Source organism: Nomascus leucogenys, chromosome 9 (assembly GCF_006542625.1).
Source record: "Nomascus leucogenys isolate Asia chromosome 9, Asia_NLE_v1, whole genome shotgun sequence".
NCBI lineage: Eukaryota > Metazoa > Chordata > Mammalia > Primates > Hylobatidae > Nomascus > Nomascus leucogenys.
The window spans coordinates 19,133,109-19,277,287 of record NC_044389.1 but is presented as its reverse complement, the minus strand read 5'-3'; the positions used below and the strand labels follow the sequence as shown (position 1 = coordinate 19,277,287).

Here is a 144,179-nt window from a genome sequence, read left to right as displayed (position 1 = left end):
CATATAAAAACAAATAAAAACTCATTTTAAGCCACTGAGATTCTGGGTGTATTTATTACTTCCACTTTAGTTAGTGGGATGCTTGGAGCTATCTAAAATGTTGCATGGCTCACTGCTGACTTCTGGAACCTGGCAGAACCAAATGAAAATTTCCCCTTTCTTATGGAAAATAATAGGCCCTCATACGTTCATATGTTCCCATATATGAAGAAAATGTGAATTGACAATCACAGATCATTAAACACACACAGAACCCTGTCTTCAAGAGTGGGAGCCAGAAAAAATAAGACCTAAAAATTTACAATGACACACACATCAGATATTAAAATTATCAGGCACAGAATATAAAATAAATATATAAATCTGAAGACATAGCCCCAAATACAAAACAGACAAAAATCACGGGAAAGAGAAACAGAGGCTATAAGTGAGGGTATCATATACCTCTAATATGAATCCCAGAAAAAGAATATATAAAAGAAAAGAGAAAACATTTGAGGAGATCATGTCTGAGGATTTTTCAGAACAAATAAAAAATAGATACGAAACAATGAGTATAGAAGGGTTGTAAACAAGTAAACAGAAATGCATACCTAGGCATACATTAATAAAAATGAGGAACATTAAAGACAAGAAGAAGATCCTAAAGGAAGCAGAGAAAAAAGAAAGCTCCCCAACAAAACAAAGACTGCTACACTGTTAGAAGCCTTTTAAGCCAAGATGGAAGCTATGAGATAGTGAAATAGTCTCTTCACATTGCCAAGAGAAAATAAAAATCAGCTTCCAATGGAGTACTCAGGAAAACTCTCTTTGAAGAAAAATTTTTGTATAAAAAAGCTAACAATTATGAAATACAGACTTTGTTAAAGAAGGTTTTGGCAGGGTGTGGTGGCTCATGCCTTTAATCTCAGCACTTTGGGAGGATGAAGAAGGAAGATCGCTTGAGGCCAGGAATTCAAGATCAGCCTGAGTAACATGATGAGAGGCCACATCTACAAAAAATAAGAAAAAATTAGCCAAGTGTGATGATGGATGCCTGAAGTTCCAGCTACTAGGGAGGCTGAGGCAAGCGGATCCCCTTGTATATCTGCAAAGAGCACCCTTTCTGCAGAAAGTAAAAATTGCCTTGCTAAGAGAATTAAATTTATGTTCAAATGCTATTACTTTGCAGCACTGGAAACAAGCATTTCCAACACCCTGAACCCAAGAGTTTGAGATTACAGTCAGCCATTATCATGCCACGCATGCCAGCCTGGGTGACAGAGCAAGAAACCCATATAAAAAAAAAAAGGAAAGAAAGAAAAAAAGAAAGAAAGAAGCTTCTAGAAGTTGTGCTTTCATAAATGACAACAGATAGTCTAAGAGACAATTAATTTTGAGGTAAATTTAAGTAAATATTATTTCTTTAAAAATTAATAATCATAATTTTTAATTAGTAGTGTTAAAAGAAAGGGCAGGATTAAGATACTAAGAAATAAGATCATGTAAATTGGGAAAGTCAAGTAGTATAATTTCTTACTGTTTGAAGGGTGATTAAAATATGGATTTATTTTATACAATTAAATGCATATGACAAAATTTTAAGATAATGATTTAAACAATTAAAATAAAAATGAAAAATGGAATAAGAAAGATAAAAACAAAAAAGTCATTAAAGGAGAAAAGTAAAAAGTGTAAAAGAGGAAATAATTGTAAGATGACAGGAAAATGATTAAAACAATTGATAATCACAATTGCACTAATTGGGCTAAACTCTGCAGTGAAAAGATAAAATTGTCAAATTAAACTGAAAAAATCCATTAGATTACAAAATGTTATTAAATTAAAGAGGATCAGTGCATAATGGTAAAATTTTCCCTTCTCAACCTGTAACAGTTTTACAATCTTATCTATCTAAGAACATAGGAGACAGGAGAGGGGAGGAAGCGGAAAGGAGGGGAGAGAGAGACAAAAAAAAGAGGAGGGAGAAAAGAGAGTGAAATAATTCACACATCTACAAAGAGATATTGACCAATCTATCAACATTCTGTGTTATTTTATCATACCTCTCTTAGTGGTTGGTAGAATAAACAAATTTTTAAAAAACAGAAACAATTTAGAGAATTTTATCAATACCATTACTAAACCTAAAGTAATAATATATATCAAATAGTGTACCACAACAATTCAAGAATATGCATTTTTATGCAACATATAGAATATTTATGAAAAGTGATAGTGTACCAAGTCATCAAGTTAGTTTTTAAAATTTTCAAATAGTTGCTAACACAGTAACTTCACGAGATGATGATACAATTAAGGAATAATAACAAAATATGACTAGAATAAAACTATACTTGTAAATACGAGAAAAAGCATACAACTCATGAATCACAGGAAAAAGCCCTAAAGAAATTAGGCAAAATTTAGAAAATTAGAATAACTTAAATACTATGTATCATAATAGAGTGTTAAATTAAAAGAACATATAGAGATAAATGGATAGCCTAAAATTCTTACATTAGAAAAAAATAGTGTTAAAATCAATGAGCTAAACAGCTATCTCATGGAATTAAAAATATAACAATGATATAAATCCAACAAGAGTGGAAAGAGGGAAATAATAAAGAAAAAAATAACAAAATTGAAAAACTGAGTTAACTAACGAATCCAAGAATTGATTTTTTTGAAATTACTAATAAAATAGGTAAACCTCAGATAAGATTAAGGTTAAGCAGGACTAAAAAGAGAACAGGCAGAATTAAATAATATTAAGATTAAAACAATGAGACAATTATGAACAAATTCATGCCAATATATTTGAAAATGCATATGAGATAGGCAAATTTCTAGAAAAATTAGAAGTTGAGAAAACTGATTAAAAGAGAAATAGAAAATCTGAAGAGTCATACAACTATTGAAGACATTCAGTCTTCAGGTAAAACTTAAAACCTGATTCCAAGCAATCCCCTGAACACTCATTTCACAGTATAGATAGCAAAACGTTGAAGGTCTATGTGGACCATGACCGATATTCCACCAGGGAGAAGCCTGCCTGTACAGAATGGATGTAGAAATGAGAATCACAAAAAAGAGAATGTGTCCTGTCTTCTTGTTACAAATATGTAAGTTAGCTTAGGATGAATATAGAAATGCATAATTTAATTAATAAAAAATGTTTCAGGGAATCTCAGGAGCAATACCAGGGACTAGGCATACTTAAACAGCCAAGGTCTGTAAAGCAAGCGCACTTGGAAAGACTTTGAATGACAAGAATGATGATGTCAGCCAAAGACCTTGTTTCTCCCCAGATTGGCTCAAGCTGGGCCAGATCCTTGCTATACTATCACACATACACACACACCAAAAACAAAACAAAAACAAAAAAAAAAAAAAAAAAAGAGAAGGAAATGAGCCTCCAAACCACTCATATTTTTCTCTCATCCCCTGGGGGCACTCATTAAATGTAAGTAATTTAGCTCTGATTGACACAAACTCATAGTGGGTTTCACAGTATGTCTGGGAGTAGAGAGGGTTGCATAGTATTTTCTGAGAGTGGAGCATCAGTGAGAAACCACAAGCTGGATCAAGTGGAATGTAACATATCCAAATTTGTAAGGGATTTATATTACAGGACATTGCCCAGAAGATTTGTAAAAGAGTATTTCAGGTTATTTTTGCATATGCGTAATAGCAAAAGACAAAATTATTTATGAGTTCTCATCCTCCCATCCATCTCTGAGTTGGGTACTTTACACCCAACTAATTAAAGTTTGCATTCCCTCTTGGGAATGAGACAGACTGAATGTCCTTTCTCCAGGATGGTGAGTTTCACAGGGAAACAAAAGTCACTATATTATTCTCATAAGCAGTCCATGGGGGCAGAAGCGGGGGTGTGTAAAATCACTTGAGGCAAATTCAATGTCCAAGTTCATGTCTGCTGAATTATCCTTACGTTGAACAATATGATCTTTCCTTTCACATATTGAGGTTAAAAGAAACACCTAAAAAAATTCTGTCTTCAGAGGTCATGGTAGGCACAAAAAAAAGAAGAGAAAAGAGAGATGGCACATATATTTAACAATACTGTTATTAAAAGAAGGGAGAGATACTGTTCCTTCTCAAAATTTTATCATTCCCCACTCCAAGACTCATGCATTCCTAGTGGGCCGGATCTTTCCTATGCTATCATACAACCACAGTCCTGAGTAGGTATATTTTCAGGCTATTAGTGTTGGCCCAGAAGTCTGTGTAAAGGTAAATTTCAGTTAATATTGGGATGTCTAGGAACACCATTCGATGTGCAACTCATTTTGAAGAGCAATCAATGACATAAATTATTGGCAATCTATTATTATATTGGGAGGCTGCTTCATTGCACTGATTTTGTTTTCTCTGTATGCAGACTATTTTATAGACAGCCATGATATCTTTGTGTAAAGGTGGAGTTGGTAGCATGGCTAAGGTCTCAAGGACCAGTTCTAGCTTCTATTTGGGGGCTCCACTAAGGAGTAATGACATTTTTTGAGGTGAGATAATCTAATTCTGTAAAAGAAATGGTAGGAGCATTTCTCTGTAGCAGGAGAAAGTCCTTGAGTATGAATCTTAGAGGCTGAGGAGTACTCATGGTCTTTTGCCATAGGTTTCAATCAGCCCTGTGGCTAGAAACAGATTATTTGTAATGTCATGGAGTCTGAAGGAGATATGAGTTTCAGTGCTTGAGTTACTAATGTTTGGATTGATTTCAAAGCCATGAGCTGTAGATATTAAGCTGGTAGTCTGTTTGATTAGTCTAGAGGCTGTAGTAAAATTTTTAATTGTGGTATGTGCTATCTGCAATATCCAAAACAATCAGTCAAGTGTTAAGGCTCCTTTTTTGTAGTTAGTGGCTGATGAATCAACAGCTCATCTTTACAATTTCTTTAATTATAGTCCAAATAGTTCCCAACAAGGTACCTTGGATGATGCTTTGGATTTTGGCTTTATTCAAAGTCAGCCTGTTTTTGTCAGTTGTGCTAGGATGGTATGCAATGTGATACATAAGCAGTTTCTCAGTGGAAGCCATTATCAAAAGTCATCATTGTAACAGTATCTGAACATGCATCAAGAGTTTATATTGCTCTAGAATATATTGATGGTTTGCCAATAAATTTGACAATATTGTTCTAGAATTAATTGATGATTTGTCAGTAAACTCACTGATGATTTGTCATTAGCATATTAGCATGACTTGGTTTTCCTTTAGAGGGTTATTTTTAAAAAGTACTTGGAATGTTTAAGACAACATACCGAGGCCACATTTCGTCATTTGTATGTCAGTTTGAGAACATGGCACTTTCTTATCTAAGCCTCTGTAGTCTTCAGTGGCTTATACTGTCTTGTCAGGGCTGTTAAACTTGGAAGTAACCTGAGATAGTGCCCCTGCTTACCTTAACTCTTCTGTGAGAAGACCAAACACTATTTCTTCTCCTGGTCTGAAACATTGCTTCAATTGTGCAAGCTAGGCAAGCATATTAAGTTTTGACCATTCTGTCATGCCTTCCTCTAGCTTTTTTAGATGCCAAAGACAAAGATCATGATGACTATACCCAGTCGAGATACCCACACATTTGAACAACTGAGACATTCATGTCAGTAATATAAAGGACTTTCAGCTCTCATATGTCAAAATCTAAGAAGTAGGCACTCCTATTCTTACAACAAGGAAAAGATGGATAAATTGGAAATCAGTGACTTTTCTTGAGCCCAACAAAGAATTGATTTTGCAGGCAAACCACCATCCTGAAATCTGGAGTAGTAAATTCAGAGAGTCACAGCCCAGGTCTGCTTATCTCAAGCAAAAGTAGCTGAAGCCATAAACTAATAAGAATTAAATGACAATTTTGACAAATTTCTAGAGAGTAAGTGTGGACTAGAAGGAGAATGAGAAACTCCAAGGACCACAGACTTAGCAGGACCCCACACCCCCTAGTATACACACACTTTTGTGTGCTTTACCTCCAGAAATAGCACCAGGTTCTCAAAATAAAGAACCAAGAAAGACCTTCTTCTGGCATGAGGAACTGGAAGAGTAATCCTTGTGAAATATGCCCAGAACCTTTTCCATAACAAATCCCAACTCTCCAGGGAGAAAACTTAGCAGAGCATTGCCCCAGAGCCATGGAGAAGGGTACTCTTATCACTCCAGCCTCTTCTACTCTTTCTGTCTCACCTTCGGAAGAATAATTAAAAACAAAACAAAACAAAAAACTATATGAGAAAAAACACTTGTGAAGATCACAGGCCAAATATACAGCTCCCCACCCTACAATTAGATTTAATTGAATGATCACAAAACACCCCCTCCCCCAACACCTTACCATCAAATCAACAGAGCTCTTGTTGATTACAGATGAAAGAACTGCAAGACACAGATTCTTGAGAAAAAAATTCTTAGGAATGCCCAAAGTCAAGGAGGGAAAGTCAAGGACACTAGAGGAATTTGAATTCTTTGACATCCATAGCTGCAGCAAGCATTAAATAAAATTCAGTTTCTAATTAGATCATAAATCTTCACAGCAGAACTCTATTTACCTCAGTTCCTATGACCTGATATAACATGTTTGGTGTTTGACAAAAAATTACAAGGTACACCAAAAGGAAACAAAAAACACAGTTTGAAGAGAGAAAACAAATATCAGAACCACACCACACTTATATGACACAAGTCTTGGACTTATCAGACAGAATATTTAAAATAACTATAATTAATATGTTAAGGGTTCTAGTGGAAAAAATAGACAACATGCAAGAACAGATGGATAATGTAAGCAGAAATAGAAATTTTGAGAAAGAATATAAAAGAAGTGCCAGAAATCAAAAACACTGTAACAGAAATGGAGATTGCTTTAGGTAAGCTCATCAGTAGACCGGAATAGGCTAAGGAAAGCATCACTGAGCTTGTAGAGAGGTCAATAGAAACTTTCCAAACTTAAATTTAAGGAGAAAAATATAAAGTAAAGAAGAGAAAAAAAAGCTCAGTCAGGAACCTTTAAGAACTCTGGAAAAAATTCAGCTGGAATGACTATGTATAATTTGAATATTAGAAGGAGAAAAAAACAGAGAAGGGAGCAGAAGAAAATTTGAATTAATAATGGCCAAGAACATTAAAAAATTAATGAAAGACCCAAACCACAGTTCCAGGAAGATTAGACACCAACCAGAATAAATACTGAAAAAGTACCCCTAATATTTTATTCAAATTTAAGAAAACCAAAGACAAAAGAAGAAGAAAATCTTAAAGAATCCAGAAGAAAAAAACACCTTACCCATTAGAGAACCAAGGATAAGAAGTACAGCAGACAACTCCTCAGAAACTACAAAAGCAAGAACAGAGTGGAGTAAAATACCACAAGTGTTGAAAGAATAATCTATCAACATAGAATTCTATATCCAGAAAAATTATCCCACAAAAATGAAGGAGAAATTTAAAAAATGAAGGAATTCATCGCCAGTAGACCTGCAAGAAATGTTAAAAGATTTACTTCAGGCAGAAGGAAGATGATATAGGTCAGAAACTAGGACCTACATAGAGAAAATAATGTTGGAGAAGAAAAAAATGAAGGTAAAGGAAAATATTCTATTTCTCTTATTTGTAATTGATCAACTCTCTAGGCTGGCAGTACCATATGTTACTATAGTGGTGAATATGGGACACTACACTTTCAGCAAAAATTTATAAAACTTCATAGCACAAAGAGTAAATATTGATGTATCCAAATTTAAAAATAATCAAGTAGGAAGATGATGGATCTCTGGGTGGAATTCAGATTATAAAAACTCTATTAAATGTATGATATCACCTCACTTAAAGAAGAGGGGAAAATGTGCTTATCTAAGTAACTTTGATGATTATTGGAAACTGTAAGTCTGAAGGCAAAAGGAACGGTACATAAGTACTATTCTAGCTGGCAAAGTTATGTCTCATGTGGGTGTGGATGAATAATTCTCAAAACTCTATACATGTGTACTGTGATTAAACAAAAGTAAATAGATGTTACGTGGTAGGAGCCAGCTTCTCACTGTTGGAAGGGGAGGTTACATAAAACAGGAGGAAATCTAGAATAAACCCTTTGGCATTGGGTTAGAGTCAGAGACATTAGTCTGAACTCATGTTAGCTTAATATATGGATAGGTACAAATGGAAATTATAATAAATATGTGCGTACGTAGATTAGTATACATATGTACATTTCCTAGCTCTATTTGCTGAGAAGACCTAAGAGAAATAAAACCTCAGTAGCGACAAAGCAATAAACAACATTCAGCACCCAGATCTTGGTTTCTAGAACTATCCTCCAATAGACAGAAACAAGCAGAAAGGGCTTGTTACTTGCAGAAAGGGCTTATTCTAGGACTGAGGCAGGGAATATACAAGACGAACCTAGATTATCTTGTAGTGTCAGAAATAAGGAAGCACTGAAAAGAATAAAATGATGGAGTCATGTCAAAAGCATACAGGAGTCAATCTGAAAGATCTCCCAATGGCCTAATCTGGAACAATTTGAAAGACAAAATAAATAATATAGTTTTGGATCATAATCCAAAATGTAAACTAAACATCCATGAGTCCATATTTATATACGTAAAGGATTGAATGCATAAATTAATGGGAGGGAAGAAACAAGTTTCCAGTACTAAAGAATTACAAAGAATATATGTAGTATTCCCCTTTCAAAGGAGTGAAGCTTAATGTCCTACCCCTTGAACATAAGGTGTGCTTAGTAATGCTCTTCCAAATAAACACGGTATGAAATGGGAAAATGAGTTAAATAAACAGTGTATAAACCTGACAAACACTACTCCAGCCAAGTGATTCAGGTTAACATAATCAGTGATGTATGTTGGTATCATGTACCCTTGATGGGATGTAATGAAAATGACACTTCATGTGAGTGATCTTCCTCCAAAAATCCATAACCCTTATTTAATCATGAGGAAAACTTCAGACCAACTCCAACTGAGAGATGTTATTTCAAATTTCTAACCAGTATTCCTCAAATTTTTCAAGGAAACAAGGTAAGTGTAAGAAACTGTCAGTCTAGATGAGCTTCAGGAGACATGATGACTAAATAGGTGATATCCCGAATGGGATCCTGGCACAGAACAAAGATATTTGGTAAAAATAAGGAAATAATTGTAAACCATGAACTTTAATGAATTATAATGTGGCAATATTGCTTCATTTGTTGTGACAAATGTACCATAGTAATATAAGATATTCATGATAGGGGAAATTCTATATGAGGTATTCAGGATTCTCTGTATTCTATTTTCAACAGTTCTATAAATTGAAAACTATACTAAAATAAAAAGTTTATTAAAAGGTTAACACAAATAGAAATTAAAATATGAATATTTTATATCTATTAAAGAAATATACTTCATGATTAAAACCTTCCCACCAAGAGAAAAAATAGCAGAGCAGAAATTCACAAAGCTGGCCTGTTGAACACTTACTCATTTTATCAAAATCCAGTTTGAGTGTCTTCTCTAGCTTGATGGCTTTCTCCTTCCATTACCTGTGTTTCTTTTCTACTCAGTTCTGCACTTAGCGGCATATTTATATGTGACTCTGTGTTCTACCTTAAGTTCCCTAAGTCGACGATTATACTTAACTTTTCTCCACACAATCAGTGCCCACCAAACATAAATATATGTGGTTGCCAATATGTGCTGACTACCCTAACCCCCAGTAATTATGAATGTGACTTATTTGGAAATAGAGTCTTTGCAGATATAATCAAGTTAATATTAGGTCATACTGGATTTGGTGATTTTATGAGAAAGAAGAGGGAGATTTAGACACAGAAACAGAGACACACGCAATGAAAAAATCTATGTGATGAGGAATGTAGATATTGGAGTGATGCAACTGAAAGCCGAGGAATTACAAGAATTGACAGCAATCACCCTATGCTAGAAGGATTCTTCTCTGGCATCTCTGGAGGTAGCGTGGCCCTGCTGACACCTTGACTTAGTATTTCTAACCTCCGCAAAGTGAGAAAATGTATTTTTAACCACCCAGTTAGTGGTAATTTGTGATAGCAGCCCTGGGAAACTAATACGTTCAAAAGGACTATGGCCGGGCACAGTGGCTCAAGCTTGTAATCCCAGCACTTTGGGAGGCTGAGGTGGGTGGATCACCTGAGGTTGGGAGTTCGAGACCAGCCTGACCAACATGGAGAAACCCTGTCTCTATCAAAAATACAAAATTAGCTGGGCGTGGTGGTGCATGCCTGCAATCCTAGCTACTCGGGAGGCTGAGGCAAGAGAATCACTTGAACCCGGGAGGCGGAGGTTATAATGAGCCAAGATCATGCCACCTCACTCCAACCTGGGCAACAAGAGCGAAACTCTGTCTCAAAAAAAAAAAAAAAAAAAAGAAAAGAAAGAAAATAGAAAAGAAAAGGACTAAATGATTAAGGAGCTGAGTAGGGGATGTGTCAAGATAATAGTTTTAGAAAAACAGTGAGAGATAAATCAAATAGCAAATAGCTAGGAAGTATGTGAGTAATTAACAAATTAATGCCGTAGTCATAAACCATTCTTCCAAAAATGTCTGAAGTGATCAAAACAAGAATGTATTATGCTTTTTCACTTATATTAACAATAATGTAAAAGTTTTGTATTAAGCAATTTTGCAAGGCTGTGGAAAAATACCTGCCTTTATGTGCAATTGGGAGTTTGGGAATTAGGATAACAGTCTTGGACAACAATTTGTAATGTCTTGAAACATAAAAATTCATAGCATCTGTGGCTTCGCAAATGTATTCTTATTTTAGAAATTTCCTTCCTAAGCGTATTTTAGCCAATATTACATACATCCATTTTCACAGTTACATTCAAATGAAAGTAAGAGGTACTTTTTGTCTTTCTTTTATTTACCTGCCATGTAATCTAACTCAGCTTTTCTTTGCAGCCAGTTCTATGTGCAAAGAATCAGGATACCATTTCATTTCACGTTATGAAGGTCAATATGTAGTTCAATCTTAAAATAACACAAAGGCTAGACAAATGCTTCTATCTGGATCCAACTAGCCCTGAAGCCCGTATAGTGTTGGCTATTAGTTAGATACTGGTAGTATAGGGTTTACAACAACTAGTCGCTACCATTATTCCCTTAAGAATAGGTTTCAACTGACTTTGAACATTGTTTTTCAAATCATTTTATTGATGTATGATTAACACATAAAACTGTACATATTTAATGTATACAACTCGTTTTTAAGAACAAAGAAGGCATCTATTACAAATCTCACTTTAGAAGTGGAAATTAGTGGAAACTTTTCACACTATTAATGACCTTTTAAATTTAAATAGTTTAACCATTTTAAGATGCCACTATAAAAATAGTCACCCGCGGCTGGGTGCTGTAGCTTATGCCTGTAATCCCAGCACTTTGGGAGGCCGAGGTGGGTGTTGAGGTCAGAAGTTCGAGACCAACCTGGTCAACATGGCGAAACCCCGTTTCTACTGAAAATACAAAAGTTAGCAGGGCTGTGGTGGCGCATGCCTGTAATCCCAGCTACTTGGGAGGCTGAGGGGGAAGAATTGTTTGAGCCCAGGAGGCAGAGGTTCCAGGGAGCTGAGATCACACCACTACACTCCAGCCTGGGTGACAGAGGGAGGCTCCATCTTAAACAACAACAACAAAAAGTCATCCTTACCATTGTGTTCTACAAAATTGATCATTACAATTAGCCTGACCTTGGACAACTGCTGAAACAAAACTAAAGATTACAAATAAGACACCTAGAATTGCATATTTTATTTAGCAGTTTAACCATTTTTTATATAATACCCTGGCACTGAAACCATGGAGAAGTGAAAATTTTTTTCTGTGAATAATTTTTTAAGAAGTTTTTCATATGTAATCAAAAGGAATCTTCATCACCTTGGCATTCAAATTTATTGCTAATAATTTACCTGACAGAGAAAAATGAACACTTGCATACTATTAAGACCTCTCCAAAGGAATTAATAGTTTACTTCATCTTTTTTGGTTTATTGATTACTTTAAAAAAATGCATGCTTTTATGTGCTATTGAGAATTTGGGATTACCTTAAAGATTACTTTAAAATCACTTTTGAGGAATACTTCGTGAGTGGAACTTTATTCCCTGGGAATATCTAATAGAAAAAAGTTTCTCTTTTACACTCAAATGCTGTTTTGTTAATTTAGTGATGACATTAAATAGGAATATTATTAGTAATGTAATGTTTAATTATTAATAAATAGGATTTCTTATTAGAATTAAAACTTTAACAATGGAACTAGCAGTAATTATGTTGTTTCCTGATATATGAATAAAATATTTTATCAAATCTACTAAAACTTGGTCATGTACCCAGATTAATTTTTACATTTTTTTTTTTTTGCTGTTGATTTAAAAATTAATTAAGGTTAAGGAATAGACTTTTTCTGGGGGGGAAATAGAGATAGCATAATAAATATCAAAATGTAAACATATACGAATTCTCAGGCATCATTTTGAATTTGAATTTCATTTAAATGATATGTATAAGCTAATCTAATTAGTTATATTAACTGGGTTATAAATTATTTACTTACAATGAATAAATGACAATTAACCATCTACTTTCAGTCATTTATTAATTATACATCATAGGTAAGACTGGTTTTATTTTTCCCAAGAAATGATTACTTCTATCTGATATGTAGCAGTACATAATTTGTTAGATATCTTGGAAGATTAACTTACAGAAAGCAAATACACTCTACTTAAGTATGATCATTACACAACGTATTAAATTATGTCTCTATGAATCTTCATTAGAGACTGGAAAATATCAGCTCTAAGAGTTTCCTCTGTCCAAAACCAAAATTGATAACAAAGTTTTGGAATAAAATACACTTGGAGTCAAAAAGGCAGTGAGCCTAATGGGTACATGCTCAATTGTGGAACCAGCCAGCCACGGATCAAATCTCAAGTTCACTACTAACTTAAGCAAGTCATTTTAACCTCTCTGGAATTCAGCTTCCCTAGGCATAAAAAGGCAATGATAAAAGTATATTATAAGGTTTTTGAGTGAATTAAATTAGATAATGCATTTAATATAGCACCTGACCATATAAATTAATCATTACATAGCAATTAAAATTGAGTCAGTAGAGCTTGGAAAGTTGATGCAATGCCAGTGCTGGGCCAAAAAAGTGACTTTGCTCACAGATTTCTAATATGCCATTTAAAAGACAGAAATTTGCAGTTGTGTTGTGTGTTGTACTCTGGGATAACTGCCTGGGAACCTGGGAAAGAGAGCATTAAAAGAGGCAGCTAGTATAGTGAAGGGAGGAAAATCAATTTTCTCTGAAGATTTTAAAAGATTTTGCATGCGATTTTAGATGACTGAGGAAGTTGCCAAGGATATGGTATTTTTTTTTCCTTTACCTTCAGACGGTTAAATTATTTGAAGAGCTTGCAATCTAGCTTTAAAAATGCACCTAATAAAATAATTGCAATAAATATAAATGTAGGATCATGTGTGTTTTCACTTCCTTACAACTAAAATTAAATAAAATCTAAAGTCGTCATTCTTCACTTTTGTCCAAATTATTGAATTGTGATAGCAGTGTCCTTCTAGAAAGAAGTAAAGCTACTAAGTAGGAAAGGAAACTTTAGAATGTTAGGGCTTCTTCATGCAATGAAAAAATGTTCTAAAATAAATCATAAAGGTGACCTTTATCTTAGGCAATGCATATAAGCATAAAAGGGTATTGGGGCATTATTTTTTTCCTGCAATTAAAAGGGAAATATAACAAGGACACTTTTCAGGATTTTAAAACTCTTTTTTATTGGGAGAGAAAGGAGACCAGTATATGTCTGAGTCAGTAAGGGGAGGAAAATTTGATTTCAAATCAGGAAAAGTGAAAGAAAGTGACAAGCTGATCATGATTTGAATTAATTAGAGAAAGGACAATGGACTCTGCACAATTCTCTTCTTTTTTGTAACTTTAATTTGTGTTGTGCTTTAATTTGTAGTAGCTATGCTTTCAAAGTGCTGGTAGTTGTGTGAGGGTACAGACAGAAAAGCCCAAACCATGACAACTGAAAAAATAAAAACACAGAGTGAGTAATTGATGACCGAATCTTCACATGTGAATTATAACACTTATATTTGTGATTATTAAAAATAAATTGGCCGGGTGCAGTGGCTCACGCCTGTAATCCCAGCAATTTGGGAGGCTGAGGCAGGTGGATTGCTTGAGCTCAGGAGTTTGAGACCAGGCTGGGCAACACAGTGAAACCCCATCTCTACCAAAAAATACAAAAAAAATCAGTTGGGAGGGGTGGTGTGCACCTGTAATCCCAGCTATTGGGGAGGCTGAGGCAGGAGAATCACTGGAACCTGGGAGGCAGAGGTTGCAGTGAGCCAAGATAGCACCACTGCACTCCAGCCTGGGCGAGAGAGGGAGACTCTGTCTTAAAAAAGAAAAATTAAATTGGTTTACCAATCAGATGTAACTAGTAGTTTTATTATTAATAATTTATGATGTTTAATATCCTGCTCTTTTGAATATATATCAAGATCACCATATGGAAAATACTCATTTCCTTTCCATCCTTTTTCTGAGCATAATGGGCACCTGATTTGGACTACCATATCACTTAGCACTATCTTATAAAAATTTCTGTGATGATGAAAATGCTCTGTAATAGCCATTACCCACATGTGGCTATTGAGTATTTGAAATGTGACTAGTGAGACTGATGAAGTGATTTAAAATGTTTAATTGATTTAAATGTTTAAGATGTTTTATGTATTCTTCATGGTAACTAACCACAAGGCAGAAACCTATAGTTGATGCAAAAGAACAAAAAAGAAAGGATTAAAAGAATACCACTAGAGAAAATTATCAAACCACAAAGAAAGACAGCAAGAGAGGAAGGCAGAAACAAATCATCTATAAGAAAGCCAGAAAACAAATTACAAAGTGGCGGTAGCAAATCCCTACCTATCAATAATTACCTTAAATGTACACGAATTAACTTCTGTAATTCAAAGATCAAGAGTGGCAGAATGAATATTTTTTTAAAAAATAACAAGATCCAAGTATATTCTGTTAACAAGAAACTCAATTCACCTTCAGAGACACACAGAAACCGCTAGGATAGAAAAGGATATTCCATGCAAAATGAAAACCAAAAGAGGGCAGAGGTAGCTCCACTTGTATCAGACAAAATAGACTTTAAGTAGTAAAATGTAAAAAGAAACAAAGAAGGTCACTGTGTAATGATAAAGTGGTGAATTCATCAAGATAATATAACAATTGTAAATATATATGCACTCAACATCAGAGCACCTAAATATATAAAGCAGTTATTAACTCTTTTCCCATTTAGAAAAAAAAAGTACATCTTGCTGCCAACATTCACTTAATTTTACATAAACAAACTCTTTGAGGTCGAAGCAAATATGACTGATTTTCAATGTGAAAATAAAATATGAAAGTTTCTTGGAGTTATTTCTAAATAGAATGGACATCAGAATCATCTATTTGAGAACAATCAGATTCATCAAATGAATCTTCAGCCAACATCTGTTCAAGAACTATGTTAACATCACATGTAGGACTGCTACGTTTTCTAGGATTTAACATTTTCAGTGATCAAGAATTGCCACATTTTGTAAACGAAAATACCACTACTAAAAACAGAATGCTATAAATAGAATGATGTCTTTTGTTTCCAAAGTTGATATACTAAAGCAATGTAAAAATAATAGAAAAACCAAGATATTTCAATGCAAAGTCATCTTGGGGTAAATGCTGCCGTCACAGATGCCACCAGCTAGTATTCTTGGGTCAAACAGGAGAATGGGTAAGCAATCTGAAGGGAAAGATAGAATGAAACACAAATATAGCAAAGGACTTCAAAACCCCATTTTCAACAATGAACAGATCATCTAGACAGAAAATCAATAAATATCAAATGGACTTGAATTACACTTTAGACCAAATAGACCCAACAGACAGATACCAAAGATTCCAACCAACAGCAACAGAATGCACATTCTTTTCAAACACATAAGGAACATGCTCCAGGATAGATCGTACATTAGGCCATGAAATAACTTGGGGATTTTAAGGGAGTTGAAATCATAACGATCTTTTCCAATCATAGTAACATGAAACTAGAAATCAATAACAAGAGAAATCATGAAAAATTTACAAATATGTGGGAATTAATCACCATGCTCTTCAACAATGTGTCAAAGAAGAAATCAAAAGGAAAATAAAAAATACAAGATAAAAATGAAAAAACTACATTGCAAAACTCATGGGATGCAGTGAAAAAATTTATAAGTGGAAGGTTCTTCATAGAAAATATATAACAACAAATGTCCATATCAAAAAAAAGATCTCAAATGAACTATGTAAAATTCAAGGAACTGAGAGAAGAACAAAGTTCAAACCTAGCAAAAGGAAGGAAATAACAAAGAACAGAGCAGAAAAAATAAAATAGTAGGAAAAAATCAATGAAAAAGAGTTGATCTTTTGAAAAGATAATAATATTTAGCTACATTAAAAAAGGAGAATGAAATAAAATCAGAAATGAAAGAGGAGACATAACAATTGATACCACAGAAATAAAAAGTTGTGAGACAACTATGAAGAATCATACAGCAATAATTTGGTTAACCTAGAAGAAATGTATAAATTTCTACATGCATATACATACAACGTATCAAGACACATCCACATGCAACCTATACATATACAACCTACAGAGGCTGAATCATTAAATATTAGAAATCTGAATAGATCAATAACAAATAAAATGACTGAATCAAAAAAATTTCCTGTCAAAGAAAAGCCAAAAGCTGTATGGTTGTACAGCTAAATTCTACCAAACCTTTAAGAGAACTAATATCAATCTTTCTCAAACTTTTTAAAAGAATTGAAGTGGAAGAAGTACTTCTAACGTCATTCTATGAAGTCAATATTATTTTGATACCAAAACCAGCTAAAGACACTACAAGAAATGAAACTTACAGGCCAGTATCTCTGATCACATAGGCACAAAAAGCCTCAACAATATATTAGCAAACTGAATTCAACAACACATTGAAAGAATCATCCACCATGATCAAGTGGGATTTATCTCTGGGATGCAAGGATGTTGCAACATATGCAAATCAGTACATATGATATACCAATATAACAGAATGAAGGACAAAAACCAGATGATCATCTCAATAAATACAGAAAAAGCATCCGACAAAATTCAATATCCTTTCATGATAAAAATTCCAACTGATTAAGTATAGAAGAAAGGTACCTCAACACAATAAGCACCATATATGACAAGCCCATAGTAATTCATATGGAAACACAAAAGTTCCCAAATAATCAAAACAACTTTGAATAGAAAAAATAAAGGGGAAGGCATCATACTCCTTGATTTCAAAATTTATTACAAAACTATTGTAATCAAAACAGCACGGTGCTGGCATAAAAACAAACATACTTATCAACAAAACAAGATAGAAAGCCCAGAAATAAACCCATGCATTTACGGCCAATTGATTTTCAATAAAGGTGCCAAGAACACAAATGAAGAAAGGACAGACTCTTCAACAAATTGTATTGGGAAAATTGGGTATCTATATGCAGAAGGATTAAACTGGATCTTTATCTTACACCAGATACAAAAGTCAACTCAAAATGGATTAAAGACAAATAAAAAACTGTAAAACTACTAGAAGAAATGAGTTAAAAGCTCCACAATATTGCAATGCTTTTTTATTTTTATTTTTTTAGTGACTCTGAAAGCAGAGGCAACAAAGGTGAAAATAGACAAATGGGATTTCATCAAACTAAAGAGCTTCTGTACAGCTATGGAAACAAATAACAGAATGAAGAGAAAGCCTATGGAATGGGAGAAAACATTTGTAAACCATACACTTGATAAGGGGTTAACGTCCAAAATATATAAGGAACTCTAAACGACTCAATAGCAAGGAAACAAATAACATAATTTAAAAATGGGCAAAGGAACTGATCAGACATTTCTCAAAAGAAAACATACAAATAACTAGCAGGTTCATGAAAAAAATACTCAACATCAATAACTATTAGGGAAATGCAAATTAAAACCGCAATGAAATATCATAGAAACACAAAATATAATAGGTATATTCATTGTGTGATAAAGTCTTTGTTACCTTGAATTTCTACATTTTTGTTGAATACTTTTTTGACTTTTCCTTCATATGACACAATTTTACAATATTTTCAGTGTACACAAAATAGAAAAAATAATTCAGTCTTTCTTTCAGTATGTTTGATTTAAATTTGTTTCTTGTTATGTGGAAATATTTGAAGTCATTTCAAGTTCACCACTTATGTCTAAACATTTTTAAGATTGTCATCAAATTTTGGAAAAAATCCTGTCAGATTTCCCCAACATAATAAGCTCCAAGGTTTCAGGACATTAAAAGAGTTCGAATGATATGATTAATATTAAATGTTCTTTGAATTGAAACATTGAAAACTAGTTTGACCTCAATGTCTTCATTTCAAAGGTGCATTATAAGTTTTATGGTATTGTTATTGATGTCAATATATTGTGAATGACTTGAGCAAGTTTACATTTTTACTAGGAGAAGAATCAATGAGAATGGAATCATCCACTTAAAATTTTACACAGCTGATCATAGTCTCTATACTTTTTAATCTTGTTTCTCCTTCACTACACATAGACTTCTGGTGTCAGGCATATTCATATGTGCTGTCTTCAGACACTGAAGTTTTGTGTTATGATGCCAACTGATTTGGCACAGGGGTGGTAGGAGTATTCCTGGAAACCATTCTTACACTTGGAGGACCATCAGTTATCAAATTATATTTAATTGTGACTGTAAAATATACCACATAAGTCTCAAACTAATAGCATCCTATGTGTAACTTTTTGTTGCATCCTTCAAATGCCTGAAACTGTAATGTCAACTGACTCAGTGGAAATGCAATGAAGGGGAAATCAGCATAGAATAAGAGAGAGAGCCGTTCATTCTCTTGCAATTAAGAGATTAATTCTCTTCAATTTTTTACAAAAATAGATGACCATGCAGAAACGTTATTAAGGGCCAGCTCAGGTCCTTGATGGTGTCTCTTCAAATTAGGAGACCTGAAGCTTAAACTTCATTAGCTTCATAGAAAAATCAAGCTCTGTTATAAATATTAGTTTTTACACTTTTTCTTTACATTGAGATGCTGTGTAATTGTTGTATTATGAATTCATTCAGTAATTTATTTAATTTGTATCCATTTCTCTGAGTCCTTTTTCCTCCATCTATTTTAATACAACTGCCAAAGCACCATTACTTAAATAATGCATTACCTATGTTTCTTCCTCAATTAGATCTATCAAAGATTCTTTATTGCCTGTAAAATAATTCACAAGTTTTTGATCTGGAATTCAAACCATTCCTCATTTAAAACTCCTTTTACTTCTTCCACAGTTTCCTTGTGCAAAACCACTGCTCCAATGTGAGTCTTCTCATTAATTCTAAGTTAGTCCCCACACTTTCCTATTCTTCACAGTCTCAGTGGTACTCTTCCGTTAAACTACAGTGTAATATCCAAGTGTTCTTAAAATCATCCCTGATCAAGACCATTGTTCAGTAATTTCTCTTTCCTGTAAACTTCCTTTGAAAATTTTTATCATAACAGTCATTTGTTACTTAGCATAGATATTAACTATTTCTAATTTTTTAAATATGGATTTTTCTCTAATACAAATTTATATCCTTACCTTTCTAAATTTTTAATGTCCTACAAATACATAGTACATATTTGCTGAGAATGTGCCAACATGAATATTGAAAATAAATTGAATCCATTTCAGGTTTAATCTTAGTATTAATAGCTAACTATTTGCTATTTGTTCTTTCTAATGGTAATCTAATACTATATAATAATTTTATGAGTTTAAGGAATAATATGTTGCTAATTTTCTTATGTTCTTCTAAATTTCTTTGTAATAGACTTTTGTAGTTTTGAAAAGTATTGATGAAAAAAGGGAAACAAAAACACTCAATTGATGTCTTAGCCATCAGTCTTTGAAAAAAGGTAGAATAAAGAAAAAATAGTTAAAATAACATACCTGAAAGATATTTGTTGAAATTAATTCAAGAGGATTATTTCTACTTGGATAGTAGAGTGGCATTTTACATTCAACAATTGCAAATTAGGTGAAGATTTGTATAGCAAAATCATTCCTGCATGTACTTTAAATTATCCACAAACATATATATATGTGTGTGTGTACCTTCAATACTTTTACAGTATATGCATAATTGTAAAATAAATAAATGTGAAGCATACACTAGAGTACATATGTAAATATTTTACCATATTTTTAAACACATATTTTAAACACAGACCACTGGATTTGATACCTGGCTCTAGCAATGTCTTGTGACCTTAAGGGAGTTGCTAAAATGTTCTGTGTCTCAGTTCAGTTATCTATACCTTTGAAAGAGTAATAGTCTCCCATTTCGTTGTGTTGCATTAAGTATTGAATAAATGTGCTTAGATGTGTGCCTGGTATATAACTAACACTCAATAATATTAATCTTAGTAAGTTTCTGGAATACTCTCCAAGTGATAATTGCTATTAGAATAGAAACCACTATTGGAAATTTAAGCCCAAGTAAAATATTTGAATTCATACTCAAACAGATAAAACTAAGGAAGGAATAAAGAAGTTTAAATGATCTGTTATGTCAACATGTGTTATCAGTTAAATCAAATTAAGCTTCAGAATGATAGTTCAGAATTCGTATTTGCTTGATTATTCATATATCCACGCTATTTTATTTCTTATTTTTCTCAGAACAAATGACTAAGTCTAACTCTTTAATCCTTATATTTTTATCACACGAATAAAAATAAAAATAAAATAAAATGTAAAATTCACACTGGAAGCAAAATTAGAGTTAGGGTGGGCCATTTAATATGAGAAAATGACCAATGCAAAAGGAGGATATCACAATTCTAAATACGTATGCAAGAATCATCATAGCCCTAAAATATATAAAGATTCACAGCATTAAACAGGGAAATACACAAATCCACATTTATAATGGGAGATGTAATACACCCTTTCAATATCTCATAGAATAATCAGACAAAAACATAGTAAAAATACAAAAGATTTTAACAAATTACAAACTTGACCTACTGACATAGGTAGAATTTTGACTACAATGGGCCATAAAGAAAGACCCATCAAATTTTAAAGCAGTATAATTATTTAGAATATGAAATTAAATGAGAAATCAATTTAAAAGATAACTAGAAAGCCAAAGTTCCCAGAAATTTACACTTTAGAAAAGTTTTAAAAATAAACTATTACAGTAAGAAGAGCTTGGTGATATAGACCCACACATATCCAGCACCTGACTTATGACAAAGGTGAAAGCATGTCAGTACAAAGAATGATACTTTCATTAAATAATGCTATAACAATTGGATATCTCTATTTTAAAAATGCATCTGGAGCTTTTTATTATGCTATACACAAAAGACAATTACAGTTGTTCTAAAGGTCTTAAATGTGAAAGATAAAATAATTCTTTTAGAAGAAAAGCATTGTGTTCTAGGACTAGGCAAGGTTTCATTAAATAGGACACATAATGCACTAGTCATAGATAAAAACTGAAACTTTGCTCTATTTTAAAATTAAGGAATTCTTTTTATTATTATAAAAGACATGTAATACTGAATGGAAAGAAAACCCCACAGACTGGAAGAAGATATTTGTAATACATATTATAAGATTATTTTCATATCTAGAATATATAAGTAATTATATAGAAACAATTCCTACAATCCAATAAGACAAACAACTCAATAAGAAAAAAATATGCAAAGGATTTGAATAGAACCTTTACCAAAGAGGATATCTAAATTACCAATTACCACAGGAAAGTTTCTCAGCTTCATGTTAAGGACAGGAGACAGGGAAATACTGGGTAGAAGAGGGTGGTCCCCAAGCAAAGGCCGCACCCTCAAGCCTGAAGACCTGTAGCCCTAAATGAAGACAGGCATTTCAGGTTTCACACCCAAAAAGTTGCCTTTTGACCCGCCATGCCCCGCTGTCCTACCCCCATATAAATCCCAAACTCCAAGCTCCAGTGAGGAGACAGAGAGGCAAGCCGACAAACAGGCCTATGATGGCAGAATGATGCAGCAGAGAAAGAGAGGAGGGATGTCTGGACTCTGAGAGGAGTCTGGCCAGGGACGGGTGGAGAAGAGTCTGGCCAATGGGAAGCCTGACACTGGGCGAAGGTCACCTTCCCACTCCATCTCGCTGACAGCCACCTCCACCACCCAATAAAATGTTGCCCTCATCCCTCGAGCCCCAGTGTGATCAGATTCTTTCGGGACACTGGGCAAGAGCTGGGGATACAGAGGGCTATTTCACTGTCCCATTGCCCATGAGATAAGGAAGAGGGTTTGTTGAGCTGATTAACACACAAACCATTTGCAGATGGCAAAGCTAAAGGAGCACACTGTTGAAGGGCAACAGGCTAGTCAGAGATGACACCGGTGGCAGCCAAGAGATCTTTATTGGAGAGGTAGAGGTCAGGTTGCACAGGGGGAAGAGAGAGAAGAGAGAGAGAGAGCTGCTGGTGTGCTGGGTTTTATATCCCTTGGGCCTACGTGGGGCGGGCCCAAGGGAAGGCGGGAGATGCTTCTTCTTGATTGGCTCTCCTTTGGCGGGTTCAGACAGTGCCCGGTCAAGGAGGGGAGAAGAACCCGGAACCAGCGCCATTAAGGTACCCCTGTTACCTAACATTCCTCCCTTTTTTGTTTCTTAAGAAGTGGGAAATGAGCGTTGTAGTTCGTCTGACTACTTCCTGCTGAGCGGGGGGCATTGTGAGGGGGAAAATGGAAGGGAGTTTGGCTTGGGAGGGTTGGGGTATAGTAGGAGTATGATTCCACCTTGTAGGTAGAGGTCGTTGAGTGCGGTGAGCCACCCTAGAGGTAAGGTTGGATCATTGATGAGCCAGCTGTCGGTGTGGAGATTGGTTAGGAACTGATGGAACCGGTTAGTGCTCATCTTTAATAGAAAATAAAATGACAGTTTAATTTAGGGTGTGGGTTGTAGGAGGCTTTAAGCAGACATACCCTTGTAGAGGCAACTTGTGAAGGCGAGCTGTTGATGGATGGGGTGTCAGCACTCTGTGAGGTTTTCTCTAGAGCCAGTTGTGTCTTCACACGTTGCTAGAAGTTGGTAGTTCCTAAGGAGAAGCTGGTTTCTCGGGCTGCTGTGCCGTTTTGTGTGTTATAGTCCCAGTTGGGCTCCTGTTCTGGCACCGCCTGCGCCCCCAGTGGCAGGGCTGGGGCTGTTTGGTGGACCTCATCTGCATGAGCGCGAGCATGTTCCCAAACTCGCCTACGCTCTTCAGGAAGAAGGGTGTTAGAAAGGTCATGGAAGGTGAGGCTATAAGCTTGGCAAAGGTACTGAAATTCTTTGATGTATGAAGAAGAGTTAGAAGTGTAAGAACCTAAACGTTTTTCGATTTGAGATAGGTCAGCTATGGAGAAAGGGACGTGGATGCGAACGACGCCCTCTGCCCCGGCCACTTCTCTGAGGGGGGCGAGAAGAGGGTGGGAAGATTTTGAGCGAGTAATGGGAGGGCTAAACGATGAGGAGAGAGCGGGCAGTGAGGAGGGTGAGGAGGCGGAAGTGGGGGCAGGGGAAGCTGTTGGGTGTTGGGGTTGGGCGGCGGCCGGAAGGCGGGGTGGGGGGTGGTGGTATGGTGGAGGTTCGTCGGCAGGATCAAAGTCAGGGGCAGAGGGAGGGGTTGGCAGTTTAAGGGTGGCGAGAAGTTGTTGGGGCTTGCAAGGGAGGCAAAGGTCGGGTCTGTCCTGTAAGAGGAAGAAGCCGTGAATATATGGGATCTCTACCCATTTTCCTGTTCACACGCAATAGTTGTAGAGATCCTGAAGAAGATTAGGATCGAGAGAGCCATAAGGAGGCCATTTGTTTTGGTTGTCTAGGGGATAGGTGGGCCAGTTTTGAGTGCAAAATTTAATTAGGTTTTTTGGTTTGATGTCTGAGGCGAGTCCAAGGGCCGACAAATTATTTAAAAGACATTGTAGGGGGGAGTCGGCCGGCAGGGATGCAGAGCCTCCCATAATGAGAGGAAGGAATAGACGGTGAGGAGCTAGGCAGGGCGCCCCCTGCTGGCTGCTTGCCGCGGAGCGAGTCAGAGCCTCCGGATCGATCGTCACCGAAACGGAAGGACTGAGGAGCCTCTGAAAGGCGGGAGGCCGTGGGTCACCTGGTACCAGGATTTTAACGAGCGAAGGAGAGGGGCCCAGGCCGGAGACGCGAGGAGGAGAGGGAGAAAACTCCGTTCCCTGCAGGCCGAGGCGGAAGTGAATGATAGGGGCCTACCACTGCCCTAAGCGCATCGGGCAGAGTCACGGGAGTGGCTAGGGTCTGGCGATTTGCCCAAGAGGTAGGCCCAGGAGGGGAAAACTTACCGAGATGAGGCTGGTGGTGGGCGAAGAGCTCGGCGAACAGGAAAATGGGTGAAGGCTGGCTGGAGGTCTAGACTGAGCCTGGGAAGGGGATCGGGGTCCCACCTAAAGGTGGGGAATCCCGATCCGAGTCACGGCACCAAAATGAAGGGCGACAGGCTAGTCAGAGATGACACTGGTGGCAGCCAAGAGATCTTTATTGGAGAGGTAGAGGTCAGGTCGCGCGGGGGAGAGAGGGAAGAGAAGAGAAGAGAGAGAGCTGCTGGTGTGCTGGGTTTTATATCCCTTGGGCCTACGTGGGGCCGGCCCAAGGGAAGGCGGGAGATGCTTCTTCCTGATTGGCCCTCCTTTGGCGGGTTCAGACAGTGCCCAGTCAAGGAGGGGAGAAGAACCCGGAACCAGCGCCATTAAGGTACCCCTGTTACCTAACAACTGTAACATACGCCCACTTGGGCTTCGGAAATCGCAGACACCCACCCCTAAATGCTGCTGTGAGGCCAGAGCCCGAAAGCGCTCACCCGAGTTCCTGCACCTGTGCATCTGTGTGCTCCCCTTCCCGTAAGGGGTTTGAGCTGCAGGGCGACCTAACTGGCAAGCCGCACCCCTGTTGCACGTCCTTCAAGGGGAATCAGGGATCTCTCACACTTCAATTAGTCATCAGGAAAATTCATATTATAACCACAGAGAATTATTGCTTTGTGTTACCAGAAAAGCTAAAATTACAAAGATTAAAATACCAAGTATCTTTGAGGGTTTGGAGCAACTTGGACACTGCTGATAGAAATGTCAAGTGATGTCAAGTGTTACAATCCATTTGGAAAATTGCCTAATTTTATCCATTACACCTAAACATAAGTTATGTCCCAATGTTTCACTACCAAGTATGCACTTACCAGAAAAGTGGATTGTGTTTACCAAAAAACCACGTAATATAAGGCTCATAGCAGCACTACTCTTATCAGCTCCGAACTAAAATCTCCTCAAATGCTCACTAACAGGCACACAGATAAATAAAATGTGAACTATTCAAAAAATGGAATATTAGATCACAATAAGAATGAACTATCTATACGTCTAACAATGTGTTTGAATGGTCCAAACATAATTTTTGGTGAAAAACTCTAAACATAAGAGTAAACTGCTTCTTTTTCATTACACAAAGTTCAAAAGCCAGACAAATATATTCCATGTTCTTGAAGATCAGAATCGTGGTCTCTCTGTGTGGGGGGTGTGGGAGAGGGTTGAGAGGCGTATTGACTGAAAAGGAGTACTGGGGTTTTCTGGGAGGTAATAATGTTCAGTGTTTTGACCTTGGTGGTGGTTTCATAGGTATCTTTACCTTCTCAATATTCAGCATATGATTTGTTTATGTTTTCCTTATACATATTACACTACAATACAAAGTTTTAAAAATCAGCATTTCAATTTGTTGATTTTTGGATTATTAAACCTATTTATGTCAAATGAGAGTGACCCAGTTGCTTCATACACATATACAAAAAGTATTTAGAAAACTAATTTCATGAATTGCTAGAAAAGCAGACCCCCAAATTCATCAAGCACTGCATTCTTGGCAAAGTTTGTACACATCGTCTGGATGCTGATTGTGAAAACATTGCCTAAACCAAAGTTTTGTATGTGATTTCTTTTAAAGTTTCTCTTATTTCCTGTTCTGAGGTTTATACACAATAGACCTGAATAGAGTTTGAATAATTGAAGGGTTTATGAAATCCAGAGGATATCACCAGCTGCTGTTTTGCACATACCAAGAACATGAACATTTTCCAACGGAGAATTTCCCTAGCTTTATAAGAAAAAGTCCAAGAGCAGGTCACAGCATTAACATTCTGTGGGAGTGCAGTGAGAATTGGGTTTAACCTCTGACGTTTCTGGGCTTGTGGCTTGTGGTTGATTTTTTATTTACTTTGCAAAAGTTTCTGATAGGCGGAGCATCTAGTTTCAACTTCCTTTTGCAGCAAGTTCTTTCCTGCACTAATCACAATTCTTGGAAGAGGAGAACTGGACGTTGTGAACAGAGTTAGCTGGTAAATGTCCTCATAAAAGATCCAAAAAATGAGACTCCTAGCAAAGATTATTTGCCTTATGTTATGGGCTATTTGTGTAGCAGAAGGTAAGATTAAAAGACACTCTTTTCTGAAAACTGTATTATGAAACATTTGCTAATGATGCTTTTCACAGGAGTAATAAAAATTGATTTAGAAAATGTGCTTAAGTATTCTGTAGCTTGACAATTGAGTGGCTTTTAACATTGTTGACTTTAAAAAATATAAGTACCTTATTTGAATGGTATATCTAAATATTCATCATAATTGTATTTAATATAAAATAGAATAAAATGTTTTAATAATCATTTCTGAAAAACTATGATCTGGAATAATCATTTCCCTTGTAATTATCATAAAATGTAATTTACTTTTTTGCTTAGAAGTATAACCAAAATGTATCATGTGAAAGCATTAAGAAGGATGTGAATATACATAGTCAATAAAAGCCATCAAATCATAATGATTAGATTTATTTCAAATATGATTTTAACTCTTCCTAAATAAAAATCATTTATCATTTACAACTGATATTGTCATGAGCTTAGAATTCTTGTAGATGAGTATTACTTGTATTATCACAATAAAAATATTATATAAATTTGAAACCCAATTGAATATACAATATTTGTAACAGTTAAGTTGTTCAATAGAGATTTTTTTCCTGTAGTTGTATATACCATATATTCTTGAAAAGCAGTCTTTTGGAGTAGTGAATATGAGTGTAGGAGTTTTTTTCTGACCTCAGTAAGACAATTTCTGGATTCATAATAAAATTTAATTATATCACTGCTTCTTGATAGATTAAAAAGCTTATTCTTGGAGGAGGTTTGCTTTCCTAGTTTTTGATAGGTAACCAGTTATGTGATAGATATCTGGTCAACATTTTTAAACTGAATGAATTACATATTATTCATAATGTCTAAAATCTTTTCACTTAGTAAAGAAATTTTGATTGAGTGACCATTACATAGCCTCTAGGAACTGAAGAATATTAGCAAATAATACAAAATCTCTGTTTGAGTCTTCCAATCTAGAAAATAAAGGCAGATATGTTTTTATAGTTATATACTTCAGTAATTTAAAAAATATTCAAATATGTTTAATACCTTTTGAAAGGTTGAACTTTATTCAGTTATATTTTCTAATGCTTTTGCTTGTTCTTTGGCTTGTAAACTTTATATGTAGCCACTTTTTAAATGAAGAAGACAATTATTTCCTTGTACATATAAATATTATAATTAGTATTTTAAAATGAAACCTTTTTGTATTTACAAACAGTTCCAGAACAGTGTCAATATTACCTATCATAACAGACATCTTTTTCTGTTTCTTTGTGTAAATATTTCTGTCTTTTCTTACTAAATTTACGGAAATGTTTCTAATGTTTCATACTTACATACTGTTTGTTCAGGTTTTACAAAGTTACCATCTGTCATAAAAGGGAGATTTGTTTTATTTCTAATCTTTAAAATCAAGAATCAATGGCAAGTTTAATAAACAGTTTAAGTTATTAAAAAGTTGAATTTGAAATATTATTAAAAGAGTACGTCAAAGTATATGTCATAATTAAACAATAGTGATTCAAACATCTTATTTACATAATTGATTATTGCTGACTTGTTTCACTTTTATTTTATTTTTCATCAATGTGTGTTTAAATGTGATATCAGTTTCTACTGGTGAATTGAACATCGGCACTATATATGTTATGGTGAAAATGATATAAATCTGATTTTTCCTAAAAGATAAAGCACAACTTTGTATTTAAAGCAATGCTTAGGCCAGCCTCATAATTTTCATAAAAGCACATGTAATGCAAAAGCCAATGGAGAAAAACTACATGAATTTTCAGTGGATATCAGACTCCTAATTTATTCCTTGTTTCCCAAATACTCTCTGAAACTAAACTAGTTCGAGATGTCCATCAGTTCTATTAATCTACCATATCTAACAAATTTTTACTTAACAGAGTACCCTTGATCATGAAAAATACTCATATATATTTCAATATTTGCTTCTGTTTATATTTTCCACATTGAATACTGAATACCAAATTGAGAAAAGATAGTTTGAATACTATCACAATGTGCTTTACTCAACTGCATAACATTTTAGCATTACTTCTGCTCTGTTAAGAGTGAACTTTCTTCAAAAAAACACTATTCATTACTAAGAAAGAATTACAGCCAGCAGGAATAATTTGTAATTTCAGCTTTCTATTTGTTTTCTTTCTTTAATATATTGGGTACTACGTGGAATCTGTCTAATGCAGTATATTGTCTACAGTAACATTTCCAATTGCGTAGGAACGTTAATTGCCTCCTTGTTGTAACAGTCTGTGGCTCGGAGAGTCACTGCAGGCTACTAAGAATTGGGTCAGATTTAAAGGACAAAGTTTAAAACAACAGTTTCTCGGTCGTACCACCTAATTTCACCTTTTTGAAATATAGTATGACCAAGCTTTTGAAAATATTATGACCAAGCAGATTTTTTAGATTTAGGGTCTAACAATTGTGTACTATATGAAATTAGGCCACAGCCCAGAAATTCCAAGATGATTAAAGTGAATAAATTAAAACTCTACTGAAACATGTCCACGTAAATACTGGCTGTGTTGTTTGGGAGACATGTTTTTTAATCCTGGAGATTTAGAGTGCAGAAATGTTATTTCAGGTCCCAGAAGACATTATAGATCAAAGATTGATGGATTCCATTACAATCAGAGAAAGGAGAATAGTGGTCTAAAATCCTAAATTGTATGTTTGAATTTCAGTGTGATAAATAAGAATTCCCCTTTGCTCCCCCAAACCCCCACATTTTCAGAGATAGTAGTATGTGTAGTTACATATATGGTGTGATTTAAATTGTGCCATGGACCAATTGGCCTCAATATCTCATCTCCTCCTAAAGTACTTTACGTGTTGATATTAATATTACTATAAACTCAACCAATCTGTCATTTACACGGAATGACAAATACACTGAATACATATTTTAGGATAGTTAAATGTAGTATTATTCATAATTTACTTTGAATTATTATCATCTGACAACTTCTCTGAAACAATTTCAGTGGGCGGGGGAGGGTAGAAATGGATGTTGATGAGGATAGGAATAGAACAAAGTGATTCTGGAAGATGGGGTTTTCCCAGGTAGGACAGATCTGCTGGTTGAAGTGCTATAGTGAGTGCTATGAGAGAAGGGGTAGAGAAAAATGCCCACAGAAATGGCACGAGCCTGAGACGTCTGCCAAGGCAAGCTTTGCTTATTTTAAATTTAGGCATATCCTGGGAATGCATATGCTACTCTTTTGCCTACATATAATTTAAACTAAAAATGAAATATCTAAGTATTGCTAACTAAAATTATTCTTAGGTAGAAGTAAGTTCACAAATATAAGTTCAAAAGCAGATTGGTAAATGTTCTTCCTGTGTGGCCTTTGGTTTCTAAGATCTGAGCCAGTCTACATTGACCCACTTTTATTTGCTTAATCCTTGATTGTTTATTCTGCAGTCTTTTGCCACTTTTCATTCTTCCCAGTTATGCCTTCTCCTCCTCCCCATACACACCATCCCCCACCTGTCTAGGCCTTTGAGATTCTGCCACCCAATCTATCCCATGCTCAGTTAACTAATGTGTACTTTACCCATTTCTTCACAAAACCATAGTACATGGAAAGGGGATGATGTAATTGACAAAAAGTATTGCATTTTAGCTTAAAATTATAAGGAGTCATAAAAAGATAGCTCAGAGGAAATAAAGTAACTGAACATCAAAAAATGAAACAATAAAAAGGAAAGAAAAAACATTTGACAGAACACTTTTATTTCTTCTGACATTTTAACTTAGCCAAGTTTTTCATAAACCTTGTTAACTGGAAATGTAATAGATAGAAAAGTGATTATAGAAATATTCTTCCAGGCCTGGCATGGTGGCTCACACCTGTAATCCCAACAGTTTGGGAGGCCGAGGTGGGTGGATCACCATGTCAGGAATTTGAGACCAGCCTGACCAAAATGGTGAAACCCCATCTCTACTAAAAATACAAAAATTAGCCAGGCATGGTGGCACGTGCCTGTAATCTCAGCTATTCAGGAGGCTGAAGCAGGAGAATTGCTTGAACCCGGGAGGCGGAGGTTGCAGTGAGCTGAGATCATGCCATTGCATTCCAGCTTGGGCGACAGAGGGAGATTCCATCTCAAAAAAACAAAAAAAGAAAGAAGGAAAAGAAAAAAGAAATATTCTTTCAGAAACTCCTGAACTGTAACATAAATTTAAGCTTAGGACACATAGGTCAGATGTACAATGGAATTACAAATGTTCGAGTTTCCTGGGTTCTTGCAACAGAGCTTTAAGTGCACTAAACAGTTATCACCTTGTCTTCTCTTATATTTTCTAGTCACTACTGTCTACTACGCTTTTTCCACAGGCTGTCCATAATCTACAGATATAATGGAAAGGCTTCTAGATAGTTTCATTGTTACTCATCTGTTCTTTTGCTCACTCATTTTTCCATCACTTTAACTTCCACAAGTACTACTTAGTAATACTTGGTAAAATGTGTGTTGTGTTTTTTTCTTTTTTTCCTCTATTTTCAGGGTCTTAATTGTACTGTCTCTTTGTGGCTGAGTTCCTTTTTTGTGACTGGAACAATAACTGGCATTAGAAATTAGCTATTCAAATACCACACATTTCAAGAAAGTTGTGCAATTTCAACCCATGTTCTGATAGTATCTTGTTTTATCTCTAATTGTGACATACTTGTTATTCTATCCAACTTCATATGCCTATCATCTATTCTCCCATCTGCTTTTTATGATTCTGGAATTTTCTTCTTGCTCTTTTCACTGTTAAGTTGTTTGTTTGTTTGTTTTGAGACAGGATCTCACTTTGTTGCCTGAGGCTGGAGTGCCCACGCTGGAGTGCAGTGGTGCGATCATAGTTCACTGCAGCTGCCAACACCTGGGCTCACACAAGCCTCCTGCCTCAGCCTCCCACACCTAGCTAAATTTTTTTTTTCTTTTTTCTTTTTCTTTCTCAAATGCCTATTAAGTGTGACATAATCTCTATTCTGCTTTGTCTCTAGAATTTGTTTCTTTAAACAATTCTTTACTGTCTTTACAAAGGTATATATGTTACTTCTGAAATGATCTTTAGTTATTCTCATGTTATTTATAAAATTATTTGAATATTTCTTATTTTGAAAAGCTAATTAGATCATATCATATATATGCATATAGAATTGACCCTGGACCAATATGTGGTTGAACTTCAGGTGTCTGCTTATTACGTGAATTTGTTTCAACTAAACCCAGGTCAAAAATATAGTATTGGTGGGTTGCAAAACTTATGCATAGGAAAAACTGACTTTTCGTACATGTGGTTTCCACAGAGCCAAATGTAGAATTTAAGTATGTGCAGATTTTGGCATATGTGGGAGTCCTGGAATATATATCCCCTGTGTATACCAAAGGATGATTGAATAAATAGTATTAATATAGATCAGTGAGAAGATAAGAAAGAAATTTAATGCAAAATTCCTATTTTTGCTATTTCTGTTTTGTTCATTTGCTTTATTTTTTTCCAAATTGATTTTGTAACTTTGCTTTATAATATATTCTGATACCTACTAAGTTTAGAAGTAGGCTATTTAAAAAATTATATTCCCTGTTTTTTTATCCACAAAATAATTTTAGAAAAATAGAATAATTGAGCCGGATGCGGTGGCTCACGCCTGTAATCCTAGCACTTTGGGAGGCCGAGGTGGGCCGATCACAAGGTCAGGAGATCGAGACCATCCTGTCTAACACGGTGAAACCCCGTCTCTACTAAAAATACAAAAAATTAGCCGGGCGTGGTGGTGGGCGCCTGTAGTCCCAGCTACTCGGGAGGCTGAGGCAGGAGAATGGCATGAACCTGGGAGGCGGAGCTTGCAGTGAGCTGAGATCGGGCCACTGCACTCCAGCCTGGGTGACAGAGCGAGACTCCATCTCAAAAAATAAAAAATAAAAAATAATAAAAATAGAATAATTGAACAAATAGACCAACTTTAGTCTTTATCTGGCACAAATTTGATTAAGGATTTCCCAAATATATAATTTTATCATGATTTATTTCACTGGAATAAAAACACTTTTCAACTAACAGTTAAAAGATATATTGACATTGAAAATAAGTAACTAGTTCTATGTTTGTATGTCAATAATAAGTAATTAGCTTGGTGTTTCTATGTCAATAATGCCTCCTTAAAATTTGAAAGTGAAAAAATTAGGTAAATTAAGATTATTAAAATATTAAGTAACATTGATTTTTAGCTTTGACCAAAATTATATAACTATTTTCCTCAAATTATGGTAAAAAGATTCCTACTCTTTACCAGTAGTTAAGCATATTCACACTCTTAATTCATGGGCTGAAAAAAAATTTGATTTTGTTTAGTATTATTCTTATTTTTTTGAGACAGGGAATCACTTTGTCACCCAGGCTGCAGCATAGTGGTGCAACCATGGCTCACTGCAGCCTTGACCTCCTGGGCTCAAGCAGTCCTCTCATCTAAGCATCCCAAGTAGCAGGGATTACAGCCACCTTCCTCAGGTATTTTTTTTTTTTTTTTTTTGAGACAGAGTCTTGCTCTGTCGCCCAGGCTGGAGTGCAGCGGCACGATCTCGGCTCACTGCAAGCTCCGCCTCCCAGGTTCACGCCATTCTCCTGCCTCAGCCTCCCAAGTAGCTGGGACTACAGGCACCCACCACCACGCCGACTATTTTTTTGTATTTGTAGTAGAGATGGCGTTTCACCGTGTTAGCCAGGATGGTCTGGATCTCCTGACCTCATAATCTGCCGGCCTCAGTCTCCCAAAGTGCTGGGATTACAAGCATGAGCCACCGCGCCCGGCCTGCTCAGGTAATTTTTAAAATTTTTTGTAGAGACAGGGTTTCACCACGTTGCCCAGGCTGGTCTTGAACTCCTGGGGTCTATTGATCCTCTTGACTTGGCATGCCAAAGCGCTGGGATTATAAGCATGACCCACTGCATCCAGACTAAAACTAATTTTAAATTGCAAAATAAAGCCAAATGAATTAAAGCTTCACCAATGTAGTGTTTTGTAAACAAAATTAACTGGCAATTAAATGACTGTAAATGTAAGATGAAGTATTCATTGTTTAAACTCAAATACTTAGACATGATGGCTTAGTCTACTCATTCATCTAGAATGAGAAAAATGAGATGGCTATTTTTTTTTAAAGTTTTAAGATAAATCACATCTCAAAAAATGTTTCTGTGCCTTTGAATTTGTATGCATCCTATTTAATAAGCCCATGCCCTATTTCCTTCAAGAGTTGCCAATTTAAGTCAAGCAAATGTGGCCATTGTACATACATGCTGAGAGTTTGACTACTTGGGCCAAAATAACTGTTTGTTGTCTGATTGGAAGTCTTTGAGAAGGTGGTTCAACTGAGCTTGAACATTTGATTGTTAGTCAATTCAGGCAAATAAAAGTTATGTCGCAAGATATACCTAATTATTATTAGAACTCAGTGCAGTGAATAATTACCTTAAACACTTTTGCTATGGCATGAGTTGATAATGATGTAGGACAGCAAGCCCCCAAATTGGGTCTTAGCCTGGGAAGCTTCTTGGTTTTGTCCAGTAAAGAATTCAGGGGTGAGCCTGTGGTGTTAAACAGCAATTTTTGTTGAAGTGGCAGTGTATAGCAGCCGCAGAGGTACCGCTCCTTGCTAAGCAGGGCTACCCATAGGCAGTGTGCCCACAGTAGCAGCTCAGAGGCAGTTCTGCACTCATATTTATACACTTTTAATTATATGGAAATTAAGAGGTAGTTAATGCTGAAATTGCCAGGAGGAGGATGGTATCTTCCGGTTGTTGGGTCATTGCTGTGGAAAGGGCCTGTAACTTCTGGGTGTTGCCATGGTGATGGTAAACTGGCATAGCATACTGGTCTGTGTGTCTTACAGGGAGGGGCTTCCACTCAGACCTGTTTTGGATAATCCTCAATTTGGTCCAGTGTCCAAGTCCCGTCTCCTATCTCAATAATACTCAATATAATAATGGTTAGAACAAAAGCAGACAGGAAAGTGTATTTGAAGTGAGAAGACCTAGACATTAATGAAAATTCTTCCACTAACTATGAAAAACATTGTTCTTCAATTGTGGGGAGCTTACGTTTTGATGTGGGGAGATAGATAGAAAACCTAATGAACAAAAATAGTTATAGCATTGTGAACAATGTTGTGAAGGAGGTAAAGTAGGGCGTAAGAGAAAATAGAGATGGGGATGGTAGTATGTAGAGACATTAGGTGGGCTGGTCTTGGGGACTAAAATGAGTGGATCACTTTAGGGACAGCACATTTGAGTAGAGGCCTGAAAGATGAGACAAAGCCAGTCATCAGAAATCTGTCTTAAAATTATTCTAAGAGGAGGAAATAACCTGTGTAAGGATCTAAGAGAAAAAATAAGTTTGAAATGCTCAACAAAATATAAACAGATAAATCAGCGTGACTTTGCACAGTAAATACTTGGGAGATTTAACATGATGAGATCCGAGAAAGTGGCAAGAGCCAGATAAGGGGTTCCCAAACCAAGGGAAGGAGTTAGCAATCCTGGATAAGTAAAAAGTGAAGTCATAGAAGAATTTTAATCACAAGAATGAGATGATGAGATTTGCAAGAATCACTTGTCACTCTGTGAATAGACTGAAATAACATGAGAGTAGAGGACTGGAGGCTGGTTAGCAGGCAAGTTTCATGACCAAGGTGACAGATGATGATCTGAACTAAGATTTTGAAGATGGTAGTAGGAGCAAGGGAAAATAGAATAGGGGCGGTCATATCTTTTTCTCAAAGCAGAATCAAAAGATGCCATCTAACATTGATGGAAAAAGCACCAGAATTTTAAGTACTATTTGAAGAAAAAAGGTAATCAATATGAGAATTCTTTATATATAGTAAACATATTCACAGAGTAAATATTGTGAGAAGCTGGTAGGAAGATTTTGTGGAAGAGGTGTATCCTTGTTTTCTACATCTGGTTGTTAAAAGCAATGAACTATATTTGGAAATCAAGAATTAGGGGCACAAACGTATCATCTGGAAATATAATAATAACCAGAGGGGAAAGCATTTACTTCTCACTAGGAAGTGAGCAGGCTAAACTTTTTTTCTGTAGATGGATTACTTTACTTATTTATTTTTTCCAATAACCTGAATAACATCAAGTGGATCTAAATTTTGAAAGTGAAAAACACACATACCAGCTTGTAATTAATCAGTTTTCCTTTTGTGCGGAAAGGGCCAGGGATTGTGTTGTTATGATAGAGTATTAGCACCATCTAGTGGAGTAGAATATGTTTACTTAAATTATAAATACCGAAACAGTGCAATGTGGAATCACATATTACATGAGTTCACTAATACAAATTTGCAAAAAGTTCAAGAGAAAATTAGTGCCCATAAAAACTTTCACAAGCTTTTTTTTTATTTTGTAAAATATAATTTTATATGGTGTTTTCTTTCTTATGAAAGATTGCAAAATGTTTTCACATGGATTTGTTCCACCATGTTAATGGGCACTTCTAAAACTTTTCTGTTTGGGCTGCTACAACAAAATATTATTAACTGCACAGCTTATAAACAACAGAAATGTATTTCTTACACTTCTGAATGCTGGAAAGTCTAAGAGCAAGATAGTACCAGCAGATTCAGTGTTTGGTGAGGGTCTGCTTTCTGGTTCATAGATAATGTCTTTTGGCTGTGCCCTCCAATGATGAAAGGGACAAGGCAGCTCTGTGGTGACTCTTCTATAAAGGCACACATCCCAAATCACGACAGCTCCACCTTCACGACCTAATCACTTCCCAATGTCCCCACCTCCTAATACTATCACATTGGTAATGAGGTTTAAACATATAAATTGGGGGTTGTGGGGAGGTTGCATATATTCAGAGCATAACATATGCCTTCTTAACTTACTAAAGTCTAATAATAATTTATCACTCAGGATTCAATGCAGGAAGCTTAAGTAGAAGTAGAAGATTACCTATCTATCAGTCAATTAATTGATTGACATACCAATCTCCTATCTAGCTACTTAAAAAGAGTTTTTTTTTTTTTTAATAAATTTGCCTCATGGAATTGTGAGCATGAGATAAGCAAGTCTGAAATCCACAGGGCAGGTAGTCAGGAAAGGAAGATTACAGACAGGATGGAACTCACAGGAAAGGAAGCTGCTTTCCACAGAATTCCCTCTCTTTTTCAGAGGAACCTCAGCCCTGTGTTTCAGACCTTTCAAATGGTTTGATCTGGCCTGTCTAGATTACCTATAATGATCAGCTTGTTTAAAGTCAACTGATTGGGAGTATATCTGGCAACATATTTTCCCACCAACATTTAGATTAGTTTGACTCAATAACTGGAAATGCTGACTTAAGCAAGATGACTTATTAAGAAAACTATCACAGCTCATTAATACCTTTCTGTTTTTCTGGACACTGTGAAGAACTTAAAAGACATTAATTTTATTAATCCTTCTCACAGTTTACATGCTGTTGTCATGTGTTTTATGTATATGGGTGTATACACATACATGTTTGTATTTAAAACCATATAAGGCAATATTTTTTTATTTTATAGTCAGTATTCATTTATATTTACTTGAACATTTACTATTTTCTTTGTTTTTCATTTCTTCTTTCATCCTAAGGCCTTATATTTAGGATCAGTTTCAGTTTTCTGAAATATATCTTTTTTCTCTCCTTAATGTGTATTTATAGTGGCAAATTCTCTCAAACTTTATTAATCAGCCCGGGCACGGTGGCTCACTCCTGTAATCCCAGCATTTTGGGAGGCCAAGGTGGGTGGATTGCTTGAGCCCAGGAGTTTGAGACCAGCCTGGGCAAAATGGCAAAACCTCGTCTCTACAAAACATACAAAAATTATCTGGGAGAGGTTGTTAGTGACTGCAGTCACAGCTACTTGGGGGACTGAGGCAGTGGACCACTTGAGCCCAGGAGGTCAGGGTCGCAGTGAGCTAAGATCACACCACTGCACTCCAGCCTGGGCAATAGAGATCTTGTCAAAAAATAAAATAAAATAAATTTTATGAATCAAAACTTTATTCTTGAAAAATTATTTCTGTATATAGAATTCTATAGAGATAGTTATTTCTTCCTGCAAATGGAAGTGATTAATACCTGCTGGTGTCTGCTATTGCTATTGAGAAGTCCTTGTAAATCTAATCATCACTGCTTTTAAATTAATATTTTTCTCTAACAAGGTTAAGATATTTTCTCTTTGGTTTTCTGCGTATTCCTTATGATGCATATAGGTGTATTTTTTTACTGCATGGAATTTTTTAATTCTTGGATTTATTAATTGGTATGTTCCATTCATTTTTTTAAATTCTCTTCCAGCATTGCTCTGGCTTTTCTATCCTCATTGACTCTTAGCTCATCTTGTGTATTTTCCACACATGTGTGTCTCCATGTTGCATCCTGTATTATTTCTTTTGACCTGCCCTCCTGTCCATGAATTCTTTTTACAACTGTGTTATCTGCTATTAAGATGTCCATTGATTATTAAAATGGGTTTTTTCATTTTTAGAAATTATATTTGGTTCTTTTTAAAATTTGCTACTACTTTGTTATAATTTCGTTCCTCAGATATCATTAGTCAAACTTTTCTCTTACGTTTAAACAATAGAATTAGTATTGTTGATTATAGTCCGTAGATATTTATTCCAGTATCAAATATCTATTTTGTTCCTTATGAAGTTTATAGTAACTAGGTGCTTTTTCCCCCTATAATGTCTTTGACATTTGTAATAATAATTTGGTGCTTAAGAAAAAAATCTTCCTCACATTAAAGTTACAACGTATCTTTTCTGGGTGGCTAGGAGAACTTTCAGTGTGAAACTACCTTAAGCCAAATTTGTGCTTTAAAATTCCTTGGTCCTCTAAGCAATTCAAAGCTGGGTTCCTGTAGGAAGAGTGTGGTTTACTTCCAGTTCTCCCTTATCCTGTGGGTGAATTCATTTAGGTTTCCAACTTTGAATTTTGTTGCTTTAGCCTAATAAGGCTATCAAAAAGCAAGCTCGTGTCTTCCTCAAACGGTGAATGCCCTCAGTGCAGAAAAACATCGGCTGCCTGTTTTCCTCTCTGGGTTCTGATTATAGCAAGATTTGTTATGGTAATTCTTTACTGTCTTGTCAGCTTTCTAAATGCTTCTATGAAAGTATTTATTTCAAAACATGTGTTTTCCTGTTTTTTTCCCCTTTTGTGACAGGGTCTCACCCTGTCTCTCAGGCTGGAGTACGGTGACATGATCATAGCTCACTGCATCCTTAAACTCTTGGGCTCAAGAGACCCTCCTGTCCCAGCCTCTCACATAGCTGGGACAACAAGTGTGTGCCACTATGCATAACTAATTTGTTTCTTTAATTTTTTGTAGAGATGGGATCTTGCTATATTACCCAGGGTGGTCTCAAACTCCTGGGCTCAAGGGGATTCTCCCACCTCGGCCTCCCAAAATGTTGGTATTACAGGTGTGAGCCACCATGGCTGGCCACCTGGTTTTATTTTGAAGATGTCCTAAGTGATAAGATTAATCTGAAATAATGCATTCCAAGGCACTCAAATTTTTTGTGAAATAGCCAGAAAATAAATATTTTTAGACTTTGTGTGCCATAATGTCTCGCTACTCAGCAATTCTATTGTAACATAAAAGGAGCCATAGGCAATATATAACTACATGAACATAGCTGTGTTCTACTAAAATTTTATTTACAAAACAAGCAGCGATTGGATTTGGCCCACAGGTTAGTTTTCTGGCCCCCGACCTAATGTATCTCACTATAACAGAAAATATATATTGACTTTCCTTCTTACTATTATAGATTTTATGCACATTATTAAATATTACCCAAACCACAATTTTTAATTCAGATGGGTGTAGCATAATTTAACAATTTTCATAAATATTCTAATTATATCCATTATTAAAAATGCTGGAATAAACAGTCTGTACCTAAATATTTCACAAAATCTTTAATTATTATTTGTTACTTTTAAAAAATTGAAATTATTTGTCAACTTACCTATGAGTACTTTTAAGATTCTTTATTGCTAAGTTGCTTTTTAGTGAGGTAATAGACATTTATACTTCAGTTTTATTTAATAATAATATTTACATTACCTAATTTTCCAGCAAAATTGAATATCATCTCCTTTACATTTTTGTCATTAAAATTGGTCAAAAAATAACTTTCTTTTAATTTTTATCTCTTTTAATTATTGGTAGTGGTCATGTTAATGCCTGTTCTTAAGTAAATGATCTATCCTACTCTAACATTTTTCTTTAGCTAGTGTTTAGTGCTTTTGTTACTGCAAGAAGTGTTTGTGTTAAGAATAATTTTTCAGTTAAATTTTCTTTAAACTTTGTATATATGATTTTTTCACAAATACAATTTTTAATTAAAAAAGTTTTAATGTGTATATGTTCTGTTTGCAAATTGCTTTATGCATTAAGCCTTACATTTTGATATTTACTCATACTTTTTAATGAATATATTTATAAAATAAATATGATTACAGATAGATGGCACTAAGATAATAGTAAGTTAAAAATGACATATCATCATATATAGCAGATAATTAAAAAATTATAAAAGAATGAAACATATATGTATTTATTTTAAATTTGTTTAAACCTAACTGTTTAATCTACCTGGCATTTGTGTGCATGTGTCTGTGCAAATAAAGTAAGGATTCAAATTTATTCCATTTCATTTCCAGTGGTTTTTATTTTTTATTTATTATTATTATTTTTTTTTGAGACAGAGCTTCACTCTTGTTGCCCAGGCTGGAGTGCAATGGCGCAATCTTGGCTTACTGCAATCTCCGCCTCTCAGGTTCAAGAGATTCTCCTGCCTCAGGCACCCACGTAGCTGGGATTACAGGCATGTGCCACAACAGCTGGCTAATTTTGTATTTTTAGTAGAGACGGAGTTTCAACATGTTTGTCGGGCTGGTCTCAAACTCCTGACCTCAGGTGATCCATCCATCTCAGCCTCCCAAAGTGCTGGGAATAGAGGCGTGAGCCACCACACCCGGCCCCAGCAGATTTTAATTGCAAGGCTGCCAGAGTGAGTTTCAATTTGAGATTGTCCAAGTTTACACAGTACAATAGACTTACTCATTGCCAAGGTTACTTGGCTTCAAGGAAAATACAGAATAAGGATAAAGGCAGTATGCCCAAGAACAGCTTGATGGAGATTTCAGGCACTCAAACTCAGCTTCTGATATCTTAACCACCCCAGGATAATTTTGCTGATGAAGGATGAAAGTTGATGCCAGTATAGGTCACATCCATGCCCGGTAACAACAGAATTGGGTATCCTTAGTTTAAATACTTTAGTTGTCACCTTGAACTCGGAGGGTGATTTATGTGATCATCACTATTACTTGCTGTTTTCTATTTTCTTTAGATTTCATTTAATGTTTTACTAGTTTCTTGAATTAGAAATTTGGATAATTTTTTTCCAACAGTTTTTTATTTCTAATTCATTCGAGTTATATTTGTTCTCTCTAATCACTGCTTCAGCATCAGCCCACAAATTTTAACATATATTTCCATTATTGTTTATTTGAAATCATATTCTAATTTATATTGTATTTTTATTTAACTCATGAGTTATTTATAAGTGTTGCTTGCCGGGCGTGGTGGCTCACGCCTGTAATCTCAGCACTTTGGGAGGCCAAGGTGGGCAGATCACTTTTGGGAAGCCAAGGTCAGGAGATTGAGACCATCCTGGCTAACACGGTGAAACCCTGTCTCTACTGAAAATACAAAAAAAAAAAAACAAAATATCCGGGCATGTTGGCGGGTGCCTGTAGCCCCAGCTATTCAGGAGGCTGAGGCAGGAGAATGGTGTGAACCCAGGAATGGAGATTGCGGTGAGCCGAGATTGGGCCCCTGCACTCCAGCATGGGGAACAGAGCAAGACTGCCTCTCAAAAAAAAAAAAAAAAAAAAAAATGTTGCTTAACTTTAAAAATTTTGTGAATTTTCCACTTATTTTCTGTTAGCAATGTCTAGTGGACAGGGAGTATACTTAGAGTGATTTTAATTTTTTGAAATTGGTAGAGATTTGCTTGGAATGAATATGTATCTTGCAATTGTTGAAGGCAGTGTTTTATTAATATAAAGAACTTAATTTGGTTAATAATCCTGCTCATATCTTGTATAACCTTATTTTTCTATTTCTTTTCTATTGGATATTGGAAACAGTGTGCTTAAATCTCAAACTATGATGGGGGACTGCTTAGTTCTTTTATTTCTGTTATATTTTGAAGATATATTAATATTTTTATGCAAAGAGGCATGCTGGTAAATGTAAAACAACCAATTATTTTTTAAAAGGAAAGGGAATAACTGTGATTTGTAAAATTTGCTGAGTTTCATGGTGTAAATTCTCAGAATATGGTCAATTTCAAGTTACCAACGTGTCATCAGTAGACATTGTATTAGCAAAAGATGTGTATAATTGGCTCTTATGAGTCAGTATGAGCCAGCTCCAGCAAACATTGTTCAGACACATTTTACAGTTATTACATCTTTCTGTTAAAGTAGACTTTTTATTAATATGAAATGAATCTTTTTATCTAGTAATACTTTCTAACTTAAATTATCATTTGCTTGATATTAATACATTAATATCATTCTTACTTTGGTTGATACTTTTCTGGCATATTGGTTTTTATCATTTACTCTCAATTTATATGTACAATTTTATTAAAAGTAATCATCATATATTTGAGTTTTCTTTTATGGTTTTATCCAGTCAGACAATCTTTGTATGTTAAGTGTGGTGATGAATCCATTTACATTTAATGTAATTACTGATACAGTTCAGTTTCAGTCTAGCATATTGCTATTTATTTTTGCCTCATTTTTTCTTTCTTCTTTTCCTGCCTTCTCTTATTTTAATCAAATGGTCTTGACTATCTCACTACATCATGTATACTAGTTATTTTATGTATCTCAATATTATTGGTTTAGTGGCTAACTTAGCAATTACAACAAAACATACTCAAATTATTACAATTTATCCTAAATTAATATTTTTACCACATCAAGACTATGGGGAAAACATTACAACACTTTTATTTTCTTTACCTTTTCCTGACACTTTTGCTATTACTGTTTCATATTATACTCTTGAATTTATTAAAAACACTATTAAACATGGCCTATTGATTTAAACAGTCGAGGCTCTTTTTTATTTGAGTAAAATATACATAGCATAATGTTTATCATGTTTCAATAGCTTTTTTATTTACTCTTCCATTTATTTTCTTCAGTTCTGCTTATTCCTTTTTGTACTTCTTTGCTTATATTTTAGATCAGTTTCCTTCAGCCCAGAGAACTTTTTTAGTATTTTTCTATAGTTGAGTCTGCTCTTGTTGAATTCTTTCTGCTTTTGTTTGCTTAAGAATGTGTTTCTATTCGCTTTCATTTTTGAAGTATATTTTCACCATTTATAGAGTTCTCTGCTGACTTTTAATTTTCAGCACTTTAGTGATGCTAAGACATATATATTCAGACTTCAGTATTTACTTCCACAGACTTGGCTGTTATTTTTAGTATTCTCCTGGAAAAAAAAAATGTTTCCTTTGTCTGTGATATGGTTTGGCTTTGTGTCCCCACCCAAATCTCATCTTAAATTATAATCTCCATAATCATTGCATGTCAAGGGAGGAACTCAGTGGGAGGTGACTGGATCATGGGAGTTGTTTGCCCCATGCTGTTCTCATGATAGTGAGCGAGTTCTTATGAGATTTAATGGTTTAAGCATCTGGCATTTCGCCAACTTGCACTTCTCTCTCCTGCTACCATATGAAGAAGGTCCTCTCCTCTTCTTCACCTTCCACCATGATTGTAAGTTTCCTGAAGCCTCCCCAACCATGTAAAAGTATGAGTCAGTTTAAACTTCTTTTTTTATGAACTACCCAGTCTCAGGTAATTCTTTATAGCAGTGCAAAATGGACTAATATAGTAAATTGGTACCGAGGTAGTAGGGCACTTTTATAAAGATACCTCAAAATGTGGAAGTGACTTTGGAACTGGGTAATGGGCAGAGGTTGGAACAGTTTGAAGGTCTCAAAAGAAGACAGGAAGATGTGAGAAAGCTTGGAACTTCCTAGAGATTTGTTGAATGCTTTAGATCAAAATGCTGGTAGTGATCTGGAATGTGAAGTCCAGGCTGAGGTGGTCTCAGATGGGGACAAGGAACTTACTGGGAGCTGGAGCAAATATCACTCTAACTGTGTTTTAGCAGAGATTGGCAACATTTTGCCCCTTCCCTAGAGATCTGTGGAAGTTTGAACTTTGAGAAAGTTGGTCTGAAGTTGGAACTTATGTTTAAAAGGGAAGCAGAGCATAAAAGTTTGGAAAATTTGCAGCCTGATGATGCAATAGAAATGAAACCCCAGTTTTCTTGGGACAAATGCAAGCCCACTGGAGAAGTCTGTGTAAGGAATGAGGAGCCAAATGTTAATCACCATGACAAGGGAAAAATGTCTCCAGGGAATGCTAGTGATCTTCAAAGCAGCCTCTCCCATCACAGGCCTGGATGCCTAGGAAGGAAAAATGGTTTTGCAGGCCTGGGCCCCACTGCTGTATGCAGTCTCAGGAGTTGGTGGCTTATATCCTAGCTGCTCCAGCTGCAGCCATGTCTAAAAGGGGCCAACATACAGCTTGGACCATTGCTTCAGAGGATGAAAGCCCTAAGCCTTAGCAGCTTCCACATGGTGTTGGTCCTGTGGGTACACAGAATACAAAACCTCCACCTAGAGTCAGAAAATGTATAGAAATGCTTAGATGTCCAGGCAGAGGTGTGTTGCAAGGGAGGAACCCTCATGGAGAACCTCTACTAGGGCAATGAGCAAGGGAAATGTAGGATTGGAGCTCCCACACAGAGGTCCCACTGGGGCACTACCTAATGGAGCTGTGAGAAGAGGGCCACAGATCCTCCAGACCCCAGAATGGTAGATTCACTGACAGGTTGCACCTTGTGCCTGGAAAAGCCACAGAGACTCAATGCCAGCAGTGAAAGCAGCCAGGGCAGGGGCCCATACCTTGCAAAATCATTGGGGCAGGTCTGCCCAAGGCTGTGGGAGCTCACCTCTTGCATCAGTGTGACCTGAATGTGAGACATGGAATCAAAGGGGACTGTTTTGGAACTTTAAGTTTTAATGACTTCCCTATTGGATTTCTGACTTTCATGGAGCCTTTGGTCCCTTTGTTTTAGCCAATTCATCCCATCTGGGATGGGAGAATTTACCCAATGCCTGTATTCCCATTGTATCTTGAAAATGACTAATTTGCTTTTGATTTTACAAGCTCATATGTGGAAGGGACTTGCCTTGTCTCAGATGAGACTTTGGACATGGACTTTTGGGTTAATGCTGTAGTGAGTTAAGACCTTGGGGGACTGTTGGGAAGGCATGATTGTGTTTTGAAATGTGAGGACATGAGATTTTAGAAAGGCAAGGGGCTGAATGATTTGGTTAGGCTCTGTGTCCCCACCCAAATCTCATCTTAAATTGTAATCACCATAATCCCCGTGTGTTGAGGGAGGGACCCAGTGGGAGGTGATTGGATCATGGGGCAGTTTCTCCCATGCTGTTCTCATGATAGTGAGTGAGTTCTCATGAGGTTTGATGGTTTTATAAGCATCTGGCATTTCCCCTGTTTGCACTTCTCTCTCCTGCCACCATGTGAAGAGGTCCTTGCTTCCCCTTCCACCATGATTGTAAGTTTCCTGAGGCCTCCCCAACCATGTGGAATTGTGAGTCAATTATATCTCTTTTATTTATAAATTACCCAGTCTTGAGTATTTCTTCATAGCTGTGCAAAAATGAACTAATACAATCTGCTTTTAAGATTTTGCCTTTATCTTTGGTTTTCAGCAGAGTATCAGTATAGGTTTTCTTGGTATATAGCATGTTGGGGGTTTGTTGAAATTTTGATTTTGTGAGTTGATTTCTATCATCAGTTTTGGAAACCTTTGAGCTATTGTTTCTTCAAATATTGCCTATGTTCATTTTCTTCTCTATTATTAGAATTCCAGTTAAACATGTTTTATAACTTGACTCTACACCACACATTTTTTATTCTCTGTTTTGTTTGTTGTTGTTTATACACTTTTGTCTTTCTATATTTCATTTTGGATATTTTTACATTAAACTTACTCTAAGTTTAATAAGTTTGTATTGTGCTGTGTCCATTTGATTCTTAACACCATCTGACAAGTTGTTATTTCTGACTTTTTGGGCAATTTTAAGATAGCACATGATTTATTATGAGTCAATTTTATTTTGAATATCTTTTTTAAATTTTCATCTATATATTTTCTGTGGTTCCTTTAACATCCCTAAAATACTGTTATAAAGACCTTAACACTAATTCTAACATCTGAATCTGAGTGTCTAGTTCTACTGAATATTTATTTTCTCTTTTTGTTCACAGTTGTTTTGCTTCTTTGTGTATCTTTTAATTTTTATTCAAAATCGTATTTTTAAACAAAAACATGTAATGACCAAAGTTGATATAACTTACTCTCATCAACAAGATTGTTTGCTCTTTCTTGAGCCACTCAAAAATTTAACTCAGAGGGACCTGAGTAACACTCTTAGTTTGAGTCAGTCCCACTTCTGGTTTCTAAAGTCTCAAAGATTAAACCCTCTTGGGTTTTTAAAGTCAAGAATCTGGTTGGTTTCTTCTATCTCAAAAGACTAATACACACACACACACACACACAGATTATATACATATATACATATATACATAAATATAAATATGTATATATATACACTATATATGTGTGTACATATATTAGACTTTTGAGAAAAAGAAGCCAACACATACATATTAAGTATGTGAGCATATGACATATATATATACAATAAAAGCTGTTTATATATATGTTTGCTTTTCTGCTATTTTGACTCTGCTCTTATATATTTATAATCTTAAATGCTCATATATACATGAAACAGCAGAAAAGTGAACATATATATAAAAAGAGCTTTTATTATAGATAAATAATATATATATGTATACAGCTTTTCTGCTGTTTTGACATCTGCTCTTAAATATCACCCAGAGTGACTTTCAAATATGGCATGTTTTGATGAGAATACTAGTTGTGTATTTGAGTCAGATCCATTTTCTTATTGAGACTTTTTTTCTATGAGACAATGGGAAAGTCAGTCTTCCCGTATGAAGCTACCTAGACTCTAGCGAAGCAACCTGAGTTGGCAAAGTTTCAGAATTTTTCATGCTAAATATAGCCTCCTTATGTTTGATTCTTTCTTACCTCATTACCATTCTTCCATTCAGGCTAAATAGAGGCCTGATCTTGAATCCATATCCAGAGCTGACAAACATAACCGGGTAAAAAATGGCCAGAGACCCTATATTTACTTGAAACAGGTCCTTCCTACTTGGGTTTTGTTCCTTTAATCCTCTTTGCTCCCACAACTTACCTTTGAACATATATGTGCACACACAATTTGTTGTTGTTCCAATTTGGAGTAGAAACATTGTTCTTTTCCATCCTATTCTATCTTGTTTGGAGTGCCCGTATAATTCTGTATTAACATCATGCTTCATTTTGTAAATATAATTTTTCTACCTGTAATGCATATTATACATCTATTTGAGATGTATTTAATAACTGGCTTCCCTAATAGAATGGAAATGCTTTGAGAACAGATAATTTGTTTCTTCATTGTTTTTTCTTTATAACTTAGAATAGTGCTCAATAAATATTTCCCAAATTAATGGAAGAATAGTAGAATACTCTCCAGCAATTAAGAGTAATATAACAAAATATATCTATTGCTTTGCAAAGTTTTTTAGGTGTTTTTCCACAGTGAACATTCTTATAAAATTATGTAGATACAAATTTTGTAAGGTGAAATGTATACTTACACTACATGCATGAAATGTATGTTTACTCCATAGATAGGGGTTAGGAGAGAGAGAGAGAGAGAGAAATTTAGATAGACCTGTAACTGTCTAGGCATTTTTAAAAGCAACAATAACCTAAATATACTGTACATTTAAATAGATACTTTATGCACTTATTTTGTTTTTATTGTTTGTAGATTGCAATGAACTTCCTCCAAGAAAAAATACAGAAATTCTGACAGGTTCCTGGTCTGACCAAACATATCCAGAAGGCACTCAGGCTACCTATAAATGCCGCCCTGGATATATATCTCATGGAAATATAATAATGGTATGCAGGAAGGGAGAATGGGTTGCTCTTAATCCATTAAAGAAATGTCAGAGTAAGTACTTAATACATTTGTGAAATTTATGAAAACTTTTAGGTGTAAAAATACTTAAGATTTAATATTGTAGCAATTACGGCTGAATTATATCACTATTGCCAGTCAAATACAAAATAATACATCATCTTTTTTTTTTTTTTTTTTTTTTTGAGATGGAGTCTGGCTCTGTCACCTAGGCTGCAGTGCAGTGGCGCAATTTTGAGATGGAGTCTCCCTCTATCGCCTGGCTGGAGTTCAGTGGCGCTATCTCGGCTCACTGCAACCTCTGCCTCCCTGGTTCAAGCAATTCTCCTGCCTCAACTTCCTGAGTAGCTGGGACTATAGGCACGTGCCACCACGCCCGGCTAATTTTTGTATTTTTAGTAGAGATGGGGTTTCACCATGCTGGACAGGCTGGTCTCGAACTCCTGGCCTCGTGATCCACCCACCTCGGCCTCCCAAGGTGCTGGGATTACAGGCGTGAGCCACCATGCCCAGCCAATAGATCATCATTTTCAAAAAGGAGTGGTCATCCTCCAAAATTAAAAAAGCAAGCATATAGTTTAAGTTCAATTATGAAATAATAGCTTTGCTATATTTAATTTTCCATATATTCAATCTGTCTTCCTATATAATATCAAATATTCTTGTTCCCCCACTCCTACATAAAATATATTCCTTGTTATTATATACTAATTCATAACCTTTTTTTTTTTTGTTTTAGAAAGGCCCTGTGGACATCCTGGAGATACTCCCTTTGGTTCTTTTAGCCTCACAGGAGGAAATGTGTTTGAATATGGTGTAAAAGCTGTGTATACATGTAATGAGGGGTATGTAGTCCACACGAAAAGAGGTTTATAATTAAGATAGTAAATAGGAACTGTACTACTTTATATATTTTTAAGGTTATTATATTTTTCTATGAGCATTTAAAAAAGTAATGCACAAGTACCTGAAAATTTAACTATGATGGAAATAATTAAATCTGGATACCATATTATCTCCTTAACATTGAAAAATTTAAATGAAGTATAACTTATCTGATAGAGTATAATTATAGGAGAGTGGGAAAACAGTATGCACATATATAAGTATTCACCCAACAAGTCCTCACGACATTCTATTTTGTGCAGAGTATCATGGGAGTTCAATGTGTCAGGAACAATAGGAATTGTAAACAATTTATATTGTATGGAAACTGTTTTGACAGGTTTTATAAAATGTAAGGAAAGCAAGACTTGCACTTGCTTATAAGTTTTACTTACAACTAATGTTACTTAATGTCCCAGGTCTGCAAATTATTCTTACCACATGGACTAAAAATACTACTCTTTCAGAATCATTGACTCTGTTCCTTCTAACCAACTACTGGGTTTTCATTGCCAAAATCATCACTGTATAGCCTCAGTGTTATTTTATCCCTCTTATTCTCTGCTAGATCAAAAATTATTTTGAAGAAAAATTTATATATGGGAAAACCAGGATTAGATCACTATAATTGTATACTTCATAAATATAAATGTAACTAAATATTACAAATGGAATAACATTATTCTTTCTTCATTTTTTTCTTAATTTGAGCAATAAAATATGATAGTTTAAAGCTTAGTCACTGGAGTAAGCCTGCCTTTCAAAACTCTACCACTTAACATTTATGGGTATTTTAAAAAATATCCCTTCGCTACCATTTCCTCTCCTACAAAACAGACACATTTTATGTGCATCATGGATTGGCAGGAAAAATAAATAAGACACACATCTGCAGCCCTTAGAAGAGACCTTAAGGTATTGTAGATACCAAATAAGTATAATTTCTTATGAATTTATTCTCTCCTTAGTCACTACCTGAGGGAGGTTTTTCAAATACATTTTTAGCCCTTCAATCATTACTGCTGATCTTATCACACATAACCAAATAGGTTATAATATCCTGGGGCTGAATTTTTTAATTTGCTACCTTCCTCACCTCTGAAATATTTCTTTTATCACAGGCTTGTGTCCTCTCTTTAAGTTCAGCACTTGACTTGGCTAAGGAGATAAAAATGTGTAGATCTGAAGCCTCTAGCAATGATTGCACATTTTGCACATGTCCCAGGGATCTCATATTCAAATAGAGCATTTTTAGATTCAAAGGGCAGGCTTGATGGGTTACTAAAATTACTTAAGTTCAACATTAGATGGATTGGATAAGCAGATTTGACTCACTGGGTATTCTCAGGAAAAAATCTCTAGGATAGAGATGGAGAGATGGAGGCAAGTGCTGAAAGTAAATCACACACTAACAACTTTTGGCTGGCACTGTCTTTATTATGTAGAAAGCCTAAGGTGTTCAGAAAATATCAGAATCGTGGAGGACAGAAATATGATCTAAGACTGGAGGAGAGGGGAACATAAGGTTAGTTGTTGGTTACTAGGATATTTTTAGCTTTTGTTTTGGTGATAGTTCATGGAGCTTACTACATTATTGAATTTAGCTAATTAGATAATTCAATGAAAAATAAGAATACTTTGTATGAAACAATAATGAGTTTGTCATGAACAAAGGATTATGATTATTTTCAGTCCATGCACCAAGAAGGAGAGAAAGATAAAGGAAGAGAGAGGTTAAGAGATTTTTCATCTATGAAAATTAGAGGAAGAAGATTAATGTTCTAGAGAACATTAAGAAATCTAAGACAGAAAGAGAGTGAAGGAGGAAGAGAAGGAGGAAGGAAAAACAAACAAGAAACAAGAAACAAGAAAATGCATATGCTGTTCATTTTCCTTAATATGGAGTTTCTGGACACTCAAAATGGCATTGAGTCTAAAACTGCGTATAAACACACATTATCTCAACGTTCTGTTATTTTTGGGTTTTCAGGTATCAATTGCTAGGTGAGATTAATTACCGTGAATGTGACACAGCTGGATGGACCAATGATATTCCTATATGTGAAGGTAGACATAAAATGTATTTACAAGTATATTGAAATAAATATCGAAGATTTTAAAAAATGTCTTACATTAAAATATCTTAAAGTCTCTATTAAATATTTTTTATTTATTTATTTTTTGCTTCTCATACAACGTAGAGTGGGAATCTAGCCTTTTTATTACTACATTCTTGGTGTTTCAAAAGCCAAATATGAATGCAGCATGATCTGATCTAATAATTGAAGTATTAGACATTAAGGAATCTAAAACTCATTTTTATTTCCTTTTGGATTCTAATGACTAGACATGCATATAAGCATCATTAGCTAAATAAAGACCAGAATTTTGCCTTTATTAATGAAGAAGAACTCGCCCAGTAGCCACCCAAATGCAGGGATCTATGGTAGCAGCTGAAGTGGAGAACCCTATTGAGACCTCCCACCAAGGGAGGTTGCCTGTGGACTTACCTTTACTGAAAAGACGAATAAACTAAGGGCGAGCTCTGTTATTTCTTACTGGTCTGTAAAGCAAACAGTGAAAATGAGAAAATGTAGATTCTGTTTTCATGTTTTGAGCTAATAATCCAAATCTCTAGTCATTATGGAAATAAAAGAAATCAATCAGAGTAGTATTTCCTAATTCCACAGTGAGTAGCAAGTGGAGAGAGATACAGAAGAAATGTGATAATCATTCAAAAACTCTGTCAACTACAGAAAAGAATGGAAGGTTTTTTCATCTATGAAAATTAGAGGAAGAAGATTAATGGTCTAGGGAACATCTGCATTGAAATCACCTAGGATGCTTGTTAAAAACTAAAATCTTTGGTTACTAAAAAATGACCTACTGAATCAGTATCTTTGGGGTGAGCAAGCAGGAAGATAGCCCTAAAATTTTTATTTTAACAAGCATCCTGAGTCATTCTATAGTACAATAAAGTCTGACCACAACCTTAGAGAAATTGGAAAATATTAAGTAGAATCAAAAGAAGTACTCAAATTATTTTAAACACTGAGGTCGAAGAGGATGGAAAATTAAGGATGATTTCTCTGTTGAAGTTAATGTCATAAAGTTTGCTTTTACATCTTTTAGGAATGCGGTGTTATATTATTCTAGGGCATAAATGAAAATGTTGTATTTAATTATCTCAAGCTTTATATTTCTTAATTATTTAAAAATACTTGTTTGTTACTACAAAAATACAAGCTAGTATTGAAAGTAGTAATTTTCATTGTCCACTCCCATAGAAAAGAATCATGAATAAACATTCCATTTGCTTGTTTCTTAGAAGCATGTATCTTTAGCAAACAGGTATATCAAATGCTTCTAAAAATAATATAAGTAATTTCCTCCAATCTTATCCTGAGGACGATTTTATACATACACATATTTTTCACAATAAACTTTTAAAATTCCATTAGAAAACATTATATTTATTTTCTTCAGTTGTGAAGTGTTTACCAGTGACAGCACCAGAGAACGGAAAAATTGTCAGTGGTGCAATGGAACCAGATCGGGAATACCATTTTGGACAAGCAGTACAGTTTGCATGTAACTCAGGCTACAAGATTGAAGGAGATAAAGAAATGCATTGTTCAGATGATGGTTTTTGGAGTAAAGAGAAACCAAAGTGTGTGGGTAAGATACACTTACTGTTTTAGTATTTTTAGCTTTGTAAATGTAAATATACATTTAAAACACCGTTCATTATAAGGAATATCAGCAATATTAACAATAGCTAATGTTTACTGAGCACTTACTATCTGCCTGTAATTGAGCTAAGTTCTTTGCATGCATCATTTCATTTTAACTTTCAAAAAACTCCACGATTTATTTACTCATCACTTTTATTTTATAATTGAAGAGACTGGTGCAAAGAAGTTAAATCACATGCCCTGGATTATCATGTCATAAAGAGTCAAGTTAGGATTTAAATGTAGATTATCTGATGCCAGAGTCCATGCTTTAACCATAACTCCATTGTAGTTGCCTCTTAGGCTGAAAGAGAATGCTAAGCATTTCTGCTGCAAGCTGTAAGACATCTGTAACACACATTTGTTTTTAATTTTGAAAGCCAAAGATTCATTATGTATTTCCAGAGATACATTAGAATGACATTCGTTTTTGAATAACACTTCTAGGAAGCAGACGTGTTTTATATTTGTACTGCAAGTTTACTATAAATGTTGCTAAATTGAACAGAATCCACTAAATAAATTGTTGCCTCTTAAAAAAAGTTTTATAGTAAACTGTAAGCCAGGATTTTTTTAGTCATAATACTGCCAACCTGTGCATCATGACCAATCAAAGATTTTGGTTTCTGTGATAAACGTCGTGGTTGATTTGTTTAGTAGTACCATAGTTCAAGTTCATTTTACCAATAATTGTTTGGCAGAAGTTTCTGTCATATTTGTATTTTAATATTATCTAAAATCTCGAAATTATTTTTACTTTTAAAGTCTGTTCTATCTTATAGTTAGATACAGAGAAAAGAATTTCTCTTCTTAAGAATTCTTTATGACAATAGTTCTTTATGTTAAATCTAATATTTTTATTCAGCATAGCAAATATTATGTACTTTAGAAGTACATGGATGGAATTTACATCCTTACAACTAGATTCCTGTGGTTAGTGAAACCTTCCTGGAATAGCTGATGCCTATGATTAAGTCTTAAAGAAAAAAATGAGATTTTGTAGATGAAAATGAGAGCAAAAGCATACCAGAGTTCATGGAAAGAGAAGTGGAAGGGCAGTGAGGCTTTAAGCAGCATGAAGCACCACTGATCCTTGTCCATTGTTCCTAGGCACCTTAGTCTAGGATGCAAGTAGGGAATGAGTCAGTTGTAAATAGAAGGTGGGCCAATACAGAGTGCTGAGGTGCTGCATGCACCATGCTGAAGAACACATCTTTTATTCAGATTGATTTGGGAATCAATGAAGGATTTCAAGTGGAGTTACGATGTGTCTACCTGAGAGGTCATCAAGCTATACAGAAGGAAAATGGATTAGAAAGTGGGAGAACAGAGTTTGGGAAACTACTTATGATTGGCACAATCTCAGATAAAAATGTTTGAGAGAAGTGGGTATAAAAGATGATGGCCTTTTTTTTTTTTTCTGAGGAAATCTTGGCTAAATGGTGATGACACAAAAACAGGTCAGTTACTTTTCTGAGATGTAATGACAATGAGTTAAATCAATGTCTTTGACAAAGAGTCCTGTCTTATCAATAACTTATCAATAACTAGAAGATGTGTTGTTTTTTTCAGGTCATTCAGTGAAAACATCACAATAAAACTATATTTATGATCAATTTTATTTATATACTTGATGAATGTTACTGGTCACTATTTATTTCAAGAAGGCTAATTTATCCTGAAACTAAATAAAATTAGAAGCATAATTTTAATCAGAATTTTAACTTTCTTCAGATAAATCATTTATTAAGCAGTCAAGTCAAACAGAACTTTTGTTTGGTTGACTGATTTACCTGATGGAAACATTTCTGTTTTCATATAATTATGTCCTGGTCACAGTCCTTTAATTTGCAATAAACATTTTGGAATTTAATCCCTTTTATTTAGAAATTTCATGCAAATCCCCAGATGTTATAAATGGATCTCCTATATCTCAGAAGATTATTTATAAGGAGAATGAACGATTTCAATATAAATGTAACAGCGGTTATGAATACAGTGAAAGGGGAGATGCTGTATGCACTGAATCTGGATGGCACCCGTTGCCTTCATGTGAAGGTAATGTTACCTTTATTTTCTGGATCTTTATAAATTTATCACATATTTTAATTAATTGTTTTAATAAAGCCACTTATTTTAATCAAAAGTAGAGTGCTAATTTATGTAAATAAACTATTATAAAAACATATAGAATTTTCTGTGTTCAAGGTTCATTTTGAGTACACTTAGTACGATACACTCACTCTGAAAACAGACACAAACAGAGCCAGAAAAGTTCAGTAGCTTATTAAGTCATTGGTCTGTCATCAAAAACCATGTCTGGATCAGAGTGAGGACTATAATAGACTTCCTAATTCTCAGTAACATACAATTCTCAAACAAGTAGATTGCTCCACTAATGCCCAGCATTTATTTAAATTATATTAATATTTTAAAATACTTTAAAAGTAACTTGTATTAATACCAGGTGAGGAAACTCTCAACTGATAATGGAATTAAGTTGAAGGAAATGAATATTTTTGTTAACAACAGGCCCAGTATGAATCAACAGTGATGATGGTGCTGGAAAATTACCAAAAAAAAAAAAAAAAAAAAAAACACATAAGTTCCATTATGGAGGGATGTTACACAGAGCCAAAGAGTTCATCTCAACTGTGCTCTTTGCCCACCAAAAAATATATCTGGAATAGAGTGTTCTACTTAACCTACTTCATTTTAAAAGAGAAAGTTTCAAACTATCATGGCCAGGAAGAGAGAATATAGACAGTTGCTGACTTTTAAGAAATTATGCCATAAGACGTATAGTAAGAAGCTACAGCTATAGTGTGGTGATAACTGTTTTGAGATATTTTCAAACATTTATAAAATGAGTGAGTTTGCTTTTGATGAGGACTGCTGCAATTAGTGAAACAAGGAACAGTGTTACCACATATGGTCCAGAAATCTAGAAGGGTGATACTGCCATACTGTGAGAGAAAGAAGAGTGGAACTCTTAAGAGCCCTCTGAACTTTAAATCCCGTGATTCATAAATATATATTTAAACCGTGCTTTAGTAATCCTCTTTTACAAAAAGAATAGTTAATTTTGGGTTAATTTTATACACTAAAAAAATTTTGGTTTGAGCCACAAATGTCTCCTTGGAAAACATATCTTTCTTCACAATTGCGTGATCTCTACTTTTAGGCACTGTTAAGAAAATATTTTAGAAAGAAATTAATGAATACGAGACAGTAATAACCCACATCAGATCCATGTTTGGCTAATGGTGTGTGGGGTCCAACTATTTGTCTTCATGACATTCATAGTTCCTAAGCAAAGGAAGTGCATGCACAAGTCCTTTGGCATTAACTTCTACCTGAAGTATATTACTTCCAGAGCCCCTCTCAAATCTATAAGAATTTATCCATCCAGTAATCAAAATGTAACTTATAAACCACTTATTTTACATCAGGGCCTTGCTGTGTATTGAAGATGAACGTTACAATAAACCATCATTCCAGCTTTTGATGAATTCAAAATAAGACTCTGGGAATTTAGTTTTATTTCAACATGTGACTCTGTAGCATTACTACCTCACTGTAGTCATCTGATTTTTTCGTCTCTTTTACTTCTTCACTTTGCTACCTACTTAAAACTCTTCCTTAGCACATATTTGTTTTCACAATGAGAGATCCATCTGTTTTTTCCCAAAAGTATTACTGCATTTCTATTCTTGCTTCTCTTGAACACTGATTGATTCACTCACACACACACACACACCCCCCAAAGACTCTACATTTATAAAACATTTTTCTTTTATAATTTTTTTCCATTTCTTAGTCACAAGTACAGGTAAAACCTGAATATTCAAGACTATGCTTGAGGGTCCTGCTTTCTTTAGGAAAAGAGATACCAAGAGAAGGCACTGGGATTGGGTACTCCTTTTCAGAAGACAGTTCACTAATAATCAATATAAATAAAGGAGGATTCATTCCAAATTAGTTAAGCATACACTCTCTCTTACCACGTTTTATTTTATTGACATATACTTTATGCTGATTAGGTATAGAGAAGTCTTTCTTAATAAAAGAATTCCACTCTTTGTATGCCAACTAATATAGCATAAACACGACTATTTCCTTGGTACAAAGCAAGGATCTACTTGCTGATATAAGATGAATTCAAAATCTATACACATCATTTTCTCTGAAATCAGGTAACTTCCAAACTCTCTTTGTTGTTTCTAAATCTATAAGAAGTTTGGAATTAAATAATAAGATAATATTAAAGTAAAATAATCTATTTAAATTTTAAATACTTAAATTTTCTTCAATCTGGTCTATGGCACATACATGTCAGAGGACTGATTTGAAGGTGAATTGTCAAAACTTTGGTCTCTGTGTCCAATAGGGACAATCTGTAACAGAAAGTTATTTACAGAAACAATCAAAGATACCAAGAACTGCTAAATGAAAGCTATCTTTGATCCAAATCTATCTCTTCCCTGTACAGATTGGATTTTCTATTGGTTCAAAGCATAGAGTGCTACCCTTGAATTAGTATTCTAACTTCAAATGACTAATGGTTGTTTCCAATAGTAGGAAAATATGGATAGTCTCAAGTATTATTTTGGATAAAGGTACAGGTTCAGGCAATGTTTTAATAACATGATTTATTTTAAAAACGATTATGAGTGTAAGAAATTAAGGTTTATCACAGGATTTATATCTACTGCTTGAGCATAATCACTGGAAGTCCTTCTATTCTTAATTAACAAAATTGTTCTGTATTATTTTATTGATTTCTTAGTTAAACTCGGTTTTTGCATCTCATAGCTTTTGACTTCAAAAATTGGTATTAAATTGAGCTATATCATAAGGAAAAATAATTGAAGATACATAAACTGAACTTTAATGGGTATATGAAAATATGACACAGAAGAATGAAGTGACAGAGAAAAAAAGAAAAAAGGAATACATTTAAGACTCGTTTGAAGTTAGTGTCAACATCAGACACTGAAGACATATTTTTACATAAAATAGCAAAATTTTAAAATAGTAAAACCTTAAAACTTGTATATTAAGTCACATACATATTGTTTCTCATATAATTATTGCTAATCTAAATATATTGTCCTGTTAGCTATAGAGATATATTAAAGCTTATTCTGTCAGAATGAAGTATAAACTTAGGAGCTGAATGGACACAGTGGAAGTATGGTATTGAGAAGAGGAAATATATAATGAATAATTAAAACTTTATAAAATTTTATGTTTGACTAAATATACAACTTATGAGAAAGGAATGGTGGTAGTATAGAGAAGAAGTAGAAAAATGGCAGGAGAGGAGATGTGACAAGTAGGCAGGGCCTAAAATTTAAGTAAAGTAGAAGAGGAGAAGCAAAAAATATAAAGTAAAGGAAAATAATAAAATATAAAAGAAAAGCATCACTTAGACAAAGACAAGGAGAAGCAGGAGAACATAAATATATAAGGTAATGGAGAACACCAAAAAGTATGTAATCAACAGAGTCAAATATTACAGAGTTTTATCTGTTCAATAAATAATTAAGAAATCCGTAATATGTACCAGTGACTGGAATATGTGAAATGCAAAGCATTTCTGAATTAGGACATTGGAGTTCATTGGTAGCTTTTATCAGAGCAATGGCAACAAAATAGAGGTGTCAGAAACTAGGTAGTAGTGAGTTGAAGAATAAATGTGAGAGGGGAAAGTGGAGACAGCAATTATAAAATGGTATTTTAAGAATTTGGGTTTTGAAGGGGAGGAGAAATGTAGTACATTAGCTAAACTTGAACAAAGGGTTGAGAGAAGGGACTTAAAATTGGAAAAGCTTCCATATCAATTTAAGAGTGTGGTTGATAAGGTAAGAAAGAGGGAAGGAATAAACAATGGTTTAAAATACAGGGGAAAATGAAAGAATTAAAGCTAACCTGAATTTGAAAGCAACACCTTACCATTGAAGACTAAACTAAAGACTTAAATCAGTATAGATACAGATAATGTTGAGGAGTGCTGGAAAGAAGTATAGGAAACTCAGTACTGGTGGTCTCAATTGTTTTGTGTGAATGGAGACATTATCTGTTGATGAAGAGGCAATTGTTTCAGGTGGCTTGAGAAAAGTGAGGAGACTATGGATCATTTACTATGGGAAATCAAATAGTAAACAAATTGGGGATATATAAATGGATTTCAAGCAATGCTGAGTGTTCGCCACAGCTTTTTAGTCCAAAATAAAATATGACTCCAATATAAGTGGTCATATAGCTTTTCTACAATACTTAAAATGCATAGTATTTTATTTTAAAAGGAATATTGCAAATGGATCCAATATTGAGATATAGCAGAGTTAATGGAAAGGAATGAGAAGGTGCTTTATAGATTAGGATACACTGGGCCAAAGGATGGCAAACTATAGGCTGCAGGTAAAATACAACTTGCCCCCTTTGTGTAAACAAAGTTTTATTGAAACACAGCCATGTTCATTTGTTTATGTATTTTTTTCACTACTTTTGTACTATAATGGCAGAGTTGAGTTGTTGCAGCAGAGACCTTTTATCTGGCCCTTTACGGAAAAGGTTTTCCAAACCCTCTGCTATTTTATCCTACTATAGTAAGAAAAATGTAATGCAATATCTCAATGTTTAAGATATTAAGACTAAAGTTTATTTTCATTCATGTTCACTTTCAATGTAGATTAGAAGGGACTTTACTCATGGTATTAATTGTAAGAATCAAGTGACAGAAACATCATTTTTTTCTTGTCCTTCTTTAATCACGGTATCTTTGGGAAAGAGAACATAAAAATTCACACAATGGCTTTTAAAACTTCTCTCTAAAGTGAAAGATATTACTTCCACTTTTATTATAGTCTCCAACTCAATCACATGGCCACAGTTACTTCAAAGAGGAAGGTTTGTGCAGTCCTATCAATTGTCCAGAAGAAAGAAACCCTGAATATTTGTAAACAATCCTATGAGAACCACAGAAACCAAAGAATAGAAGGAAAGCGAAAGCAAGAATTGAAGTTATATGTGATGAGAACATTGCCAGTTATGGATAATCATGAAGTAAGGGATGACTTTGGAGAAGAAGGGATTAAGAGCCCGGGAGGCACAAATATGTCAGATGAGAATATAGTGAAGGGAAAAATAAGTGATATATCAGAAAGGATACTATGATATGTTCATTTTAATGCCATTTTATATTATGCTAAGGACAAATAAATAACACCTACTTTTTTTTTTTTTTTTTTTTTTGAGATGGAGTCTCGCTGTGTCGCCCAGGCTGGAGTGCAGTGGCGCAATCTCGGCTCACTGCAAGCTCCGCCTCCCGGGTTCACGCCATTCTCCTGCCTCAGCCTCTCCGAGTAGCTGGGACTACAGGTGCCCGCCACCACGGACGGCTAATTTTTTTGTGTTTTTAGTAGAGACGGCGTTTCACCGTGGTCTCGATCTCCTGACCTCGTGATCCGCCCGCCTCGGCCTCCCAAAGTGCTGGGATTACAAGCGTGAGCCACTGCGCCCGGCCAATAACACCTACTTTTAAATGTTTATATAAATGATGAATTTTAATGATACTTATTTCTGCATTATCCACACATCCTTTTTCTTTTCAGAAAAAACATGTAATGCTCCTTATATTCCAAATGGTGTCTACTCACCTTTAAGGATTAAACACAGAACTGGAGATGAAATCAGGTACCAGTGTATAAATGGTTTTTATCCTGCAACCCGGGGAAATACAGCAAAATGCACAAGTACTGGCTGGATACCTGCTCCAAGATGTACCTGTAAGTTCCATTCATATCTTGACCCATTTCTTAATTCTGAAATTTCTTTTAAACACATAAAAAATGGGGACTCAATAAAACCAAATATTTGTCTTATTGTGTATACAAAGTAAGGCTGGTGGAAGCATTCTTTAGTTTTCAAAGTTGCTGTAACTCATTTTCTTTGCTACTCAAAATTAAACGTGTATGTGTGTTTATGAATGTATGTTTCCCTAATTAATAAATTCTTCCAATATCTGAATTAAAACACTAGATAAAAATAATGTCATCTAACACATACTATATTAGTTATTTATTGCATTGTAACAAAATACCCTGAAAACATATTTACTTAAAACAACTAACCTTTATTATCTTACAGTTTCTATCGGTCAGTAATCTCAAAATGGCTTATATAAGTAGTTGTGAATCAGACTGTCTTCTTGTGTTGCAATCAGGATCATGGCCCAGGCTACAGTGATCAGAAGGCTTGACTGGGCAGGAGCATCTGCTTCTAACATTGCTGGCACAAATGGCTGTTGTCAGGATGCCTCAGGTCCTCACCACATAGGCCTTCCCATGAGTTGATAAATGGCAGCTTTCTCCAGCACTACTAATCTGAGAATAGAGGAAGCCACAATACCATGTATTAGTCCATTCTCACATTACTAGAAAGAACTACCTGAGACTGGATAATTTATGAAGAAAAGAGGTTAAATTGACTCACAGTTCCATAGCCTGTACAGGAAGCATGGCTGGGAGGCCTTAGGAAACTTACAATCATGGTGGGAGGTGAAGGGGAGGCAAGCACATCTTACCATTGCAGAGCAGGAGAGAGAGAGAGCAAAGAGGAAAGTGCTACACACTTTTAAACAACCAGGTCTCATGAGAACTCACTCACTATCATGAAAACAGCAGAGGGGAGATCCACCTCTATGATCCAATTACCTCCCTCAACATTGGGAATTACAATTCAACATCAGATATGTGTGGGGACACAGAGCCAAACCATATCAATTATCTACTCACACACTGTTAACTTCAGCTGTATCTATTCTTTCGAAGTGAGACACTTAAGTCCAGCATATATCCAGGGGGAGAGAAATAAGGCACCACTATTTGGAGGGAGGAGTGTTGAAGGACTCCAAGTCTTAGTCATTTCCTAGTGTTGGAGGTAATTTCCTAAAATCATCACATGTAGCAAAATACCACTCAAGTCAACAGAGTATTTTATTTCTGGGATGCTCCTTTACCCCTTTTTAATATTTTTTTCTATCTCTATGATCAAATTTCTTTTCTATCTAGAAGTACTTAGACAAGATGTACTACACTTAAACTATATATTCCATGGAAGAAAAATATGATACAAGTGATTGATCAATGACTTCAACTTTAATTCCCAGCATAATTCCAGTCCCTAAGAGAGGAAGCTATTATCAGTATGAAACAGATTTCAATGTGCATAAGAATTATAAGTAAAATATTTAATGATTTTATGGTTGGCTTATGACAAGGAAGTTCAGCCCAAATGTATCTAAACCGACTGAGACCCAACTATATTTGGATTTCAATTATTAATGTTTAGCAATGAACCCTCTGGAGTTCTCATGGACAAGATAGAGAAGTTGATCAGTTATATTGTTTATCAGTTTTTAATTTCATTAAATAACCATATCTAATTATCAGATGCAGGACTTTATTCTCAGGCCTGCTTCATTACTCACTTGTGTCACTGAACAGTTTAATGATTTAGGGGAAGTGCAGTACAAATTCACAATTGGAATGATACAGAGGATGACAATAATGAATCTGCATTAGGGCAGATTCAGCATTCAAAGAGAATCTTATGTGCTAAGCTGAATCTAATAAGATGAAATTTAACAACGTTGACTCTAAGATCCTGGACTTGGGTCAAATAAATTATAGTATGAATATATTAGCAGCAGTTATAAAAATTAGTGAATATTTTTATCAATTTTAAGATCCGTTTGAGCCAATTTTATGATGGAAGCACCATAAATGCTGTGAAACCAAAATCTACATTTGTAGAAGTGTAACAAGTAGAATGAAGCTATTTGAAGTCCTTCTATTCTCAGCGCTGATGAGACCCTATGTGGGTACTAATATTTGCTTCAAGGAATCGATTTGTAAAAGGGATAAAAACAGATGTAAATGTGACTAAATTGGAGAATAGCTAAATAGTTCAAGCCTGTGGTAATGATATATGTTTTTAATTATGCCTCCTTTTTATTCCTTTTGGAAAGAAATCTCAGTGGACAATTTTATTTTATGACATTCTGGTAAATACCATAATAAGATGGATACTCATACTTGTTTTGAAATCAACCACAAGCTTTCAAATCTCTACTCTACCATTTAATGTGAAATTCAATTGAGATCTTTAAGACACAGCTCCTGCAAATCCAAGACTCAAGCTTTCCCAGTGCAGAATTATTGTTAAATAATACGTCTCAACAAATCATGAAGAAATTTGTAAAATCCAGTGGTAAACAGAAAATATTCCAAATCTTTAAAAAGTAGTGGGGAAAAATGTAGAATGTTACTTAAAAGAAATAAGACTAAGTAAATGTTTTAATTTTAACACTGGGAACTTCAGATAAACAGGGAAAAAAATCTATCAATTATAAGATACATGGATTGTAGGCCAAGAAACTATACTGAAAGAAGTATCAGTCACTAGTCTTTGTTAGAGAAAGACATTTAAGATATACAATTATTCAGTTTATAATCCATGTAATAAATGTAGAAACTACATGAAAATTTCTCTAATCAAATACCAAAGAAAATAAATCACTGAATTTAAGAAAGATGGAGATGAAAAAGAATATTTATATGTGTGTGTATGTGTATGTGTGTATTGAAATTCTTTTTAACCTGTTGCATAATGTTTATTGAAATAGAAACATATTTCATGGAAAACATTAATACCATTTTGTTATTGAAAGTACTAGATAATCTATAAATAATCCCATGAAAAGAGCAAATTTTCTGAAAAATATATAAACATGTTAATATAATAAACAAGATAGCACTCAAATGTATTTGTCAAAATTAATATATAATAACTCAGTAAAATGTAATTATATTGTACCTTACTTAAATATGTTTTATGACATTAAAATTATTTTGTTCTCCCATTAAAATTAGGCATAAACAAAAAAAGTTAATCAAAATCTTAACTATTTGGATATGAAGAAAAATTTCTAGTCCGTTTCTCTGGTTAAATACAGACTGGAGAACTTGGCTCAATGAATTGTTTGAGGCACGAATTAACTATGTTATTTTTCTGTGTGGTATCATCAAAGAAAAATTTTTGTGTTTCTCTATATTTTTACACTGTCTGCAATAAATAGGAAAGAGCCTAATTTATTTATTTACTTATTTATATTTTTCAAGATGGAGTCTCGCTCTGTAACCCATGCTGGAGTGCAGTGACACAATCTGGATTCACTGCAACCTCTGCCTCCTGGGTTCAAGTGATTCTCCTGCCTCTGCCTTCTAAGTAGCTGGAATTACAGGGGCGCACCTCCAGGCCTGGCTAATTTTTTTTTTGTATTTTTAGTAGAGACGGGGTTTCACCATGTTGGCCCAGCTGGTCTCGAACTCCTTACCTCAAGTGATCTGCCTGTCTCAGCCTTCCAAAGTGCTGGGATTACAGGCGTGAGCCACTGCGCCCAGTTCATGAATTCAATCTAAAACAAATAAAAACCTTAAATCCCTCAAAATACTACCTCCTTACATTGAGTTGTTCTGAGAAGAAAATGCAGGGCTCTTATTTACTGATGAGAATAGAAAGAAAAAAAAAAGAAAGAAAGAAATACATGAGCTAAGCGGTAAAATTGGCATATTTCTCAACCAAAAAGTTTATTTAATTAGCCAGGGATAGGGTGTGTTTATTTCAGGGGAAAACATTAAATAGGTCTGTACATTTTTGTTTCTGGAGAGCCTTCATACAAATTTATGCATCATGTGATCCACAAGACATAATTTCATCTTCATTAACAAAGACCTTCTTGTCACATATCTCAGTCATCTGAGTTCTATCATTTGTTTTGACCTAGAAACCCTAATGGAATGTGCAATTATACTAAGAAGAGAATATAATTCAGTGATAAAATTTATCTCTAATATGATTGTGTATTACAGTAATAAATCTTTATACTTTTTTTAAAATTTTTATTGCAAGTGAAACCTTGTGATTATCCAAACATTAAACATGGAGGTCTATATTATGAGAGTTTGCGTAGACCATACTTTCCAGTAGCTGTAGGAAAATATTACGCCTATCACTGTGATGAATCTTTTGAGACTCCTTCAGGAAGTTACTGGGATAACATTCATTGCACACAAGATGGATGGTCGCCAGCAGTACCATGTCTCAGTAAGTAAACCTCTGAACTGCTATATATGTATAAAACTTTCAAAGATCGAAGAGAGGAGAGCACATAAGTGATTACACTTGTCTTATGTAACAGAAATAGGGCCAAGAAAAGAGTTGTTCAAGCAAAGTGACCAAAATAGATCTTTTCTATTATGAGGATTTCTTCTTGAAAATCACAGGAGAAATAAATATAGGGAATTTATGAGAATATCTATATAATTTATACATCTTTTAATTATAAAAACTAAAGATAAGTAATATTGAATATTAATATTTCTTTTTGTACAAACCTTTGTTAGTAACTTTAGTTCATCTTCAGTTATACATTATTTTTGGATGTTTATGCAATCTTATTTAAATATTATAAGAATAATTGTAATATACTATTTTGAGCAAATTTATGTTTCTCATTTACTTTATTTATTTATCATTGTTATGGTCCTTAGGAAAATGTTATTTTCCTTATTTGGAAAATGCATATAATCAAAATCATGGAAGAAAGTTTGTACAGGGTAACTCTGTAGAAGTTGACTGCCATCCTGGCTACAGTCTTCCAAAAGCGCAGACCACAGTTACATGTATGGAGAATGGCTGGTCTCTTACTCCCAGATGCATCCGTGTCAGTAAGTACACTACTCTGAGATCCTAGCATGTTCATATCTTTGTAAGTAACATAGATGACATTCTAAGTCTCATCTATATTAATTGTGGCAAAATGTTTATGTCACCTTGTTTTGCCAAAAGACCTATTTAGTTTTTGGTTTTTCAATTGTGTATAAATGAATATACAAATTTCTTGATAAGTACATAGTAAAATAAATTCTCCTATCAATAGGCATTAATCAAGAATACAGTAAAAGAATTTGAACACAATACTTGTTGGTTAAATGAAGTCATATTGAAGCGGCATCATTGTCTGGGTAAATACCTGAGGTTCGTTATCTCACACCAAGAAGATTAAGGACATGGACACACACAAGGAGTGAGTTTAGGAGCACAGGTTTAATAGGCAAAAGAAAGAGAAAGGAGAACAGCTTCCTCTCTTCTGAGAGAGAGCGGCACCTGAAAGTGAATCCCTGCCCCTGGTGGAGTGCACTGGATTTTATAAACAGTCTTGAGGAAGCAGTGTCTGATTTACATAGGGCCCAAAGATTGGTTAAACCAGGTGTTACATTTACATAATATGCCAGGAAGCTGGCCGCCCCACCCTAATCTTATTAATCAAATGGGATCTTTGCCTGGCCAGCGCCATGTTGCCTTCTCCTTACTGTACATGTGGCTGGCAAAGAGAAGGAAAGATGCAGCTGCCATATGGAACATGCCTAGTCCCAGGTAGCCTTTTCCTATAGGCACAACTGCTGGCATTCACCTTGCAAGCTTCCAGCTTGCTTGTCTATGTTTGCAGTTCGATTTTACAGACTCCTCTTGTTAGAAAAGAAAATGATTTGGGGGCTGCCTTTCATTAAAAGGAAAAACCTTATCAAGGACTGCTGTACCCTCATTATCTGCCTAAACAATTTTTTCTCAACTCCTATATCAATATTAATATGTACATTGGAATCAATCATTTGACTCCAAATAATTATACAATTATAGTTTAAAATAGAAAGTAAATACGATGATACCCAATAATTCATATATTCAAGCAGTGATATGACATTTTTACAGTAAAGCTATTTGACTTTTTCTAGTATATGTAAGTACAAATGGGTATTCTGGGATCTTGTGCATATTCTACTCTAGAAGGTTTCCTACAGTATTTATTCCAACATACATTTATATCAACAGTTCCTTCTTTTTTTACGTGTTAATGATGAGTGATGTCACATTTTAATGTTTACAAATTGAGTGGCTATAAAATGTTATAGCATTATAGTGTAAATTTGCATTTCTTTTACCACTAACTGGGTTTAGAATATATATTCACAGTTTAATTGGTATTTAATGCTTCTAATCTTTGGAAATGCAGTTTGATTTTTTTATTTACCTTTTTGAGAGTTTTGGTATTATTAGTTGGAATCATCTTAATAATTCTGAATATAAAATCTCTTTTAATTATATGTAATGCAAATGCATTCTCTTTGTGGCTGGTATTTTTCTTTCCTTTTTTCTGCATTATGAACATAAGTTGCTCATTTCACTACATAGTAATCAATCTTTTTTCATGATGAATGTTTCTTGTTTCCATTTAAGGGAATACTTAAAAAACACAGAGCCACTATACTATTCTTTATTCTAAAAAGTTATATGTTATCTTTTCTTTTCATATTTTAAAAATATTTTGTGCTGATTTTATTCATGATAATGGCTGTATTTCATTTTTAAATAAAATATGGTAAACTCAACACTTCCCTAACAATTTTTATAGTACCTTTATCGAACAGTATATTTTTTATTGTATATTTTGTACATTGCGTGTATATACACACACACAATGACTATTATTCTGAGTATTCTGCACTATTAGTAAACAATTTTTTAACCAGCATTGCAGTAACCCTCTATTGAATTTTATTTATTTATTTTATTTTGTTATTTTATTTTGAGATAGAATCTCACTGTGTCACCCAGGCTGGAGTGCAATGCCGCAATCTCGCCTCGCTGCAACCTCCACTCCCTGAATTTTAATTAATATAGGTTTTTAATAAGTATGGATATAACTTTTCACCCTAATCATGACCTTTCACCCAAATCTTTTTGCTTCATCAGTCTCTTTTTTGTCTCATCATTCGGTGTCAGATGATCCCATTACTTTTATTTTTTTCTTGATAGATTAATTGAGGCTAATAATATGCCTTGATTAGATATGCAATTTCTCCTGATATCAAACAACACAATCAACGTTTATGCCTCTTGGTTTGATTTGGGAGCTGACTGTAGAATCAACTACTTATTTTTTCTCCTTCCTTCCTTCCTTCCTTCCTTCCTTCCTTCCTTCCTTCCTTTCTTTCTCTCTCTCTTTCTTTTCTTTCTTTCTTTCTTTCTTTCTCTTTCTTTTTCTTTCTTTCATTCTTTTTTCTTTCTTCCTTTCTTTGTCTACCTTTCTCTTTTTTCTTTTTTCTCTTTCTTTCTCTTCCTTTTACTTTTTCTTCCTTTCTCTCTCTCTTTCTTTCTTTCTTTCTTTCTTTTTTCTTTCTTTCTTTCCTTCTCTTCCCTCTCTTTCTTTTTCTTTCTCTCTTTCATTCTTTTTTCTTTCTTCCTTTCTTTGTCTACCTTTCTCCTTCTTTTTCTTTTTTCTCTTTCTTTCTTTCTCTTCCTTTTACTTTTTCTTCCTTTCTCTCTCTCTCTTTCTTTCCTTCTCTTCCTTCTCTTTCTTTTTCTTTCTCTCTTTCATTCTTTTTTCTTTCTTCCTTTCTTTGTCTACCTTTCTATTTCTTTTTCTTTTTTCTGTTTCTTTCTTTCTCTTCCTTTCTCTTTCTTTTTCTTCCTTTCTCTCTCCCTTTCTTTCTTTCTTTTTCTTTCTTTCTTTCTTTCTTTCTTTCTTTCTTTCTTTTCTTTCTTCTTTCCCTCCCTTCCTTCCCTCCCTCCCTCCCTCTCTTCCTTCCTTCCTTCCTTTTGTCCCAAGTTTGTCTGGCTCAAGTTATTCTTCAGAATGTTTCTATTTTACTCTTCATGCTAGACCCTGTACTTTAGTTTTTTTTTTTTTTTTTTTTTTTTTTTTTTTTTTTTTTTTTTTTTTTTTTTTTTTTTTTTTTTTTTTTTTTTTTTTTTTGTAGACTTTCACGTGTCTCGATTTGATCGTATTTAGCTACTTTACGGTGGTCATATGATTAACAAGTCTTAGCTTCATCTTCAGATTGAGATATCAACATTATATTTTCAATGTACAGCCAATAGTCAGTGAATCACATTACTTTTCAATTTAATAAAATCTGAATTCCTCATAACCATGTTGTGAAAATATGCAGAAAAAATTAAACATACTTGAGTGAGTACAGTAGATATATATTGGAGTGTATCCTGTATGAGTGCAAACTGGCTATAGTTTCCTTTAAAATAGTCATTTAAAGAAAAAAATTGCAAGATAAATCACAGAATATCAATTTCTCTTGACTTGTAAAACTTGAATTACTAGTGCCATCTGAATGATTCTTCTGAAGGTAGATAGAATAGTTTCTACTTACCTGTGAGAGAAAAAAGCTGCACTAGTCCCTCTTATTCATGTGGGATATGTTCCAGGCTCCCCAGTAAATGCCTGAAATGATTAATAGTATAAAACCCAAGTAGACTATGTTTTTCCACCTGATAACTTGGAATACTACTAAGTGACTAAGGCTGGTGTGTACACTGTTGATACACTAGACGAAGGGAGGATTCATGCTCTGGGCAGGATGGAGCTGAATGGTATAGGATTTCTTCAAAGACTACTAAGTGACTAACAGGCAGGTAGTATAAACTGTGGATGCACTAGACAAGAAAGGATTCATGCTCTGGGGAGAATGGAGCTGAATGGCATAGGATTTCATCACACTACCCAGAACACCTTTTTTTTATTGCTAAGTATTATTCCATTGTTTCATGTATTATGGTCTTTTAATCCATTCACGTGTTGAAGGGCATTTGCATTGTTTTTGGTATTTGTGAATCATGCTGTTAAGAAAAATATTCATCTACAGTTTTTATATAAACACAAATTTATTCCTCATAGATACATATCTAAGACTGGGTTTGTTGGATAAATGGTGTGTGTGTGTGTGTGTGTGTGTTTTCTTATTATACTTTAAGTTCTGGGATATATGTGCAGAACGTGCAGGTTTGTTACATAGGTATACATGTGCCATGGTGGTTTGCTGCACCCATAAACCCGTCATCTAGGTTGTAAGCCTTGCATGAATTAGCTATTTGTCCTGATGCTCTCTCTCCCCTTTCCCCCCCCACACCCCAACAAGCCCTGATGTGTGATGTTCCCCTCCCTGTGTCCATGTGTTCTCATTGATCAACTCTCACATATGAGTGAGAATATGCGGTGTTTTGTTTTCTGTTCCAGTGTTAGTTTGCTGAGGATGATGGTTTCCAGCTTCATCCATGTCCCTGCAAAGGACACGAACTCATTCAGTTTATGGATGCATAGTATTCCATGGTGTATATGTGCCGCATTTTCTTTATCCAGTCTATCATTGATGGGCATTTGGGTTGGTTCCAAGTCTTTGCTACTGTAAATGGTGCTGCGATAAACATATGTGTGCATTTGTCTTTATAGTAGAATGATTTATATTCCTTTGGGTATATACCCAGTAATGGGATTGCTGGGTCAAATGGTATTTCTGGTTCTAGATCTTTGAGGAGTTGCCACACTGTCTTCCACTATGGTTGAACTAATTTACACTCCCACCAACAGAGTAAAAGCGTTCCTATTTCTCTGCATTCTCACCAGCACCTGTTGTTTCCAGATGTTTTAATGATTGGCATTCTAACTGGAGTGAATTGGTTTCTCATTGTGGTTTTGATTTGCATTTCTCTAATGACCAGTGATGATGAGCTTGTTTTCATGTATTTGTTGACTGCATAAATGTCTTCTTTTGAGAAGTGTCTGTTCATATCCTTCACCTACTTTTTGTTGGGGTTGTTTGTTTCTTTCGTATAAATTTGCTTAAGTTCCTTGTAGATTCTTGATATTAGACCTCTGTCAGATGGATAGATTGCAAAAATTTTCTCCCATTCTGTAGATTGCTTATTCACTCTGATGATAGTTTCTTCTCCTGTGCAGAAGCTCTTTAGTTTAATTAGATCCCACTTGTCAATTTTGGCTTTTGTTGCCATTGCTTTTGGTGTTTTAGTCATGAAGTCTTTGCCCATGCGTATGTCCTGAATAGTACTGCCTAGGTTTTTTTCTAGGGTTTTTATGGTTTTAGGTCTTACATTTAAGCCTTTAATACATCATGAGTTAATTTTTATATTAGGTGTAAGGGAAGGGTCCAGTTTCAGTTTTCTGCATATGGCCAGCCAATTTTCCCCGCATCATTTATTCAATAGGGAATCTTTTCCCTATTGCTTGTTTTTGTCAGGTTTGTTGAAGATCAAATGGTGGTAGACATGTGGTGTTATTTCTGAGGCCTCTGTTCTGTTCCATTGGTCTATATATCTGTTTTGGTACAAGTACCATGTTGTTTTGGTTACTGTAGTCTTGTAGTATAGTTTGAAATCAGGTAGCGTGATGCCTCAGCTTTGTGCTTTTTGATTAGGATTGTATTGGCTATATGGGACCTTTTTTTGGTTTCATATGAAATTTAAAGTAGTTTTCTTAGTTCTGTGAAGAAAGATAATGATAGCTAGATGGGAATAGCATTGAATGTATCAACTACTTTGGGCAATATGGCCATTTTCATGATATTGATTCTTCCTATCCATGAGGACGGAATATTTTTCTATTTATTTGGGCCCTCTCTTATTTCCTTGAGCGGTGGTTTTTAGTTCTCCTTGAAGAGGTCCTTCGCATCCCTTGTAAGTTGTATTTCTACCAGAGGTACAAAGAAGAGTTGGTACCATTCCTTCAGAAACTATTTCAAACAATTGGAAAAGAAGGACTCCTCCTTAACTCATTTTATGAGGCCAACATCATCCTGATACCAAAACCTGGCAGAGACACAACAGAAAAAGAAAATTTCAGTCTAATATCCCTGATGAACATCAATACAAAAATCCTCAATAAAATACTGGCAAAGCAAATCCAGCAGCATATATAAAAGCTTATTCACCATGAGCAAGTCGGCATTATCTCTGTGATGCAAGGCTGTTTCAACATACACAAATCAATAAATGTAATGACAAAAAACACATAATTAACTCAATAGATGCAGAAAAGGCCTTCAATAAAATTCAACACCCCTTCATGGTAAAAACACTCAATAAGCTAGATATTGATGGAACATATCTCAAAATTATAAGAGCTATTTTTTAAAAACCCATAGCAAATATCATACTAAATATGTGTGTTTATTTTTATAAGAAATAGACAAACTGTTTTCCTGAGTGATCATACATTGTACCTTCACATACTCAGTGTATGTGAGTTCCAATTGTTTTGCAACCTTGCCAGCCTTTGAGATAGTGTGGTTTTTTTCCATTAAATTATCCATTCTAATATGTGTGTGATGGTATTGCATTCCCTGGTGACTAATGCTGCTTAGCATCTTCTTTGTACTTATTTACCGTCTATGTACCTCCTTTGGTGAACACGTCTAAATTTTGCCCACTTTTCATTGAGTTATTTCTTCCATTACGGAATTTTGAGACTACATAATATATTGTGGCTACAAGCCCTTCACTGAGTAAATATTTTGCAAATATTTTTCTTGCATCTGTAGCTTTACTTTTCTTTCTAATAGTCTCTTTCCTTGAGCAAAAGTATGTAATTTTGATGTTATCACATTTTTCATTTATAGATTATGCTCTTTGTGTCACCTAAAATTTCCTTGCCTAAATCAAGGCCATATACAGTTCTAGAAGTTAAAATTTTACACTTAGTTATATGACCAATTTTTTTTTTATTATTATACTTTAGGTTTTAGGGTACATGTGCACAATGTGCAGGTTTGTTACATATGTATCCATGTGCCATGTTGATTTCCTGCACCCATTAACTCGTCATTTAGCATTAGGTATATCTCCTAATGCTGTATGACCAATTTTGAGTTAACTTTTGTATGAGGTATGAGGAATATGTAGAGGGTTATTATTTTGCATTTGGATGCCTTACTGTTCCAGTATCACTTGTTTAAAAGACTATGTTTTCTTCACTGAATTGCCTTTGCTCCTTTTTTAAATTGAAAACATCCTCAACAAAATCTTGTAAAAACAGTTAAGGAGGAAAAAGTAAAATTCAACTAGGTTTGTAGGACAATCAATGGTAATCATTAGGCTAGCTTTCCATTGACCCACTTCCTTATAGCTGGTCACTGATTACCAGTCCAGGATAACATAATCTTTGTCACTAGAATCTTTGATCTTTTTCTGTTCTTTAGATAAAATTTAAGAAAATATGAGATGACAAACTTTCCATTTGAGTTTCTCCTTTAGGTTCTGCATACTAACAAAACTACTGATGCCAGCCATTCTGAAAGGCTTTGCAAGAAACTCAACTTAGGGAAGAATGTAGTTTCCATATCCTGATGATTTCATCCCCCTTACCCAAATCAGTTGATGACCTCAATTTTCCAGCCACTCCCCCTTCAGAGATTCTTGCCCAGAAACCTTCAGTGAAATGGATTTGAGTCTTGAGAATTCTTCTCATGTCCTTGTTTGGTGACCTTGCGACTGGTAAACTCTCTGTTGCAAACTCCACTGTCTCGATGTATTCTGTTGCTGCACAGCAGGCATACAAACCTTACAATCTTATAAAAATTCATGGCAAGCAGCCGGGCATGATGGCTCACACCTGTAATCCCAGCTCTTTGTGAGGCAAAGGAGGGTAGATTACTTGAGGTCAGAAGTTTGAGACCAGGCTGGCCAACACGGTGAAACCCTGTCTCTACTAGAAATACAAAAGTTGCCCAGGCATGGTGGCACATGCCTGTAATCCCAGCTACTTGGGAGGCTGAGGTTGGAGAATCACTTGAACCTGGGAGGCAGAGGTTGCAGTGAGCCAAGATGGTGCCACTGCACTCCATCCTGGGAGACAGAGTGAGACTCCGTCTCAAAAAAAAAAAAAAAGAAAAAAGAAAAAAAGAATTCATGGCAAGCCACTCTCCTTGCAGTCATTTACCTACAGTCCAGTGCCCCCATGCCACTGGGGTTGACCCAGAGACAAGCCCAAGCAGCTGCTTAGTTATGATGAACTAACGGCCTTTGCTGGGGCCTTCTGTGTTGGCAGGGCAGTGCTGACTTTCAGCACATAACCTTGTCTGCAGCAGAGAAACCATGTCTGGTCTCAGAAGAAGTCTCAGGTGAATTTTCTCAGAGCAGCTGGCACCCCATTTCCTTCTGTGTGTGTGTGTATGTGTGTGTGTGCGTGTTTTCATCTTAGAGGTCTTGTGGCCTCTTTTGAGGTCTTGTTGACACTCCCTCAGTCTAGGTAGGAACTTAATTTGAGGAGATCTCCCTTCAGATGGAAAAAGACTAGAGGGCATTGCTTGGGAGAAATGGTCTTCGATTTTGGAATCTGAAACTTTATATAGAAAGGTCTTTTTGTTGTCTTTGTCTTGTTATATGTATTTATGTTTGTGGAGGGGATCCCTGAAGAAATTACTAGTGGAAAAATTACTAACTCAGGGAACCCTTCTTGTTTGGTCAGTCACATTCAGTTAGTCCTGAAGGAGTTGCTAGTGGAATCTTAGCAAGCCTAACTCAGGGTAACTATCTGCTCTTCAATCTTTCCCAGGCTTTACCCACTGAACTCCTGATCAAAGGTCGTCCCTCTCCAACTTGAGTGGATCAAAGATGACAAGGGCCAATGGAACCAAGTTTGAGCCTTGCCAGGTCAATACTTGGGTCCTGAGTATGGTGACTAGTATCTGCATTTTGTTACGTGTTAATTATTCCAGCCAGAATGGGAAATGCGAACTCAGCTCCTCCGGGCAGCCCAATGGGGCTGGTGGCTTTGAGATTATTAAACTCTTTCTCTGCTGCAAACCCCGCTGTCTCAGTGTATTGTTCTGTTGCTGTGCAGCAGGCATACAAATCTCACAATCTCGTAACTATTTGTGGCAAGCCAGGTAGAGGTCACTCTCCTTGAGGGCATTCACTCACCACCTAGTGCCCCCTTGCCACTGGGGCAGACCCAGAGACAAGCCCTAGCAGCTTCTTAGCTCTCAGGAACTAAGGGCTGTCCCTTAGTTCTCCCACAGTAACCCATAATGCAACCCTGATGGGCTGCATCTTCCAAAATTGAAAGGCCTTTGTCTATCATTCCGTGAAACAAAAAAAGATTATCTTATTTTTTTACATGACTTAACCTTAATACCCACTGGATTTCGGAGAACAGTGGCCACTGCATTGTCCTCATGCTTACAGTACGATCCTGTAGCTAGATTTGTTTTGTAAGAAGGAAGAGGAATGAGATGAAATCCCCTATGTATAATGTTTTATGTTGCTTTAGAAAAGTAGAACAATGTAGAAAAAGGTAAAATAATGATAAAGCAAGAAATTAAAAACTGTTTGTACTGATTTACAAGAAAAAGATGATGCTATGATGGTTCAGTTAAAGGAACCTATGACTCACCCTCCTCCACCTTATGGGGGAGCTGCAGCAGCACTACTGGCACCTCTCCAGAGTCCCCACCACCAAAAAGTCACAAGTCCGGGGCAACAGGTACGATCTCTGCTTCTTATAACCGAACAGGGGACTCCATTTAGGCAGGGTGTCACTTCTTATACCCAACAGGGAACTCCATTTAGCCGGGGAGTCACTCTGGTTCTTAGAGGCAGTTTCCCCATAACAACTGCTTATAGGAGGTGTTGCTGCCACAGGCCAGCCTATAGGATTTATCCTGGTTTATTCTCTGTTCTCCACTTCCAACCTACCTAATTAGAAAAATAATATGCCTATTTATTGAGAAGATCTAAAGTTTATGGAAGGAACAGGATTAAAAAAAAAATCCAAAGCATATGGAGAATCTATTCTCCTCTGTATTTGCTACACAGAACCCTACCTGAGCAGGTACCCCCAATTTGCTCAATATTTTGTTGACTTCAGAGAAACAAAGAATGGTTTTAGAAAAAGCTAAGGAAAAGACTGATTTTATTCACACTGACTCTCCCAGTAATCCAGTAAGGGCAGCTGCTCAGATTGCAGTTCCCACCTCGGTCCTGGGATGGAATCTAAACACTGGAGATAGATCTAACCTCGAACACTATCAAAACTGCATTTTGATCAGCCTCTGCAAGGGAGTGTCCAAGAAAGGAGCCTCAGTAAGGTCCAGGATGGTCAAGCAGGAGCCTAATGAGGGTTGCTTTGGAATTCTTAGAACAAGTCTTTGAAGCTTTCAGAGAATAAATGGATATTGACCCAGAAGCCCCAGAAAATTTAGTGATAGCTAACATGATGTTTATCCAACAAAGTGCCCCAGATATTCAGAGAAAGTTACAAAACATAGCTGAGGCATTGGACATGTTTTTGTCTCAATTCGTGAAGATTGTTTTAATGTATTTACTGATCACGAGTTTAAAAAGTGGAAAATAAAACACAAGGAATAATGAAAATGGCAAGCTGACTTGTTATCTGTGGCTCTGACCCTAGTAGTCCCTGGACCACAACAAGAGCCGTCATCAGACACTCCATCTATGGTAGAACCACCTGGGCCCCCAAAAGCCAATAAAAAGGGACATCCCATTGCAGGTCCCAAGCAGTGTGCTTACTGCAACAGGGGGGACACTGAAAGGAAGATTGCCCATGACTTACAAAGCCTGATGTGAAACAGAATCAGCCTTCTGCCCACCAAATGCCTGGGATAGCTGGGGAGCTTGAGAGAGATAATGAAGTAAAAGACCAGAAATGGTAGCACCTAGGGGCTTCTCCTGACCCAGACAACAACCTCCATATTTCCCACATGGGGCTTGAGATCCTGATGATGGTGAGAATTCAGCTTCTGGACTTTCTAGTAGACATGGTGCCCCCTATTTGGTGTTAAATATCTGGTTGTCTAAACTTTCCTCAGAAATAATGAAGGTGACTGAAATCTCAGAAAGAATGCCGATGAGATCATTCCTCCAAATTTTGGATTGTCAGCTAGAGTAAGATCATTTAAAGCAGAGTTTTTTGCTGGGCACAGTGGCTCACTCCTGTAATCCCAGCACTTTGGGAGGCTGAGGTGGGCAGATCACAAGGTCAGGAGATCGAGACCATCCTGGCTAACACAGTGAAACCCCGTCTCTACTAAAAATACAAAAAATTAGTCGGGCATGGTGGTGGGCACCTGTAGTCCCAGCTACTCGGGAGGCTGAGGCAGGAGAACGGCGTGAATCTGGGAGAGCTTGCAGTGAGCCAAGATCATGCCACTGCACTCCAGCCTGGGGGACAGAGCAACACCCTGTCAAAAAAAAAAAAAAAAAAGAAAAAAAGACAGAGTTTTTCTATACATCCGTGAATGTCCCATCCCTTTGTTGGGGAAAGTCGTCCTTTTTTGTTGTTGTTTTGTTTTGTTTTGAGACAGAGTCTTGCCCTGTCACTCAGGCTGGAGTGTGGTGGCACGATCGTGGCTCACTGCAACCTCCAGCTCACTGAAACCTCCACCTCATGAGCTAAAGCAATTTTCCTGTCTCAGCCTCCCAAGTAGCTGGGATTACAGACGTGTGCCACCACGGCCAGCTAATTTTTGTATTTTTAGTAAAGACAGGGTTTCACCATGTTGGCCTGGCTGGTCTTCAACTCCTGACATCAGGTAATCTGCCCTCCTCGACCTCCCAAAATGCTGGGAGCTGGGATTACAGGTGTGAGCCACTGCTCCCGGCCTGTTAGGGCAGTACTCTTAACCAAACTAAATGCTAAGATTACTTTTTCTCTGAGACGATTGGACATCCAGGTGCCTTCAGACCAAGCGTGTGCTCTGCAGGCCATATTATTACAACTGGAGATCCTTGAAAGTGCTTGCACCCCTGAAGAGATACTCCAAAAGGTTAGTCCAGAAATATGGGCAGATGGGAGACCAGGGAAAACAAAAACTGCATCTCCAGTACAAGTCAAGTTTTGTGCAGGAGTAGCGCTGCCAAATCTAAAGCAGTATCCTTTGAGAGAAAAGGCACAGCAATGCATTTAGCCTCTGCTAATGGCCTTCCTGCAATACAGGAAGAATTCCTCGTTTCCCATGTAACATACCTGTCTTGCCAGGACAAAAACATGGAACTGAGGAATATTGGTTTGTACAGGATTTGAGGGCTACTAGCCAAATTTTCAAAGCCATTTATCTGGTGGTACCTGATCCTTATACATTATTCATGACTTTAACCAGTGAGTTGTCCTGGTGTTCAGTCTTGATTCTGAAGGATGCCTTCATCTGTATTCCCCTGAGTCCAGAGTCCCATGAAGTGTTTGCCTTTGAATAGGAAGACTCTGACACTAAAGCTAAATGATAGTATTGCTGGGCGATGCTTCCTCAAGGCTTCAAAAACTCACTAACCATCTGGGGGAAATACATGCTAAGGAGTGTTGGGATTTCCAGTTGAAAAATGAGACTTTGCTTATATATGTTGATGGCATATTAGTAGCCAGCACAACTAAGGCAAATTGACCAGAATATTATACTGGCTTTATATTTTTTTTTTTGTCTGGGTGGGGATCCAAAGTATCCAAGAAAAGAAATCACAAATATTGAAACACTCAATTATATATCTTAGGTTTGAAATTTCTCAGGAACAGAGTAATCTGCTTTTGGACGGGAGGGAAGCTCTTGTCAGGGTGGCCAGACTCAGGACATGGCAGCAGCTGTGAGGGATTTTTATGTATGGCTGAATGTTGCCATATTTCATTTTCTTATTTTGGGCTTATAGCAAAATGTCTCTATGAAGCCCTAAGACCAGACACTTGACGTCTAGAATGGACAAGGAATGTCAAAAGGCCTTTCTAACCATTAAGTAAAAATTAGTAATGGATCTGGCTACTGAGACTCCCTGAACTAAGAAAGCCATTTGATTTGTTCATACATGAGAGAGAAGGAGTGGGTTTAGGAGTAGTAACCTAAGACTTGGGGAATATCATGAGGCCTGTAGCCCACTTTTCAAAACAGCTGGACATTGTTATGATGGGTTGGACTTCTTGTCTCTGAGCCACTGGCACCACTTGTGATCTTCCAGGAGGCAGAAGAGTTCATTTTGGGTTAATCTAGCACAGTACACACTGTGTATGCTGTTTGTTGGAACAGAAGTGGAGCTACTGACTTACTTCTAGAAGACTGAATAGGTATCAGGTCATCCTCCTGGATAATCCTAGTGTTACTTTGAGAGCCGTTTCTACTCTAAATCCTGCTAAATAAACCTATACATGATTGCATATAAATTATTGAGCAAGTGTGTTCTCTTCAATCAGACATGACCAAAATTCCCTTTAAAAACCTGGACTTAGAAATATTCACTGAGGAAAGCAGCTTTATGGACCACGGACAACAGAAGGCTGAGTATGCTATGGTAACCCTGTGACAGATCCTAGATGCAGAGACACTCCCTCTGGGTTCATCGGCACAGAAGGCAGAACTTAGAGTCCTAATCAGGGCATCCCAACTAGGTAAAGACTCCTGAGTCACAAATTACTCTGATTCCAGGTATGTTCTTATTGTTGTCCACGCTCATGGGGCTGTTTGGACAGAAAGTGGGCTCTTAACCTTTGATGATTAAAAAAGAAAAACAATTAAGCATGCTAAAGAAATCTTAGCCTGACTAAAGGCAGTCTTGGTACCTAAGAAAGTAGCTATAATACACTACCATGGACACAGTGGATGGACAATGTGGTAGCAAGAAAAAAAAAATCACTAGGCAGAGCAGGCCACTAAAGAGGTGAACAGAGAATAAAAATGCCCAAAGCCTTCCTAATGTCATTAATCCCTGAAATAAACTTCAGCCTAAAATCCCTACCTAATGGAAGAAGATGTAAAGAGAGAACTCGATTGAGGCTTTGACTCCAATCAAAGAACTCAAAATAAGTGGATATGTAACACGGAAGAAAAGGTTCTGGTGCCCAGGTATCTTGTGACAGATATCATCAAACACATACATGATACCACACAGTATGGCAGGCATGCCACACTTCAATTGATCCAGGACTACATCTTTGGGACACACTTAAAGACTATCCAAAAAATAATTTAAAAATACCTACTTTGTGCCCAGAACAATCTTAAGACTGGTCCTCCACCCCCAGTACCAGGGATTCAAGCAAGAGGTGCAGGGCTAATAGAGGACTGGCAAATTGATTTTACCGTGATGCCAAGGGTAGCAGGAAATTTTAAATACTTGCTTGTATTTTTAGATATATTTTCAAGATAAACAAAAGCATTCCCCTGCAAGACAAAGAGAATGTCTGAGGTTATGAGAGCCTTGGTAGAGAAGATTAATCTCCGGTTTAGGTGGCCTGTCTCCATCCGGTGTGACCATAGTGCAACTTCTGTAGCCTAGGACACCATATATTCCAGGCCCTCAGCATAATCTGGAATCTTCATACAGCCTGCAGACTGAAGTCTACTGAAAAAACTCAAAAGATAAATCATACCATAAAAAACAAAACAAACTTTAGCTAAGATTTGCCAAGAAACTAACAACCTGGAATAACATTCTGTCCATTGCCCTGCTCAGAGTAAGGGTGGTCCCTAAAAGTGGGCCTAAATTAAGCCCTTTAAAAATTTTACATGGGAGATCATTCTTCTGTTATCTTCTCAGACTAAGGAATGACAATAACACATATAAATAAATTAGATATTATCAAATATACACAATCTTTAGGTTGTACTTTATCTGCTATTCACAAGTTTGTGGTTCCAGCAGATTGTGGTATCCAACTGACATTCTCTTGCATCGCATCCAACCCAGAGACTGGATTCTGCTCAAGACCAGGAAAAGTCAACATCCTGGGGACCACTTGAAAACACAGTGAAAGAGGCCATGCAAAGTATGACTGGTGACTCATTCCTCTGTTCAGCTTGAATGACTTAGACCCTGGATTCACCACAGCCATATAAAACCCACCCCGCCAGATTCTTGTCCTATCAAGAAATGTAGAGAGGCCACTTCGACTTCAGAGACTGTCTCAACCCTATCTGAATGGATAAGTAAATCTTTGATGGGCCTCAAATATCTTTTGAGGAAAAATATCAGATAAGTAACTTTAATGAAATTAGACAAAACATACGTCCTCTTGACTACTACAATAGTTACTTTGAGCATAATAGGAATTTTTATTATAATTATTTTATATAAAAAGGTGAGATACTTTCCTGTCTATTCCCTGCCTTACTGAATGCTTAAGCCATATATTTACTTGGTCATTATAATTGCCTAGATCATTACAATTGCTACCGTTATAGATATTACTTCATAATTGCCTTGGTCATTACAATTGTTACACTTATAGATTTTCTAGGCATTCTATGCCATGCTAACATAGTCTCCTGCCACTCATTATGTGGACATTCTAAAATTTAGAAATGGTCACCTTGTTTTAAAACTTCTAATTATACCTCTCCTGTTACTACAATGCCGAGACAGGCACAGCAACACTGTAGTTCAACTGTTTCAAGGTATTGCCACTAGAAGAAACTTATGAGAATGTTGGATCTGTCAGTAACTCCCCCCAAACTATTCAAAATAAGCATTTTCTGTTAGTCATACTTGTCACTGACTTTCTGGATGTCCCAAATACGACTACCTATCTGCACCAGCGTCTTTCCATGGCTACTTTCCAGGTCCAAGTAATAGTACACCAAGAAATCACCACCCCATGTGTCGATCTCTCTCTGCCTATCATAAATGGAAAGTCATTCCATTACATAGGCCCTCCATGCCCCATGGCATACTGGGCAGACAAACGCAGCTAGGAGAAGGGAAATAAAACTAAAAGTTTCTCCTTACTATGCCAAAAATATTTACAGTGGGGAATATCACACAAATTATGGGGAGCCTGTAAAAAAAGATCCCTAGTTCTGCCGGGGGCGGTGGCTCACGCCTGTAATCCCAGCACTTTGGGAGACCGAGGCGGGGGGATCACGAGGTCAGGGTATCGAAACCATCCTGGCTAACACGGTGAAACCCCGTCTCTATTGAAAATACAAAAAATTAGCCGGGCGTGGTGGCGAGCACCTGTAGTCCCAGCTACTCCGGAGGCTGAGGCAGCAGAACGGCGTGAACCCGGGAGGCGGAGCTTGCAGTGAGCCTAGATTGCGCCACTGCACTTCAACCTGGGCGACAGAGCGAGACTCCGTCTCAAAAAAAAAAAAAAAAAAAAAATCCCTAGTTCAATTCCATTTGTCTATATTCCCCATGAAAAAATCCATCAATAAATGCACCCTTGAGGGCTTTACCTGTGTACCCCCTTGGTACATGTTTATTTGTGGCATAGGATCAGACCCTCCTCTGTTAGGACAAGCCCACTGGTGTCTCAATAACCTGTATATTGAGGGCTCTCACTTACTGAGATACTTCTCAGTCCACCCTAATCACAAAAGATTCTGCCCATTTTCCCACAGACTCCTAAAGGGACTGCCAGGCGTATATCAATATATCTGGTGGCAGAGCCTTCTAGGCATCACGAGTCCTAGCTATGGAGTATACATTCACTGGGACATGATGAGAAACTTATTGGCAACCACAGAAATAATTGCAAAAGAGGCTGCTAAGAACATTAAGACTGAGAAAACTCTTCAAATTTACTTGCCCAGATAGTTCTTGACAACGGAACTACACTTGATTTTCTCTTGGCTTTACAGAGAGGAGTCTGTATAGTGATCAATACCACCTGTTGTACTTATATCAATGCTTCTGGTAAAATAAAAACCAAGCTAAAGAAAATCTTTCAGCAGTCTCGCTGGAGACCATTTGTCTCTACCACAGACCCTATGTCTGACTAGTTTTTTGAGCTTTCCCCCTGCATACTCCATGTTTTCCAGTCCATTTTTCAAGGGCTTTTAAAGTTCAAGCTCACAATTCTGTTTATAGGGCTTATAATTTACATCACAGGCTGCTATTCAATTAAATATTACAATAAAACCATAGACTGAAGTACTAACATGTTCATGCAGCACCCTAAGCTGGGTATAACAACTTGCAGGTTGTTACAAGACGATTTCATTCCTCTAATCCTGACTCACTGTGCACCTTGTCAGCAAAAAGAAGCTAGAATGGCCATTGCCCGATTCATACCATATTAGCCGTTACACCTCAGGGTTGAGAAGGGATCAAGCCTGGGAGGAACTGAAACTGTCCCTAGGAAAGTCATATAAAATTGATTAAGGGGGAAAAATTCAACTATGCTTTCAGGAAAATCAGCAGTAATCACTAAGTCAGCTTTCCATTTGTCCTGCTTCTCTGTAACTGGTCAGTGATTACTACCCTAGGATAAAGAAGCCCTTGTCACAAGACCTTTTGGTCCTTTTCCTTTCTATAGATAAAATCTGAGACATTGTGACACGATAATCTTTCTGCATGAGTTTCTCCTTTAGGTTCTGCATACGAAAAAAAAAAACCTACCAACATACTGGTCAATTAGGCAAAACCTTATTTTCACAAAAAATTAAAAAATTAGCCAGTCATTATGGCACAGGTCTGTAGTACCAGCTGCTCAGGAGATCTGAGGTGGGAGGACCACTTGAGCCTGGGAGGCAGAAGTTGCAGTGAGCTGAGATCACGCTACTGAAATCCAGTTGGGCAACAGAGCAAGACCATGTCTCAAAAACAAAAAACAAACACACACACACGCACACACACACACACACACACACACAAACATCAGCTGGTCTAAGGAGCCCAGTAAAATGCTGACTCAGGAAATAATGCAGGTTCCACATCCTGGTGACTTCATCCCCCTTACCCTGACCAATTGACAACCCAAATTTTCTAGCCCCTCACCCTCCATGATCCCCTTAAGGTCTCTTGCACATAGTCCCTTCTCAGAACAGGTCTGGGGCTTGAGAATCCTCCCAACTCCTTGTTTGGTGCCCTTGTGTTGATTAAAGCCTTTCTTTGCTGCAAACCCTACTGTCTCAGAGTATTGGTCTATTGCTAAACAGTGGACACGTGAACCTGATAGTGTTAAAATAGAATAGAAGCTATTTATAGGATCGATCCATGCATGTGAGTCTATTTCTGGACACCATTTTCTCTTCTATTCTTCTGCGTGTTTATCCTTTAACCAGCATCACGAGATCCTTTACTCACTGTAGCTTTTTTTAAGTCTTAAAATTTGGTAATGTGAGTTGTTCAACTTCTGTTATCTTTTGAAGAATTGTTTAGCTATTTTAGCCCCTTTACCTTTCCATATGACTTTAGAATCAGCATGTTCATACGTGCAAAACATTGTGCTTGGTTATTCACTAGAACTGGGACACATTCATAGATGAATCTGGGGAGAACTGATATGTAATAGTATTAAATTTTTCAGTACATGAACATTATATATCCTTTGATTTAGTAAGATCATACGGTCTTACACTAGTTTTTGTGTGATTTTGAGCATACAGATCCTGTATTTTACTAGATTTATAACTAAATATTTTGTATTTCATCCTTCAACTAAAAATTCAATTTGTTTAATAGACAGAATTTATTAATGCTACCTAATCCTTCTTGAGAGAGCTATGATAGTTTGTGGCTTCAGTAATTTTTTAATTCATTCAAGTTCTTGAATTTATTGACATGGCATTATTCAGAATATTTTTTATTTTTCTTTTAATATATGTAAAAACCGTAACGATGTCATTTCTGTCATTGCTGTTATAAGCAATTTGTGTCATTTTTTTCTGATTTAGTCTCTCTAAAGGTTTCTCAATTATAGAGATCTAAAATAACAAGCTTTTGGTTTCCTTGTTTAAATACATATTTACTTCTTTATTATTTCATCTCTGATCTTTATTGTAGTATTTCTTCTGCTTACTTTGAGATTAATTTTTTCTACTTTTTCTAATATCTAATGGTAGAGGCTAAGGTTATTGAAGTGGAACACCGTCATTTTCTATCCCAGGTATTTAATGACACCAATTTATTTCCTACTGCTCTAGTGCCATTTCACAACTTTTGATATGTAGTATATCAATCAGTGTTTGGCTGGAGTAGGGTGAGTATTCCATAAAAGATTTACTGTGATTTTTGGAGGGAGGTGTGAAGAGAGTATTATTGCCAAAATGTGGATTTTTTTTTTAACTCCACTCTGTATTTTGGCTAAGAGAAGCAGCTTTGGAACTTCTCAAGTCTGTACATCTGTGAGACTCCAAGGATTACTTGTTTTAATTTTTTTTAAGTCTAAGTTTGTTATGGGTCAACTTAGTTCTTTCAAGGCTTATTTTTAAGCTTTTAAAAAGCTGGTTTAGGGAGGCTAGAACTGTGTCCCAGTTCTAGCCTCTCGGTAAACCCCAGAGATAATTTGTTCAGAATATTAAGCTGCTTCTGATGTCTCCACTAAATGACCTAGATGTTCAAATGAGTCTTTCTACTCTGATTGATTTCATTTAAATATCTCCCCATGTTGTGTGTGCTTTGGGAATCCTTTACTTTTTTGTTCTCTGGTAGTGTTCTTCAGCTGATAGGTATCCTTGGTCCATTCTTGCGGAGTTTTACTCAACTCTCCAGAGTGTCAATATTCAGCCAAATAATCTAGGGAGTTGCTGTGGAAATTTGTAGAGCCCTTTCACTCCACAGTTTCTTCTTTTCTCACTCTGTTTCCTGCAGATTCTAGTGACCTCATCTTCTTTGGGAACACTGAGTTTTGTTTCTTCTACTCAGCAAGTGTGTCATTTTCTGCTTGAATTCTCCTTTTCCGTGCTGCTGTTTGGAAAATTTCTCCCAGCATAAAGTCACTTTGATGATGGAACTCATCTCATTGTGACCTTTTCTCTGAAACTAGTTGCTCCCTGCTTTCCAATGTCTGAAAATGTTACTTTCATCTATTTGGTTCCATTTCCTTATTTTTGGCTAGAACTCTGTTTTACTTGATTATTCTTGCCTGGCCTTTTACCTTTTTAAATTGTCTCTACTGTTTGTTTTCTGTTTGATTTCTGCTCGTATTTGGATTTGTTTCAAAATTTATACTCATGCTGGATTTTGTCTGCTTTCTTTGTTATAATTTATTATAAATAATAATTTATTTTCAGTTTTATTCTTTTCTTTTATAGCTACATAATGATAAATTTCCCTCTGAGGACTCCTTGAGTGTCATCTCACCAAGTTTTATTTAATATGTTTTTATTATCATTCAATTCAAAATATTTAATGTTTCCTCTTCTGATTCTCTCCTTACCCATGAGTTATTTATAAATGAAGCTGAGTTCTGGGAAGCAACCTAGGAACCGACAGTAATTTCTATCATCAGTTTACAGAGGCAGTAACTTCCACTCTTTCAAGTTAAGTTCTACATAATTTGAGGAATCATCATTTTGGCCTTTCAAGATAAATAAATCTGTTCCTCATCTTCTTTGAACTCCACATGTCCATTTACTTTGAAGCACACAATAAGAATGACATTTCAAATTCTTGGAGCCAAAGGCTATGACAATTATTTTGGCAGATTTTCTAAGATCATCACGGGATCTCATATACTCCAATTGGCTAAATGAGATTTGGAATTGCCAGAAGATCTAAAATAGGCAAGATTAAAAAGTCCTAAGAAATAATACTCATTATCTATTGAGTTCTGACATGCTATAGAATTCCAAATCCATTAGACAAACAGACTTCCAATAATTTCTTAGAAATAATTGTAAGTGTCTTAAACAGAGCCTTGTTTTAAAAAGTGATGAAGAGTCTTGATGTAATGTCTTCGGCAAAGCTGAACTTACTTTCCTTGACTTAAGTATTTGAATGCTTATGATTATCCAGGTTTTCAGTTACAAATGACTCATTATTTTTTATATTTACATATTATTTAAATTCTTATAAAAGGTTATTGAACATACGCTTATCTTTTTCTCATTCTCTTCCCTTTTAGAAACGTGTTCCAAATCAAGTATAGATATTGAGAATGGGTTTATTTCTGAATCTCAGTATACATATGCCTTAAATAAAAAAGTAAAATATCAATGCAAACTAGGATATGTAACAGCAGACGGTGAAACATCAGGATCAATTACATGTGGGAAAAATGGATGGTCAGCTCAACCCACATGCATTAGTGAGTAATTTATTATGTTTGTATTGATTATCCAGATGATACAAAAAGTTTACTAACTTTAGTCTTTTTGTGGGGGCTGATATAATTTCATTTGAAAAGAAAAGAAAAAAACCTACAGGAACAAAGCAAACATCAATTTTTTTTCCTTTTCACATTAATTACTCAAATATTAGTCTGTCTTTCCATTCAGGCTTTTCTTACTCTAAAGCATTCTGTGTTACAGAAACAAGTTAGGGAGCTTTATGTGTATTCTGGTTTAAATTGATTTTGCTTTAGCTGAGAGCTTTATGACTGTTATATATATATCTGTTTTATATGATTAGCCTTTTACATCAAAGTCTTTACTCCTAGATGTAAAAGTAATGTTTTTATTGAAGATATGGATGCATAGTGCATAATATCAAAATAATTTAAACTCTATAATTTGTAGATTTGACACTGTAGGATATGTCTAATACTGAATATCTTCCCTCTTAGAAATTTTTCATAAATATTTAGGTAGTAGAGAGACAAAATATTCCTAGATGGTACCAATTTCCGCTCTATTGCATGATTTCCCTACCACACTATCTAGATATTTATGAAGATTTCCCTGCCACACTATCCAGATATTTACGAAAATTTTCTAGGAACAATTGGCTCAATTTGTCTTATTTTTTGCAAAACCACTCAGTAATATATATATATATATGTGTGTGTGTGTGTGTATACATATATATATCTATATATAGAGAGATATATATACACATATGGATATATATGTATATGTGTGTATACATATATATGTATGCATATATGTATATATGTATATGTATATGTGTGTATATATCTATATATAGAGATATATATATACATTTAGATATATATGTATATCTGTGTATACATATATATGTATGTATATATGTATATATATACATGTATATATGTATATGTATATGTGTGTATATATATCTCTATGTATAGAGATATATATACATATAGCTATATATACATTTTATATATATATATATAGAGAGAGAGAGACAGAGAGAGAGAGAGAGAGAGAGAGATGGAGTCTTGCTCTGTCGTCATCCAGGCTGGAGTGCAGTGGCATGATCTTGGCTCACTGCAACCTCCATTTTCATGTTCAAGCGATTCTCCTAGCTCGGCCTCCTGGATAGCTGGGATTACAGGCACCCGCCATCATGCCCGCCTAATTTTTGTATTTTTAGTTGAGACAGGGTTTTGCCATGTTAGCCAGGCTGGTCTCGAACTCCTAATCTCAAATGATCCTCCTGCCTCTCAGTAATATATTTGAAGTAATATTTAATATACTCATGTTAAGTGAAGTGAATATTTAAGATATTCATGTATACTGTTTTCATTTTTTTAATGTCTGTGCTTAATATGAGGTCTAGTTTACAAAAAATGTTAGTCCTCATAAAAAAGCTCATTTTATACTAAATTTTTATTAATTATTCTTTTTAAGATTTTCTTATTATTAAAGAGAAAATGTCTTGTATAACATAGGAATTCATCTTTTCAATCATTTTTTTCCTTTTTACATATGTCTCAACTACGAATTAGTCTGGACTCTTAATTTACAAAATTCTTTTATGATTTTCTTTAAAAAAGTAATGTACACCTGTAGTGGCCTGTTTTATTACTAGCATTGTCATAAATGCTTTAGTATAAATGAATTAAGAAAAATGTTTTTAAAATATATTTTGGGGCTTAAGCAATGAAAAAAATGTTGTGTAGAAACATAGACTTTCACTTTTGGCAACTATTTTATGACAATAAATTCTCACCAGTCATAGATTATTTTTGTACAGTACTTATTTATTAGTATATCTAATCAATAAAGCTGTTTCTTCTTAGAATGGGAAATACTCAGATTGTTTATTAGATGATATTAGAAATGACATTCTAAATTTTTTATGCACTAGAATCTTGTGATATGCCAGTATTTATGAATGCCAGAGCTAAAAATGACATCACATGGTTTAAGCTGAATGACATATTGGACTATGAATGCCATGATGGTTATGAAAGCACAAATGGAAGCACCACTGGTTCCATAGTGTGTGGTTACAATGGTTGGTCTGATTTACCCATATGTTATGGTAAGTACTAGTTGTTCAGAAATTCATTTTCAAAATGAAAATAAATCTGTGTTCCAATTTTAAAAATTTGAATTATGTAGAGGAATTGTTAAGGAATGTTGATTAAAATCAAGGTATCTCCTGATTTGACACCGGGGAAAAGAAGGGAGTTTTGAAAATATCTCTAAAATGCTGCATTAAATTAATATTACCTTCCAGATTTGTGATTATAGTATAATTGCTTTTGTTACCCTAAATAAAAGATTCCAAATTATTTAGAACCTAGCACTCATTACCAAAATTATAGTTGGTTACAACTTCCTCAGCTAATTTGTTTTTTTACTTTCTACTTTACATCTTCTATCTTGTGTGTTAATTTCTGTACTTTCTGAGTGTAGTTCTTTATTTTCTAAATTTGACAAGTTCTGAAGACCATTACATGAATCTCATTTATGTTTCCCAATCAGCCATCTATTTTTCAGGGTTAGAAGAAGAATGGACTCTCTGGGAAAACAAGTATATGCAGAGTGTTCCAAGGCAAAGAAAAATATGTGCAAAGCTGTAAAAACAAAACAATATATTTCAAGGTGGTAAAGCAGAGTCTAGCCTGCTGAGGCTAGATGGGAGGCAAGGAAACAATTATCCAGATCAGCTCAGGGCATCATATCATTTGGATTCATTTTATGACTAATGAAAACCCATAAAAGAGTTTTAAGAAAAGGAATGGTATAATTTGATTTCTAGTTTTGTTGGATTGTTTTCCTGGATGCTGTACTTGTTGTAGGCAAGAGGCGACACAATGAGTCCAGGTAGGGTGAGAAAGTGTGGGGACTGAGAGAGATTGATGATAGGGGAGGTGCAGAGCAGAAAGCTGATTTGGAAAACATTTTGGTGATGAAAAGTACAGGTGATGTTACTAAATGCTGGGTGTGAAAAAGAGTGAGATCAAGGGACTGACATGTTTGTTTTTAATTGTTTTCTCACAAGTATGTAGGTAAATGGCAATACCATTTTGTAAAATGATACTGACTGGATAGAAAGCATTTTGAGAGGGCTGTTGCAACTTTTGACTTGGACACATTATAATTGAGTCACCAATGGAAAATCAAAACTGGTTATGTGAACTGCGGAGTTGGATATGCATCTAGAGAGGAGATATGCATTTCGGAGTATCATCATATAAATGATGACACTAAATTGGATAAGAATACCGAATGAAAAGAGCAAAGAGCTCAAGATGAAGCCCTGAAACATTACCACATTTACATATAAGACAAAAGAGGAACAGATAGTAAAGAAAATGGGGAAAAAAGGAGGACCCAGAGAAACAGGAGAAAAAATCTAGAATGTTGCCATAGACATAAAAATAAGGAAATTATTAATGAAAAGGGAGTGTAACAGATTGCTTAATAAGTCATCCTGTCTGAATTCTAATTCCACTACTTGCTAGGCATGTATCTTTGGTCAACACAGCAAGTCTATTTGAAGCTTTGTTGACTCTTTCTTGCTGGTAAAATGTCACAATATTTACAAACAGTTCTAATATTTCAAAGGATCATGTTGGTTAGCAGACTAAAATATTTATAAATGTTTATTGCCATAGTGCCTTATATAATAAAGTCAAAGAAGTTGTAATTTAATTACCTTCTTATCATTATCAAAGTGACAAATATTTCTAATTTAGTTACTATGTTCTGTTCAGAAATTGTGATGGATTAGGTAAGGTACAGGCCAGTGACAAGTGTAACAAAAATGGTTTTTAATAGAGTAGAAGAGACAGACCCTACATAGAATCTGCCAATAAAAATAATGAGCAAGACATTCAATACAGACTGTGGACATAAGTCTTTCAAGATTCTGGCTTTGAATCAAATAGGAAGATCAGAATATTGCTTGAGGAAAGTTGTGCACTGAAGGGAGAATTTAAAAAAAAAAAGATGTAAGACACCAGAGCAGATACAGCAAAAGGGGAGCTGCAAAGGCTGAACACATGACTTACATAGTTGCCCTGAGAAAATGCGAGGGGAAGGGATTCACAGCTACTGTGGAGGTATTGTGCTTTGGTGGCAACAGGACTGCTTACAACCTTGTGACAGGTGACAACAGGTCTGCTTACAACTTTGTGACAGGAGATGGGAAGGAAAATAAGCAGTAACGTTGGAAAATGGTAGAAGCTGATGGATTCTGTTTTGAAGTATGAGACATGGTCATCTGAGATTGAATAGTGTGTGGGCGAAGGAGGAGGAAGAGTACTAGGTAGAACAGAAACGTTTTGAAATAGTCGCAGCTGAGAAAGAGAATGAGTACATTGTAGATGAAAAGCAGTGTCAAAGGTCCAGTTAAATTTGACTCATTCCAGCTGTTGTAAACACCTATCATAGGACAGGAGAAAATGGTGAAAACACAAGCACAGGTCTACCTATCCAGAGATTTTATTCTAATATAAGAGAGTGGAAAACAAAAAAGAAATAAGCCAAATATCCAAGTAATAAAAATATTTTAAATATATTTTATGGATCACTGTGTTCAGAGAAATAGAAAATCCAATAATTGAGATAGAAAATAGGAGGGAAGGAACTGGAGATCTGTTTCACATAGGAAGTCATCTATGCAAAGAATGGTTGAAAGTCATTCATTACAGTGAGAAGGGTATGTGCAACAGCTGAGGCAGCAAAGAACTTGACCTTTTTAATAAAATTCAAAGATCATAAAATCTGAATCCTGGATTTAGTGGAGGAGAGAGACATTTGATAACATTGGAAGAGTAGGCATGGACCATAAAGAGTTTGAGTTTTGTTGTAATTGAAAGGGGAAGACTTAATTTAAGAGAATCATAAATTTCTTTTCTGTGATGATAGGTAAATTTAGGTTTTATGAAGCCAGAAGCTTTTACAATTTTGAGGGGTCTTCTTCAAAAAAGAACACAAAATTGTGAATAGATTACTTCAATAGTCTTTCCAATCACCAGACATGAAATGAAAACCGGAAGGAGAGAAAGTTGGAGTGGCGGACATAGCAGCAGAAGCTGATGTAGAAAATGTCTTTCTATTGCAAATTGTACAAAGACTTAGGATCATTTGAACACAAAACTAGGAATTTGCTAGTATAATACAGGCCTCCAAACATTAAACGAAGAAATACCAGCTTAGTATTCTTTTCAAATATTCTTCTCTCAGCCATGTAACAGAAAACTGCATGCGGATTGACAGATATCTGAGTATATTTCAAGTGTCCTAGGAGGTCTCTTCTTTGTGGAAAGTTTTCCACGGAATTCTTATTACAGAGCACATAAGCTAAATAAGGAGTATGTATCTCAGAGTTAAAAATTCATATTAACATTTCACATATCTAGTACTAGGACTCAGGGTTTTGAGTTTTAGATGAAGAAAAGTATTTCTAATTCATGGAGTGTCCATTCACATTCTTCTCTAAATCACGTTTAGTAAGTTATTACCTTTATATAAATACAGCATTTGAATAATACCCAATAATCAAGATCTTAAGTTTTCTTTTTAAAATAATGCTTTTCACAGTATTACTACAGAGAGAATTTATATAAAATTAGCACAAAATATGTAAACAAACACACATACAAAAAAAAAAAGAATTGCTATGTAGAAGATTGGTATAGACTTTTAGGAGAGAAATCTCAGTGATTCTCATTCAAGTGTGATTTTCTCAATCTGCAAAACTCGTTAAAACAAACACAAAAGCAAATTTCTGTAGTTATTATTTTATGACATTACTTTTAAGAATAATTTTAAATCTAATTTTTTAGTTGTATTTTAATAATTGAGGTTATGATGTAATTTTTTTTTTTTTTTTTTTTTGGGACAGAGTCTCGCTCTGTCGCCCAGGCTGGAGTGCAGTGGCGCAATCTGGGCTCACTGCAAGCTCCGCCTCCCAGGTCCACGCCATTCTCCTGCCTCAGCCTCTCTGAGTAGCTGGGACTACAGGCGCCTGCCACCACGCCCGGCTAATTTTTTGTATTTTTAGTAGAGACGGGGTTTCACCGTGGTCTCTATCTCCTGACCTCATGATCCGCCCGCCTCGGCCTCCCAAACTGCTGGGATTACAAGCGTGAGCCACCGCGCCTGGCCGGTTATGATGTTCTTTTTAGTTTGATTCTAATTAGTGAATTCTAGCTTGTACTTTTCTAAATTAGCAAGAAAGGAGGATTCTGTATAAGAAAAATAATATTTTGGATAATATTTAGTAATGTTGCTGATTTTTAAAAATTATAAACATATAAGAGAGAATTTTACACATTTCTTATTTGAATCAGAATAATTATCAAATTTATTAAACATTGATATAAATAGTACATATAACAAAAATTGTTATGTTAACATAAATATTCAGGATACCTAGAATTTGCCTTTCCATGTGACCTTGAAAATATATCTTGGTTTGTTTTCTTTATTTGTAATATATTAATTATGTGTTTTTTATATTTTTTCTAACTTAACATATATTAGAAATGCTATTTTGGGTTCTTTTTCCTTGATTACATTAAACAAAAATACCAATTTTAATTAATTTCTTAGTGCATACATCTTCACTGATAAATCTTTGATGAGAATTTACCTTTTTGTGATGTATATGTCAGTCATCAAGAATTATAAACATGATGAAACTGGAAATCATTTGAGGTTGTTTAGTTTCAGTTAAATAAAGTTATCCTTGACTCTGCAATGACAGATATTATATCATCATTATTCTCGGGATCCTCCCCAGTTCTATTATAAATTTAACTTCTTAAGATATTTCCATGGTGTTTTATGATGTGTTCTTTTATTTTTAAAATTTTAATTTCTATGTTTTATACGTTTAGACGGTCCAAATGCAGTTTTGTTGCATGGATATATTGCATAGCGGTGAAGTTTGTACTTTTAGTGTATTCATCACCCAAATAGTGAACATTGCACCCATTAGGTAATTTCTTATTCCTCACCCTCCTGCTATCCTGCCACATTTCTGAGTCTCCAATGTCTATTACTCAGCACTCTCTGTCCTTATGTACACATTATTTAGCTCTCACTTATAAGTGACAATACGTGGGATTTTACTTTCTGAATCTGAATTATTTCACCTAAAATAATGGCCTCTAATTTTATACATGTTGCTTCTGAAGGCCTGATTTTATTCTTTTTTTCTTTTTTTTTTTTTTTTTTTTTTGGCTGAGTAGTATTCTATGGCATATAGCTATACCACATATTCTTTATCCAATCATCTGTTGGTGGACAATTAGTTTGATTCCATATTATTGCTACTGTGAGTAGTGAGGCTATAAACATATGAGTCTGAGTATCATTTTGATATAATAATTGATTTCCTTTGGGTAGATACACAGTAGTGGGATTGTTGGATGAAATGGTAGTTCTGTTTTTAGTTCTTTGGGAAATGTCCATTCTGTTTTCCATAGAGGTTGTACTAATTTACATTCCCACCAACAGCGTATAAGCATTCTTCTTTCTCCTCGCTGTCACCAACATTTATTATTTTTTGACTATTTGACAGTGGCCACTGTGTCTAATGTAAGATGATAACTCATTTTTTTAATTCACATTTCTCTGATGATTAGTGATATTGAGTTTTTTTCATATTTCTTGGTCATTTTCGTGTCTTCTCTTGCAAAATGTCTCTTCATATCCTTTGTCCACTTTTTCATGGGATTATTATTATTATTTTTTTCTTGTTGAGTTGTTTCAGTTCTTTGTAGATTCTGGATATTAGTCCTTTTTCAGATTCATAGTTTGCAAATATTTTCTTCCATTCTGAGTTTGTCTGTTTACTCTGTTTATTATTTCGTTTGCTGTGCAGAAGATTTTTAGTTTAATTCAAAATCACCTAGAAGTAGGTCATTTAATTTTCATGTATATGGATAGTTTTGAAAACTCTTTATGATGTTGATTTATAGTTATATTTCACCATGTTCTGATAAGATACTTGATATTATTTCTAAGCTTTAAAATTTTGGGGACTTGCTTTGCTGCTGTAGCCTAGCATATGGTCTATTTTGGAGAATGTTCCATGCACAGGTGAGAAAAACATATATTCTGAGGTTGTTGGGCGGAAGGTCGTTAAAATGTCTGTTAGGTCCATTTGTTCTAGAGTCCAATTTAAGTATAAGGTTTCTTTGTTTATTTTTTTGTCCCGGCAATCTGTCTAATACAGTCATTGGGGGTGTGGAGGTTGCTCGCCTCATTATATTGCTGTTTATCTTTCTACTTAGCTCTAGTAGTATTTCATTTATGAATCTGAGTGCTGAGGTTTTGAGTGCGTATGTATTTAGAACTTTTATATCTTCTTGCTTCCTTTATCATTATATAATGAACTTTTTTGTCTTTTTTTCTCTTGTTGATTTAAAGTCTTTTTTATATATAAATATAACTATACCAAATGTTTTTTGTTTCTATTGTTCAAAATATCTGTCTCCATACCTTTACCATGAGTTTTTATAGGTTTCTCTAAGTTAGGTGGGTTTCTTGTGAGCAGCATGTGGTTGGTTTCTGTTTTCCAAATTTGGTCCACAAATCTACATCTTTTAAGTGGAACATTTAATCTATTTATGTTAAAAGTTAATATTGTCATGTGAGGTTTTATTCTTGTCATGTTAGTTGTTACCTAGCTGGTTTGTAGTCTTAACTGTGTAATTTTTTAATAAGACCTGTGAGTTTTGTACTTTTGCATGTCTTTATGATGGTGAGTATTGACCATCTATATCCATGTTCAGGACTCCCTGGACCATTTCTTGTGGGGTGAATTCCTAAAGTGGATTTCTAGTGGTGATGAACTCCCTTAGTATTAGCTTGTTTTGGAAAGACTTTATATATTCTTCATTTATGAAGTTTAGTTTAGCAAAATACAAAATATATCTCTAATATATGTTTTTTCAATAAATATGAAATAATCTTTCTTTAAGAACTCTGAAAATAGGACACCAATATCTTCTGGCTTGTAGTTTCTGCTGAGAAGTCCACTGTTAGTCTTATGAGATTTCCTTTATACTTGATTAGATGCTTTTCTCTTGCTGATTTTATAATTTTTCCCGTTCACATTGACTTTAGATAGCCTGATGACTATACGTTTGTAGAAGTTCATCTCGCAATGCATCTTCCTGGTGTTATCTGATCCTCTTGTATAGGGATGTCTATATCTCTAGCAAGAGGGCAAGAGGAGATAAATTTTCCTGAAAAAGGTTTTTTTAGCTTTTTCTTCTCCCTCAAGAATATCTGTAACTCTTAAGTTTTCTCATTTTTTAGAACGTCATTTTTCTCAAAACCTTTGCTCATTAAGAAAAGTTATTTGCTCTTTATTTTTGACTGACAGGGTTAATTGGAAAGATCTGTCTTCATGCTCTCAGAGAGCAAGTTTTTCTGCTTAATATAGTCTGTAATTAAATCTTTCAACTGTATTTTGTAATTCTTCAATGAATTTTTCATTTCCATAAGTTCTATTTGTTTCTTAAAAATATTTTTAGTACATTTTTCATTCATATCCTGAGTTTTTTTCTAATTTCTTTGTGTTGCTTTTCAACTTTCTCTTGGACTCCATTTAGCTACTTTAAAATAAATATTTTAAATTCTTTGGTATTTCAAAGATTTTATTTTGGTTAGGACTTATTGCTGAAGAGTTAGTGTGATCCTTTGCGAGTGTTGTAATACGCTGTTTTAAATCATACTTCCAGAAATGTTTCAGTGGTTTCTTCTCATCCAGATGAACTATCTCTTCTTATTTTTGAGTCCAGTTTCCAACAGACAGGATTTTTTTTTCCCCTTTGAGAATATAACTATGATGTATGTTGTATAGGGCTATTCGATTTAGGTTCTGGGTTCTTTCAGTGGTAAAGACTCTGAGTACATTGGTTAGAGATAACTTTTGTATGATGGCTTTCTTGCTGGTTGTAGTAGTTATGTACTGGGTATATGACGAGGCTTACTGCCTCCTGAAGGACTGGTATGGAGGACTTCGCAGAAAACTAACCTTGTTCTCCTGCAACATGCCCTAGTGTCCGCATTTTGCACTGGGCTGTGCAGTTCAACATTCAGGACAGTAGGTGGCGCGGACAGTTAAGAGCCAGCTGCAGGGGAAGCAGATGAGCATATGCTTGTCATTGTTTATGGGAGAAACTCTCTGTTGCCCCAGGGAATGGACTGATCTGTGAAAGGTACAGTGGTCTGAGGAGCTGGGGACAAAGCGGGGTAGATCTGTACCACTAAGCTCACCCTTGGTTGCTCCAAGGATGAGCACAAGCAGCAGCCCTGACAGGCGTGTCAGAGGAAGACCCTGGGGAGATACCCCTAGCTTGTCTTTCTTGCAAGCCTGGCTTCATTGGGCACATCACCAGTGGAGATGTAGCCACCCCTAATACCCCTAGAATGTCTGTCCTCTGGTGTGTCTGCACCAGTCTCCTTTGCGAGTGACCACAGCTATGAACACAGAATTGGGCGCATGGGACATGTTCCCCTCTCTACATCCGTGCCCAAGCACTGGGACCACTGGGCTCCTGGGAAGGATCTATACTCCTCCCTTGCAGAGCCAAACACCGCGTCTGTGTGTCTGCCGGAAGTGGTGTAGTCATTTTCAGCCCACAAGCAGGTTGCTCTTGCACACAGGAAAGTGAATGCTACAGTCTTCTTTGCCACAAGGGCTGTCCCTTTGTTGCACTTTCCATTAGGAATAGCCTCCCTGGTGGTTAAACTGTTGGCAATGCTGTAACTCCTTTGGGTCCAGCCAGCTATGGGTGACTGCCACATCCAAGCAGGTGCCAGGGAGTATTTGTGCGGCTCTGGTGTTATGGGGGCAGATGGCTGAGGTTCCTGGGCATGAAACCTACCACTGCAGCTCAGGCCCAAGGGGAAGGCAGATGACCCTATTCAACTAGTAGTTTGGTGTAATGCCCTCAAGAAGTTCCCAAATCTCCACTCACACCAGTGTGTGTGTTCACGAAGGCAGAAGAGCTCTCTGATGGCTTGGATCTACACGGTGAGCTGCAGGGAGCCCAAAAAACTCCAACCTATGCTTTCTGTGAGGTCCCACAGGGTCCTAGTCAACCTTTGCCAGGCTCTTGCTTCTATCTTTTTCCGTGCTTTGGCTTCTCTATGACGCTCCTGCACCCTCTCTTAAATATTTTTCAAGTTATGATCATTTACCTGTAACTTTGGTTCTTCTTTCTGAGGAGAACTGGTGTCCAAACTCCTTAGTCAGTCATCTTGTTTTTAAAAAGCCCCAATTCTGGTCTATATGCACTTTTAAAATTGTAAATTAGTCTTTTTTAGTATGAGAGAGTAATTTCATGTTTTGAGTAAAAAAAGTAATATTAAATTTCATAAATGTCAGTGATTAAAACTAGATTCATTTTAAATAAGTTGCATTTACAAATTAATTTTTAGAACAGATCTATTTCAATACCATAACATTTATAATAAAGTTCCATTTCAATTTAGACAGCATCTAAAACGTAACATGTAGCATTCTTTAGAGGGAAAAGGATTTATCTGATGCCCCTCTGTATGACCCAGTATCAACCTCGCTTTATTGTGGCACATGTAAAATTAACTTTGGCAATGATTAATTATATATTCTCATGAAATTATTTTACCTTTTTTAAGAAAGAGAATGCGAACTTCCTAAAATAGATGTACACTTAGTTCCTGATCGCAAGAAAGACCAGTATAAAGTTGGAGAGGTGTTGAAATTCTCCTGCAAACCAGGATTTACAATAGTTGGACCTAATTCCATTCAGTGCTACCACTTTGGATTGTCTCCTGACCTCCCAATATGTAAAGGTGAATGCTTATCTTACAATTGCTGAAATAAGAATTAGAACTTTAAATACCAACTTTTTTTTCTTAATTTTGTTTGGGCTTCCATTGCCTGTAATCTAATGAATTAAGTCAAAGATTTGCCTGTGAAGGATATGTATTGGGTACTGAATACCTGAGATTCAGTTACTTAAGTTAATCTCCATTGTTTCTTGAACGATGTACTGGAAGTATTCCTAGACACACAGGTGTTGTCGGTCTTAGTCTACTTTAGGTTTATGTTTCTCTAAAGGAATAACTGAGTCTGGATGATTTATGAAAATGTTTTATTTGGCTCACTATACTCATGACTACAAAATTCAAGATCAGGCATCTGCATTCAGTGAGAGCCACAGAATACTAGTAGAGAGGGAAGAGGAGCCAGTGTGTCCAGAGAACACATGATGAGAGAGGAAGCAAGAGAGAGAGCAGGGTAGTGACAGGCTCTTTTTAAGAAACAGCTCTTGCAGGAGCTAATAGAGTGAGAACTCTCCCTGAGTGGGGGCATTCATCTATTCATGAGAGATCCGTACCCATGACCCAAACATCTTCCATTAGGCCCCACCTGAAACACTGGCGATGAAGTTTCAACATGGGGTTGGAGGTGACAAACATTTAAACCATAGTAGTGGCTGACAATGGAGGGATTTCTTTGTTAACTTTCATTTTGCTTGAAATGTCAACATCCATTCTGGACATTTTATATAGTGTGGGCTGTAACTTAAGTTTCACCGAGTGTGTCTAAACAATATTTAAGCAGCTTATATTCAATTCAGTTGCTTGTATTGATTAGTCAAACTTAAAGTATGTTGATCAAATGCTTGCCTCAGTTATGATATTTTTCCAAAATGTTATGATAAAATGTTTCCATGAAATGTAAAAATTAACATGATTTTCATAACCACATTTGCTAATTGGTTTTCTTGCATCTTTAAGATATCTAGAAGTCTGAGCATATTTTAACATTTTAATATACCTTCAATGTGACAATTTAGTATAAGTAATACAATATGAACACCATTCTTGATTGTTTAGGATGCTATAATAAGTTACATAAAGAAGAATACATGAATAAAAGAAGAAAATCTTTCCATTTTACTGAATCTTTATATTGTAAAACAGACAATTTAACCATTATTTACATAGTATTTCTACTATAGAGCAAGTACAATCATGTGGTCCACCTCCTGAACTCCTCAATGGGGATGTTAAGGAAAAAAGAAAAGAAGAATATGGACACAGTGAAGTGGTGGAATATTATTGTAATCCTAGATTTCTAATGAAGGGACCTAATAAAATTCAATGTGTCGATGGAGAGTGGACAACTTTGCCAGTGTGTATTGGTAATGTATAAAATATTAATATTTAAACTTGTGAAAACTTTTGTATTTTGTATCTAAAACACAAAAATCATGTTTTCACAATAAACTTTTTTTGTAAAATTTACATAGTGGAGGAGAGTACCTGTGGAGATATACCTGAACTTGAACATGGCTATGCCCAGTTTTCTTCCCCTCCTTATTACTATGGAGATTCAGTGGAATTCAATTGCTCAGAATCATTTACAATGATTGGGCACAGATCAATTACGTGTATTCATGGAGTATGGACCCAACTTCCTCAGTGTGTGGGTGAGAATACCCTTCTTAAGTCAACATTTAACAAAGTTTAATGTTTTTATTGTAAAAACAATAATTGCAAGTATATTTTTGAAATTTACAGATATGCCTCAAAATGTCCAGTCTTCAATATAATGAGACCAATCTTTTGCATATTGTTTATAATTCAGTATGTGTCTAGAGAGAAAAAAGAAAGCTAGCAATATAATTTTATGAATCTTTCTTCATCTGATATCAGTATTCTTTATATTTAAAAGTGTGAAGCAACATTTTACTTATAAAATTGTCATGTGAGGCCAGGGTGTTTGCTCACACCTATAACCCCAACACTTCAGGAGGCCAAGGCAAGAAGATTTCTTGAGGCCGGGAGCTAGACACTAGTGTGGGCAATATAGCAAAAGCCCATCTCTATAAAAAAAATTTTGTAATTAGTTAAGGTGTGGTGGTGCATGCCTGTAATCCAGCTATTTGGGAGGCTGAGGAGGGATGATTGCTTAAGGCCAGGAATTCGAGATTGCAGTGAGCTCTATTGTGCATTCCAGCCTGGGCAACAGAGTAAGACTCTTTCTTTAAAAAATAAAAATATTAAAAAATTGTCATATGATTAAATATGAGTACTATTTACTGAGAAATTATGAGTGTTTTATATAAAATATAAATATTATTGTTGTTATATGGTATTCCTTTTTAGGTACTGAGAAGCAGAGAAGCAAAGAAACAAAGTTGACAAAGTACCTACTTACTACTCTCCCATAGGATTCTTTTCTCTCTTAAAGCTTCCAAAAGTGATAATTTTTCAGTTCGTTCCATATCAGCCAAAATAAGTGAATGTGCTGCAGGGTTGGTGGGCCACAGGCCCTCTACATCGTGGTATAGCTGAGTGACATGAGGTAGTCAGGGACTGAGTCAGGACGTACATGTCATTGATGGACTTCACACTGTAAGTCTCATGTCTTGATCAGCAAGAAGGCAAGGTGATTTACTTAGGGTGTGACTTGAGATTTACAATCTTTAAAATCATTTTGCCTCTTTGATGACTAACCGGGAGGATCTTGGGGACCCTCATTCGCTTTTCTCTAAAACTGAGTTATTTCCTAAAGTTTTCCTGGGTCCTGAATTCTAAGAGTCCTAATGTCCCATCATATTCATTCATCCAATGAAATATCCAATGATATTTTGTATTTCCCAAAGAACAAAATGTCTTATGATAGATATCTCTAACATTTCAGCGACAGAATACAGGGCTTATATTTTGACATAATGGCATTTTGATGCAATGTGATCAGGAATAACTTGGTTGGTGAAATTTATAATGATGTCATAATTTTACCATGCTAATACTATTTACTTTATAACTATTTTTATGTAATAGTTGGTTTCTTATAATTTGAATTTTCATAAAAATATATTTATTTTATAGCAATAGATAAACTTAAGAAGTGCAAATCATCAAATTTAATTATAATTGAAGGAAATTTTATAAACAAGAAAGAATTCGATCATAATTCTAACATAAGATACAGATGTAGAGGAAAAGAAGAACACATACAGGCAGTCTGCATAAATGGAAGATGGGATCCGGAAGTGACCTGCTCAAGTAAGCTCTTATTTTGTTTTCAGAAATGTATTCTATTTCTCATTTGGAAAAGTAATAGGTATGTGTGTCTTTTAAAAATTTTAGCTATTTATTATTACAAATGCTCCTGAATAAGGCAGGTAAATTAGAAACTAATGAAAACACTGTTCCTAATATTAACTGTGCCATGTGAATTAGTTACCTTTAGTATAAACACACACACACACACACACAAACACACACACATACACATAAACCAGGCACCACATGTCATCATTACTGTTGGAGGACCAGTGCTTCTCATTCCTTTTCTTGTCAACAAATGTTCCTGTGCCTATACCTCTGTCTATGCCAATAACTACTATGTATCTGTTTGTATATGTCTGCATGCATGTATGTATGTATCTATATCTATTTCTGTTGATTCATTTATTTAATCTATCTCTGTCTATTCATCTATCTGTTCATTTACCTAATCATCTATGTATCTATTAATTTATTGTTTATCTATCTTGAAAAGTTAGTCATATTGACACATACAGTTTCACTTGAATAGTGTAGGGTTTATTCCAGTCTTCTCACATTTTATATCTGTATTTTGCTATCCAATTGTGGGTTTTCCTTGCCTCACTAGCTTCAATATTTTTACCAATGTCTGCCAGTCTAGGATATACAGAAAGTATTGACAACCAATACAAAAACTAATCTGCTATCAACATTTCAATATGTTTAGAGTCCTTAAAGAAGCAAATAATATATATATATATATATGCAGTGAAGTGTACATGTTCTACAGTTTTTTCTTGAAGTTTTATAGTTTTAGCAATTCTATATAGATTTATTAAAATGATCGTATAGTTATTGTCCTTTCTGTTAATGTGATGCATCACCTTTACTAATTTGCCTGTGTTAAACGACCTTTACATTCCTTGGATTAAACCCATTTGATCATAGCGAATGACCTTTTTAATGTGCTGTAGGATTTGTTTTCCTAGTATAATGTTGAGGGATTTTGTACCTATGTTTATCAGGGGATTTTGCCTGTAGTTTTCTTTTTGCGTTGTGCCCTTGTCTGGTTTTGGTTCCAGGGTAATGTTGGGCCACTAGAATGAGTTAGAAAAATGATCTTCTCTTCAAATTTTTGGAGTCGTTTTAGAAGAATCGGTATTAGTTCTTTTTAAAATGTTGTTGTAATTCAGCAATGAAGCCATCAGGTCTTGGAGTTTCTTTGATGGGAAACATTTTATTACTGACTTAATCTCTTTCCTCGTGATTACTCTGTTCAGATTTTCTATTTCCTCTGAATTAATCTTAGTAGGCTGTGTGTGTCTAGAAATTTATCCATTTCTTCTAGGTTGTCCAATTTGTTGGCAAATAATTGCTAATAATTTTCTCTCATTCTTTACATTTTTGTGATATCAGTTGTAATGTCACGTTTTTCATCTCCGATTGTGTGTTTCTTTAAGCCATATCTCTCTTTTTTAGTTATTCTGGTTAAAGCTTTGTCAATCTTTGATTATCTAAAAAAAAACTATTTTCATTGATATTTTGTACTGCTTTGGGGGCTCTATTTTACTTACTTTTACTCTGATCTTTATGATTTCTATCCTTCTACTAATTTTGGAATTGACTAGTTTGTTCATGTTTTTCTGTTTCTTTGAGGGGTACTACTAGACTGTTTATTTGAGTTCTTTCCGCTTTCTTGATATAGGCAATTATTCCTAAAAACATCCATCTTAGAACTACTTTTGCTGCATCCCATAAGTTTTGCTAGGTTTTGTTTCCATTCTCCTTTTCTCAAAATATTTTAAAATTTATTTAAAATGTTTTGACCCTATTATTGTTTCAGAGCATATTGTCTAATTTTCACCTAATTTAAAATTTTCCATAGTTCCTCCTATTATTGATTTCTCATTTCATACCTTTGTTGTCAGAAAAGTGGCTTGATATGATTTCAGTCTTCTTGAATTTGAAAAGACTTGTTTTGTGGCCTAACATATAATATATTCTGGAGAATATTCTGTGTGCATTTGAGAAGAATATGTGTTTTGTTGTTATGTGGAATGTTCTTTATATGTCTGTCCAATCTATTTGGTGTAAATTATTGTTCAAGTTTAATGTTTCCTTATTGATATTCTGTCTGGATGATCTGTCTCAATGTTGAAAGTAAAATACTGATATCCCCTACTATTACTGTGTTGCAGTCCACATCTCCATTCAGCTTCCTAAATGTTTCCTTTATATATTTAGTTGCTTTGATGTTGAGTGCATATATAGATTTACAATAGTTGTATTATCTTGACAAATGGACCCTGTTATCATTATATAATAACCTTCTTTGTACCTTTATACAATTTTTCCTTTAAGTCTATTTTGTCTGAAATGAGTATAACTACCCCGTTCTCTTTTAGTTTTTATTTTTATAGATTTTTTCCATGCCTTCACTGCAATCTATGAATGTACGTTACAGTGAAGTAAGTCAATTGTAAGTAGTTTATAATTGGGTATTAATTTTTAATTTATTTAGTCATTCTATGCCTTTTGATTGTAGAATATATTCCATTTCCATACAAAGTAATTTTAGATAGGTAAGGATTTATAGTGGCAATTTGTTAATTGTGTTCTGGTTGTTTTTTAAATTATTTGTTTCTTTCTCTCTCGCTTGCTTTATTCATGGTTTGATGACTTTCTATAGCCATATGCTTAGGATATTTTCTCTTAATCTTTTGTGTATCTATCAGAGGTTTTGCTTTGTGGCTATCCTTAGGCTTGCATAACATACCTTATAAAAGGCTATTTTAAGTTGTGGTTATCCTTAGGTTTGCATAACATATCTTATAACAGGATATTGTAAGTTGGTAGGAACTGAATTCTGATTACATATAAGATCTCTAAATTTTACTCTGCTCCTCCCATGTTTTCTCTTTGATCACATACTTTGCATCTTTCAATAATTCGTATCTCTTAACAAAGTTTGTAGCCTCTGTTGTTCTTAGTACTTTTACCTTTTAACGTTTATGCTAGCTATATTTACCCATCACTGTTACAGTATTAGAGTGTTTGAATTTCATATTGTATTTACTTTTACCAGTAAGTTTTATACTTTAACATCTTCATGTTACTAATTAGCATCCTCTTCTTTCACCTTCGAGAACTCCCTTTAACATTTCTTGTAAGGCAGAAAAGAGTCCTTATGCTCTCTCAGCCTTTTTCAATCTCAGAAAGCCTTTATCACTCTTTGGTTTTTAAGACAGAATAGTGGAATATAGAATTATTGCTTGGCAGTTATTTTCTTTCAGAATTTTGAGTATATCATTCCACTTCACTATGGCCTGCAATGTTTCTGTTGAGTAATCCACTGACAGTCTTGTGGAAATTCCATTTTATGTAACCATTCACTTTTCATTGGCTTTTTTCAATACTTCATCTATAACTTTTGATAATTTGATTGTGTTATGTCTTTCAGTGACTATCTCTTATTAAACTTATTTGATTTCCTTTGAGATTTCTGGATGTGGGTTTCTATTTCTTTCCCAGTTGTTGAAAGTTTTCTGTCATTATTCTTTTGAATATATTTTCTGTATCGCTGTGTCTCTTTCTATTTTTAACATGGTGATAATGCATACGTTATTCTACATGGTGGTATTCCATCTGGATCTTAAGCTATCTTCACTTTTATTTATGTATTTATTTTGGTTCTCAGATTCAGTGATTTTCAGTAATTTGCCTTCAAGTTCACTAATTCCTTCTTCTACTTCATCTAGTCCGCTGATGAATACCTCTTTAAAACTTTTCTGTTCAGTTATAGTATTCTCAAATTTGTGGTTTTTGTTTGGTATTTTTTAAAATACTTTCTACCTCTTTGTTGAAGTAGTTAATTTGTTTTTGCATTACTCTCTTGGTCTCAGTGAGTATCTTTATGACCATTATTTTGAATTCCTTCTTGAGTAAAACACCTATATCCACTTCCCTCAGGTGAATTTCTGGAGACTCATCTTGTTCTTTTGTTTGGAGTATATTATCTTGTTTCTTTATTTTTCTTTAACTCACAGTGTTTCTATGCAATAGATAAGACAATGGCCGTTCTCAGTCTTATCAGACTGGCTTCATATAGGAGAAAGATCTCACTAATTTTTCCAGCCAGAGATTTTCATGTACCTCTCAAGTCTTTGTGCAGACTGCTGTCTCTTATTTTTGGTGGCCCCTTCGAGGTTAGAATGTGCCACATCTTTTCAGGACCTGGGACCAATAAGTTAGGAGCCAGGTTGTCTAGATGTAGCTGAAAATATTGAGGACTTGGCTGTGTATTTACTTATTTCTGTTTTCATAGTGAAAGTGAATGTGCGTGTTTATCTCCTACTCGCTCTGTATTATACCAAGTAAAGAATCCGTGGCTAATGCCTGTACTAATATTCAGGCTGCATACTCTGATCCTGAAGAGGTATCTGCTTGAAATGAGTCCATCGTATTACCAGCTTTTTGTATTCTGTGATGTAGGGCCTTTCAGGAATGCAAATCTCTATCATCTCCCAGTGTGAGTTTATTAAGGTGACAATCTCTTGAGTTGGAGCTATAGAAGTAATGACATTTTAATGCATGGCTAAACTTGGTCCAGGAAGAATGGATAAATCTGAATTTATCATTGGGGCGAGACTCATGAAGTGCCAAACTTTGGCTTTGGCTGCAGGAAAATTATTGTTTGTTTGCATCATTAGATGCCCTGTGCAAGCTCGATAGAGGTCAGTTCATTAAGTAGCCAGTGCAAGTATGTGGCCTAAGCCCTTTCGACAGAGAAATGGAAATTGAACTTTCTCTTCCCTTTTCTGCACTGCTCCAATTTGGCATAGCGCCTGGAGTTTTTACATAGCATTTTAAGACCACCTATTTGCTTTATGAACTATGGAGGCTGGTATTTTTCTAATATCTGCTGTGACAGTTAAGAGTTTTAAGAGGAGTCCTTTTGGAGGTAACTGTACAGGTTGTAGCACTTGATGGATGACACAAACCTTTTTGAGGATAAACAGGGAGCTGCATTTTAAACACCTTTTCTCTGCACTGCTCTTGGGCAATGAAGCTCCTGGAAGTGCTTACACACCCATATAAAACTGCCATTTCTTTTTTCAGTGGTCTAGATAGACTCTGGATATGTTTTGTGCCCTTTACTCCCAGAACTAAGAGCTTTAGGATACAGTCCCTGAATGAAAGTTGTAAAAGTTAGGGCACTCAAGTTTGTGTGGACAAACTTGTTCTAAGAGTGATTAATGTACCTGGATTTATCACTGTGGTGAGCCATGGGAACCGGCTAGAGAAGTGCCTGATGCAAGTTCATTAGAATCCAGACTGCAAGTTTTTTAGAATTCAGACCTCCAAGTAGCCACAGGAAGAATATATCATAAAATTCCTTCTGGGGAGAAACAGGGGACTGTTTTTTCAGCCCCTTCTCTGAACTGCTATTAAGGAATGAAGTTTCTGGAAGCTCTTCAGCACTTGTATCATACCATTGCTTTTCCTGTGATCTAGAGAGACTCTCATGTGTCTAATCTCCTCTGCTTCCAAAATTAGTGAATTAAAGGCCAAAGCACAGGAAACTTAAACTTTGGATGCTTTATGTGAGATCCAAAAACAACTCTCCACAAGGAGAAATTGGGGTTTTGAGATTCCTTTTCTAATTGTGTGGTGCAGTGAACAAGGCTGGGGTCCATGCTCCATTGTGTTGCAACTTTTCTTGCTTGTTTAATGTGAATGTTTTCTTTGTTGCCTGGTAAGTAGGAGTCCCTTTACTGGTCTTTGATTTTCTTTCAGAAGGAGTTTATTCATGAATAGATGTTTGTTTAGGACATTCTTTGGTGGAAGAAGAGTCAGGAGCTTCCACTTCTGCCATGTTGCTGACATCACCCCCTGTGTAGCTCTTTATTTTACTCCCAGGAAACTAGAGTATTGCAGGTATCATTAAGTGTTCCTACACAAGCAAAAGAGAAACCAGTACTTTAGGATGCTCCCCAAAATGCTTGGATGATAAATAGTTCACTCTTATTTTTCCTCTCTGATGGAGCAGCAGCCAAAATATACTGATCTCTGTTTACTTTAGAGGGTTGCAGGAGGCTCTGAACTGGTTTCTTGATATCTCATAAAGGGAATTGGTTCCAGTATCGTCATTGAATCAGTGTCCCTGTGAGGGGAAGAGAGAGTGGTGGCTTCCTATACTGGCATCTTGCTGATGTCACTGCCCTCTTTCATCCTCAATATTGATCATTTTTTAAATCTTGATCATTGTTTTTACTTTGTCCTCAATTTTATTAATATTTTCAAAAACCGATTGTAATGCTTTTACATTTTCTCCATTTGCTCTCTATTTTTTAGCTTTCATATATTTTACTAATTTTAGCTTTGCTAATTTTCTCCCTTTTCTGTGTTTCTTTGTCCGTTTTCTCTTCTTCACTGATTTTACTGTTTTCTTCCTTCTGATGTCTTCAGTTTTAATTTCACTTTTCTCAATCTTAGGGTGAAAAATGAAAACATGGTCATAAACTATCATACTTTGAAAATATAAAACTTTAAAGCTCTATTCTTTTAAGCACTGCTTTAGCTGTGTCCCAAAATGTTACACACGTATGTGTGTGTGTATGTTCTGTGTGTTGGGAGACAGAGAGAGAGAGTTCATTTTTATTTGATTTGAAATATTTTTCTCATTTGTCTTGTGGTTTGTCTGTTGATGATCAATTATATAGAATTTTTTTGTTTAAATATTTTTTTCTAGATAGGTGATTTTTGCTGGTTTCCAATTTAATTCTGTTGTGAAAGAATACTGGGAAAATTTCAATATTTTGAAACACTCAGTTTTTTAATTGCACAGCACATAGTCTACCTTGCTGACGGTTCTATTTACAAATAAAAATATGCATACACACTAAAAATAGAATTAGGCTATACTGGGTCTCAACGTTCTTTAAATTTATTTGCCATGTCACAAAATGTTAAATAATCTCTTTCTCAATTGCTTACTATCAGAAAATACTTTAAATTAAATAATAATGATTATGGTACACATTAAAATCAATGGGATACAGCTGAAACAGAGATGTATTTAGCATTACAACATGCATCAGAAAAAGCAAATAAAAAAAATAAAAGCAACAGGTACTACAATCTAGAAGGTAGACAGGAACATACACCCAACAAAAATAGAAGGAAAGAATCATTCAAGCATAAATAGTTGATCATTAATCTTAAGAAAAATAAATTGATGAGAATGTTAAAAACATGTTAAAATATTGAAAAACAGAAATAAGCAAAATACTTTTGATAAATATGAAATACTTTATCATAAGCGAAAAAAGAAAACTCGACATTATCAATAAACTTTAATGAAGTTTTATTCACCCAAACGTCTCCCTGAATTGATAACAAAATGTCAGACACTTGAAATCATTGCCATGATTTCCTAGAGTATGATTACATGATGCTTTAGGTGAAGTAGAGCATACACTATGATAGGAGAAAGCAAAATCAAGGGATTATAGAATGCTGAATGCTCCCAGATGCTTCTAAACTCCCTCATCAGTCAAACAGGACATGCTTCATCTTCATATTATGAGAAAATAAGGTATTTCTTATGTATCGCAGTTTAACAGGAGCTTAGCTGTGAGTTTACGAAGATATCTTTATGTATGATTATATAACTAAAGCCAGACTGTGCAATGCATTAAACTGGGTGCATAACATCCATTTAAATATCCCTAAACAGTACAGGTAAGCTAGTAAATAAAAGTTCTAGGGGAGTTTCAAGCTTTAAATATCACACTATAAGTCACTAGCGATTATATTTAATGCTTATATTGGTCAAGTGTCAGTACCAAATTGATTATTAACTAAATATAATTCTGCTTCTGGCTAATCAGATTCCATTGGCAGAAAATTTGTGAGTGTTTTAATCCAATCCTAATACATTTGATTATAGATATCAATTTTTATTTAATGCATGTAATTAAGAGTGTGTAACTCCATTAAAACATTCTAAAGGCTCAAAATAATTAAAATCAATATTCATAAATTATGCAAAATGTATTAAACAAAGAATATATGAAAAAACTACAAGAAAGTCTTTGAGAATACAAACCAAAAGTTCTATTGTTTAATGTAACTGTTACACAGCTGAAAAGTATATCTGCATACAAAAACATCATAATTAATATGTGATAATTTATGAAACATAGTTATTGAGCTTTCCATTTATTCTATTTTAATCATGTAAATTATTTTTAATAAAAAGCCTAATTTTAATATTTTTATTTTTAATTTTTTATCATAAAATTAATTATATTTTTATATTTTTTAGTGGCACAAATGCAATTATGCCCACCTCCTCCTCAGATTCCCAATTCTCACAATATGACAACCACATTGAATTACCGGGATGGAGAAAAAGTATCTGTTCTTTGCCAAGAAAATTATTTAATTCAGGAAGGAGAAGAAATTACATGCAAAGATGGAAGATGGCAGTCAATACCACGCTGTGTTGGTCAGTAGTGTATAATTTGTTTTACATAATTCTTTCAAATGAGGTTAATATTCTCTTGTGCTTCATGTAAACAAGACAGAAGTTCTTTCTCTATGTCTATTACTTTATCCTGACAAAATAAATTAGGACCTAGGCACATTAATCAATCACCACTCTTTCAGTTTTTTGAACAAAATACAGCCAAAATCTTTGGAATATTATGTAAATGTCAAATAACATTTCCATTCATGCATATTTTAATCCTCATGATGAACAGGACATGAATGAAGAGGATTATTGAACAAGAGGATGGTAACATAGATATGGTGCAGGAATATATCTTTGTGAGTTTCTCATATGCTTTTGTTTTTAAATAATTTTATTTGTTCAAATTATACTCACTTTAAAATCCAAAATAGTATTTAGTTTTATATTTCAATTTAAGTATTTTATTTGTTTTTTGACCCTTTGATTTTCATTCCTCATTTAGAAAAAATTCCATGTTCACAACCACCTCCAATAGAACATGGAACTATTAATTCATCCAGGTCTTCACAAGAAAGTTATGCACATGGGACTAAATTGAGTTATACTTGTGAAGGTGGTTTCAGGCTATCTGAAGAAAATGAAACAACATGCTACATGGGAAAATGGAGTTCTCCACCTCAGTGTGAAGGTTAGGCCAATATGAATACTCAATTTCTGTTTACAGTAGAATTCATAAAAATAATCTCTTATTATCAAAATGAGGGGAAAGAATAATTGAGATCACTGCATATATAAAATTATTTATATATTGTACCATTAAAATACTTTTTGCATGATTGAATCTGTTCTATTTATGTTAATTTTATTTGTTCGTGATGGAGTCACCTTTTATTCTGGCATTAAAAAATAATATCTAGTGAAATTAAACCTATCTGTATTATTCCCATGCTGCCATAAAGAACTGCCCAATGCTGGATAATTTATACATACAAAAAAAAAGTTTAATTGGCTCACTGTTCTGCATGGCTGAGGAGGTCTTAGGAAACTTACAATCATGGTGGAGGGAGAAACAAACGCATGATGGCAGGAAGGAGAAGTTCTGACCAAAGAGGGAAAAGTCCCTTATAAAACCATTAGATCTCATGAAAACACACTCACTAACCTGAGAACAGAAGCATGGGGATAACTGCCCCCATCATTCAATTACTTCCTTACTGGGTCCCTCCCATAAAACGTGGAGATTATGGGAACTACAATTCAAATTGTTATTTGGTTGGAGATACAGTCAAATCCTATCATTCCACCATGGCCCATCCCAAGCCTCATGCCCTCACAATTCAAAACACAATCATGGCTTCCCAACAGTCCTCCAAATCTTAACTTATTCCAGCATTAAGTCAAAAGTTCATATCCAAAGTCTCATCTGAGACAAGGCAAGTCCTCTCTACTTATAAGCCTGTAAAATCAAAAGCAAGTTTGTTATTTCCTAGATACAATGGAGCTACAATTGGGTAAATGCTTCCATTCCAAAAGGGAGGAAATGGCTGAAACAAAGTGGCTACATGCATGATGGAAGTCCAAAATTTAATAAGGCAGTCATTAAACCTTAAAGTTCCAAGATTATCACCTTTGACTCCATGTCTCACATACAGGTCATGCTGATGCCAGAGGTGAACTCCCACAGCCTTGGGCAGATGTGGCTTTGTCCCCCTCCTGGCTGCTTTCATGGGCTGGCATTGTCTGTGGCTTTTCCAGGAACATAGTGCAAGCTATCGATGGATCTACCATTCTGGTGCTTCAATGATTGTGGCCCTGTTCTCACAGCTCCACAAGGCAGTGCCCCAGTGGGGATCTGTGTGAGGGCTCTAACCCCACATTTCCTTTCCTCCGTGGCCTAGCAGAGGTTCTCCATGTGGGCTCCACCCTGCAGCAAACTTCTGCCTGGACATCCAGGTATCTTCATATATCCACTGCAACCTAGTTGTAGGTTCCCAAATCTCAATTCTTGACTTGTGTGCACCCACAGGCCCAAGACTATGTGTAATCCACCAAGGCTTGGGGTTTTCACCCTTTGAGGCAATGGACCAAGCTGTATGTTGGCCCCTTTTAGCCACAGCTGGAGCTGAAGCAGCTGGGATACAGGACACCATGTCCTGAGGCTGCATAAAGCAGCAGGGACCTGATCCAGATCCATCAAATCATTTTTCCTCCTGGGTTTCTGGGCCTGTGATGGGTGGGGGTGTCATGAAGGCCTCTGACATGCCCCGGAGATATTTTCCCCATTGTCTTGGTGATTAACTTTGGCTCCTTATTATTTTTGCAAATTTCTGCAGCAGGCTTGAATTTCTCTCTAGAAAAACGAAGTTTTAATTGCATTTACAAGCTGCACATTTTCCAAACTTTTATGCTCTGCTTCCTCTTGAGATCTTTGCCACTTAGAAGTTTATTCTGCCAGATACCCTAAATCATCTCTCTCAAGTTCAAAATTCCACAGATCTCTAGGGCAGGGCAATATGCCACCAGTCTCTTTGCATAGCAGGAGTGACCTTTACTCCAGTTTCCAACAAGTTCCTCACCTCATCTTCATCTGAGACCACCCCATCCTGGACTTCATTGTCCATATCACTGTGAGCATTTTGGTCAAAGCCATTCAACAAGCCTCTAGGAAGTGCCAAGCTTTCCCACATCTTCTTGTCTTCTGAGCCCTCCAACTCCCTCGGAAGTTCCAAACATTTTAACATTCTCCTGTCTTCTTCTGACCCCTCCAAATGGTTCTAACCCCTGCCTGTTACCCAGTTCCAAAGCTGCTTCCACATTTTTGGTTATCTTTACAGCAGCACCCTACTCTCTGCAGTACCAATTTACTGTATTAGTCTGTTATCATGCTGCTATAAAGAACTACCCAAGACTGCATGATTTATTAAGGAAAGAGGTGTAATTGACTCACAATTCCACATGGCTGGGAGGCCTCAGGAAACTTACAACCATGGTGGAAGGGTAAGCAAACATGTCCTTCTTCACATGATGACAGGAAGGAGAAGTGCAAAGCGAAGACTGAACGCTCTTTATAAAACCATCAGATCTCAGGAGAACTCATGCAGTATCATGAGAACAGCAGCAGAGGAATAATCGCCCTCATGATTCAATTTTCTCCCACCAGGTCTCATCCACAACACATGAGGATTATGGCAATTGCAATTCATGAAAAGATTTGGGTGGGGACACAGCCAAACCTATTCTGCAAGTTGTCATGTTTGCTTTGCCACTATGTTTTAAAACTTCTTTTACATTCTTCCCACAATGCCCCTTCTGATTTCCTACAATATATTATGTTTTACCTGGAATGGTTAACCCTCAATGTGTATCTTATTATCACTAGTAAGTTTACAGAGGCATTGCTTACCAGGCATAGATGATCTCTTTCTGAAATGTGTTACTATTTTTAGTTTCAAGTCCTTCTTCAGTTGGTGACGGCCGGATAGACAGACAGACACCAGAAGGCTGGTTTTAGGAAACATTTGTGTACTTCTCTGTGACGTCATAGTAGCTCCTGTATTATTTTCAAATAAAACTACTTAATATAAAAACAGGCACATAAAGTTAAATGTCTGAGTTACTGAAACCTGAATTCATTCTTTTTTTTCTTAGGCCTTCCATGTAAATCTCCACCTGAGATTTCTCAGGGTGCTGTAGCTCACATGTCAGACAGTTATCAGTATGGAGAAGAAGTTACATACAAATGTTTTGAAGGTTTTGGAATTGATGGGCCTGCAATTGCAAAATGCTTAGGAGAAAAATGGTCTCAGCCTCCATCATGCATAAGTATGGTGCATTGAATTTTATTATATGTATGATAAATATTCTTCATTCAAAGTATAAGTGGTACCAATAAGAAAGTAAACAGTGACCCTGGAAATTCATAAGGTTTTCTTGAATATTCTGGATTGTTGTGGGAAATTATAGCTGTATTAATTAAAACATTTGACATTATAAGTCAAATTGGTTCATTTTCACGTCATCTTGTGTGAACTTTAAGCATCCTCTAATGTATATTCTCAGACTTCTCATCTCTGTTCTTAGGGCACAACTGCCTCTACTCATCAATCTCCTCATTATTCAATCTTCTGTCAGTTTATCAACAATCTCCCTATAAGTACATTTTCTAAAATATTTAAAAAAATTATTATAAATATTTCACATTTGATAGAAGCAAAAAATTTGGAAATACATACACAACATAGGTGGTGTATTATTCCATTTTCACACTGCTGTAAAGACCTTCCTGAGACTGGATAATTTATAAAAGAAAAAATTTTAATTGATCACAGTTCCACATGGCTGAGGAGGTGTCATGAAACTTACCATTACCCCTGAAGGGGAAGCAGGCACCTTCTTTACAAGGTGGCAGGAGAGGAGTGAGTGAAGGAGGAACATCTAAACACTTATTAAACCATCATATCTTGTGAGAACTCACTATCATGAGAACAGCATGTGCGAAACTGCCACCATGATCCAATCATTTCCCACCAGGTCTCTCTCTCAACACCTGGGGATTATTATTCAAGATGAGATTTGGGTGGAGACACAAAGCCTAACCATATCAGGTGGCAAGTGTGGACAAAAAATAATGTGAACAAAAAAATGTGTAATCTCAAGTGCTACGGCTACCAATCTCTCTTCAGGCTTCTAATATCATTCCTATTAAGAATTTAAAGTAATTAAGACAAAATGGCTAATATAGTTTCTCAAGTTACAAGAAAAATGTTGTAAAGTATTCATTGATTCTATATATCGCTATTTTAGAATCCATTACATGCACTGTATGTAACCTATTTTTAAAGATTTGCTGAACAAATACATATTTTTCCTATTTCAGAAACAGATTGTCTCAGTTTACCTAGCTTTGAAAATGCCATACCCATGGGAGAGAAGAAGGATTCATATAAGTCGGGTGAGCAAGTGACTTACACTTGTGCAACACATTACAAAATGGATGGACCCAGTAATGTAACATGCATTAATAGCAGATGGACAGGAAGGCCAACATGCAGAGGTACTTTGATGAATTTTTAAAATTTATTTATATAATGAGCGGGCCTGGCCCAGTGGCTCACACTTGTAATCCCAGCACTTTGCGAGGCCGAGGTGGCCGGATCACTTGAGGTCAGGAGTTCGAGACCAGCCTGGCCAACATGGTGAAAACCCATCTCTACTAAAAATACAAAAAAAATTAGTGGGGCATGGTGACATGCATCTGAAGTCCCAGCTACTCAGGAGGCTGAGGCAGGATAATCGCTTGAACCAGGGAGATGAAGATTGAAGTGGGCCAAGATCGCGCCACTGCACTTCACTCAGGGTGACAGAGTGAGATTCCATCTCAAAAAAATAAATAAACATAAAATAAGTAAACATATAAGTACAATTTATTTATATAGAGTGTCTTAGGCAATAAAATATAGAATTGTCTCTAACATCATTAAAATGGACATAAATTAAGTTTCTAGGGCAGGAAAAAGTAGTCATATGCCTAAAAATACAAAGATGGAACTGAGTAGTTGATGATTAATCTTAGCTCAATAGTTCTCAAAGTGTCATCGCCAAACTGGTAGCATCATCATCTTCTTGGAGATTGTGTGAAGTGAAAATAAAATTCCGTAAGCTCATTCTAGACATAACGGAATCAAAAATCTCAAAATAGAACCCAGAAACTGTTTTACCAACCCCTCCAGGGAATTCTATGCACACTTCTGAGTGGGAAGCATTGCTATAGTCTATTATCACTACACATGGACCTGAAACTCTCTGATGAATTTTGCATTGTTCAGCATAGTATCCTTAATCACTGGCAATTAAATTATCTGAAGTTATTTTTATTATTATAGACTTATTTTCTTTTATTTTTCCACATCTCCAATTTGGATCCTTTGATTAACCATTCTTCCTCTCTTTTAACTTGCATAATTTTCAAAATGTGTTTTTAATTCTTTGCTTATTCGCTAAGAAAATGCCTATTTGTGTTTATTTTTAAGAGGCTAAAATGTATAAGCAGGATGATTGCAAACAAAAATCTGATATCACATAATCTATTTATGCTGACTTTTTGCGTTTTATAAATTAATGTTAAATAAATAGAACCGGTAATATTTGTTCTGCGCGAACTCAAAGAGAGATATCCAGGAAAAGTTTCATTTACACTGCCTTCCCAGAAGGGAAAAAATAAAGGTCTATCAGTGTTCTAGCGAAGGATGAAGAAGAAATTGAAAACATCAAAGCTTGTACCTTACAAAAAATAGTTTCATGCCTTTTCCTCAATATTACATTTAAATTTATTAAAATCAACAAAATATTTGAGAGATTGTCTACTTATTTTAAATTCGTCTTGAAATATATTTGTAACTGTGTTAGTTGATTTGCTACTCAAAATGAACACTAGGTGGAACCACTTTTTTTTTTTTCTATTCAGACACTTCCTGTGTGAATCCACCCACAGTACAAAATGCTCATATAGTGTCGAGACAGAAGAGTAAATATCCATCTGATGAGAGAGTAAGTTATGAATGTAGGAGCCCTTATGAAATGTTTGGGGAAAAAGAAGTGATGTGTTTAAATGGAAACTGGACAGAACCACCTCAATGCAAAGGTAATTGTATTTCTTTTAACATTTTGGGGTAGTATAGCAGGGTTAAAATACGTTGATTTAAATAAAATGAAGTAATTTTTATTAATAGATTTTTCAAATGCAAATAAAATGATTGATGGTGCTTAAAATTCAATTCTTCCTGTGAACAGAACACAAGTAATAGGGTATATGATTTTTGAGAAAGATTTGACCAAATTAAAAGTGTTGGAACCTGAAAAAAAATACTTTTTAAGCATTACAACACTTAGTTCCTTCTCAGGAATACGTGTAATAAAAGAGACATTATGTGCATTTGACAGCCATAAGTGATGTGCATTCTAAGATATGTAATAGGCAGTTGAAGAGAGATCATAGATTGTGATATAAATGTGGGCGTCTTCAGTATATGGATTATATTTAAAGGTGTGTGACTGACTGTATTTATAAAAAGAAGTCTGAGCACATAGTCCTGGGTCATTCTAATATATAGGGATGAAGTAAGCGAAACCAAAAAAGGAAATTGTATCTTACTCACCTTTATGTTTTAAAATTAATGTTTTTCTGTGTTTTTTTTCACTATTTCACTTAGACTCTACCTATGTTTTATATTGAAGTGAGTTTTTGCAGACAGCATATAGTTGGGTCTTGTTGACATATCCATTCATCCTTTCATGGCCTGTTAACTGGTGCACTTGGACCGTTTACACTTAAAATAATTATTGACATATAGGACTTAAACCTCTGTCATTTATTTGTTCCTGTCTGTTTCCTCTGGGTTTCAGTCCAACTTCCCTATTCCTCCATTCCCTGTAGGGAAAATTATTAAGGAGATTAATTTTGATTCATATGTATTATTTTCCATTGTATCTCTTTGCATAGCTTTTCTCCTCCTTTTAAAAAGTTGTTGCTCTAGCTAATACTGTATACATGTAATAATATATTACTGTCCACTGGTACCGACATTTAAATCTTCAATTGGAATATGGAAACCTTACTTTCATGTAGATCCATTTATACTCTCCACATTTTAAGTATAAATGCCATTAGTATTTTCTGTACATACATTGAGCACCATATTAAACTCATTAGCTTCAAACATCAAACATAATTTAAAAAACTTATGAGGAAGAAGATATCCTGTTATATTGACTCCTCTTTTTATCCATTATATTGTTCTATTTTTTCAGTATCCTAAAGTCTCAAGCTCTTTTTATCTTTTTTATTTTAATTTGAAGAATTCCTTTAGTTAATCTTTAGGCATTGGGCTGCTGGAGACAAATTCTCTTGGTTTCCCTTTCTCTGAGAATGTCTATGTTTACCCCTTTACTTGTAAAAGATAGTGTCACTGGATATAAAATTTGGAGTTGACAGTTCTTTGAACACTTGAAAACCGTGCCACATGGTTATGATGAAAAACTCACCATCATTGGAATTGTTGATCCCCTCGAGGAAAAGCATAGTTTTTGTCTAGTTGCTTTCAAGGTATTTTTTTCTTTTTTTAAAGTAGTTTTATTTTAATGTGTATTGGTATAAATTCCAATATGTTTATCCTCTTTGGATTTCACTCAGCTTCTTAAATATAAGTTTATGCCTTATGGTCAAAATGGTAAGTTTTCAGGCATCATTTTATTTATTCATTTTTCCAGCCCAATATCCTTTCTCTTCTTTTTCTGCATCTGCATTATTTGTTGTTGTATTTTTCTGAATGTTTCAGTTCAGTTTTTTGTTTTCAGTCTATTTTCACAGTGGGTAATTTATATTGCTGTATGTTCAAGTTCATGGATTTATTTGTCTGTCAGCTCCCAATGCATTATTAAGTATATTCAGTGTTTTTAAAAAATTTTTGTCATACTTTTCCATTTTATAATTCTTATGGGATTTTTAAAAACCATCATCAATTTCAAAACCCGTGTCCGCTTAGTGTTACTCCAAAGAATGTTGAATATGAAATAAGAAACTTTGTTATAGTTTTCTATGTTTAGCATGTATTCATTAAGACATTTCTTAATCCTGGTCTACTATAAGCTGCAATATTTGTTAATGTTTTATGTGTTCTTTCAGTAGGGAGAAAAGAACTTAAATAAATTACTTTCAGTTTAAAGGGTTAAAATTTCTTCCAGGACTCATTTCTTTTACCAGAAATCACAAAACTGTTGATATTACATAAAGTGCTGTGTTTGTATTTGCCTTATTTGAGCTTGTATTTTGATTTGCTCTCACAATAAATCAAGTGAGGAAATGATGTTTTTTAGATTCTACAGGAAAATGTGGGCCCCCTCCACCTATTGACAATGGGGACACTACTTCATTCCCGTTGTCAGTATATGCTCCAGATTCATCAGTTGAGTACAAATGCCAGGACTTGTATCAACTTGAAGGTAACAAGCGAATAACATGTAGAAATGGACAATGGTCAGAACCTCCAAAATGCTCACGTAAGTACTTTAATATTCACGTGGCTGGAAAAATCAGTGTGATGAGTCTGATATTTCGCTGTTTGTAACAAAATAATCACAGATTATTGAACAACCATTCTGCTGAATGCTTGCCTACCAACTATTGATGTTAGAAAGTAAAGTTTAGACATTTTTCTCTTTAGGGCTGGGCGTGGTGGCTCACACCTGTAATCCCAGCACTTTGGGAGGCCGAGGCGGGCAGATCACGAAGTCAGGAGATTGAGACCATCCTGGCTAACAGGGTGAAACCCCGTCTCTACTAAAAATACAAAATAATAATAATAACCGGCATGGTGACGGGCACCTGTAGTCCCAGCTAGTTGGGAATCTGAGGCAGGAAAATGGCGGGAACCCGGGAGGCGGAGCTTGCAGTGAGCCGAGATCGCGCCACTGCACTCTACCTTGGGCGACAGAGCGAGACTCCGTCTCAATAAAAACAACAAAAATAAGTAATTTTTCTCTTTATATTTATATTTTATTTTAAAGCATTTAGCTAACAAATAAAAATATATTTTCATTTTTGACAATATGCTGTTTTTGATGTATTTATGCTACAATGATTACCACAAATTAATTAGCACATTCTTCATCACCTATGCTTACCATTGGGTGTAGGTTGGTGTGTGAGTCTGTGTGTGTGTGTTTGTGGTGAGGACACTTAAAATCTGCTTTCTTACCAATTTTCAAATAAACAATACAATATTATTAGCTCTAAATATCACTAGATCTCTATGTTTGATTCCAAGTTCTTATTCATATTATAGCTGAAAGTTTGTACTCTTTGACCAATACCTTAATCAAACAAAAGCAGCAATGATAAGTTCTAAAATGCAGGGATCGTAAAATGACAACTGAGGTAGTGAATCATTGATAATACACCCCTAATTCTCATACATTAAACATAGAACCTCATTTTCACATCGATTACCATTTTAAGTTTATTTAAATCAATATGATGTTTTTACATAGTCGGTTTGGATCGTGTTTTGAGAAATAATTCCTGAACCATCATATAACATTCTACTTGAAAACCTGAAAGTCTATGAAGATTTGCATACTACTTAGTGTTTTATGTTTACTGTGTTTTATTTTCAGATCCGTGTGTAATATCCCGAGAAATTATGGAAAAATATAACATAACATTAAGGTGGATAGCCAAACATAAACTTTATTCGAGAACAGGTGAATCAGTTGAATTTGTGTGTAGACCTGGATATCGTCTTTCACCAAGTTCTCACACATTGCGAACAAGATGTTGGGATGGGAAACTGGAGTATCCATCTTGTGTAAAAAGATAGAATCAATCATAAAATGCACACCTTTATTCAGAACTTCAGTATTAAATCAGTTCTCAATTTCATTTTTTAAGTATTGTTTTACTCCTTTTTATTCATAAGTAAAATTTTGGATTAATTTGTGAAAATGTAATTATAATCGGAGACCGGTGGCTCTCTTCTTAAAAGCACCCTATTAAAACTTGGAAAACTAACTGTTGTGTCCAGTTCATAACATTGTTGTGGCAAGAAATTAGATGCAATTTTTCAGACTTTATTTCTGTTCATCACTCTTAAATCTCTCAAAGCTTTCTCCATAGCTTCTGAGGCTCATTGTTTTACAGTAAATGGAAAACATATCATTGTCTCTGATTTCAAAATTATATCACTTTACAAAGATGTAAAAACCAAGTCAAGTCTTAACCCATGTTGGTAATGAGATATAAGTAATTACTATTTATCAATACATAAATGCACCAAAAGTGATATCAATACGTAAATGCACCAAAACTGGTGAAATGTAGATACTTCTATAAGATGTCAATCTAGCACACGTGATAATGCAAACTAATCATAAAGAGGAATTAAAACGTAATTGGTATATAAATATTACAACATAAACATACAAAAAATAAAAATACAGTATCAGTTGTAACATGCTCACTTGCATGCACTCACTTGCAAACACAGAAACACGATACTTTTGCCCTGAATTAATGTTTACAGAAAAAACATTGCCAGGAAATTCAAAACTATAGATAAATGTGTGTGTGTGTTTGTGTCTGTGCATATGTATATGTATGCGTGTGTGTGCGTGTGTGTGTTTTGAGATAGTAGCGGTAAAAGTTATGGTTTAATTCTTTTGTATATATGAGCATTCTCTGATTTTTCTACCTTTAACATATATCACTTTTGAACCAAAAGCACAATTTATTTTAAAATAATGATGTCTAACAAGCAAGGCGCTGCATGTTGAGAATGATAAAGATTTCATCAGTAATGATCTTAACATCAAATAGCCTCAACTATTTTTGGAGTGGAAGAGTTTTGGAAATTTCAATAGTAAGGTTCTGAAATGTAATTTTTATATTCATTCTTTTTAATCAGCACTAGTTAGGTAAAATCATTTTTGATTAGGAACATTTTAAACTCATAAAGGAGGTGAAGCCATTATGTGAAAAATAAAGATATCAATAATACAACACAATTATTATTTAATGATGCCTTATTACTTCTTATTGTATAAAATCAGGTGGCTTATATACTCAGGCTGTCCCCTTGTTAGTGATCGTGATTTAGATAAATTGCTTGAGTTGAGGAAAGCCAGATTTCAAAAATCTAAAGGACATTTGTTATAATTAGCAAGTTATGCTGGTAGTAATGTTAACACTTAGGAATATGCGTTTATTCCTAAATTGTTTTAGTACATTTGGGCCACTATAAGAAATTACCATAAACTGGCTAGTTTATAAAAAATAGAAATTTATTTCATACAGTTTTAGAGGCTGAGATTTTCCAGCTTAAGATACCAACTGATTTGATGTATTGTAAGGGCTTGCTCCCTGTTTTGGTGCCTTCCCACTATGGTGCCTTCCTACTATGTCCTTACAATGTGGAAGGGGCAAGGGAGTTCCATGACTCTTCTTTGTAAAAAGACTAATCCAATGTATTAGGGTGGAATCCTCATGACCTAATCACCTAAAAAGTCCTTACTTTCTGTTACTATCACCATAGTGATAAGGATGTAACATATACATTTCGAAGGGGTACTACTATGCAGACCATAGCACAGCAGAGGGATAAACAAATATGTTCCATGTAAATGGAAACCAAAAGAAAGCAGGAGGGCTATACTAACATTAACTAAAATTGCATTTTAAGTCAATTCTGTAAAAAGAAACAAGGAAGGTCATTATACAGTAATAAAGGAGTCAATTCACAAATAGACTATAACTATTGCAAATATATATGCACTCAACATGGGAGCAATGAAACTTATAAAGCAAGCATTAATACATCTAAAGGAAGAAATAGACAACAATACAGTAATAGTAGGGGACTTCAATCCCCACATTCAGCAATGGATAGACAGTCTATACAGAAATCAATAAAAACATTGGACTTGAACTATATGGTAGACCAAATGGACCTATGAGACCTATATAGAACATTCCATTTGACAACAGTAGAATAAACATTCTTCTCAAGCACACAAGCTATAATCTCCAGTATAGATCATATGTTGGGCCACAAACAAGTCTTAAAAAATTTTCAAAAGATTGAAATTACATAAAATTTTTTTTAACATTGTGATATGAAACTAGAAATCAATAGCAGAAGAAATGTTAGGAAATTCACAAATACATGGAAATTAAACAACATGATCCGAACAACCAATGGGGCAATGAAGAAATTCAAAGGGAAATTTAAAAATACCTTGAGAAAAACAAAAATGGAAAAGCAACATACTAAAAAACATATGGTATGCAACAAAAGCAGTATAAAGGGATGTTTAGAGATATGAATGACTCCAGGAAGATCCTAATAAAACAAGTAACTTTGTATCTCTGGAAACTAGAAAATGAAGAAAAAAATTAACCCAAAGCTAGTGGAAAGAAAAAAATAGTAAGGCACAGAACAGAAATAAATAAAACAGACTGGAAAAATAATAGAGGATCCACAAAACTAAAAGTTGGCTTTTGAAAATATAAGCAAGATTGACAAACCTTTAGCTGAACTAAAAAAGAGAGAAGGAACAAATAAATAAAATTAGAAATGAAACAGGAAACATTGTAACTGATAGCACAGAAATACAAAAAACCAGAAGAGACCACTATGAACAGTTATATGCCAACATATAACTGTTGGATAACCTAATGGAAACAGATACATTCATAGACATCTACAACCTACCAAGATTATTGAAACATAACGAAATACAAAATTACTACAGAGCAGTAATGAGTAAGAAAAATGAACAAGTAATAAAAAGTCTCTCATCAAAAAAAAAAAAAAAAAAAAAAAAAACTAGTGGCTTCACGACAGATGGAATCCTACCAAACATTTAAAGAATCAACACGAATCCTTCTCAAATTCTGTCAAAAATTTAAGAGTGAACTCTCAGTTTTATTATATGAGGTCAAAAATCACACTGACACCAAAGCCACACATGGACACTACAAAAAACAATTATAGGTCAATATTCTTCATGAATATAGAGGCAAAAATGTTCGACAAAATACTTGCAAAGTGAACACAACATATTAAAAGAATCATTCGCCATAATGAAAGGGGATGTATATCTGGGATGTAAAGATAGCATACATACACCAATCACTGTTCCACAGCGAATTAAAAGAATAAAAAACAAAAATTGTATATTCATCTCAATAGATACAGAAAAAGCATTTAACAAAATCAACATCCTTTCATTACAAAAAGTCTCAACAAATTAGCCATAAAAGAAATTACCCCAAGACAATAAAGGCTACATATCACAAGCTCACATTTAACATTATACTCAAGAAAGAAAAGTAGAAACATTTTTATCTATGATCAGAAAAAAAAAAACAATGAGGCTCACTCTCACCACTTCTGTTCAACATAGTGCTGGAAATCCTGGCTAGAGCTATTGATCATGGAAATCGGAAAAGAAGACAGTTGTCTCTGTTTGCAGATGACATGATCTCACTATATACATGGAAAACCCAAGGACTTCACCAAACCTTGCTAAAAGTAATAACCAATTCAGTAAAGTTGCAGGGTACAAGATCTACAGACAGAGCCAGTTACATTTCTATACACTAACAGCAAACTATTGAAATAAGAAATTGAAAACAAACATCCAATTTACAGTAGCATCCAAAATAATAAAATACTTGAGACTAAATTAAAGCAAGGAGATGAGAGTTCTGCACTCTGAAAACTATAAAATATTGATGAAAGAAATTGAAGAAAACACAAATAAATGAAAAGATGTCCTGTCTTCAAGGATCAAAAGAATCAACATTATAAAATTGTCTCCAATACCTAAAACTCCAGATTCCATGCAATATTGTCAATACTCTAAACACATCTTTCACAGAAATGGAAAAAAAATTCTAAAATTAATATGGAACAAGAGACACTAAATAGCCAAAGCAGTCTTACAAGACAAAAAAGGAAGAGACAGTACACTATCATGCTCTCCGGTTTCAAATTACACTACAAATCCATAATAATCAGAACAGTTTAGTCCTGACACAAAAAAGACACATAGAATTAAAAGCTCCTAAATAAAATCATGCATATATAAAGGCACTTCCAAATATTCATGGAAAATTGAATTAAAATAAGAAAATTTTTAAAATACACTATTTCTTAACATAAGCTCCATCAAGTTCAGCACACTTTTGAAAACAGTGATACAAGCCATTTAGTCCATCCCTAAAGACTCGATGGTTCTGGGAATATAGCCATGTTACCCAGTCTTTTTCATGTAATTAACTGAAACAGTGGGTACCCTTTGTAAAATTTTTAAAAATTAGGCAAAAGAAAGAAGTCAGAAGAAGGCAAATCAGGACTGTAAAGTAGTAATGCTCAAAGATTTCCCATAAAAATTCTCACAAAATTGTTTCTATTTGTTGAGAGGAATGGGCAGGAGCATTGTTCCGGTGGAGGAGGACTCTCTGATGAAGTTTTCCTGGGCATTTTTCTGCTAAAGCTTTGAAAACTTTCTCAAAACATTCTCTTAAGAAGCGAATGTTACTCTTTGGCCTTCCAGAACTCTGCTAGTAAAATGCCTCGGCCATCTCACAAACTGTTGCCATGATGTTTTCTCCTGACTGGCCTGCTTTTGCTTTCATTGGACCACTTCCACCTTTGGTATGCCATTGCTTTGATTATGTTTTGTATTCAGGATCATACTGACAAACTCATGTTTCAGCTCTTGTTACAAATCTTTGAAGAAATGTTTCAGGTTCTTGTTCCCACTTGTTTAATACACTTTTCGTTAAAAACTATTCTCTTGTTGGCCGGGCGCCGTGGCTCATGCCTGTAATCCCAGCACTTTTGGAGGCCGAAGCATGTGGATCACGAGGTCAGGAGATCGCGACTATCCTGGCTAAGACGGTGAAACCCCGTCTCTACTAAAAATAAAAAAATTCTGCGGGCGAGGTGGTGGGGGCCTGTAGTCCCAGCTACTGGGGAGGCTGAGGCAGGAGAATGGCCTGAACCCGGCAGGCGGAGCTTCCAGTGAACTGAGATTGCCCCACTGCACTCCAGCCTGGGCAACAGAGCCAGACACAGTCTCAAAAAAAACCACACTCTTCTCTTGTCTACTACACCTCATCTGGATGCAATGGTCTTGGCTTTCATTGAATGGAAATTTTGCTTTAACATTAATTTTTACATCGGAATTTATAAGGTGAACTAACTATGGTGTTGACTATTGATTCTGCCCTTAGTTATCAGTCGTCTTTAAACCAGGTATGAGCAAAATTATTTTTTTCTCACAAATTCATGTGGCTAATCTGCCGCTGTGGGCTTCATCCTTAACATTGTCTTGTCCTGCCGAAAACGAGTTATCTGTTTGTAAATGGCTGATTTCTTTTGGGGTGTTGTCCCCATAAATTTTTCAATAATTTCACTGATGCTCCATGACAAGTGTTGGTTAGGATGTGGAAAAATGGAAACACTTGTATATTATGGGTGGGAATGTAGATTGTTACAGCCATTGTAGAAAACTCTATTGAGGTTCCTCAAAATATTAAACACAGAACTATCATATGATTCAGCAATTCCACTTCTGGGTGTATAAACAAAGAAAACAAAATCAGTATGTCTAAGAAATATCTGCACTCTCATGTTTTTTTGCAGGATTGTTCACAATAGCTATGATATGGAAACAACTTATGTTTCTGTCAAAGATGATTGAATAAAGAAAGTGTGGTGCATATACACAGTGGAACACATTAAATTCTGTCTTTAAAAATAAGGCAAATCTGCCTTTTTAAACAACATTGACAAACATGGCAGATATTAAGTGAATTAAACCAGACACAGAAAGACAAATGCTGCATGATGTCATTTGTATTTGGAATCTAAAAAACACCTGAGCTCATAGATATGGAGAGTAGAAGTATAGTTACCAGGGGTTGCACAGTGGGAGAAATAGAGAGATGTCAGTCAGGGGATACAAGTTATAAGACAAACAATTTCTGGAGACCTAGTGTAAAGCATGGTGACTATAGTTATTAATAATATATTATATACTAGAAATTACAAAGACAATAGTTCTTAAGTGTTCTGACATCATTCATACACACAAAAGGTAACAAGGTGAGATATTGGATATTTGATTAGCTTCATTATGATAATCATTTTAAAATGTTATGTATATCAAAATAATATGTTGTATAACATGGATATAAAAATTTGTATTTGCCAATGATACTTTCATAGAGGTGAAAAAGTTAATTACATTAATCAATAAAAATGGAAGTTAATGGACCGAAATATTACTTCTAGGTTTTGAAATATAAAGATGACTTTTTGTAAAAAAGAAAGGTTTTCTGTTTGTTGTAGTTGTTTGTATCACCTTGGAGTCATGTATTTTGATTTATTCAATCTGGATATCTCTGGAAACTGGCTCCCCATTGCTTCTCATGTCCTAATTTTATTTCAGTATTTCTCTCTTTTTTTTCAGCATAACGTGTTCTAAGTTCACTTTGTATTTCCTCTGCCCAATATTCAAAATCATACACCTTTCCCAGAAAGTCTGATTAGTTTTAAAGCAGAATAAAATTTAGAAGTCAAAAATCATGAAGTGTTGGTAATAGATGGGAATGTCCAATACTTTGGAAACATAATTATTTTCAGGGATTTTTGGTGGTAAAATCTTTGAAACATAAATAAAATATAAAAGTTTGTTGTTCTCACTGGATTTTACAATTCAAATTTAATAATACATCTGTGTAAACAACTTTAGTATAAATACGTTTTCATTTTTGTGAGTATATGGTACGTCTATGTATGTATGAGGTACATAAAATATTTTGATGTAGTGTGAAACAGGGGATCAATTACATTCTTCTATATGTGAATATCTGATTTTCCCAGCAAGATGTATTGAAGAGAATATTATTCTCCCATTGTGAGTTCTTGTCATCTTTATCGAAAATATATTGAATTCTATTCTGTTTTATTGGTGTCTTGTTTTATGCCAATGTCACGCTATCTTGCCTATAATAGCATTATATCATAATTCAAAATTTAGAAGTGTAATGCCTCCAGCTTTGTTCTTTTTAATCAAAATTACTTTGATCTTCGGGATCTCTTGTCATTTCATACATATTTTTGAACTGTTTTTCATTTTTCTGTGAAAAATGACATTAGAATTTTGATGGGGATTGCACTGAATCTTTACATCTTTTTGTGTAAGATCAACATTTTAACCATATAAAGTCTTGCAGTCCATGAAAGTGGGCTATTTTTCTGTTTATGCGTGTCTTCTTCAATGTTTCATCAATATTTTATTGTTTATAATATATGGATTTTTGAGATCCTTGGTTAAATTTACTCCTAATTTTATTTTTTGATGTTATCAGAAAAGGAATAGATTTTTAAATTTCTTTTTCAGGCAGTTTATTGTTAGTGCATAAGAAAGAAAAAAGAAGCAAAAGCTAAGAATGAAGAAAACAAGTGAAAATTAATATACAACTCTATGGATTTGGTAATAGGGTGAACCAGAGATAAGAAGTATTTTAAGTCATTTTTGAAAAGATTCACACTCAGAGTCAACTATCTAGGGGCAAAATAAACACAAAGAAATTTTAATTTTCACTTAGTAGTTTAACTACTAATAGCAACGTTTCATTGCAATTTTGACATTTTCATGAATGAGTCAGCAAAGACAAAAACTATCTACTCAGAATATACGTAAGACTGACATGTAAAGCTTGAGGCTATAAAACTGCTAGAGGAAAATAAAAGAGAAAAAAATACATGACATTGGTCTGGGCTATGATTTCTTGGATCGGTTCCCCAAGCATAGGCAACAAAAGGAAAAATACACACATTGTATTACATCAAACTAAAAAGCTTCTGCACAGCAAATTAAACAATGCCCAGAGTGAAGAGACAACTCATGAGTTGGAAAAATATTTGCAAGCCATATATCTGATAAAGGGTTAATATTCAAAATATATAAAGAACTCAACAGCTAATAAAAAGGAATTAACCAATTTAAAAATAGGCAATGTACCTGAATAGACATTTCTCAAAAGAAGACATACGAATGGCCAACAAGTATTATTATCAACAATACAAAAAAAACCAAGTGTTATCAAACATGGAGAAAAGGACACACTTGCACATTGTTGATGGAAATGCATATTAGTACAGCCATTATGGAAAATAGTATACAGTTTGTCAAAAATGAAAAACAGGAGACATAATCAATCCAGTAATCCCACTACTGAATATATGTACAAAGAAAATGGAATCAGTATGTCAAAGAGTTATCTGCATTCCCATGTTCATTACAGCATTATTTATAATAGCCAAAACATGGAATCAACTTAAGTATCCATTACAGATGAATAGATAAAGAAAATATGGTCTATATACACAATGTAATACTATTCAGCCTTGAAAAAAGGAAATCCTGTATTTTCAAGAACATAGAATAAACTGGGAGGACATTAAGTTAGGTGGAATAAGACAGACGAAACCACATGATTGCACTTATACGTGGAATCCAAAAACGTTGGACTCGTAGAAATAGTAGAATGGTGGTTACCAGGACTAGAAGGGGAATGAGGGTGAAGAGATGTTGGTCAAAAGATAAAAAATTTCAGTTAGCTGGGAGAAATAAATAAAAATATCTGTTATAAAATATGGTGACTTTAGTTAATAATAATATGTTGTATTCTTGAAAACTACTTAGTGTAGATTTTAAGCAGTCTCACCACACAAAAAAATGAGAAGTATGTGAAGTGAAGCATATACGTATTAGCTTGATTTAGCCATTATCTAATGTATGCATATTTCAACACAATATGTTTTACATAACAAATATATGCAATTTTATTTGCCAATAAAAAAAGAAAATGTTCACAAAAATAGAAAATATGGTATAGATACACAGTCAAATACTATACAAACTAAAAAGAAGACAATTTTGTCAATAGTGAAAACGTGGATGAATCTAGTGGATATTATGCTAACTAAAATAAACTCAACACAAAGACAAATCCTGCATGATCTTCTCGATATGTGGAATCTAAAAAATTCAAATTTACAGAAGGTGAGAGTGGAGTGGTGGTTACCAGAGGCTGAAGGGATGGCGGTGGTTCTAGGGAGGTGTTGGTCAAAAGGTATAAAATTTCAGTTAGACTACAGGAATACATTTTACTATCTATTTCACAGCATGGTGATCACACTTAATAATAATAATAGTGATAATATTATATATTTCAACATTGCTGTGAGTACATATATTCTATTTAATGTATTTAAGCCTAACCTTTCTAACTACTACAGAAAGAGAAGCTAAACGTTTGTTGTAAGTATGCTTATCTTACAAAAAATAAGTTCATTTGACATTCATGTAATAAATCTAATCTTTGTTTTATTGATTTTCAGATTAACAAAGACCTTATCTGAATTCTCTTTACAACTTTTATGTAAATCTGAAATTATTCCATAAGAAAAATTTTATGTAAAAAAAGATAAAAGTATGAAGCATGTTTCAGTTTGGGTATTTCACTTTGTATTCACTGAATATTGAAAAAATTAAAATAGTATCAACTAATACATACAGTCATATAACCTCCTAAAAATCCGCTGAGGAACCTACTTACTTTTGTGAGTCATTTTGGATAGTCAAGATTTTTTGCTATGCTATACTTTAAAAAGTAATTAATGAAGGGGCTGACTCTTTTTTTGTTAATAACACACTTAACAATATTAGTGGATTCCTGGTGTTCTTCACTAAGGACCTTGGTAAGTAATTTCTGATTATATTTATGCAAAGAACTTTGAAAACACCTTGTGCTACATTTTAACGTTTATTATTATCCATATTTCTGATCAACCACAGATGTTGCCAAAGGTTGGGACACTTGGAAAAACAAAATTTTTTCAAAAATATTTATTTCTCTTTTTTATAGAATTTCAAAAACCATGTTTAAAATACTAACAATAGTTTTGAAAATTACAATACTTTTATAAAGTTTTTACAAACACTACTACTTACAGATAGAGTAAAATTTCATTATAACTGAAAATGTTTTCATTAACCTGTTAGACTTGGCTAAATGTCGTTATTCAACTAAAATTCCACCTCTCTTCAACATTTCCATATATATTTTCCGGTTTATCTTACGCTTTTCAGTTATTTTAAAGTTATGGAGGAGGTTTTGCTTATTTTACAATATTTATTATATGGTTCGTCTTTAGCATTATTGATAGATCTTTTTCTCCTAAATATGGGCCATATTTTCTGCTTCTTTACATATCTAGTAGTGTTTTATTCTACTCTGGGCAATGCCAATAACACATTGTGATGACAACCACGGAATATAAAAGTTATCTATGAGTTTGTAATATATGCTGTTTATGGTATTGGGGTACTTTTCTTCTATACATATATTTTTAAATTTTTATGTGCACATCATAGGTGTACAGTAGGTGTATGTATTGATGGAGTACTTAGAATGTTTTGATACAGGCATACAATGTGAAATAAGCACATCATGGAGAATGGGGTATACAAGCCCTCAAGTATTTATCCTTCGAATTCCAACAATCCAATAATACTGTATAAGTTATTTTAAAATGTACAAGTAAGTTATCATTGACTATAGCCAACCGATTGTGCTATCAAATAGATGGACTTATCTATTTTTTCTATTTTTTTTTTGGTACACATTGACCATCCCCATCTCCCCTCTAGTCCTATACCACCCTTCACAGTTTCTAGTAACCATCCTTCAACTTCCTATGTCCAAGAGTTCAATTGTTTTGATTTTTAGATCCCACAGATAAGTGAGAACATGTGAGATTTGTATTTCTGTGCCTGGCTCATTTCACTTAAAATAATGATCTCCAGTTCCATCCATGTTGTTGCAAATGATTGGATCTCATTCTTTATTATGGCAAAGTAGTACTCCATTGCGTATGTGTGCCACATTTTATTTATTCATTCATCTGTTGATGGACACTTTGGTGGCTTCCAAATCGTAGCTATCGTATACAGTAAGGCAACAAACATAGGTGTGCAGATATCGCTTCCATACACTGATTTAAATACACTGCTGGTGTATACACAGCATTAGGATAGCTGGATCATAAGGTAGCTCAATTTTTAGTTTTCTAAGAAACCTCCAAACTGTTCTCCATAGTGGTTGTATTAATTTACATTCCCACCAACAGTGTACAAGATTTCCCTATTCTCCACATCCTCATTAGCATCTGTTATTTTCTCTCTTTTGGATATAAGCCATTTTTACTGGAGTGAGATGATATCTCACTGTAGTTTTGATTTGCATTTCTCTGCTGATCAGTTATGTTGATCATCTTTTCACATGTCTGTTTTCCATTTGAATGTATCCTTTTAAGAAATCTATATTGAGATCTTTTGCCCGTTTTTGATCTGACTGATGATCAGATGATTTCTGATAGAGTTGTTTGAGCTCTTTAATTATTCTGGTTATTAATCCCTTGTCAGATGGGTAGTTTGCAATATTTTGTCCCACTCAGTGTTATCTCTTCACTTTGTTCATTCTGTCCTTTGCTGTGCAGAAGATTTTTAACTTGATGTGATCTCATTTGTCCATTTCTGCTTTGCTTGCCTGTGCTTGTGGGTTATTGCTGAAGAAATTTTTGCCCAGAACAAAGTCCTTGAGATTTTCCCCAGTGTTTTCTCATAGAAGTTTCATAGTTTGAGGGATTAGACTGAAGTCTTTATCCATTTTGATTTGATTTTTGGATATGGTGAGACATAGAGGTCTAGTTTCATTCTTCTGCATATGAAAATCCAGTTTTCCTAGAACCATTAATTGAAGAGACTGTCTTTTTCACAGCGTACCTTTGTCAAAAATGCATTCACTGTAGATGTGTGAATTTGTTTCTGTGTTCTCTGCTCTGTTCCATTAGTCTGTGTGTCTGTTTTTATGCCAGTACTATGCTGTTGTAGTTACTATAACTCTGTAGTATAATTTGAAGTCAGGTAATGTTATTCCTTCATTTTTGTTTTTATTGCTTAGGATAGCTTTAGCTATTTTGGGTATCTTTAGCTTTTGTGGTACCATAAAAATTTTAGGATTGTTTTTCTCTGTTACTGTGAAGAATGTCCCTGGTATTTTCATAGTGATTGCTTGTGTCTGTAGATCGCTTTGGGTACTATTGGCATTGTAACAATATTGATCCTTCCAGTCCATGATCATGAAATATCTTTTATTTTTTGGTGTCCTCTTCAATTTCTATTTTTAGTGTTGTACTGTTTTTCTTATAGAGATCTTTGACTTCTTTGGTTAAGTTAATATCTATTTATTTTTATCTGTGGTTATTGTAAATGGGATTACCTTTTGGATTTTTTCAGATTGTTTGCTGTCAACATATAGAAGTGCTACTGATTTTTTATGTTGATATTATATCTTGCACCTTTACTGGATTTGTTTATCAGTTCTAATAGTTTTCTGGTGATTACCTTAGGTTTATCAAAAAAAAAGTTATACCATCTGCAAACAAAGATAACTTGGCTTCTTTCTTTTCAATTTGGATACTTTTATATCTCTCTCTTGTCTAATTGCTGTAGCCAGGACTTCCAGTATCATGTTGAATAACATTGGTGACAGTGGGTATTCTCATCATGTTCCAGTATTTTGAGGAAATGATTTTAGACTTTCTCCATTCAGTATGATAGTAGCTGTGTGTCTGTCAAATGCAGCTTTGATTATGTTTGGGTGTGTTCCTTCTATCTTCGGTTTTCTTTAGTGTTTCATCACGAAGGATTTTGAATTTTATCAAATGCATTTTTGGAATCAATTGAAATAATCACGTGGTTTATATCCTTCATTCTGTTGGTATGATGTATTACATTGATTGAGTTGTGTATGTTGAGCCATCTTTGCATCGCAAGGATAAATCCCATTTGGTCATCTTGAATGATCTTTCTAGTATGTTGTTAAATTTGTTTGCTATTGTTTTGTTGAGAATTTTTGTAATTACATTTATCAGAGATATTGACCTGTAGTATTCTTTTTTTAATGTGTCTTTGTCTGATTTTCTTATCAGGGTAATATTAGCCTCATATTGGAAGTATTTGCTCCTCCTCCTCCTCTATTTTCTAAATAGTTAGAGTAGAATTGGTACTAGTTCTTCTTTAAATGTTAGGGATAATTCAACAGTGAAGCCAATATGTCCTGAGCTTTTCTTTACTATAAGACTTTTTATTCTGGCTTTGATCTCATTACTTGTATTAATAATTGATCTGTTCGGGTTTTGGATTTCTTTCTGCTTCAATCTTAGTAGGTTTTATGTGTCTAGGAATTTGTCCATTTCTTCTAGATTTTCCAATGTATTGGAATATCATTGCACATAGTGGCCAACAATGATTCTTTGAATTTCTCCAATATCAGACGTAATGTATCCTTTTCATTTATGATTTTATTTATTTGAAACTTCACTCTTTTTCTCTTAGTCCGGATAAAGGTTTATAAGCATGTTTAATATTTTAAAATAACAACTTATGTTTCATTGATCTTTGTATTTTATTCATTTCAATTTCAAGTTTATCTGCTGGGATATTTATTATTTATTTTCTTCTAATAATTTTGGGTTTGAATTGCCTTTCCTTTTCTAGTTCTTTAACATAAATCACCAAATTGTTTATTTGAAGTTTTTCCTTTCTTTTTTATGTAGTCACTTATAGCTATAAATTTTTCTCTTGGTAGTAACACTGCTATATCCCATAGGTTTTGTGTTTCCATTATCATTTGTTTCACAAAATATTTTAATTTCTTCTTAATTTCTTCATTGATCCACTGTGCATTCAGGGGCGTATTCTTTAATTTCCAGGTTCTTTAATTTTTTGTTTCAACTTACCATAAGGATTGCAAATACTATCTTACAACCTATTCTTTTAACCAGAAAACAACTTAACACTGTTTACATAAACAAACAAGCCAAAGAAAATTCACAAATACTCTCCAGCTTAATTTTTCCTTCTTCTTTCAAACTTTTTGTTGTTTCTATTTTTATCTTATTGTACAGACTATGTCTTAAAAAGCTGTAGTTACTATGTTTCATTAGTTCATTATTTAGTCTTTCTACTTAGGATATTAGCTTACACAACCCAGTTGCAGTGTTTTAATATTCTGTATTTTTCTATGTACTTACTATTACCAGTGAGATTTGTGTCTTCAGGTGATTATTTATTGTTCATGAATGTCGTTTTTTTGATTGAAATTTTCCCTTTAGCATTTCTTGTAGGACAGTTCTGGCGTAACAAAATTCCTCACCTTTTGCTTATCTGAGAATGTCTGTATTTCTTCTCTGTGTTTAAGGGATATTTTCACCAGATATTCTATTTTGGGATAAACGTTATTTTTATGTCAGCATGTGTCATGTCACTCCATCCTGACCTGTAAGGTTTCTCTAAAAAGCCTGCTACCAGATGTATTGGTGCTCCATTGTATGTTATTTATTTCTTTTTTTCTTACTGATTTTAGAATAGTCTCTTTATCCTTGACCTTAGAGAATTTGATTATTAAATGTGTTGAGGTACTCTTCTTTGGGTTAAATCTGCTTGGCATTCTATAACCTTCTTGTGCTTGATATAGATATCATTCTCTAGGTTTGGGAAGTTCTTTGTGATTATCCGTTTGAATAAACTTTCTACTCCTGTCTTGTTCTCTACTTCTTCCTTAAGGTGAATACTCTTAGATTTGCTTTTTGGAGGTTATTTTTTAGATCCTGTAGGCATACTTCATTGTTTTTACTTCTTTATTTTTTTGTCTCCTCTGACTGTGTATTTTCACATAGCTTGTCTTCAAGCTCAACAATTCTTTCTTCTGCTTGATCTATTCTGCTGTTAAAGAATAGCACGTGTAATATCTTCTTCAGTATGTCAATTGCATGTTTTGGCTCCAGAATCTCTGCTTGATTTTTAAAATTATTTCAATCTCTTTGTTCAATTTATCTGATAGTGTTCAGAATTCCTTCTCTGTGTTATCTTGATTTTCTTTGAGTTTCTTCAACAAGACTATTTTGAATTCGTTGTTTGAAAGGTCACATATCTCAGTTACTCTAGGATTGTTCCTTGGTGCTTTGTTTAGTTCATTTGGTGACGTCGGGTTTTCTTGGATGGCGTTAATGCTAGCAGATATTCTTCTGTGTCTGGGCACTGAAGAGTTAGGTATTTATTGTTTTCTTCACTGTCTGGGCTTAATTGTAACCATCCTTCTTGGCAAGATGTTCCACATATTTGAAAGGACTTGGGTGTTGTGACCTAAGCTGTATCTTCTTTACAGGGTATCCCAATCCCAGTAATGCAGTGGTTCTTGCAGACTTCTAGGAGTACTGTATTGACAGTCTTGCACATGATCTGAGAGAATTCAGGGTGATGAGGGCCCCTGGACCAGGGTGGTTTCCAGGGGACCAGTTTCAAAAACCTTAGATGTCTGTTTGATGTTATATGGTACTGTACCTGGGCTGGCAGTCATATTGCAAGTTAAAATGTTGTGGGGTGGGGGGTGGGGGGAGGGATAGCATTTGGAGATATACCTAATGTTAAATGACGAGTTACTGGGTTCAGCACACCAACATGGCACATGTATACATATGTAACTAGCCTGCACTTTATGCACATGTCCCCTAAAACTTAAAGTATAATAATAAAAAAAAATCCTCCTCACTGTTCCCTCCCCTTTCCAAAGTCAGAGGAGTCTCACCCTGTGGTCTAACACCACTCCAGGCCATGAGGAGTACTGCCAGACAACTGCTGATATTCCCTTAAGGTTTAGGTGCTCCTAAGTCAGTTTGTGGTGAACGCTGGCTAGCCTAGGATTCACCCTTCTGGGCACTAGGCTCCCATTTGGTCCATGGTATGTCCAAAAATGCCACCCACCAGTCAAGTCCAGGAACTGGGGACCCCGGGAGCCCAGGTGGTTCTCTACCCCCTGTGGCCATGCTGGTATCTGAAGCCAGCAAGTCTCAGAGGCTCACCTAAGGCCCTCAACGTAGTATCTGGGTATCACTGCAGGTTATTGAGGGCCAAGGGCTCTTCAGTTAGCCTGGATGAATGCTGCCAGGACTGCATCATTTCCTTCAGGGTGTTAGGTTCCCTTTTGGTTCAGGGTATGTCAAGAAATGTCATCTGGGAGCTAGGGCTTAGAGCAGGGGCCTCATTACTTTGACAGTTGCCCTATCCTGCTTTGTCTGAGCTGATATCCAAGATGTAAGACAAAGTCTTCCCCGTTCTTCCCTCTCCTCTCCTCAAGCAGAAGGAAGGGGTTTCTTTTGGAGCTGTGAAATGTGAAGCCTGTGATTAGGGGTTGGGTGATGCCAGCACGCTCTTGGCTGCTCCAGCTGGTGCAGTTGGTGTCTCTGAATATTGTGTGTCTTCCCCCAGTCCGTTGTCTCTGAGCCTAGTTCATCACTAGGACTCACATACGTGTGCAGTCCTTATGTCCTAGACTGTCTTTCTAGTTTATCTAGAGACACAATGCATGGTAGGTAGCTCTAGGTGGCAAGATTTGTGGGAACTTGATTTCAGACCCCTGCGGTCAGCAATACCATCATGGCTAGCATTGGTTTAAATACTCCCTCCATGGGAAGGGGTTAGCTGAGTTTGGCTTGGTTTTCCTTTCTGCTCTAACAGCACAGCACTTTGTTCAATGCCTCACAATTGCTATGTTCTCCCTCCCTCAGCGCCTAGAGCAAGCCTCTGTACACCATGGCACAGCTGCAAGTGTGGGAGAGGGAAAAGGGTAGTGTCAGTGATTCAAGATTGTCTTACCTATCTCTTATGTGCCTCTTTCAGGGATATGAAGTTAAAACCGTGTACTATGATGCTAATCTGATAATTTTTTCATTTTATGAAGGTGTTTTTTTTTTTTTCTGTGTACATAGTTGTTAACTTGGTATCTTTGAAGGGGAATGGTTGGTGTCTCCTATTCCACCATCTGGCTCTGCTCTGCCTAATTTGTGGAGACTCTTTATTCCACCATCTGGCTCTGCTCTGCCTAATTTGTGGAGACTCTTTATCATGAAGAAATGTCAAAGTTTCTCAAATGTTTTTAGTACTTCTATTAAAATGATCATATAATTTTGTTCATTCTGTTATTGTGATATGTTACATCTATTGGTTTGTGTATGTCTATTGGTTGTGTATGTCTACCCATCTGTTTGGTTGAATTCAGCAGTGAAGATAACAGGTGTTGGGCTTTTTTGATGGGTGAATTTTATTACTGATTTAATCAACTTACTCATGATTTGTTTGTTTTGATTTTCTATTTATTCCTAATACAATGAGAGAAGAAGTCAATGAGAGAAAATGTGCGGACTTGAGTTATATTCTTCCAACAAAAGAGAAATTAATATGTATAGGATGTTTTGTACTTTAAAGTAAAACATACTCTAAAACATAAGTTTAAAATATTTAAATATCAAGAATATGCTGAAATTTTGTACTCAGTATGATGTATTGGGAGTTCTCAAAATCAGCATGCTTCTCCAAAAACATGAAAATACAGACAGTGGAATGGGATCCAGTCACACTGGTTTGTCTTCCCACATCCTTATATAATTAAGTTGGGTATTGGAAAGCAAAGAACAACAGAAAATTTTAATGATATGGACCCTGAGAGGTATTCATTTATGATTCATCTGTTTGTGGAAGAACTTCACCTATTTTCCAGTGTTCAAGTTTAAAACTAGTGTTCTCATTTTAAGAAGAGTATGTGGGATAGGAGATAGTATTTTGACCATTTGTGGAAAAAACAATTTGCCATGCTCAAACAGCAGCATTTTCAGAAGTAGAATAGTATGGCAGATCTTTATTTTCAACTTGAAATCAACCCAGTTCCTATCTTCATTTTCTTCTGCATTGCAGAAGACAAGCCTCAAACTACAGTTTCTGAAGTTCCTTTCTCCATAGCTTGCTTCTCCCTTAGATTCCCCCATGAGATGTACCTAAAGAAGACTTGGACAAAGTGAAAGACAAGGCATTATCTGACAGCAGCTGCTGGTAGCAGCTGAGATCACCAACAGTAGCTTTCCTTGCTTCTGGAAGTTTTCCTAAGAAACATCCACTGCAGTACAATGGATAATTAGTGAGGGCCTCACTAAGATTCCTGAACTGCGGAATTTTCTGGAAATAGCGTTTTTGACCTTTGTTCCCTCAGTTCTTCCAATAGTTGCGGAAGCCTTTTGTTCCCTTTATTAATACTCTCTTTACTCAAAAAATGAGAAATAAAATAAATTTAATCTTTTATATTACTTTTGGATTCAATCCATTACTGTCCTTAAATAATATTTTACAAGTACATTTCAGGGAATCAATTCCACAGATGATTGTGAAACCACTAACTGGAATTATTGAAGCATTTTTTAAAACTCTCTGAACTTTGATATTTACTAAGTGACCTTAAAGGCCTAGCTTCGTGGTAGTTTACTTAAATTCAGAATCACACTTGGTAACTAATAATGAAAGATTTCAAACTCCAAACAGTGCAACTGAAACTTTTTCATTAATATACTACTGAGAATATCTAACATGTTGTTACTAATCAATGTCATTCTCACCTTGTGGGTTTCCTATGCTAATGGACAAGGTAAGTTGAAAGAGATCTAAACACTCAGCTGCCATCTTAAATGTAACTTCATGTAATATCTAGCTTCGTATGTCTACATGTCTACAATTTTTTATGAATCAAAGAGAATTTATTCACTATGCTAGCAGAAATAGCATATTTTCTAAGAGTATAACAGAAATTAATTTTTTGAGAAATTATCTCATTTTAACTTAAAGAAACAATGAATAATATTTTCTTTGTTTTATAAGCTCTACAGTGAAAAAGACATTTAATATTGATTATGGAGATACGTGAATATACTCATGAAACTTTAAGTAGGAAACATGTCACTAGACAGATTCTAACCTTAAAATATTCAGAAGTTTCTTATTTGTAGTACAAGGGGAGTGACTGATATTTTCATAATATTACAGATGGTGATTTTTTATAGATTCATATATCAAAACATCAAATAATACATTTTAAATTCTGCAGTTTATTTTATTTCTGTAATATCTTTAAGAAAGCTGCTAAAATGAATTAACATTAAAATGAACTTAATATTTCAACAAGACTAGCAACATGTAAATCACAACATGTAAATCACAACATAAATATAATAAAAAGTAGAATATATACTTAACTTACTTTGAAATGACAGTAAATTTTGCATTTCTGAGCTCATTAGCAAATGTTCAATAAATAAATACACAATTACTTTTTATACCTTTATGTTATTGTTCACTGATTTGTTTTCTCCTCGACAGTCATATATTTTCTATATTAACTATCTTTTTGAATGCAGGCCTTGCATATTAAAGAACTATATCGTAACATTAGCAGTGGAACCACATGGCTCAAAAATCGTGGACAATCAAGGGTGTGTGGCCGTTAATGAGGAATACAAATTTTGTAATTATCCAAAACTTTATAATATTTCAACAAATGTAATGGAGGGTAATACTGGAAATCCAATTATCAATTTATGAGACTATCTTTTCCCTCAGCCTCTCTTCTCAAAGCTATGCCACTTTATTTGATTCTAGGTAAAGAGCTTTAGGTTTCACAGTATTATCTATCACATGATTTGCTAGTTTTATTTGTTGTGCAAAATCAGTCTTAATCTGTGCCAAAATGGAAAAAAAGGGAATTTCTCCTGTTATTTCCTTTGTTAACTGAAATGATACAGGTATATTTTTCAAATAAAGATTAAATAGATTAAAGTAGAATGCAAAGAAGAAAAATAGTACTATTTTGAAACGACTGGAATTAGAGAAGCGTATGTGCTATACTTTCTTACTTACTTTCTTAAAAGCACTATAAAAAAAGCATGATACCAAATTCTTCCTTATCTGATATTTCAGTGGAAAACTTGTCTCCTCCAATGAACTCTTTGTAAGAGTAAACTTGAGCAAAATGTCTTGTAAATTTGGGTCGCACCTATATTTCTTAAAGGAGAAAGTAACTCATTGGGTTACTTTCAACGTCTTGGGTAGAGAGAAACATCTTTGTGTATTCAGTAGCATTGGCTCAACTGCATCCCGCCAAAATTCATTTGTTAAAGTCCAAACTCCCAATACCTAAGAATGTGACCGGATATGGAGAAGGAGTACTTAAAGATGTAATTAAGTTAAAGGTCAATTATTCAGGTGGGCCCTACTCCAATGTAACTGATGTCTATATAAGAAGAGAAAATAAGAACACACTGTATAGGGAAAGACCACGCAAGGCATAGAGAGAATACAACAATTTACAAGGCAAAGGAAGAGGCCTCAGAAGAATCCAAACCAACTGACAGCTCTATCTCAAACTATTAGCCTCCAGAACTGTGAGAAAATAAATTTCTACAAAACCTGTAGTATTTTGTTATGGTAGCTCTAGCAGATGCATACAATGATATTTACACAATTTATTAAAAGAACATTAATAACTACAAATAATTTTTTACTTTTTACTCAAGGATAGATAGATAGATAGATAGATAGATAGATAGATAGACAGATAGATAGATGTACCCACCACACAGATTTTAGAGGATATTCATCAGAATTTGGTAATCATATCTTGGGTGTATTGTCCTTGCTGATTTTTGTCTTGTTGAATACTTTATGTTTAATCATATCTGTATTCATCTATAATCAGTATCTAGTAAATCAAATCTAAGAAATATTTTTCATATCATTAATGAAGGACATACTTTGTGAATTGCTTATGCTAATAAAATTTTTTTTAATGGTAGTTGATATTTCAGTTCTGAACAATAAAATCAGCACACCAATTCTTTTGGAAGCCACAATGTTTGAAAGACAAACTTGACAGAAAATTTGAAATTGTAACCTCTTATAATGTTCATTGAATTTGCATTGGCCATTATTTCTTCCATCAAGTTGTAAGTTATTTACACTTATTTAAAAATAGGTTGTCAAGAAAATTATTTTTAATTATGAATATCCTTTCAGAATTGTATAAATTTTATATTCATCTACTAGAGTTGTCATAACAAAGTGTCAAGGGTGGCAATTAGTAATTTGGAGCAGGGTTGCTTTTAAACCCCTTTTAAACTGATCATTACAGTACCAAATGCATTACAATTGATTGCCATTGTACTTCTTTGGGACGCTCAAATTTGTTTCAAATCTCACTAAGAAGCTGGCTTCTGTGTATATTTCATGTGCCCCCTTTAAGCTTTGGCATAACAAAAGAGCCCATGCTTTCCTTGACTTTTCCTACTACTAAGTTTCAATAACTTCTGTATGAAATTCCAGTGCCTTTTAGTGGGAAAAACGATTTTTAGAAACAAACCTACACTATGAAAAACTCACTTCAGGTTCGAAATTATCATTGACTAAGAAAAATAATTTATGGCCGGGCGGGGTGGCTCATATCTTCATCCCAGCACTTTGGAGGGCCAAGGCACGCAGATCACTTGAGGCCAGGAGTTGGCCAACATGATGAAATGCTGCCTCTACTAAAAATTCAGAAAGTTAGCCGGATGTGGCGGCACACACCCGTAATTCCAGCTTCTCAGGAGACTGAGGCAGGAGAATCACTTGAACCCGGGAGGCAGAGGTTGAAGTGAGCCGAGATAGCGCCACTGCACTCTAGCTTTGGCGACAGAGCAAGACTGTTAAAAATAAAAATAAAGAAAAAAAGAAAGATTGAAATGATTTCCTTTAGTTTATGTCCCTTTCTACCTCGGACTAAATATACTGCAATCATAAGAAAATGTAAGAGTATCTCAGGAGGTTACACAGGGCAGGGAAGATTAGATTTTCCAATACGGAGGAGACACTCAGCAGAAAACTGTGCATCCATGCTTGAGGGACTGGGTCAGAGAAGCTGTCATGCGTCACCCAACAAGCCTCTGGAGCCAGTTCTGTAACTAGCAAACATTTCCCTTAAAGTAAAGATGTCACTTCTCTGAACTTAGTCTTCTCATCTGCACGCTAAAGCTGTTGTGCAACTAGCCTCTTTCTAGTTCTCTCTGATTTATGATGATTCAAACTTAATTTTTCTTTAATTATATTCTTAAGTTTTCATGACAAATAGGGTGTAAATACTGTTTTCTATCACTTGTTCCATAATTATAGAGGAAACATAAATGATATGCTATTTAAATTGTGGTGGTGTTCAACATTCTATAGGTATATATACCTATAGAATGTAAGAATATATACATATTTGTACATTCGTCTATGCACCTATTTTTTGTGTCAATAATATGTCTCATCTGATACATGAATTCTAACTATGGTAAGAATGCATGCCATCGAATACAAACAAAATGCCATGAAACTAAACAAAATGTTTTATATCTGGAGATAATTTGCTACAACTCAGACTTTTTTATGTTACAGTCATATTTCTTGTCTCTCTTTTCCAAAAAACAGTCATTGCTAATGTGTGCACCCTGAAATGACAGCTTGAGCTTAACTTGGTATAGTTGTGGATAAGCTCAGTTTAAATTAATGCTGATAAAAACTCCAGAATTGCTGAAGAGACCATACTATGTTAGTAGAAGCAGAGAAAGTGAAATGAGGTTCTTGTCCTGTTAGCTGACTTGAGATCCATTAAAGATTTTAAGTGGAGAAATAAAATGACCAGATGAAAGGTCATTAATTTATACACAGGAAAATAGATTACAAAGATGAGAGGTCAGGATCAGGAAACTAGTTATGATTGCTGTAATCCCAGAAGAAAATGGTTGAGAGATGATGTTTATTAAAGGTTATTGCTAGGGTTTTTTTGCACCTGTTGTGTTTGTGTGTTTGTTTTGTTTGTTTTGACAGAAAAGAATTGAGTGAAAGGGAACTCCACAATTGCAGAAGTTCAGTTATTATTGAGAGAGGTAATGAGAATGATTGAGATGAATTTTCCCCAAAAAATGTTCTGTCAATAATTACTATGTTACAAATAAATAGAGCATGGAATATTTTCATAGCTGACTCAGAGAAAATTGCTATTACAGCAAACCTATGTCTATATTGAAATTCATAAATACATTCAAAGAATATTACTCTATACCATTTATCTCAAGAGAACTAATCTTCAAAGCAAAAGAAATCAGCAACATGTTTTTAATTAAAATTTTAACTTCCTTCAAAAATGTCTTTTTGGCCAGGTGCGGTGGCCCACGCCTGTAATCCCAGCACTTTGGGAGGCCGAGGAGGGAGGATCACGAGGTCAGGAGATCAAGACCATCCTGGCTAACATGGTGAAACCCCGTCTCTACTAAAAAATATACAAAAAATATTAGCTGGGGGTGGTGGCAGACGCCTGTAGTCCCAGCTACTCGGGAGGCTGAGGCAGGAGAATTGCATGAATCCAGGAGGCAGAGCTTGCAGTGAGCAGAGATTGAGCCACTGCACTCCAGCCTGGGCGACTGAGCAAGACTCTGTCTAAAAAAAAAAACAAAAAAGTCTTTTTTATTGATCTGTTAAGAACAAATAAATCATTCATGAGGCATTCGAGTCAAAAAAGAATTTTTATTTTTTTGTTGGCAGATTTACCTA

At 35.1% G+C, this 144,179-nt stretch overlaps 1 protein-coding gene across 2 annotated transcripts; it reads left to right on the top strand.

Moving 5' to 3' along the window:
• The first annotated feature begins 26,374 nt into the window (after positions 1–26,374).
• Positions 26,375–120,603, top strand: CFH (complement factor H). 2 transcript variants are annotated; one of them, XM_003264501.4, is made up of 22 exons: positions 26,493–26,672; positions 47,794–47,979; positions 48,686–48,791; positions 50,822–50,898; positions 52,318–52,509; positions 54,453–54,623; positions 60,185–60,358; positions 64,545–64,739; positions 65,186–65,362; positions 86,287–86,469; positions 88,398–88,574; positions 98,168–98,344; positions 99,520–99,702; positions 99,811–99,990; positions 101,399–101,575; positions 109,890–110,072; positions 110,542–110,727; positions 113,688–113,861; positions 114,916–115,092; positions 116,503–116,679; positions 118,911–119,093; positions 120,210–120,603. In XM_003264501.4, exons 1-22 carry the CDS (start codon positions 26,615–26,617, stop codon positions 120,410–120,412), a joined length of 3,696 nt encoding a protein of 1,231 aa, XP_003264549.1. In that variant the 5' UTR covers positions 26,493–26,614; the 3' UTR covers positions 120,413–120,603. The 2 variants fall into 2 exon arrangements, with proteins under 2 accessions (XP_003264550.1, XP_003264549.1); XM_003264502.4 differs by lacking the exons at positions 86,287–86,469; positions 88,398–88,574; positions 98,168–98,344; ... (8 more) ...; positions 118,911–119,093; positions 120,210–120,603 and adding an exon at positions 74,056–74,306 and having other exon boundaries at positions 26,375–26,672.
• Positions 120,604–144,179: the final 23,576 nt, after the last annotated feature.

Excerpts from the sequence above, each read along its gene's own strand:
- CFH (XM_003264501.4), top strand. The coding sequence starts at position 26,615 with ATGAGACTCCTAGCAAAGATTATTTGCCTTATGTTATGGGCTATTTGT. Across the intron at positions 86,470-88,397 it reads AGCTCAACCCACATGCATTA|AATCTTGTGATATGCCAGTA; the intron begins GTGAGTAATTTA and ends TTTATGCACTAG. Across the intron at positions 101,576-109,889 it reads TCCGGAAGTGACCTGCTCAA|TGGCACAAATGCAATTATGC; the intron begins GTAAGCTCTTAT and ends TATATTTTTTAG.